The following is a 105,694-nucleotide window of genomic DNA, read 5'->3' on the forward strand; positions in this document are numbered from 1 at the left end:
AAGATTCTGGCAGGCGGGTGCAAAGATCTACTTGTCTCCCAGATGACCTCTTTAATAAGCCTTCCCTTGCTTATTAAACCTGCCACCTGCCTGGGCGCCTGGGTGGCTCAGTCGGTTAAGCGTCCGACTTCAGCTCAGGTCACGATCTCACGGTCCGTGAGTTCGAGCCCCGCGTGGGGCTCTGGGCTGATGGCTCAGAGCCTGGAGCCTGTTTCAGATTCTGTGTCTCCCTCTCTCTCTGACCCTCCCCTGTTCATGCTCTGTCTCTCTCTGTCTCAAAATAAATAAACGTTAAAAAAAAATTAAAAAAAAAAAAAAAACCTGCCACCTGCCAATCAAGAATGGCCTGCCACCTTCTTCGGTCTCTCATTGCCTTCCAACGGTGCGCTCCAGTTTCTAATTTCACCCAGGGAATTCTGAAGCTTCAAACTAACTTAAAGGGATGCAATGCAGGTCATGGTGCCCATGGAAAAGATTTGAGCCAAGGCTGAATGTTTCATCAGCTGCTGTGAGATCAAATGTGGGGAGAGGAAAATAGATATGCAGCATAATAATGCCTGGTCTATTCTTAAACTGAAGAACTGAGAGAGCTAAAAAAGCAGTGCCTGGAAGATCCAGCAGTCACCAGCTGGCTCTGCAAGGGTGGGAGACAAGAGCGAGAAAATAGAGTAACAGCAGTCTTCACTCGGTGTTTTAATTTTGCAGAGCACTAGCATAGAAATATATACACTTAAACAATGCAATGTTTGTTCAAACTCTACTAGAAATGTGGTATACAATATACTGAATCCTTCTGCTTCAGACTGTAATGCTCATTTCTGTATGGACAAATATTGTCTAGTCCCCCCTCCAAAAAAATTACAAGTTCCTAAAAGGAATTCGCCTTTTTAAAAATGCCAATGCCAATTTATTTTGAGAGAATGTGTGTGTGTGTGTGTGTGTGTGTGTGTGTGTGTGAGAGAGAGAGAGAGAGAGAGAGAGAGAGAGAGAGAGAAAGAAAGAGAGAGAGAGAGAGAGAGAAAGGAGGGGCAGAGAGAGAAAAGAGAGAGTTCCAGGGCTCAATCTCATGAACCATGAACTCATGACCTGAGACAAAGAGTCAGATGCTTAACCAACTAGCCACCCAGGCACCCCATGAATCCACTATTACTCTCATATTACAAGTCAAGTTACTTCCTATTTTCTGCTAGAAAAACAGCAGATTAGCTTATCCCCAGAAGCACTAACCAACAGGACAAATAAAATTGCAGATTTAATTTTCTACTATAATTCTTCCAATGCATTTAAGAATTTCTAATTGTTTCCATAAAATCAATGAAATTGATATAGCAAAAGCTCATATTGTATATACCCACACATATATACATATAAAATACACATATGTATTCTGGGTGTGTGTGTGTGTGTGTGTGTGTGTGTGTGTATACGAGAGACAATAAGAAGACAGGATTGCATAGACTATCTCGAGAAAAGGACAAAGATGAGGTCAGAGGAGTTTCATGCCCAAATGATCAAGGTCCCCATATCACAACAGACGACATTTTGTGTTATTCAGATTTCACTTTCGATCTCTTGATTGAAATCCTATAAGTAAGGCAGCAGAGGAGTTATTCTCTTTCATTTATAGAGATAAGCAAATGGAACACAAGATGGGGCCCAACCCACACTACCAGCACAGAGCCTGCTTGGCATTCTTTCTCTCTCTTCCTCTCTTTCTCTCATATGTACATATATACATATACATATATTTATATAATTTATATATACATATGTATATACATATGTATATATATACATATATATACACATATATATAGTCATGTTTATTTATTTATTATTTATATAATTTATATATTTATATAATATATAAATATTTATATAACTATTTATATATTATTTATACATATATAAAATGAAGTATTTTATCAATTCTGCTTCTATGCAACCTACGGATTACCTAGGGGCATGAGGGAACTTTTGAAAGTGATGGAAATGTCCTGGTTTTATCAAATGTTATCTTGTCATCTATTAAATGTTCCATCTCTGTTGTGGCGGTGGTCTCACAACTATACACGTATATGAGAACCGATCAAATTGTACATTTTCAACACGTGTTGTACACGCGGTGTACTCGTTATACCACAGCAGAATTGGGGCAAGGGAGAATGAAGCAGATCTGTGAGTAACGACATGGACGAAGGTTCATCATCTTTTGTGGAATTAAGAAAGCCAGCAAGCTGCTGAACAATCTGAACAGGATCCCATATTTAGCTAAAAAATTACATGCACACACAGAAAAAAAAAAAAAAAAAGGTCTGAAAAGATAAGCAGCAAATCGTTATTAGTTGTCGTCCCTAGGAGTTGGTCTGGCAGAGCAGGTAGAAGGGTGGAGAGGAGGGTGGAGGACAAGGGCTTCGTTATTTCAAGATTGCTTGTTGAAAAAGAACTGTTAAAGAATGAACATAGGTTGGGGATGAGACTAAGGGAATTCTAGTTTCCGGCTCTGCTGGTCACTAGCTCTGAGTCCAGATCTCAATTTCCTAAAACAAAACGTACGTGTTTATAGCAATACGCCACCAAGCGGCCTGTTCACACCCGTCCAAATCACACAGATAGTCCCTGCGCTTCCGAAGGTCACCTCGCTGGTGCGCAAGAGGGCAGGCCTGGGCCGGAGGACACACGCAGTCACCTGCAGCCGGGAGCTTTCAGCCGCTCCAGCCCGAGTCAAGTACATGAGGCAATGCGTGTCTTCCACTCTGCGGCGGCCTCATTTTATGCTACCTAATTCGTGTTCTGGGGGATGGTTTTAATCCATGATGTGTGCAAATGCTTTTGCAGAGTTGCCATAGAGAAACTGAAAAGTTCACTTGCTGGACATTAAAAGACGCGTGTCCCGGTGGTTTGAGAAGCCTTTCAGGAAAGGGTGGAGGGAAAGAGATTTACGACTGCCTTCTGACATGAAGACCATGCGCATGGACGTCACAGCAGCCTGGGAACCGAGGGGCAGACGGGGGATCTGGCAAGGAAAGAAAGAAACTGGAGGCACAGTAGGACTTCAGGGGACTGACCAACTGCTAGAAACTCACCTCCGGCGAGTGCCCGTGAACGTGGACTTGAACCTCTGCTCGCGTTAATTCCGCCTACAGCACTCACTCAGCTGGCATTTCCACCGCCAGGGACCAGAGCGGTTGTATGTGCACAGCATGGAAATTGTTAGCACATACCAATGGGAAATCTAATATAACGGAGCCCTGGCAGGAGGTCTGAAACGGGGCCCTCCTCCCCCGACACAAAGCAGGTCCCCTCCTTGCTCCCATCAGCAGGGATGGTGGGGAGGGGAGGTCTTGGTGATCTCTGACGGACTGTTGTGGGTCGAGACAGGGTGTGGAGCTCCCAGTTTTAAAACTAACGGCCTCGCCTGTGAACTTTTGTGTGTGTGAATAAAACCAAAACAACACAAAAAGCAAAAACACGTCTCTTCTTTTTCAAATTACATACCTTTAATGATTACATCATGGCATAACATGCAGATACTCAACCAGCCTAATCTACATCCTTTATTTCAAAAAAATTATTTTAGAGAGTGTGAGTGGCGGAGAGGCAGAGAGGGACAGGGACAGGGACAGGGAGAGAGAATGAATCTTAAGCAGGCTCCCAGATCAGTGCAGAGCCCCACATGGGGCTCGTTCCCTCCACCCTCAGATCATGACCCCAGCAGAAATCAAGAGTCGGAGGCTCAACCGACTGAGCCACCCAGGCGCCCCCATATCCTGTATTTTTACATTTTCATCTGCAAATTTCATTACGTGTGACTGGCATTTTGTTCAATACAACTGGCAACCCCAAGCAAAGGAAGGAGAAGAAAAAACATTTTTTTTTTCACTTTTTGTATATTTATTTATACTCCCTTACTGGGATGTGAGCTTACTAGAGAAGAGCTGTGGCCATCAAGTCCAGGGATGCTGCTGGTTCCACGGTCCTGGGTCCCCGCTTCCCTTCCCTTGGCCTCTCAGCCCCAATTCTACCCCCTGGGAGTTAGTGGTTCTGGTACGTTGTGGCCGCTGCGCTCAGCGGCGCCCCCAGGTGGCGGCGGCTGCTCCGCGGGGCCCGTGCTCAAGCGCCAGGCCCGCTCACCCCTACACCGGCCACAGGCACAGGCGGGAGGAGCCCAGGCTGTCCCCGGACCAAGGCTGGGTCTCTGGCCCAGGGCAACCCCGCCCACGTCTGTGTGAGAAGCGCGGAGACAGCCCCGGCGGCGCATCGGTAATGGGCTGCTTGGGGACTCCTGTCCACTCTTGGCGGATTGCAAGCGGTCACGGCCCAGCTCCCCGCTGGAGAACATAGTCTCGGGGTCTCTTCATTTATTCCACAGTTGTCGCTTGAGACCCACCACTCATCGCTGCGAGGCTTACCCCAGGGTCTGCGGTCCAGCTTTTTGCCTGTCCTTGCGTCTGTGCCCCCACCATGCCCCACAGCCCGACCACCAAAGGGTGGACCCTGGATCTCTTCTGCAAGTGAATATGGGCAAGTTGAGCCTCTGAAAGGGAGAGGGAGGAGAAAATTTCAAGTTGTTTAGATTTCAATCCCTCTGGAATTCTCCAGGCTGATCTTCCAGAGCCTCCAAGACTTGGGTCACAGCTGTACTTCCGCCTGTGAGCATCTTCCAGCAATGCATTGAGCACATTCCAAGGATAACTTCCTCAGCTGCTTTCCAACCATTTTTCTGTGCCACACCCCAGAGAGATTTGATGCAGTCCCAAGGGGGGGGGGGGGCGGGATATCTATTTCAACCTGGTTCTCAAGTGGCCTGGGGCTCCAGAGAGGGAAGGTCACTGGATTGAGAAGCCCTGATTTTGATGACCACCCCCACCCCGCCCCCATAAGGACTCATTGTCATACATCACAGTGATCCAAAGTGTGTGCCTTGCATCTGAGCCCACAACAGTTATGGGGGCCTCTTCCCTCAGCCTCCTGGTGATCTCGGCAGTTTTTATAAAGTCACAGTGACTTCAGCCTTCAGCCTTCATTCTCAGAGTACAAATCGCGCAAACCATTACTTGGCTGCATTCCCAAACGAGGGCCTTGACCTCCTAAAGAAGAGAATTTAGAGCTGGCAGAGAATCTAAAGGCCACATGCTCAAACCCCTCCATTCCACAGAGGAGCAAACGGGTATACAGAGGTGAGGTGACCAGCCCAAGGTCCTACAGGTGGTGAACGTCAACGCCACAGCTAGAACTCAGACAACCTGCCTTCTGCGGCTGATGCTTTTCATACCACCTCAGAGCTCCTCCAAGTCGAGAGACGTACAAAGCCCTTTAAGAAAAATTCAGATTCCCACCATTGACGCAAAGAGTTGTAAGATGTTGCTTAAGTGTGTCTAAGAAAAAACTTGCCATGAGCTTTATATGTTTACATCAAAATACAAAGTTACGTCGCAATAAAAGTTTAAAGCAATAAAATCAGAGCTACATAGGGACGCCTGGGTGGCTCAGTCGGCTGGGCGTCCGACTTCAGCTCAGGTCACGATCTCATCATGTGTGGGTTCGAGCCCCGCATCGGGCTCTGGGCTGACAGCTCAGAGCCTGGAGCCTGCTTTGGATTCTGTGTCTCCTTCTCTCTCCGCCCCTCACACTCTCTCTCTCTCTTAAAAAATGAATAAACATTAAAAAAAAATTTGTTTTAATACTATCATTTTTTTAATCTCTGGTCCTTTTTTATAATCTTCCTGGTTCTTTTTTATATAGTGTTTCTTTCCCTGTCTGGGGTACTCCTTCCATTTCATTAATTTATTTCTGCCTAAGAGACATGATGTTACCTTTCTCTGAATATTATCCTTTAAGAAGGGCAAGTCCAGGGTGCCACAGCAGCGTATGATGGCAAGCTGGGCCTCAGCCAGAGAAGCCCACCCTGGGAAAGACATGACAGCTGAGCACTGAGGGTCCCTAGTTACTTGGAGCCGTCCCCCAACTGCCAGACCCTCTCCAGGCCCAACCACAGCTCCACAATATCTTCCATCACTCTTGGACACAGAACATCTGGTTGCTCCCTGCACCGCGCTGGGTCGCTGTGAGGAGTCTCTGAAGCTGCCTCCCGGATTTTGCAGGTATTTCTGCCCCACTGTCTAACACCACCGCAGCTCGGGAGTACTCTCGGATTTTTCCATTTCCTCCCGCCGTTAAAAAAAAAAAAAAAAAAAAAAAAGATGTTTGGTGGGGGGAGGCGCCAGGGTGGCTCAGTGTCAAAGGGCTCAGCAGTGTCAAAGGGCTCCAGGTCTGCGACGGAGCTGAGATCTCCGAACTGGGCGAGAGGCCAGGACTCTACTATAGAGGCCCAAATCAGATCTCTGCAGACCTGACAATTTCCGATTACGTAAATCAAATTACGTTTTAGCAGGCTGACCACCTATTCCGTTCGTAGGACGGCATCAGAGATCCTCACAAGTCAAAGCGTTCTACTGGCCACTGTGGACCTGTTGCCATCTGCAGGAATCACGCCTAGTGTCCCTGGTGTTAAACGCTGTCACTTGGCCTCTTAACTCGGAATCCACTTACGTGGCAGCACTTCTCATTGCCATTCTCAGCCTGCAGAGGACACCCACCGCGAAGTTTCTAAAGGAAGTGACTGCTCCCATCAGCACATCCCGTAATACCCCGCTGAAGGGAAGGGAGTATTTTCGGGGCCCTCCTCGGGAGACACGGTCAGGGGAGGAATTTTTTACAATCTTTGCGTGGAGGCCCACAAACAATGCAAGATAATCAGGGCTGCAGGAGATTGTCTCTCTCTCTCTGTCAAAAATAAACATTAAAAAAAAAAAAGAAAATAATACATTCCTCTGGAAGGATACACACGCACACGCACAAAGGTAACCAGTTGCCTCTGAAGATAAAAAAAAAAAAAATGATAGGGGGTGGGGAGCACAGGGCAAGAGGACTTTTTTGCATAACTTCTGGTATCTTTTGAACTTTGTCCTGTCTACATGTATTACCGAAAATGATTTATTTTTACAAAGAATACTCTTTGTACCATCACCCACTAGATAAATATCAGGGTAGCTCAGAGTTATTACTTTATTTTGAGAATGAAAGACAAATCAACCTTGACAAGATTAACTTGTCTTTAATCCTTCTTTCTTATGCTCTAAGGAAAAACACTGATTTCTACCGGTAGAGTATGGTATACGGTATTCAACTATGATATCACACTAGTTGTCCTCCCAGTGAGGAATAAATGAGGATATTCCCAGATAAAAGCTGGGGAAGTCATGACAACTACACCTGCCCTAAAATAAGTGCCTAAGAGAATCCTACAAGGTGGAATGAAAGGACACTAGCCAGTAACTCAAAACCATTTGGAAAAATAAAGATCTCAACAAAGGTAAGTACATGAGTAATAAAAAGTTAGTATTATTATTTAAAGAAAAATTTTGTGTTCTTAAAATTTTTTATTTACTTGAGAGAGAGAGAGAGAGACACAGCACATGAGTGCAGGAGGGGCAGAGAGAGAGGGGAAGAGAGAGAATCCCAGGCCGGCTCTGTGCCATCAGCATGGAGCCTGACCGGGGGCTCGATCTCACAAACCATGAGATCACGACTTGAGCCGAGATCAAGAGTCGGACACTCAATCGACTGAGCCACCCAGCTGTTCCTTAAAGAAAAAATTTTAAATTATTAGTGTAAGAGCTGGCATTACTGTGACCTTGGCTTATAACTCCATTATCTTATTTTATACATGATTTAAGAGACTAATGCATTTTTTAAAAGCGCTGGTTTGTTTTAGACCCACAATGTATAAAGTAATTTGTGATATCAACAACCAAAGGGCTGGGGACAGAGTTGTAAAGAAGTAGATAGAGTTTTTGTACATTATTGAAGTTAAGCTAGTATAAATTCAAATTAAAGTGTTATAATTTTAGCCTGTTAAATGCAATCTCCATGGTAACCACAAAGAATATTTCTATAGAATATACATAAAAGGAAATGAGAAAAGAATTTGAATATATTACTACAAGGAGTCAAGTAAACACAAAAGAAGACAGTAATGCAGGAAATGAGGGACAAAAAATTATGAGGCATAAAGAAAACAAATAACATAATGACAGAAGTCCTTCCTTATTAATAATTACTTTAAATGTAAATGGATTAAACTGTTACTCAAAAGACAAAGATTGGAAGAATGGATTTAAAATACAAGATCCAAATATATGCTGTATACAAGAGACTCACTTGAGATCCAAAGACCAAACAGGCTGAAAGTAAAAGGAAAAGAAAAAAGAAAGTAAAAGGAAGAAGATATTCCATACAAATAGTAACCAAAGAGAGCAAGTGGGCTATATCAACATCAGACAAAATAGTCGAAAGGGCTTATAAGAGAAAAAGACAGATGTTATATATTAATAAAAGGTTTAATAAGGTAAGATGATATATAACAATTACAAACATTTACACACCTAATGACAAATCATCAAAATTGTTGAAGCAAAAACTGACAGAATTGAAGGGAGAGATAGAAAGTTCTGCAACAGTAATTGGAAGTTGGAGACTTCAATATCCCATTTACAATAATGGATAAGACAATCGAACAGAAAATAAATAAGGAAATAAAGGTGTTTTTTTTTTTTAAGTTTATTTATTTATTTTGAGAGAAAGCAGGCACGTGCACCAGAGAGAGGCAAAGAGAAGGAGAGAGACAATCCCAAGCAGGCTCCGCACTGTCAGCACAGAGCCTGAAATAGGGCTCGACCTCAGGAACCATGAGATCATGACCTGATCTAAACCTAAGTCGGCTGCTTAACTGACTGAAGCACCCAGGCGCCCCAAGGAAATAAGGTCTTAACACAATAAACCAACTAGAGCTAACAGGCATATATAGAACACTCTACCCAACAAGAGAATACACATTCTTTTTAAGTGCGCTTGAAACAACAATTTCCAGTATAACCATATGTTGAATTACAAATTAAGTCTCAGTAGATTTAGAAAACTAAATGCCATACAAAGCTCTTCTCTGGCCACAGTGGGATGAAATTTGAAACCAATAACAAGGGAAGCCTGGCTGGGGCAGTCGGTGGAGTGCGGAACTCTCGATCTCGGGGTTGTGAGTTCAAGCCCCACACCGGGTGTAGAGATAACTTAGAATCTTTAAAAAGAAAAAAAGAAAAAGAAACCAACGACAAAACTGAAAAATTCACAAAATTATAGAAATTAAACAATACAGGGCACCTGGAAGCATCCGATTCTTGATTTCAGCTCAGGTCGTGATCTCAGTTTGTGAGATGGAGCCCTGCCTCAGGCTCCACACTGACAGCACAGAGCCTGCTCGGGATTCTCCCTCTCCCTCTCTCTCTGCCCCCTCCACTCACACACTCTCTCTCTCCCTCAAAATAAATAAACTTAAAAAAAAAAAAAACTGAACACCACACTTTTAAGCCACTAATGGATCAAAGAAATCAGAAGGGAAATTAGAGCTTTCCGACCCGGGCCTGGCAGGATGGCTCCGGCAAAGAAGGGTGGCGAGAAGAAGGGCCATTCTGCCATCAGCGAGGTAGCGACCAGCAAATACACCATCAACATTCACAAGCGCATCCGTGGAGGGGGTTTCAAGAAGCGTGCCCCTCGGGCACTCAAAGAGATCCGGAAATTTGCTATGAAGGAGATGGGAACCCCAGATGTGTGCATTGACACCGGGCTCAACAAAGCTGTCTGGGCCAAAGGGATAAGGAATGTTCCATATTGTATCCATGTGCGGTCGTCCAGAAAAATGTAACAAGGATGAGGATTCACCAAACAAGCTCTGTACGTTGGTTACCTATGTACCTGTCACCACATTCAGAAGTCTACAGACTGTTAATGTGGATGAGAACTAATTGCTGGCTGTCAAATAAAGGTATAAAACTGCAAAAGCAAAAAAAAAAAAGAAGGGAAATTAGAAATATTTGGAGGCAAAAATGAAAATACAACTGGGAAAAACACACAGGACACAGTGAAAGTGGTACAATGGGGGAAATTTATAGCTACAAACACATTTAAAAACAAGAAAAATTTTAAATCTACAACAACCTAACTTTACAACTTACAGAACTAGAAAAAGAAGAAAGAACTCAACTCAAAGGTAGCAGAAAGAAAGATATAATAAAGACTAGAGCAGGGGCACCTGGGTGGCTCAGTCAGTTAAGAGTTTGACTTCGGCTCAGGTCATGATCTCACAGTTTGTGGGTTTGAGCCCTGTGTCAGGCTCTGTGCTGACAGCTCAGAGCCCGGAGCCTGCTTTGGATTGTGTGTCTCCCTCTTTCTCTGGCCCTCCCCCACTCACATTCTCTCTCTCTCTCTCTCTCTCTCTCTCTCTCTCTCTCTCTCAAAAATAAACATTTAAAAAAGTAATAAAAATAAAGACTAGAGCAGAGATAAATGAAAGAGATTAGAAAAACAATAGAGAAAACCAATGAAACCAAAAGTTGCTTCTTTGAAAACATTAATGAAATTTAGCTAGATAGACTAAGAAGAAAGACTAAAGTTACTAAAATCAAAAAGTGAGGCCATTACTGATTCTACAGAAACAAAAAGAATTATAAGAGAATACTATGAACAACTGTACGCCAACAAATTAAATAATCTAGATGAAATAGACAAACTCCCAGGAACAAAAATGTACCAAGACTAAATCACAGAAAAATCTGAACAGACCTATAACTAGTAAGGAAATTGAGTCAGTAATCAAAAAAAAATCTCCTAAAAAGAAAAGCCCTGGGTCTCATGGTTTCACTGGTGAATTCTACCACGTATTTACCAATCCTCAAACTTTTCCAGAACATTGAAGAAGAGGAAACACTTCCTAACTCATTCTATGAGGCCAACATTACCCTGATGCCAAAGTCAGACATTACAAGAATAGAAAATTACTTATCAATAGCCACTATGAACATTGATAAAATCTTCAAAATATTAGTAAACTGAATTCAGCAGCAGAGTAAAAGGATTATACATTATGACCAAGGAGAATCGATTCCTGTAATGCAAGGATGGTTTGATATACAAAAACTGATTGATATAATATGCCACATCAACAGAATGAAGGGGGAAAAAAATGATCATCTCAATTGATGCAGAGAAAGGATTTGACAAAATTCGACACCCTTTTATGATAAAAACACCCAACAAACTAGTAATAGTTTCCTACTTCCTCAAAGTAATAAAAGCCGTATATAAAAATGCCACAAAGACTATCATACTCAGTGGCAAAAAACTGAAAGCTTTTCCTCTAAGATGAGGAACAAGGCAAGAAGGCCCACTTTCACCACTTCTGTTCAACACAGTACTCAAAGTTCTAGCCAGAGCAATTAGGACACAAAAAGAAATAAAAGGCATCCAAACTGGAAAGGAAGAAGTAAAATTATCTCCGTTTGCAGATGATATAAAAAAACCCTAAAGGTCCCACATGCACAGACCAAAAACAAAAACAACAACAACAAAAAAAAACTATTAGAACTAATAAATGAATCAGAAAAGCAGCAGGATACAAAGCCAACACACAAAAATCAGTTGCATTCACAGGAACAATGAACAATCTGCAAAGGAAATTATAAAAACAATTCCATTTACAATAGCATCCAAAAGAATAAAATACTTGGGCATTAATTTAACCAAGGAGGTGAAAGACCTGTACAACTACAAAACACTGCTGAAAGAAATTAAAGGAGACATAAATAAATGGAAACATATCCACGTTCATGGATTAGAAGATTTAATACTGTTAAAATGTCAATACTGCCCAAAGCAATCTAAGAGTCAATGCAATCCCTATCAAAATCCCAACAGTTTTTGCAGAAATAGAAAACCTCATCCTAAGATTCACATGGAATATCAAGACTCCAAAGAGCCAGAAAAATCTCAAAAAAGGACGAAACTGGAGGATTGACACTTCTTGATTTCAAATCCAACTACAAAGCTACAGTAATCAAAACAGCGTGTATTGACATAAAAATAAACAGACCAATGAAACGGAAAGCTCAGAAATAAATCCTCACACATTATGTTCCAATGATTTTTGACAAGGGTGCTAAGACCATTCAACAGGGAAAAGGCAGTCTTCTTAAGAAATGGTGTCAGGAAAAGTAGATGTCCACATGCAAAAGGATGAAGTTAGACCCTTAACGAACATCATATACTGAAACTAACTCAAAACAGGGGACCTGGCTGGCTCAGTTGGTGGAGCATATGACTCTTGATCTCGGGGTTGTGAGTTTGAGCCCACGTTGGGTGTAGAGATTGCTTAAAAAATAAAATCTTAAAAAAATGACCTCAAAATGGACCAAAGGCCTAAATGTAACACAATAAAGATTAAAACAATAAAACTCTTTAAAAAATAGTATAAAAGCTTCACAACATTGGATTCGGTAATGATTTTTCGGATATGACACCAAAGGCACAGGTAACGACAACAAAAACAGCTGAATTGGATTTCATAAAAATTAAAAAATTTTGTGCATCAGAAGGCACTATCAACAGAGTAAAAAGGCAACTCACAGAATGGGAGAAAATATTTGCAAATCATGTATCTCGTCAGAGATTTATATCCAGAGTATATAAAGAACTCCTAACACTCAACAACAAATAAACAACCTGATTCAAAAATGGGTAAAGGACTTGAATAAACATGTGTTCAAAGAGGATATACAAATGGCCAACAAGCCATGAAAAGAGTCTCAACATCACTAATCATCAGGGAAATGCAAATCACAACCACAGTGAGATACCACCTCATGCCCATTAGGATGGGTACTCCTAAAAAAAACAAAAAATAATTAGTGTTTGCCAGGATGTGTTAAAATTAGGACCCTGGTGCACTACTGGAAGGTATGTAAAATGGTACAGTCCCCAATGGAAAACAATATTCAGTTCCTCAAAAAAAATCTAAATAGAATTACCATATGATCCAGCCATTCAACTTCTGGGTATACACCCCAAGGGTCAAACGCAGGATCCCAAAGAGCTATCTGTACATTCACGTTCACAGCAGCAGCATCCATAACAGCTAAAAACATGGAAGCAACCCACGTGATCGACAGATGAACAGATAAGCACAATCTGGTCTATACATGCGATGGAATATTATTCGGCCGTTAAAAGGAAGGAAATTCTGCAATATGCTACACCTTGGATGAACCTTGAAGACATCATGCTAAATGGAATAAGCCAGTCACACACAAAAAAAAACAAATGCCATATGATTCCACTTATATCAGGCGCGTGGAGTAGTCAAAGTCATAAAAAACAAAGTGTGATGCTGGCTGCCAGGGAGAGGGGGTGGTGACAAGAGAATGAGTTGTTTTATTCAATGGGTATGGAGTCAGTTCTTCAAGATGAAAAGAGTTCTGGATTTTCACAGGCTCCTTGGTGACCCTGAGATAACCCCATATAAGAATCCCAGAAGAAATAAGCAAATCTTAGAAGACTGTTTCCATTTACCGCAAGTATTTACCGCATTATCTAACCATACGCAAGTTATTGGATTAAAAAAGCACAACGTGGTACAGCAGATTAAAGCAGGGATGTAATTGAAGATGAAGGCTGCCAGTAGCCTTCAGCTGTTCTTGGATGTTTGTAACTCTGGCTCTGACCGTAAGAGGTGGATTCCTTTTAAGTCTAGAGTGATCAGAACTCGCAGGCACACGTTCAGTGGAGACAGGCAATAACTTATATTCAGTCAGCTGCTCTTTCCCTAAAGGATTGTGGAGTGTTTCAGAAATGTACTTGCAAGGTTACAGTTAGCGAGGCAAAATCTCCTAAGAACGTGGCTGTCTTTACCAAATCAACGAAACAGGATAACCTGAAAGTCAGCATGGTCAGAGAAAGACTAAGAATTGTGTAAAATAACCCAGGAATTTAGAGGGTAGGTACACAGCCCACATGATGCACTTTCTCTAGAGGTATCCCCCCAAGGTAAAAAAAAAAAAAAAAAAAAAAAGAGAGAGATTGTTTTTTAGGGGCACCTGAGTGGCTCAGTCAGTTGAGCGTCTGACTCTTGATTTTGGCTCAGGTCATGATCCCAGGGTTGTGGGATCGAGCCCTGTGTCAGTCTCTGCACTGAGCATGGAGCCTGCCTGAGATTCTCTTTCTCCCTCTGCCCTCTCCCCCTCATGCTCTCTAAAATAAAAAATAATAAAAATTAAAATTAAAAAGTTTTTTAAGTATAAAGGTATTAAGTTCATTGAACAAAAAGCAAATAGAAACTGAAAAAAAAAGCAAAAGTTCCCCATTTATCCTTATTAGCTAAATTTTAAGTTCGATCTTTAATATACTTCTAGAAATATTATATAGTTAAAATATAAATAGAATATTATATATACTGCAAATCCTGCCTCTCTACACCCCTCCCCCATTTACCATAAATAGGACATCTGTATTCCAAGCTAGTCCTTGTGGGGTTTGGGTGGGTTTTTTTTTTAATTTTATCTATTAGAGCAGGAGAGGGGCAGAGAGAGAGAGACAGAGAGAGCCTCCACCTGTCAGCACAGAGCCCGACGTAGGACTTGATCCCACGAACACTGAGATCATGACCTGAGCTGAAATAAAGAGTAGGATGCTTAACAGACTGAGCCACCCACGAGGTACCCCAGGTTTGGGGTTTAAGATTTTGTTTTAAACTACAAAATACAGCCTTTTGAAAAACCAAGATAATACAATTACGTATAAGGAAAAGATTTCTAATTCTTTCTACCCTGTGATTGTCAAATTTTGTGTCAACTTGGCTATGGTGTCACTAGGCTATGGTGTCGTCGTATGGCAAACACTAGATGTCGCTGCTAAGGTATTTTGTAGATGTGAATACAGTCCACAATCAGTTTAAGATTACATTCCATAAAATGGTGGGCCCCATCCAATCAGTTAAAGGCTTCAAGAGGAAAAAACTGAGGATTTCTGGAGAAGGAATTCTGTTTCAAGACTGTAACAGAAATCCTTCCCGAGTTTTCGGTCTACTGGCCTGCCCTCCCACCTTGACAGATTTTAGACTTGCCAATTCCCCACAACTGCATGAGCCTATCTCTTAAAATAAATTATTTATGTACACACACACACACACACACACACACACACACACACCTTATTGGTTCTGTTTCTCTGGAGAACTCTAATACACAGTCTTTAAATCCATTCCCTACATACGTAAATTTGCTTTTCCCTAAGAAATGAGTTCATGGTATAAATAGGCATCTGCATTGTAATTTCTTCCTACTTAATAACAGATCATGGACATCCTTCCAAGTCAGCAGGCTGAGATCCAACTCATTCTTCTCAAGAGCCACACAGTAAGCCATTACAAGGCTTATTATTTAAGCAGGGGCATATATACATATAGGAAGTGTCCAGGTTTTTGCTTTTCATTCCATTATTTGCATCAAGCTTTCAAGAAACCTATTTATACATACTGTCCTTGTCTTGTATTCCTGTTTTGCTTCAGGATGGATCTAGTAATAATCTACCAAAAACTTAGCCTTAGATTTTCCCAGCTGCTAGTTTAGAAATATATACCCTGGATTAAAAGCCAAATGTGTCTTAATAGGTGCATGTGAGGGGTCTACTGTCCACAGACACTGGAGAAACACCAGCAGCCAGTGCTTCTCACTAACCTTCATATTAAGTTCAACCATGTACATCACTGAAACTCAGGTACTGAGGGGAGCCTGGGTGGCTCAGTTGACTAAGCATCCGACTTCAGCTCAGGTCACGATCTCACGGTCCATGAGTTCGAGCCCCGCGTCCGGCTCTGGGCTGATGGCTCGGAGCCTGGAGCCTGCTTCCGATTCTGTGTCTCCTTCTCTCTCTGCCCCTCCCCCGTCCATGCTCTGTCTCTCTCTGTCTCAAAAATAAAATAAATGTTAAAAAAAAAAAAAGAAAAGAAAAGAAACTCAGGTACAGAGAACTGAGAGGGGCGCCTGTCCGACTTTGGCTCAGGTCATGATCTCACGGTTCATGAGTTCGAGCCCTGCGCGTCGGGCTCTAGGCTGATAGCTCAGAGCCTGGAGCCAGCTTCGGATTCTGTGTCTCCCTCTGCTGCTTGCACTCTGTCTCTTGCACTGTCTCAAAAATAAATAAACGCTAAAAAAAAATTTTTTTTTAAAAAGAGAACTGAGAAAGTTCCCTGTCTTCCACATTCTATTTTTTCACTAAACCACCATTATTTAATTCAAATGTTAATAAGACAAGCACCTAGAAAAACATATGTATATTTTATAATTTCATGGATGAGTTTATTGTCTTTTTTTTTTTTAACGTTTATTTAGTTTTGAGGAAGAGAGAGAGACAGAGTGTGAGGAGGGGAGGAGCAGAGAGAGAGGGGGACACAGAATCCAAAGCAGGCTCCAGGCTCTGTGCTGTCAGCACAGAACCCACGAACCGCAAGATCATGACCTGAGCTGAAGTTGGACGCTTAACCGATTGAGCCACCCAGGCGCCCCATGGATGAGTTTATTTTTTAATTTAATTTTTATTTTTGCTTAAGTAAGCTTTATGCCCAAGGTGGGGCCTGAACTCTCAACCCTGAGATAGTCGCTTGTTCCCCTGACTGATCCAGCCAGGCGCCCCCAAATATTCTTTTTTTAATGTTTACTTATTTTGAGAGAGACAGAGAGAGAGCACAAGTGGAGGGAAGGGCATAGAGAGAGGAGGGAGAGAATACCAAGCAGGCTCTACACTGTTAGCACGGGGCCTGATGTGGAACTCAATCCCACGAACCATGAGATCATGACCTGAGTGGAAATCAACAGTCGGATATTCAACCGACTGAGCCACCCAGGCAACCCCCACTCCGAAAATATTCTTAACTGAAAAAATTAATGAACTAGGTTTGCATTTCATCCACTGGTTCTTCTATGCCAATCAGAGGTGACTCTGTCTGGTCCACAGTTAACAAACATCTCAGCTGCTATCTCCAGCCAACACCAAACATGGGAGGGACTGACGGACCCTGAAAGTGCAGGGCATAGATGATGTCATCACCCTGCTGTTCTCCGTCTCCAGGCTACCTTCCCAAGCCAGTCCACAAATCAGAGTCACCAGCCTCTACTGGGTTACAGAGGTTTTCAAAGAGTGGGAGGTCACACAGGCGTCCAGGCAATTAAGATGATTCTGGGTGGCTCAGGGGGTTAAGCGTCCGAATCTTGATATCCGCTGAGGTTGGGATCTACAGATCGTGAGACGGAGCCCCGTGTCAGGCTCCTCACGAGCAGGGAGCCTGCTTGGGAGTCTCTCTCTCTCCCTTGCTCTCCGTCCCTCTGCTGCTTGTGCTCTTTGTCAAGAATGAATGAATGAATGAATGAAGAAAGAAAGGGAAAAAAAGAGAAAGAGAAAGAAAGAGGAAAAGAGAAAAGAAAAGAAAAGAAAAGAAAAGAAAAGAAAAGAAAAGAAAAGAAGAACCCCAACAACTTCTCCTCGAGGAGAAATGTCTGCAGCCACTTTCACACGTGCCATTTCTACTCCAACCTTCGAGACTCTTTGGAGCTTATCTTTGTTTAAAGGTTTCTATTTATCCAAAATAACCACAAGTCATTTCGATTATTATGTATTAGTCCAGTTTATTAAATAATGAAACAAGGTTTATGCCACATATTCCAACAATGTTTAAATAAAGAGCCTGAAATATAAAGGCTTATGAAAATGTATAGTTTTTATATAATACATACTATTTCTAGCTCATGAATAAATATGAACAGGGGCCATTTTTAGATCACAGATCAGCAACATTTAGCATCAATGATTACACAAATCCACAAGCAAACAAAAAAAAATCCGTTATCTTCATTTTAGTTATAAAAGCTAAAAATCCTTTTGCCACATTTAAGCAATATCCAAGGAGGTCGGGGGACTTGTAGCCACACCCCTGAAAATAAGGGAACCGAGTCTCCAAGTCCCTAAGTTCTTTCCTGGTTAGGAGCGTGGCAACTGCATGAACTCTTTCAAGAAACAGAAAAACCAAAACAGGTTAAGATCCTGTTCTGTATAATGTGTTTAATAAAGCTACACTGGAGAAATACTCTATTTTTGTCTCAAAAACGTGCTCAGGTGTTATGGTGAGGTTTGAGTTTCTTCTTATCCTGGTATGAACATATGCATAATTTGAATAAACTGACATAATGAATGTTGCAGGACGTTGACTCTTTCCGGTCTTCAAAAGGATTTGCTTCTACTGTTTTAGAAATTATATGTACACTTAAAAATATATGTTTTCTTCGTTAAAAAAAAAAAAGTGACTCTTAAAAAGTAATCCTTTAAACTCACAGAACTCAAAAGTGAAAGCCTTTCCAGAGAAAGCCCTTACCACATCAATGGAATGTCTTGGCAAGAGGGAAGAAAATCTCCGTCTAAAGATACGGTTCAGTACCAGGAGTGGGAGCCAAGTGAGCTCAGCTCTGCAGAGTCCCATCCAGATTGGGCCAGGGGAGCCGGACTTTCAGCTACGTCTTTAACCCGTTAGCCCCTACATGCCACGCCACCGCCTCTTCCTCTCTCTTTTTAACGACTTTGTCTCTGGTTTGGAACTGCAATTCTGCCTCACAAAATGTTTCTCCAAGTAAACATTAATAAAGAAGGCAAAGTGGAAGGGACTGGCAGCTAAACTGCGCAGTCCATAAGAAAAACCGGGGTTCCTTCTTTTCTGCTTCAAGGGAGGTGGCCGGACACACCAGGCACCTGCTGAGCACACGTCCCCGCAGGAGGGTCTGCCCCGGAGCCCCAGTTAGTGTGTATTTAATGTTCTCAAAGGCTAGAACTGAAGGTACCCGAGTAAATATGTTCCCTGCCCTGGGGCAGCCCGCGAGAAGTGTATAAAGGTCTTAGGGCTCTCAGAGTCACTTTTTATTTTCAAAGGAACAAGATGAAGGAGAGAAAGAGAAGGGAGAATGATTTTTGTTGTCTTTAGAAAAAGAAAGGAAGACACTATGGACCTCTTTCAGAAACCAGAAAACAGGTGCGGTACTAAAGAAAGAGTTTTTTTTAAATGTCAAGCAAGTGTTTTCCATCCAGACCAATCAGGAAGCCCAAGACAGGAAGTATTTGAACAGACGATCACCTGAACTGAAGGAAAATCTGGGAAATCCGGAAAAATCAATTCTTCAATTCACTCGTAACATCTTGCTAAGGAAAACGTAATAAAACTGTAACTTACACTGTGCTCTTTCTTTTCACAAGGACTCTAACAACAGGCTTTGTTGGGGGTTCCAGTGAGAACGACTCTCTTCTTTGCACCCAACTGTGGATGCTGGGATTCCAGCCAGATGACAGCGTGACTGATGTAAACACACTGACCCTCAAGTCAAGTGATAGCCGCTACTATTTTCTTCATTTGAGCCTCAACATCAGTAGATGTCATATCTCCATTTTACAGACTGAGAAATAATAAAACTGGGCTAAAAATCAGAGCAAATTACCAACATTACCTGAGACCAAACCCATGCGGCTAAAAATCCCTCCCGTCAACAGCAACCTTGCCAGTCTCAAAGCCAAGGTATCTCACCATCATGGGTTTAGATATTAATACTTTGTAACAATTCCTCACAAAGGTCAAGCCTTCAAAGGCTTAAAATCACTTATTGTAAGTGAAAGATCCTGCCAAAATAGGAAATTATAAAGCAGTGCAATATTCCAGAGATCTATTTCCTGCACTGTTTACACCTGGAGTTGAAAGGGCCAGGTCTCCACGCGTGAAATGTCTTCAGCCGACAAGAAGCAAACGTCCCCAGAAGTTCAGGAACAGTAATACCCTCTTGGAGGCTCCATTCCGTGGTTCCTGCGAGCTTCCCTAGAGCACTCTGCTATTCTCAGCTGTTCGCTGGAGGGCAACAGGTGCTACCGTCCCCTGGAGAAAACAATTCACAGTTCCTGATCTTCTTGCAAGTTTTCTTTAGCAAGAAACGCACACTTTGCATGCCGTCTTTGATGTCCAAGGGCACTTCCATGGTAAGGACCAGTGTTTGCATGTCAGTTTGTGGCATTAAACATTTGATGCAGAGCATCCATTGCCAACACACAGCAATGTGCACTAACCCCGTCTTCGGCTGTTGCTCACGCATGCTTCAGAATCTGTGACGAGCCAAGCAGTGAGAAGCAGCGTGAAACACAGGAAGCTTGATTGTTTCGCAAGCAGGCGTTTTCAGAGCGCTGTCTCGTGCAGCCTGGACTTGTCACAAATCCAATTTCTTCAGCTGCTCATAGGTCACAAAAAACTGCAGTTATTAGTTGAGGCGGACAACGAAAATGCCATCTGAACAACACTGACACATAAAAACGGACTCACAGTACATCTAACAAGTATGTCCGGGCAGACCACAGGCCATGCACATGATTAAACACCCGGGATCCTTATCCGCCCCCAAAGGTCTTCCCATTAGCCTTCCCAAGGCCAGCCTGGAACAGAACAATCACAGCTTAGATAACATCAGTGCCCTAGCGTCTGTTCCAAGAGCCTCTTGGAAGATCACGTCCACGCTGACCAGCTTTGGTGACTGCTGTGCGCAGACTTGCCCAAACAGTAAAATTCTATGTGAAAGTGAAAGACAGCAAGCCCTGGGACGCCCTCTCGAGGGTCACCACTAGGCAGGCCTTCAGCAGGGAGGGGCAGATAAAGAGAAACAGAGATGGTGAAAACCACATTCCCTTCTATGTAATTCTGCCTTTTTGTGTCTAATGAACGGCTACTTCTTTCCTGCCTCCCACTTTGGCATACAGGAAACACTGCTTATCAGCCCAATAATTCAGGAGCTAATTCCTGTTTAACCTCAGGCACTCTCTAAAATAAGCATTCTACAACAGCGCTGTCAGACCGCATCCTTCCCAATGGTGGCTAAGGATAGAAAATCCTTGTCTCTCTCTCTCTCTCTCTGTAATCGTAAATATTCCCAGCTTCTAAAACAGACTGAATAGAAGTTTGTATTGATACCATTACCTTTCAATAACACTATCACTATACCAAGATTCACTTGGCCCAGCACAGAGACTTTATACCTTCTAAGACAGAAAGCAAATAGTTATTTCTTAGAATCGGAGGAGCTCAAAAGAATACGAACCCACTTCTAAATTATCATTAATAACATGACAGTTTATACAAACAATATTCCTTTCGCTGCACCTTTTTTCCAGACGTACTACGACAGAAAAGGATACAATGATATTCCAAGGACCAAGTCTCAACCAATTCGGCCAAAACCCTTTATACAGAGCAAAAAACCCTTCATTCTTCCATGTCTGTTATAAGGGAAAGGGAGGAGGGGGAGACAAAAGTTAACATCTAACTTTCCAATCATGTCAAATGTGTTAACACTCAGTAGGCAGACTGAATGATCAACTTTTCTTAAAAATAAAATCCTGTTCGAAAAGACTGCTTAAAAACTCAGTGCCCTCCTGCCCCTTTTTCTTCTTTAAAGGCCTCTTCACGGGAGAAGACGTCCAACCAGCCCACGCCCAAGCAGACAAATGGCAGCGGAATGAATAAGAAGTGGGATTTAATTCCAATTAGAACCTCTCGCCTCCTTGCCACTCGGGCTCACAAGTAGGTTGGAAATAAAAAAGTGAAGCAATGGTGGTAAAGATGTCATTCAGAGCACCACTATTTCATGTCATTAGGTGAATAAAAACAAGTATCTCTGCGTTGGGAAGGTAGACTTGAAGTCTAGGACGGGCCAGCATCACGCCAGAGAACAGGAACGGCCAAGTGGCCCCGAACCCCGGGTGGCCGGCAGTCTGGTCAGGGAGACAGACAGCTGCGAACCTCCCCCCTCTCAGGAACAGTAAGCCCCACTGTTTAAACCGAGAATTATTGTCAGAGTGACGTGTTCTTTCGAGAGATGTCTGAATGAAGGATATTCATTCCAGTCTGACTCACGGGGAGGGAGACACATTTTGGAAGGAGACACACAGATATCAGAAAGCATGACTCTCTTCTCAGCCTGTACAGCAGAGCAGAGGTGTAAAGAAAAGGAACTTTCATTTCTAAATATTCGTCTAGATTTTGTATGTATAAAAGTTAGCCCCAGTGTGACCCAAACTGGGTACCATCTCAGGGCTTCACAGAGCATCACTCATGGTAGTTATAATAACCCTCAAAGTTTAGTTACTTCTCAGGTTAAAATATATGCATACATATATATGTGGGTGTATATATATATATATATATATATATATATATACATATATATATACACACACACACACACACACACACAGAGATATTCACACGCATCTGGGGGGCAGTTTCAATGATTAAAAACAAACCACTAGAATGTTGAAGATTAAATAAAATAAGCTTGCTTATTTCAACATCAGTGTCTTTCATCATTATGAATTATGCTAACAAGGTTTTACTACGTGAATCCAGGCACTGTGCTCTTTGGTAAGCATTCTTTCATTTTTACACTAACCCTGTGACACAGGTGCAATTACCGTCCCTCCTCACTAATGAGGAAACTGAGGTACAGAGTCTGTACATCAACCAAAGTCATACAATTACAAGGGACAAGGGTTTTGCTCTAAACCGTTGTGGTTTTGACCATGCTAAGAAACTCTTCAGGGGGTAACATGGAGGCTAATGAGCTGTGACAGGACCCCGCAGCGCCGCACAGGTGACCGCGCCCTCTCACCTGGAACAAGCAGTCCAGGGTACCAGTGTAGCCCGAGCACCTGCCGTCTCGAAGGACTCTCTGATTCATCATACGTGTTCTCACAACATCCACAGGGTTTGAGGCCAGGGCCCCGGCCAGACCACAGGTGAAGCTTGAGCTATGAAAAAGATGCCAACGGAAAAGCAAAAGTTCACCGCCGAGCTGCCACCACCACTAAAGGCAAGAAACAGCATCCTCCCAGACTATGTTACAGTGACATGTGACAAGACGGTACGTTTCCAGGAAGACGCCACGTTTCCAGGAAGACGCCCATCTCTAAAGCACGGCACAAACTTCTTAAATATAGCACTGATTATAAATTCCAGCCTCAACTAAGAATACCTGTGAGGTTCTGGAAGGTCAATCATAGACACATGAAGGAATGTCATGTGTTAATGAACTCTGGGGCAGAGGTTTTCACATTGTACAGGTGTATCAAATCATTATGTACACTTTGAATAGCTTACAATTTTGTCCGTTATACCTCAGAAAGCTAAAAACTGAAAATAATAGAAATACAAAGCCAAGTTAGAGAATGCTAATCATGATATTGCTCGTGTAATAAAGTACACAATACTTTTGTAGACAGATTTGCATGTGACTAAAAAACGAGCTGTTGACAATGGTTACCCATGTAAACAGACAAGGACTTTCACTTTTTCCTGGTTCACTCCGGAACTGTAATTTTCCAAATATGAGAATATAATAACTTTATAATATACCTTCTTTAAAATTTCTATAGATTTGTAGCAAATTGCCACCCTGACCTCATGCATACCTAAAATATTATTTTTTTTGAAATCTATAAACATACAGGAGGTGGGTATACACAGTGTCTCCCATCAGGCCCGAGAAAATCAGGTGCTTCTTGGCGAGGTCATAGACCGGGAGCTCCACACCGACGACGATAGCAGCCCTCTGCGCGGTAAGGGACACACCCTGGGTAAGAAGACGAATAATCAAGACTCAGAGAACTCTTCCCGGAGTAGGCCTTGCCAAAAAATGTAGAGTGACAGAGGAGAAAAGACCAGAGGGTAAAGAAGTCAGAAGCTCATGTCCAGTTCCGATTCTGGCGCTAACCATACGACCTTGGCCAGACGCTGGCCAGGACAAATCACCTCACAGAGGCTCCGGTTTCCTAGTACATACTGAGAAGACTGTCCTAGATGACCCTTACGGTCTATTCTGTGAACTGACAGGTCAAGAGAATACCAGGAAATGGCACTCCATACCAGCGCTTGCCTAGTAATGGTCTTCACTTAGGGACCAGGAAGACATACACATCAAAAAATGCAGGGGCGCCCGGGTGGCTCGGTCGGTTAAGCGTCATACTCTTGATTTTGGCTCAGGTCGTGATCTCACGGTTTGTGGAATCAAGCTCCACATGGGGCTCTGAGCTGAAAACACGGAGCCTGCTTGGGATTCTCCCTCCCTTCCCCCTCCCAAAATAATAAGTAAATGAACCTAAAACAAAAATAACCCAGCATTTAACTATAACCTAGAAAACCCTCCTCTATGAGAATCTTTTAAAGAAAAAGTAAACAACAAAGTGCTCAATCTTCTTCATAATTATACATAAATTATTCAAAAGGTATTTTAAAATATGACATAATCCTTATATTTCCATTTTCCAGACAAGGAAATTAAGGAAGAAAGTAACTTCAAGGGCAGACGTCACTTGTCTTCCCTTACTCCATTTCGCCTTTCAGATTAAATAAAATGATAGGAACAGAAAGAATAAATTCAAAGGGAAAAAGGGAAGAACTAAGGTAGCTGGCTCTGTTTTGCAGGCTTACCTTCCACAATCCTCTCGCTCCCTCCTGCTGGTAAATGTTAATGAAGTTGCCTATCATTCCCCCTTGAATGGTGCTGCTCTGGGCTTGCATCCGTATCTAGAGATTATTTTCAAGATTAACATGAGAAGGAAACAGCACATTTCTCCCCAATGTAGACCTCTGAATATCATTTGATCTGTTGTTTAATAACCATTAAAAGAAAAGAATCATAGCATAAACACTATCGTCATGCTAGCTTTAAATGCCCTTTGCAGACGAAACATTTTTAAGGTTTGGTTCTTAGGCACTTTGGAATCAACAAAATGCATCCAGTAGAATCCAGAGCTCATTAAGTGTCCAAAAAACCTGATTTTTTTTAAAAAGCCTTTTGAAAAGGAAAGAAAATGACATTATGTCCTTACAGGTTAATAAGCAGGAAAGAGAAGGTGATGGTAATACTAAGATTTCACATAATTAATAGGAGCATCTAGCATATTTCGCAGCATGAAGCATGGACAAGCAGATTTCTTAAATTAGTTACTTCAAGCCACTACTATTTCCAACCAGCTGAACCAAAAGGTATGCAGGCGAGCTGAGCACGGGATAACCACATGATGTCCGTCACACTCCGTTAACACTTGAATGTACAAATACACTCGAGAACGGCTGTGGAATTCACATGACTGAGATGCCAATGTAAAAATAATGTTTGATGTAGCTCTCTGTATTTTTTTAATGTTTACTTACTTTTGACAGAGAGAGAGAGAGAGACAGAGCATGAGCAGGGGAGGGGCAGAGAGAGAGGGAGACACAGAACCCGAAGCAGGCTCCAGGCTCCGAGCCATCAGCACAGAGCCCGACGCGGGGCTCGAACTCTCGGACTGTGAGAGCATGACCTGAGCCCAAGTCAGACGCTCAACTGACTGAGCCACGCAGGCGCCCCAGCTCTCTGTATTTTTTTTAAAATTAAAAGGGATTTCTCACTAAAAATCGGTACCTTATTTTTATCGAGGGAGCAAAAACATTACCTCCGACTTCTAAAGAAAAGCTGTTACTGCCACGCAAAACACAGGAATGGCCTATCCCTAAGCCCAGCATATGTTTAAGATATTAAAGGGAGTATGGAGATCTTTCTCCGCTTTTCCCCGACAAAGGGTAAAATCAAAGCAAAAGCACCTTCACACGTGCTGCACCCTGACCGTGCATTAAGTGTAATGCCCTCAACACGCTGCTACATAAGGTGCTGACATCTGTCAGAATCTCCTAGTAGATTGAAGGCTCTGAGGGCAGGGTCCTTATCATACTCATTTTTGGACTCTAAGCACATAATACGTCAACTGGCAGAAGGTAGAGGCATAGTGGATGCCGGTTAACTAACAGGAACAAAAAGGAGAGGAAGGGACAGAGACAAACATCTTAAGAGGGATGAAAAGCAACTCCCTGCCTAATTTCTATTTTGTTTAATTAGTTTATTCCCTTGGGGCACCCGGGTGGCTCAGTCGGTTAAGCGTCTGACTTCGGCTCCGGTCATGATCTCGAGGTTCGTGAGTTCGAGGCTCGCAGCGGACTCTGTGCTGGCAGCTCAGAGCCTGGAGCCTGCTTCGGATTCTGTGTCTCCTTCTCTCCCCGCCCCTCCGCCACTCATACTCTGTCTTTCTCTCTCTCTCCCTCAAAAATAAATACACATTAAAAAAAATGTTTAATTAGCTTATTCCCTTGCCTTACTCCAGAAAGGATTTAAGGAGGCAGTTTCCCTGTTATTATCAATAAGATCATCCACCTTACCACACTTATGTCTAACTGTAGTAAGGAAATATTTCCATCACTGTATCCTGAAATCAAGTTAGCAGATAACATCACACGCTCAGAAATAGGTCATTAATGAGCAGACCTGTACAGAACTTGCAGCCTCTCGATTTTTTAATGAACCAATAAAACCAGGGAAGATTTTCAATGAAAAATGAAATTCAAATGTACCCGAGCCTACATTTTTTTTCCTGCTTAGTCACCAAAGACCTTGTCTCCACAACGAGCTCTACTTTTGATGTCCCTTATCAGTGGGAGATCCTCCCTCATGGGAGGGCCTTCATGGCACTCCAACTGTAAACATTTGTTTGCAAAACTGTTACATTCGCAGACTTTCATTATCTGCATGTTGTTCCCAGCAAGAAAATGTGGGGGGAGTGTGCCTATCAGATATGGATAGCACTGCTTACTTTCAAAACATCCGTTGGATTAGCGATGGTTGAGGATATGACTCCAGAGAGAATTCCACACACCACATTTATCAGTAGAGTTTCATCTATAAACAAGCACACATTATTCAACTTTTCATTATCAGTAACTCAAACATAGGTGCAAACTCATTTGCATACCTCTTGTATATCTTAAGGGAATAATTACATTTCTGCTTTATGAATCAAGCCATTTTTAAAATGTTAGGAATTCTGCTGGCTTATCAGGACTTTGCCTAGCAAAATTACTTGACATCTATTTGCTCTCAATTTGTTGTTTTTGAAAAATATTTACTTATTTATTTAAGTGATCTCTACACCCAGTATGGGGCTCGAACTCATGACCCAGAGATCAAGAGTCGCACACTCTTCCGACTGAGTCAGCCAGGTGCCCCAAACTTACTTGACATCTAAAAAGTATCGTGCAAAGTGAGCAGCCATCTGCCAATTCACTTTTATGTGTAAATGCGTATCACTGTACTAATTAAGATGAAGTATATCTCATAAGAGAATAAAAAAGATACACTCCGGGGCACCTGGGTGGCTCAGTCGATTAAGCACCCAACTTCGGCTCAGGTCATGATCTCACGGCTCGTGAGTTCAAGCCCCGTGTCGGGCTCTGTGCGGACAGCTCGGAGCCTGGAGCCTCTTTCGGATTCTGTCTCCCTCTCTCTCTGCCCCTCCACCACTTGCACTCTGTCTGTCTGTCTCTCTCTCTCAAATATAAATAAGCATTAAAAATCTTTAAATAAAATAACATAAAAGTAAATTTTAAAAAAAGATACACTCCTATGAGATAACCATGAAGATAAAGTTTTGAAGCACACCATATATATTTAATTTGAAGTGTACTAAAGTGCTAAAGCATCTCAGCCCCTGCTGACCACTCTCACGCAACAGTCAGCTGGCGCTCAAGAATTCAGTTCTTAATACTACGAAACGTATTCACTGCTTTCCTGAAAAAAATCCTGATTTTAGAAAATTTTAAGTGGGCTAGAACTATAACAACATATCCTCTAGTCTAGGAGTTCTGTAGATGAGGATAACTAAAATATTTGTAGAGATTGCTCCTTTTAACTGCTGTTCCCCTTAATTCAGCCAAGAACTGACTTGCTTTGGGGTACCTGGGTGGCTCGGTGGGTTAAGCGTCCGACTTTGGTTCAGGTCCTGATCTCACGGTTCGTGAGTTCAAGCCCTGCATCAGGCTCTGCGCTGACAGCTCAGAGCCTGGAACCTGCTTCAGATTCTGTGTCTCCCTCTCTCTTCCCCTTCCCCTGCTTGCGTGTGTGCATGTGTGCACACACTTGCGCTCTCCCTCTGTCAAAAATAAATAAACATTAAGAAAAAAAAAGAACTGACTTACCTTAAGCGTGGTTCATTCAGACTTTATACCCAGAGTTCTCTTCAGCAGTAAAGTCACAATTAGGCTCAAGAAAATCTGATCTTGACTAAAAAAGTCACACAACCAACCCACCTCCTGTCCACAAGTAGAGAAAAGATTCTTCACTCACCTTCTGGGTGTTCAACAAACAGTCGCTTCAAGCTCTGGTAAGTGCCTATCTTGATGGTGCCATAGGAAGCCTGGCGTAACATCGCAGGGGCAATCCTGTCAAACCAATGGATAAGACCCCAAGAAATTCAAAAAACCAGGCACCTGAGTGGCTCAGTTGTTAAGCTCCTGACTTCGGCATACGGCATGATCTCAGTTCATGAGTTTGAGTCCCCCATCTGATGAGCTCAAAACCCCACTTTGGGTGAGCCCTGTTTCTCTCCCTCCCCGCCACTCTCTCTCTCTCTCTCTGCCTCTCACTCGTGCCCTCTCAAAAAAAAAAAAAAAAAGAAAAAAGAAAAGAAATTCTAAAAAGCACTTTAAATCCTCTAGAAGACACACACACACACAGATAGTGGCCTTCCACAATCAAACTACGCTCAAGCAGATTTCTCGAAATTCAAAATCTAACAAAAATATAGTTGGGTTCCGTAAAATGTGTGCAAATTAATAGTTCACTAAGTGAAAGTTCAGCCCCCTGTAGTTATCCTTAATGAAAACGTAAGTGAACGTGGAGTTCTATTCAAATGAAAGGGCTGTCCTTTCTTGGGACAAAGCGCCTCGAGAATCTGCCCTCGGCAAGCATCTATCACTCTTCAGCTGCTGCTCTAGAGCTCAATTCCCACCTCCTCGGAGGCCCTGCCCCAGTTATTTCCTCTCCCTCTCTTGGCCATCCTGAGCCCAGAACCACCCTGGGGCAGTTATCTGCCCCAGCTGATCCTCCTCGTCCCTCTCCCCTCGCCATCAAAACTCCCCTCACCAAGGTGACCAACTGACATCGCTGTCACTGCATCAAATGATGTGTTTCACTTAGTATCTTACATAACCTCTCCGTGGTACTTGCTGCCGTCCACCCTTTGTCCTCCGCGCTGCGGTCTCCTCCCTGAGCTCCGTTACATCCCCCTCTCCCGTTTCTTCCCTTTTCTCTACAGACTCCCTACCTCTGTTTCCTGGGGTGTTCTGGGGAACTCTGCCCTAGGCTCTCTCTTCTCTCCCCGCTCCACGCACTCCCCGGGTGAGCTCGTCTACTCCCATGGCTTCTACCACTGTCCAAGACTGACGACTCCGAAATTCCTGCTTCCTGCATCGATCCAACGATGCATTTCCAACTGCCTCGTAGATGTCTCAATTCGCATGTCCCACACCCACCCCCAGATCCAGTGTCCCATACGGAGCTAAGTGTCCTCCCGCCCCAACCAATCGGCTCTCCTCTTTGTTTCCTGACCCAGAAAATGGAACCTCCATCAACACCTTGGCTGAAAACCAGAAATCAAGACATTAGCCTTGTCCCCTGCTTCCTCCACACCCCCTCGTCTATTAGGTCACGTATCAGGTCAACCCTATGCCCTAAACAAGCTCTCTTCTTTCTCTCTGTCCCCAAGACAATCCCTCTGTTCAGAAAATCGTTGTCTCTGCTTCCTGTGCGACAGCCTTTTTCCAGCGTTGTCAGTTCTCATTCTTTCTCCCTACGGCAGGCTGGCTTCTTTTTACCACCGAAACCCTATCATGTCAGTCCCCCTACTGAAAACCCCCCAGCACCTTCTGCCCGCCACAGGCACAGCAAACTCAAGCGCTTATGGGCACCGGGCAGACACCCTGAGTGCAGCGGGCTGGGTCTCATGCACCCTCGCACATCCTGCGAGCGGCAGGGGTTTCGGTAAACCAGAGAAGGCACCCTCGACGCCTGTTGCCGTTATCCTAAGTGAATGAACACGTGCCCAGATGTTGACTTTTCTCAAGAAAATGGACTCCCCGGTTTCCATGTGCAATTTCTCATAGTTTAAAATATCGGCTCGAGTGAGAAACAAAAACCTTGACTGGTAGGTAGGAGGGCTGTGAGGCACCCATTTGGGACCTGTGGTGTGCTAGAGGAAATCAAGATGCTTAGCGTGTCCTGAGGCCGTCCGTGTCCTGACCCCTTATTACGGCTCCAACTCCAGCTCTGGCTACTCAAAAACTCCAGCACTATACCTACGCCGAATTACTCGCATGTAATTACTAGAATGTACCACGCTTTCTTGTGCGTACTGCTGACTTTGTATAAACACAGTCCCCCCTCCTTTTTCTTTTTTAAGTCGGCTCCACAGCTACTTAACAGCCCCACTGTGGGGCTTGAACTCACAACCCTGAGATCAAGACCTGAGCTAAGATCAAGAGTCAGCTGCTTAACCAACTGAGCCACCCAGGCTCCCCAGTACAGTTCCCTTCTAACTTCGCCTGGCGAACTCACTCTTCTTGACCCTTCAAGCTCAGACCCAGCACCCCTGGGGTCAAGCAGCCTTCCTGAAGCCCACCCCCTCCCCTGCCCCCACAGTCTGGGCTCGATACCCGGCCTCTACCAGGCTCTAGTACTTGTTATCAGACCGCACTGTAATCCCGCTGACACACCTACAGCCCCCCACTAACCGACAGCCCCTTCATGCCTGTGTGTTGCTGCTGACCCCATTTGTCCCCCGGATCCAGTCTCACCCTTCTCTGTGATGCTCTGCGCCCTGAGAGGGTGGTGCCCACGGGTCACGTCACTCAGGCTCCCCTGCCAGCTGACTTCAGGGGGGATTCCACCAGTAGATGATGCTAGGGAGGGAGGAGGGGGAAGAGGTATTCTCTCCCTGGCCACTCCCAAAGCATCCCTCGACAACTACTGTCTGCTCCTTCCAGACGCCAGCCCTACCAGGCTGTTAACACCATTCCTGTCCTTGTCCCTCTGGTCCTAGGGTTGGTAACAATTTCTCACTTTGCTAGTTTCTAGGTGCCTCAATATCCTTCCTCTGTTCCCTTAACCCGTAAGTAGCCCCTTCATTAAAGTCTCCCCATAGAGGGGCGCCTGGGTGGCTCAGTCGGTTAAGCGCTGACTTCGGCTCAGGTCACGATCTCACAATACGTGAGTTCGGGCCCCACGTCAGGCTCTGGGCTAACAGCTCAGCGCCTGGAGCCTGCCTCAGATTCTGTGTCTCCCTCTCTCTCTGCCCCTCCCCTGCTCGCACTCTGTGTGTGTGTCTCTCTCTCAAAAATAAAATAAACATCAAAACATTTTTGAAGTCCCCTCATAGAAACCACCCAAGTGAATTCTGTTTCCTGCAGGGACCCGGGCTCCCATAGGCACCTGTCTCACTCGCTTTCCCAGCCCACACCTTCAGCACACCGTTCACTAAATGCTGAATTACAGAAAAGTGGTTCACAACACTTACCCACGGAGACTACTCTATCGTTTTCACTATAGCAAAAACCTGGGTAATTCAGAATAGCCAAGGGGAAGGGCTTTTTTCAGAGTGACATGGTGAATTATGGAATGTTTTGTGGCAACAAATGTAAATTTTGCATTATTAGCTGTATTTGAATACAATTAAAAAAAACATACTTCCAACACAACGTTCGCTACATAAAAGGTATGTAGAAAATAAGGTTGAAATGAAAAATGAAAAAGCTACCAAGCTACTTGCTCTTTTCAAATACACTTCAAATGTCTACTTTTTCTCTATGAAGTCTTCAATTTCAGTTGATTCATTTAACAGGTCAATAGTCCAATATAAACGCACAAAGGTCTACTTACCCTGAATACAGGGCTCTCAGCCCTTCTTCTCTGCCTATCCGCACTAAGGCGTGCAACATTCCTCGATACCGGATTTCTCTAAAGTTTGCGTCATTTGTCTGGCCTTGAATCTGGAGCCGTGTCTTGGTTAAATCAATTGGAAAAGTACCTTAAAGGTTTTTAAAAAAGACATATTTCACTTGATAAAAAGAAATTCCACCAAATAAAGAATACATGGTGATATATTCCTGAGAAAATATTTCGACTGTAATGTAAACTAAGAAACAGAATTAAGAAATGGCAGATACTTTGCAATCTTTTTTCTATTAAAAAAAAATTAGAGGGGTGCCAGGTGGCTCAGTTGGTTAAGCATCCAACTCTTGTTTTTTTTTCATTTTTTTTAAATGTTTTATTTATTCTTGAGAAAGAGAGAGACACAGAGCATGAGTGAGGGAGGGGCAGAGAGAGAGGGAGATACAGAATCCAAAGCAGGTTCCAGGCTCTGAGCTGTCAGCACTGAGCCCGACACGGGGCTCGAACTCACAAGCAGTGAGATCATGACCTGAGCTGAAGTCAGACACTTAACCAAAGGAGCCACCCAGGCACCCCAAGCATCCAACTCTTGATTTGGGCTCAGGTCATGATCTCACGCTTTGTGAGATAGAGCCCCGTATCTGCGTTGGGCTCTACGACAGTGTGGGGCCTGCTTAGGATTCTCTCCCTCTCTCTCTCCCTCTCTCTCTCCCCCAACCTCCGACCCCCTCCCTGGCTCACACACACACTCTCTCTCAAAATAAACATTTTTTAAAAATTAGGAACCAAAAGATTAAAAATACACCAAAAAGTGCATAAACGTATTTTCCTTTCTTTACATTTTTATTTGGTTCCCATCTTTTTTTTTTATTTTTAAATTTTTTTTTTTTCAACGTTTTTTATTTATTTTTGGGACAGAGAGAGACAGAGCATGAACGGGGGAGGGGCAGAGAGAGAGGGAGACACAGAGTCGGAAACAGGCTCCAGGCTCCGAGCCATCAGCCCAGAGCCTGACGCGGGGCTCGAACTCACGGACCGCGAGATCGTGACCTGGCTGAAGTCGGACGCTTAACCGACTGCGCCACCCAGGCGCCCCGTGGTTCCCATCTTACTCTACATAGGATTTGAGAGGCTGCATCGCTGTAAAAAAAAAAAAAAAAAGGTACAGGGAATGATTTACACCAACCGGAAATCCATTTTAAAATATGTTACCATCTTTTGCATGTGTGAAGGCTAAAATCAGGTCCAATATGAAAGAGGGGGGGTAAGCTCATTTGCTAAGGGAGTTTCTCACTCCATGTTCTGCAGTCTAGAAGTAAATCTGTGAACGCAGGTACAGATGTTAAACACGGCGCCCAACAGGTAGTCTACCCGAATTCTGGACACTGTCGGGAAACTCGATTCGCTGTGGAACGGAGAGCCCACCCCACAGGGAACCAAGTGGGTGGGTGGTTAACGCGCCTTAACCCCTCAGCCCCGGGCCTCACCGGCTCCCCAGGGGCAGCCTCTGTCCCAGGACGGCAGCGCCCGGGCCCTGGAAGCAAATGACGCGTCCAGCCCAGCACCTGGCATTTGGCAGCTGCACAACCGGTATCCGGTGAAGCAATTCCGACAGGGAACAGACAGCGATCAATGGGGTCTGATGTGGAACTGCACCGGAAGAGGAAGCCACCAGTACAACGTGGACCGTGTGCGTAATTACGGAGTGACTGCGCAATGACAGTCAGACCTGGCCCCCGCGGCCTCCTGTGCCAACGGTGGCCAAGTGGCGAAAAGCACAAGGAAAACAGGGACAGAGGGACCCTCGGAATGACTGATAAAACTCGTTTGATTACCAGGTTCCACTTTCTCCACACCGAACTTTGGCCCCTAAACTGCTGGGAGCCAAAATGACTGTTTGTCTGAAAAAAAAACATACCAAAAGGAGGGTGTTTTGAAATCGGAGATTAACGTGTCATATTCTCGCATTCTGTGTGTCACCTCCAATCACATCAAACACCAGAGAGCGACCTTAACTTTTAATTGGCATCACGTGCAGCACATGAACGACCCCCCCCCCGCAATACCATCCAGGCCGGGGGTGGGGTGGTGGGGGTGGTGGAGGGGCACCTTACCACATTCGGCCGTGATGGAGGCCAGCCCTCCGTACACGAAGGGCTTCCAGTTGAGGGCCGACATCCTCAGCACGGTCCCTTCTCCTTTGGTTAGAGGAACATAGCCTCCCACAGGGCTTCTCCTGGACACAAAGGGGAGGCATTTCAAAGTCGTGACTTCCCGCACAAGCAGTTTCCCCTTTAGGCTTGTGTTCCATTTGGAGAGCATCGCAGACGAATGCCCTCCACGCCTCCCCCACCCCCGGACCCCACTTCCCGAGGGGGGCTCACCTGTATAAAGCCAGGCCCAGCTTGCTACTAAACCGCATTTCATCCCATTCAGACCTTAAGTAACGCAACAGGCTGGGAAGCTGAGATGGGGTATGTACTGAGCACAATGGAGGCTATTTTCTGGGCTGTCCATTTTATCTAACATCTATTCACGTTCACGCAACAAATATTTGTTATTTGTTTGCCACTGTCTCAGTGAGTCCCTCAGGCGCACCGAAAAAATGTTGCGACCCAGTGTCCTAAGGTGAAATGACAATTTCTGAAAAGGACCAAAATATACTTCCAGTTCACATTCTGTAAATGTTGGCGTTCTTTTCTTAACTGCACCGTGTTAATAGCTGGGAGGCAGCTCGGTATGAAGGAAAAAGGCGGACTCCGGGGTCAGAGCCACACCGCTTCCTTCCTAAGGAAGCTCCCGTTCATCTCTAGGTTTTTTTCTCCATCAATATCATCACCATCGAGGCAGCCAACACAACCAATTGGGGTTGGAGCCCATACTTTTATTTGCTAAACTAAATAAAATGCCAAGCTTTTAATCCTATTATGGGGATTAAATATGTATTTTTAAACTAGCACCGAAAAGACCCTCAACAAATGCTGCCTTCCCTCTTCCTGTCACTTAGAAGGTGCTCACACACTGTGAAATAAACATATTTACATGCCTGCCATGCCAGGTCCCCCACATTCATGACACATTCTGCAATTTTAGGCACTTTCAGTTGGTAAATCTGGCCTCATGTCCATTAACAGGAAAAACATGCAGATAAACACACTTTTGTGTATATAATATTAACCATAATTATTCTGGGTTTAAAATAAAATTTCGGGGGCGCCTGGGTGGCTCAGTGGGTTAAGCGTCTGACTTCGGCTTAGGTCATAATCTCACAGTTCATGAGTTCGAGCCCCCCATCGGGCTCTGTGCTGACAGCTCAGAGTGTGGACCTTGCTTCAGATTCTGTGTGTCTCTCTCTGTCCCTTCCCCACTCGTGCTCTCTGTCTCTCTCAAAAACAAACATAAAAAAAAATTTCTTAAATAAAATAAAATTCCTAATTTATTATAGTCATTATTGGTAAGAGATACACCCAGTGTTTGTAATCTGCATGTTTTAGGAGTTTCTCAAGACTATATTTCTCAAGAAAAGTCACCATTGCCAAAAATGTCAGTTAACAACAAGGCCAGGGGGCTTGCTTAAACTAAGAAAAAAACACAAGGAACCCAAAGGAGACTGTAAATGGATCTACCTATAGCTATTCTCATTCATGGACGTTAACCGAATTCAGACTGGCTACAAGTGAGTAAGATAAAAGGCTCTCTAAGAATGGAACCTGAAAATCATCATTTGCTTTATGCGTTTCAGGATCAAGAACAAACTGTGCCCCCCAACACTCAGCTCAGCCCCTTATTATCCTCAAAAACATTTAGTAATATCTGCACTTGATCTTAGCCAAAAGGCCGAGAAGCGATAATATCTGAATGTAACTAATTCTTAGTCTTACTAAATTCACAATAACGAATACTGTAGGTTAAATAAACTGTCAGAACACATTAATAATAAATCCAATAATTCATTAACTGTCCAGTAGTACCTTCCTTAATCCATTCTTGGATTCTCCTGAATTCAGTTAAAAAAAAAAAAAAAAAAAGCAACAGGGGCACCTGGATGACTCAGTTGGTTAAGTGCCGGACTTGATTTCAGCTCAGGTCATAATATCACTGTTCCCGAGTTTGAACACCACACAGCCCTCCATGCTGACAGCGCAGAGCCTGCTTGGGATTCTCTCTCTCTCTCTCTCTCTCTCTCTCTCTCTCTCTGCCCCTCGACATTCTCTCTGTCTCACTCTCTCACACTAAACTTAAAAAAAACAACAACAAAGCAATAACTACATAACAGTGATGTGTGGAAATGCTGTAACTTTAGAAAAGTGTCTGATATAAATGATTTCAGCGGATCCCCCAACAAGTTTGGGACAGGAGGACAGGAAAACAGACTAGGAAACGGAGTCCCAGCAAGGTGCCTTGTCCAAGGCCACATGGCTAATGGGGCAGAAATGGGGCTCCAACCCAAGTGTTCTGATTCCAAGTACAGCATTCTTTCTGCTACCACCTGAGGCTGTATGCAATCATAAAGGAGTGATGGTGTTTTAATTAAGGAGAAAATATTATTAGGCAGCTTCAAAAAGGTACTATTGCAGAGAAAGACAAATACCATATGTTTTCACTCATATGTGGATGCTGAGAAACTCAACAGAAGACCAGGGGGGAGGGAAAGGGGGGGGAGGAAAGTTACAGAGAGGGAAGGAGGCAAACCATAAGAGACTCTTAAATACTAAGAACAAACTGAGGGTTGATGGGGGGGGAAGTGGGTGAAGAGGGCACCTGTTGGGATGAGCACTGGGTGTTGCATGGAAACCAATTTGACAATAAATTTCATATAAAAAAATAAAGTACAATATCCTTATTGTTATTATTTAAAAAAACAAAAAGGTACTATTGATAAGGTGCATCCTATAAGCAACAAAAATGTGTTTAACATAAAGGTATTAAGAGGATATAATATTCAGAAGGTAGATAATCAATATAAACAGTAGCAATTTATTTTTCCAACAAAAGGTATATGAAGTCAGTGTTGAAACACTTGGGGGGGAGTTTTTTACAGAGGTGAAATTCACATACTCATTTTAGTGAGCAATTCAGCGGCACCTCATACATTCAGGATGTTGTACAACCACCACCTTTATCTAGTTCGAAAATATCGCATCACCAGTCCCCCCTCCCTCTGGCTTTTACTTTCTTGGACGTGACACTATATATGCATTAAGTATCTGTGTGGAACATACGGCTCCTTATTAGGAGTTCCTAACCTGACTGCAGAGTTTCCTAAAAGTATATACACTAGGGCCCTACCTACTGAATGAAGATCTCAGGGACATTGCGAGCATCTGTGTTACTGAAAATCAGCCAGTTAAATACATGGCAGCCAATTCACACCTTGGAATACTTACTACTTAAATTCCCATTTTAAATAGTTAATGCTCAGTGATGATGTTACAGGTGATCCTTCTTTTTATTCATCTTATTTAGTACTGATTTTTTTCCTACACATGTATGTGTGTGTGTCTTTATATATACAGACACACACACACACACACACAAGCCATCCTCCAAAATGTTAGCAGAACTTTATGCGAAAGGGAATTATAACTGAACTCTAACTTAACGACAAACACAACATTTTTTTTAAAGACTATTTTGTCATATGACCTCATGCCATCTCACTGAGTCACTTTCCGTTTTCCTGCCTCACCTTATTTGTTTTACTAGTTTAGTTTTAATGGCTACTTTTGGCTACTTTTTCTTCCATCGGTGTTTTTAATTAGATCAAAACCCAAAAAAGCTCTGGATTATACTCATATGCAAGTACCCCAGTAGAGCTCAAAACCATTGTGGAATTGCCTCCCCCTGGGTTTGAATCAAGTGGATGGAGCACGCACCCATTTGGTCCTATTCCTGTGAACCACCGGTGACCATAAACTGATCTTCCACAAATGCGCATCCATTCCTGTGCTCCTGGTTACACTGTAAGAAAGTACTTTCTATTCAATTCCAATTTTTAAAAGTTAGCAGGAAGAGGGTAAAAATTACCTTTGGGCTCTTCTCTTTTCCTTTCTGAACGCTAGGACTAGATTCCGGATCAGTTAAGTTTACTGCCCACCTTCCCAGGTTAATGCTTACTGTGTCAAAGAAAGAATACGTTGGCTTAAACAGCAACCAGAGAGTATCAGTAGTCGGTCAAACACCCGAACAAAAAAGGTTCTGGAATGGAAGACGTTATGTCCCCAAAGCCATGCTGGCCACAGCCAGCTGAGATGGGGCGTCAGCTATCCCAAGTTGCAATCTTTGGTAAGCTAAATCATTTCTTTGTTCTGGAGCTCTCTTTGTCCTAGCACAATTTTGGGCGCGGGCGGAATCCCAGCTCTACTCAAGTCCCAACACTGACAGGCCAGCACGGTCAGGCAGACTGATGTGTCCTTAGCAGTCTAGTGTCTGGGCAACATCTTGGCCTGAGATCCAGGGAAGGAATCACAACTTTGCAAAAACTCCAGTGCCAGATAATGGTGCTTGGGAATCACTTCCCACTCTGCACTCCTCTTCTAGGCCATACCCTCTGGCCAGACCAAACCCAGTCACCACTTCTCTGCTGCCTTATAAACACAATACTAACAACAACAGCCTTCACTATCAAATATCTGATATGACAGGCATTGCTGTACGTTTTCCACATAAAGGATTTTATTTCATGCTTACAAGCCTATGAAATAGGTATCCTTATCCACATTGCACAACTGAGGAAAGACCCACCACCTCAGAGAGGAAGAGTGACTTTCCCTAGTCGCACAGCTACAAAGTACACAAACTAAGGTCTCCCTGAAGGAACACGTGATCTGTCCTCTATGTACTACAAAGCCAGACACTATTTTTCCAAAGTCTGTTAAAAAATATTTGGGGGTGGGGCACCTGGGTGGCTCAGTTAAGCGTAGGACTTTGGCTCAGGTCATGATCTCACAGCTCATGAGTTCGAGCCCCTCATCGGGCTCTGTGTGGACAGCTCAGAGCCTGGAGCCTGCTTTGGATTCTGTGTCTCCGGCTCCCTCTCTGCCCCTCCCCCACTTATGCTCTGTTTCTGTCTCTCAAAAATAAATAAACCTTAAAAAAAAAAAAAAAAAAAAAAAAAATATATATATATATATATATATATATATATATATATATATATATATCAGGAGGTGGGAGGGTAGGAAATTCTGCACGTTCTGAATAAATGTGTAATTTTTCTGCAAAAGAAATACAAACTTCCCATCTATTTTTTTAAGTGTTACTTGAGTAAAAATGTCTTTGATACAAATAAAGGATTCTAAAGGCGTCTCCCTACACTTAAGATATGTACTAACTTACCATATCCCCTCTCCTCTGTTTTCTCTTAGTACTTATTTTCTCCTTACCTCATTTGCACAGCTGCAAAGAGAGGTAAAATACGTTAAGGTAATTGCTGCTGGAACTTTTGAAAGCTTTCCAAGTTCCTGTTATATAATTAATTCTGGGTAAGTTCTTTCAAATTTACGTGTGTTCCCTTTTCAGTCTACAGTCTGAAACTGGAATCACGGTCTCTAAAATGATCCCTCTTAAATCTTTATTCCCCATATGTCTGCCTTTCATTGGACTTTCCCTATTTCCAACTGCCTTTAAAGGTACAGTATGCAAAATAAGCTCATCACAGACCTATGCAACGTGAAATTGAAAAGGCATCTTAGAAGTCATACCTCATGTCACATGAATTAACTGAGCCCACGAACACAAAACTTGGCAGCGGCAGAGCCAAGACCAGATTCATTCCTTTCAACTTTTTTCACTACAACAGGAGGACAAATCGACCCCTGCAGGGCAGTCCCGACATTGTTCTGCTATTCTTGCGCAGGAGCGACAATGCTGAACCCTGCAAACGCTTTACATCAAGTTACTTACACCTAGAAAAGGCGCTACAGTGCAGCGCTACATGAACCTTCCAAGCTAATGAACTGCCCCCGTCCCTCCAAAGGTGAGCCAACCCGGCGTGTCCGGGAGCAATTCAGAGTACAGCGAGCGTGCCCTCTCCCAGAGTAGGAAGCTCGCTGGCGCCCGGGCTGCACACTCTGAATGAACCGCGAGTGGGAGGGATGCAGAGACAGGAGAAACGTACCGCGGGGGCCAGGGCACACACGCCGAGGTCCCACATGGGCCTCACACTTGGGATCTGAGACGCTGGGGCAGGAGTCACCCCACGCCCCCAAGCGATGAGGCCCGGGAGCCGGCGCCCCTGCCGGAAGAGCGGGGCCAAGCCCCGGAACCTCGCGCCCCGGGCAGCCGGGCCCCGCACGCAAACCCGGGAGCAGCGGCAGCCCCCGAGAACGCCCGGCCGCGTCGGCGCTCTCAGGGACCGCAGTCCGACCGCAGTCCCAGTCCCGGCCGAGGCCGACCGGAGGGGCAGCACCGCCCGCGGCGGGGCAAGGAGTCCCGGGCCGGCTGGTCGCGGACACCGTGGCGAAAGAGAGTCGGGCGGGCGGAGGAGCGAGCCGGAGCAGGCGCGGAGCGGCCATCGCGGCCGCGGCCCGGTGGTCAGGCACTTACCCGGCGCCGGTGGCTCCGCAAGTCCTCCTACCCACGCTCAGCTGCGACTAGAGCCGGCCAGCACCGAAGCGGGAGAACACGCTGCAGCGCAGCGAGGGCAGCACAGCGACTTGCGTCCGGCCCCGCCCACCCCGCCCTCGCGGCCCCGCCCCCCGCCGCGGCTCCCATTGGCCGCTCCGGCCGCGGCCACGCCCATGGCAGCGGGCGACTGGCTGGCCGCGGAGGCACCTAGATATTGAGCAGCCGGCTCCCCACCGACAAGGGTGGTAGCTGTCGGGGACTCGATGACACCTCCCACGGCCTTGGGTCTCGACTCCGCAGTGAAAGAGAAACTTTAGGGAACGCACCGAGAGCCACGAAACAGGAGGCTTCTCAGGGTGCTGATTCTGTGTCCACGTGAACCCCCGAAGTCAGAGGAAGTAAACAAACTTGCACTTCTTTTTTTTAATCCCAGCTTTTTAGTTTGAAAAATTTCAAAACCGACTGAAGAGTTGAAAGAATAGTGCTATGGACAGTGTGCACTTCTCTCAATGCTACCATTTCACATTTGCGTTCTCTTCACTAGATTCCCCCCCCCTTTGTAAAGTTTCACACAACGCTGCTTCACCCCTAAATACCTCACCACTATCACATGCAAGAAATTTAATGCAACTTCTGTTATATCATTTAACATACTGTTTTTTTAAATTCCCTTTGTTGTCTCAAAACGTCATAGACAAGCACACGTGCACACACACGTCTTTGAAAAATTCAGGTTCTACCCAAGATTCACCTGTTTTGCTTAATAACATGTGTCTTTATAAACTCCTGTAGTCTACCACCCAAGTTCTAGCACTCCCACTTTTTAAAAATCTTTCATCACTTGGACGTATTTGAAAAGTCCAGGCCAATTGTCTTATACACTGTATCAATTTAGATTTATCAAATTGTTTCCTCATGATTAGATGCACTTTATTTTTTATTTATTTATTTAATTTTTTGAGAGAGAGAGAGAGTATGAGCGGGGAAGGGCAGAGAGAGAGGGAGACAGCATCTGAAACAGGCTCCAGGCTCCAAGCTGTGAGTACAGAGCCTTATGTGGGGGGTTGATCTCCTGAACTGGGAGATCATGACCTGAGTCGAAGTCAGACGCTCAGTCTCAACTGACTGAGCCACCCAGGCGCCCCTCTCATGATTAGATTCAGGTTAAACATTTTAGTAAGAAAAGTAGGAGGTGATGTGTATTTCCACAAGAAGGCACAGTGTTCTTTAGTCCCATTATCCGTGATGCCAAGATGGATCACTTAGTCCAGACATGGGCTGGCAGATCTCTCCACAAAAATACTGTCAAAAGTTCAGAAATGATAGAACTAAAACCAATGAATCATCAAACTAGTAATCAGTAAAAGTTTATTGTGCACACATCAGGAAGACAGTTTGCAAACAGGAAGCACTCAAACCAAACACGGAATGAGGCTCAGGAGTATGTTGTCATTAAGCAGCTAATATAGCAAGGAAGCAGTGGCTGCTCTTCACAGTGATTGGTTATAAAATGAGAATTCTCTTAAATGACAGGGAATTGGTCAGTGATTACCTCCTATCAACCTTAAGCGTTCAAGTCTTGCTTATGATTTCCAGAGGCATGAGCAAGAAATGACCCAGAGCAAGTTAGTCTTGCAAATCTGCTCAGAGAATTTTCCAGGCTGGTCTCAGTTTGTTTTTTATTTTGACAACCCCTCTCTCCCACCGCAACAAAGATTATCTGCAGTAATAGGCTGAACCCAGCTAATATTTTTGTCCAGGGGATGTAGCACGCACTCATGAACACTTACCAAATGGTGATTTTTCTCATGCTGTCTATCAATCCTTCTACCTGTCTAAAGAAGAGTACCCCTTTTTTTCTCCTTTTCGCTTTTTCCCCCTGCTTCTCAACCCAGTCGCAGCTCCTTTCCCCTCCTGTTCGAGTAACAGTGTGGACTCCTGTTTTTTAATTCAATTTAATTCAATTACTATGATCAAATACCCCAGTATTATTTTTGGTGCTCAAATTGCCCATATTTGGCCAGTGGAAAGCCCCACACCTGGCTCCTTTATTCTTATATATATCCTATCAATCTTTGAGCACTTCCTTGTTTTCTAACACAAGACCTACTAACTTTTCATGGACTGTTCTGTGCCCTAGACAGGAAAACCCTAGTTCCTTTTAATAGGAAATGGCACTTAGAAAATTAGATCTGAGTACTTGCTGTGCTCACTGGGATGTTATTCTTCTCCTTAAGTGAAAACCCTAATTCCCGATTTAAAAGGTATCTTAGAATATCCCCTCTCCTCCATTTTCAGCATCAATCTACCTATTCATTTATTCTACAATGTACAGAAAATAGTTGAGACTTACATACCTGTACTATCAGCAGCAACAAAATTTCTAAACTCAAGATTTCTTAGCGGTTCTTTGTATCTTTATAACACATCCTTCTAAATGGTGTACAGGTAGAGTACCACGCTCAAATGTTACTTGAATTAATTCCTTGTTGGTATGGTTATGTTCTCTATTCGAAATACTGCTAGGTTTGCTATTTTTCTTTGCATCAATGTTAGAGTTTGCTTTTGTCACCTTTTTCCTTCGGTTCCATTTTTTGAATGTATAAAGCATTCACGTGGTTCCAAATAAAATCTTACAAAGGTTAAACTCCCTCCCCATTCCCTGCACTCTGGTCCCACTCCCTTCTGAGCCATAAGCACTTTCCTCAGGTTCTAGTTTATTCTTCCATTGTCCCCAAAGTAAAGAAATATACAATTGTATATAAGTATATTTGCTAGTTATCGATTGCTGTATAACTAAGCTTACCAGCTTAAAATAACAAACATGTCTTAGCTCCCAGTTTCTGTGGGTCAAAAATCCAGAGGGGCCCCGGAAGCACCTGTAGCTCCAGGCCTCCCAAGAATGCAAACAAAGTGGCACTTGGGGCTGCAGGCGCATCAAGGCTTCACTTGGGGAGAACCGGCTTCCAAGTGCGCTCAGCCTGGCCGTTGGCAGGTCTTAGAAGATCCTCTTTCAAGCTCATTCACATGACTGTTGGCAGGGCTCTTGTCCTCACTGGCCACTGGCCAGTGTATTAGTTTCCTCACGGCTGCCATAACAGATTACCACAAACTGGATGGCTTTTAAAAACAAGAATTGAGGGGCGCCCGCGTGGCTCGGCTGGTTAAGTGTCCGACTTCGCCTCAGGTCACAATCTCATGGTTCGTGAGTTCAAGCCCCACGGCGGGCTCTGTGCTGGCAGATCAAAGCCTGCTTCTCTCTCTCTCTCTCTCTCTCTCTGCCCTGCCCCGCTCACTCGATCCCTCTCAAAATAAATAAATAAATTTAAAAAAATAAAAAGAAGAATTCTTTCTGTCTTCTGAAGGCTAGAAGTCTAGACTCGTGATGTCGGCAGGGCCATGTTCTCTCTGGAGGCTCTACAGGAGAATCCCGCCTCGTCTCTCTCCTAGTGTTGCGCAATTGGCCGGCCACCCCCCGCATTCCTTGGCTTGCAGCTGCATAGTTCAAGTTCTGCGTCTGCCTCTACGTGGTGTTCTTCCCTCAGTATGTGTGTCTCTGTGGTCAAATCTCCTTCTTATAATGACGTGACTCATAGGAGCAGGGCCCAGAGGCCTCTTTTGTCCCTCATTACTACAGTTCTTCGTTGTATGGATGGACCCAGGGCATTTACTCAACTTCCTGAGTGTGATAGGCCAGGTCCGAAGACGGGCTCCAAGATTCTTGGTCATCGGCGTACGCACACCTTCTCTCAGCCATTCAATCAAACACTCATGTAGGTATGGCTGTGAAAGGACTTTACATATGTCTTAAAGTCCCAAACCAGTCGATCCTATGATAGAGAGATTGTCCTAATCACACAGGCCTTTTAAAAGCAGGGTTTCCTCTCGCTGGTCTCAGAAGGGAAGTCAGAGTTGCAAATCACAGGAGGGATTTGACGCACCGGGGTGAAGATGAAGAGCTGCGTGGCAAAGAATGCGGGTAGCCTTAAGGAGCTGACAGTGGCTCCCGGCTGACACCCAGCAAGGACCTGCCACCGTAAGAAACTAAGTTCTGCCAACAATAGGGATGAGCTCAGAGGTAGATTCATCTTCTGACTGAGCCCTGCGATACCCTGAGCAGAGAACCCAGACACCATGTTAGACTTCTGGTCGACAGAGCTACGAGCTAATAAATAGGTGTTGCTTTCAGCTAAATTTGCAGTAATGTATTAGGCGGCGATAGAAGACTAATACACGTGACATGCAGGTTGTTTGCAACACTTAGCTATGGCAAATAATAGCATAATGAATACGCTTTTGCATAGATCGTTTTTATTGGGGGAGGGGTAGCTTCAGGGTAAACTCCTGGAAGAATCGCTGGGTCAAAGAGTAAACACAGATGGACGGAACCTGCACGTATTGCTGCAAAGAGCCGTGGCAGGAGTCTTTACATTCATCGGTTCCTTCGGGCCAGAGAGGCATCCTTTCCATTTACAGATGAAGGTTCCCGGAGGTTCCCGGAGGTGATGGCCTCTGCCGGGGTCCAGAGCTACCTGTCTCTCATTCCCTTCTCTCGTTTCTCCAGTGCGCCCGGCTTGAGCTGACGCAATCTCTTCTTTACTCTCCAACTTGAATTCTAAAAGTGAATCCTTGGAGTTTTGTGCACACACTGTTTCGCTATTGATACAGTTTGGACATGCTTGGCCGGATCCCAAGAATCCTGCCATAAAAACAAATGCAATCCCCAGCCTGCGGGGGGGAAATCATTGCAACGCTACCCTTTTATGGCAGGGAAAGAAATACATGACTTCCTACCCCTTCAGGCTACCCTACCTCCCCGCTCTCATCTCACCAAGTCCAGCCCTTTCCAGACTCAAAACTGTATGGCATCTGCACAAAAAGGTACTGGATTTGCCCCTTTCCTATCCATCCTTCAGACTCCAAATTCCCCTATTACTCTATGCCCCGCCAGCCTCTGCTAATATACATATAATTCTTAGCAACACACACATATAATATCTAGTAATTTGTATTTAGTATTTCGTAATACACAATTCCCAACCTTTCAAGTATGAGGATCCCTTTGTAAGGTAAACTAAATTTTGAAAAACTCTGGAGTCCCTAAAACATGGATAGGAGGATTTCTAGCATCCATCAAGAAAATGCATGCTGAACCTAAGGATACAAGAATCTTGGATTATTATCAAAGGGTCTTGATCCACAGGTTGGAAACCACTGTTCTGGGGAACAGTAACTTGGTTACATCATCATAATCAGGTTAGAAACACGTGTCAAGGGGCACCTGGGTGGCTTGGTTGGTTAAGCCTCCAACTTCGGCTCAGGTCATGATCTCACAGTTCGTCGTGGGTCTGAGCCCTATTCTGCCTTATTTTAAATACCTCCTGGAGGAGGAGGAGGAGGAGGTTGTATCTGAGACATCTGGTCATCTTCCCGTCCCCTTGGCAAAGAGGAGCAATAGTGAGCCATAGCTACTCCCAACAAGAACACTGGATAGGCAAGTGTTCCCAGCTGGAATACTGGGAATGAGCCAGTGAAATTATCATTATATCCTATGCCATGGTTCTCAACCAGATTCTACCATCCCAGAGGACATTTGACCATGTCTGGAGACATTTTTAGTTTTCACAACTCCACGGTTCCTACTGGCATCTATTGGGTAGGGATCAGGGATGCTGCCAAACATCCTCCAATGCCCAGGGAAGGCCTCGCACAACGAAGAATTATCAAAATGGCAATAGTGTGGAGGTTTGAGAGATTGTTTTATAGGAATGTTGCTTTGGGCGTATGTTTTTCTCGGCTACAGGTGCTTTTCTGAGAACACATCTTGTGTGTAGGCCAGGGAGTGTTTATATGAGACACCTGCAGCTCCTCAAACATGCCGGTGCTCCCTTTCACTTCTGGGACCTTCTATGAGCTAAACTCTTTCTCTTGCTAATGCCTCACATTGGAGGTCATCTCCAAGATGTGTCTCCTAATCCCTCCTTCATCCAAGAGGCTACCGTGGTAGACAGAACAGGGACCCCCAAAGAAGCCTATGTTCTAATCCCTGGAATCTGTGAATGTGTTAGGGTACAGGGCAGAGGGGAATTAGATTGCAGGTGGAATTAAGGTTGCTTACGTGCTGACTTTTAGGTGGGGGGGTTATCGTGGACTATCCGGTGGGCCCAATGTAATCCTTGGGGTCCCTATCAGTGGAAAAAGGAGGCAGAAAAGTCAGAGGAGATAGGACTATGGAGACAGGTCAGAGTGATCTGATGTAAGAACTCCTCCGTCACTGTTGGCTTTGAAGATGGAAGAAGCCATAAGCCAAGGAATTCGGGCAGCCTCTAGAAGCCGGGAACGTCAAGGAAACTAATTCTCCCCTAGAGCCTCCAAAAAGGAGCACAGCCCTGACAATGCCTTATTTTGGCGTAGGGAGTCCCATTTCAGACTTCTGACCTCCAGAACGACGAGATAATAAAATGCATGCCACCTCATGCTACTGAGTTTGTGGTCATTTGCTATGGCAGCAATAGGACGCTAATGCACTCTCCCTGACTCCCTGGCTGCCCCATCCCCCTGCCACGCTAACTGGGTCTGCACAGAAGTTGCTCTCACACAAGCCTCCTGTTCTCCCCTCAAAGCCCGGATCTCAGGCCGGGCCATGCCTGGGTCTGTGGGGCATGCTCCTGGCAACCTCACCTTCACTTCAGCCGGTCTCCCTGTAAACACTCAGGAATGGGTTGAGTTTTTCGCCTCTGCACTTATTTGCACCCGGCAAGACGAAGGCAGCACAGTCAGGCAGGAGGGGAAACGAAAAAGTACAAGCCCCTCCGTGAAAACGGCTGAAAGGGCTCCTCCCGGCTAACTCCTCTCCCTCCACGGACGGAAGGACGGACGTTCGGCCTGAGGATCTGGCATCTTGCCAGTGAGAACTTAAAAAGTTGTATATCTTCTTTATAATTCTCAGTGTCCTTGAAAGTAAAATCCACGTCATACTTTTAAGACAGTTTCTGTAGTTTTTAAAGGGAATGGATGAAATAATGAACATGGTGCCCTGCATGTAATAAACTTTGCTATTGCCACTGTCATTGTCATCGCCATGATCGTCGCTGTTCTGATCATCTCAGGTTATACACAAAAGGTTCTGTACCCTTAGGTAAAACCAGTATTGCTAGAATGTTAAAAGTCAAAAAGTCAAGGGGCGCCTGGGTGGCGCAGTCGGTTAAGCGTCCGACTTCAGCCAGGTCACGATCTCGCGGTCCGTGAGTTCGAGCCCCACGTCAGGCTCTGGGCTGATGGCTTGGAGACTGGAGCCTGTTTCCGATTCTGTGTCTCCCTCTCTCTCTGCCCCATCCCCGTTCATGCTATGTCTCTCTCTGTCCCAAAAATAAAATAAAAAACGTTGAAAAAAATAATTAAAAAAAAAAAAAAAAAGTCAAAAAGTCAAGCCTCTAATATTTCCTAGTGGCTTTGTTCTCAGTGCTTTCAATGAACTTTTATTGAGTAACACGGTTTCAAAAAAAAACAATAGGAACACAGGGCACCTGTCTGGCTCAGTGGAAGAGCATGTGACTCTTGATCTGAATCATGGGTTGGAGCCCCACGTTGGGTGTAGAGATCACTAAAATAAATAGATAAATAAAACACAATAGGAACAGAAACCAAAATGACTACTTATTGCTATGCTGGCTAGTTATATCTATGGCACATCGAGAAAACTAAGCATTTCAACATGTAAAAAAAAAAAAAAAATCAAGCTGAGCCTTAATTGGAATTGCCTGCATTTTTTAAAAAAATTTTTAATGTTTGTTTATTTTTTTTTAGAGAGAGGAGAAAGAGAGTGTGGGGGAGAGGCAGAGAGAAAGGGAGATACTAAATCCGAAGCAGGCTCCAGGCTCTGAGCTGTCAGCACAGAGCCAGACGCGGGGCTCAAACTCACAAACCGTGAGATCATGACCTAAGCCAAAGTGGGACGCTTAACCCACTAAGGCACCCAGGAACCCCTGCATTTAAAAAAAATTTTTTTTTCTTAACATTTTAATTTATTTTGAGAGACAGAAGTGGGGGAGGGGCAGAGAAAGAGGGAGACACAGAATCCAAAGCAGGCTCTGAGCTGTCAGCACAGAGCCCGACACGGGGCTTGGACTCACAGATCATGAGTGAGATCATTGCCTGAGCTGAAGTCGGACACTTAACCGACTGAGCCACCCAGGTGCCCTTCCTCTGCATTTTTTTTTTTTTTAGTCAATCATTTGACTAAATATTTTTACCTCTAATTTTCTGGATTGCCTTCATGTCTTACTACCTAAGAAAACTATCAGACTTAAGTTTATCAGAAGCAAAATAAAAAAGGCAAATTATAATCTCCACCAGATGGAATAATGGCTTTTTCCATGAAAAAGAATTTGGGACAAGTGATCTGGGACACCTCGTGCTGAGAGGCACAAATATAAAAGGAACTAAACAGGTGGCTTCTGTGAGATAATTTTAGCCAGAGGACTCTGCAGCATGCTTCTTAGGAGTGTAAGGGAGGTCAGTGCCCTGGCCTGTGGCTCTAGAAATGCCCTAGAATGTTCAAGTATATTCACAAAATAACCGAGGACAGCAAAGGCAGGACTGACACTGTTTTCACGGTTTGAAAGCCGAAAAGTTATACAACCATATGACGGCCGCGTTCTCAGTTCTCAGAACTTGCCCTCCGTGCAGACTGTCATGCTCGAGTTTGCCTCTGGTAGAGTGTACGTGAGCCTTGCAGAAGGGCTCTGAACACTCCCAGGACATTATCCTCCCGGTAACATTTGAAGGGTCAGGGTGGCAGGTGAGGCCTGCAGCTGGCAACCTCCAAATCCGAGCGGTTCAGACGGGACCATAGCCATTTATGTCCGTGGCTTTGAAACTTGTTAAACTATAGCCCACATTAGGAAACACATTTTACTTCATGACCCAGAACACACACACGCGCACACACACACACACACACACACACACACACACATACACACACACACACACACATTCCAAGAGAAAATGCTTCCTAGGACCACGGTGCACCCTGATGCTTATCATTCTGTTCTCTCTTTTGTTGTTCACACTCTTCATAGCCCACTAAACTGAAGAACATCAGTTTAAAACCTCCTGTGTTAAAAATCAAGGAAAGCACACTCCTTCCAAGCTATTCTGTAACTGGGGGGAACTACCCGGCTCTCCCTTTTACCCTTGTAGAGTTAGAGAAGGTGGTGGTCAAGAGAGAGGCAGTCACAGCTGAACCGCAGGCAACGAACGCCCTCAGAGTCCCTGGTCTTATAAGAGGGCAACGGGGCCTTGCCTCCTTTGCGGGCCTCTTGTGAGGATCTAGTGAGCCAATGCTGTGACAGGTGCCAAGGAAGCATAAAGGGCTTGGCAATAAAACTTGTTGTTGAGGTTGGATAGTGGCCTGGCCCTCTGATATTCATCCTGAGGCCTTAATTCAGAAAATTCCTCTCCCCTGTGAGTGAATCGAAGGAGAGATTCTATTTTCACATCAGGACCAAGCCACCCATGGCCTTGTACCTGACTCAGTTTGGCCATCCTTTGTTTTCTTGTGTGTGAATTTAACTGCTCTCTAAGCCACCCTAAAATGATTGAACAATAAGTCCTCAGCCAACAAGCAGCTTCTCGCTGTGTCGTCTGCAGCTGGGGGGTGTTTGAGAGAGGGCAAGCAGGTTTCTGAGAATCAGGAGACCTGCCTCGTAACATCCGGTCAGGAAGGGATCTTTTTTCTTTTTTTTTTTTTTAATTTTCTTTAATGTTTATTCATTTTTGAAAGACGGGGACAGAGCACAAGCAAGGGTGGGGCGGAGAGAAAGGGGGACACAGAATCGGAAGCAGGCTCCAGGCTCTGAGTGGTCAGCACAGAGCCCGACGCGGGGCTCGAACTCACGGACCGGACCGCGAGATCGTGACCTGAGCCGAAGTCGGACGCTCAACCAACTGAGCCACCCAGGCGCCCCAAGGGATCTTTTTCTTATGCGAAGTCTCTAAAGAAGGGTAGGTCTGGAAACATACAGCTCCTGGGGTCAGTCTTTCCTTCCAACATGGAGGACCAGGTCATTCCCGACATTCACACACGCTCGTTCAAGAACATATCGTTTGGGTCTGGGCAGGGGTGATGGTTCCACAGCATTGTGAATGCACTAAATGCATTCTACAATGTCAGTGCCCTCATGTACTAAATACAACTTCAAATGACTGATTCAGTATTATGTGAATTTCACCTCAATTCCTAAAAAATGAAAAAATAAACGTATAAGAACACATACCACCAAAGCAACGAAGATGTAGGCATTTTTGGTTTTGTTTTCGTTTCTTTCTAGTTTTCTGGCCTTCTGGATAGTCAAAGCAGAAAACTTTTAGGGCTTTAACTTTGAGCACATGAAGACAGAAAGGGAGATAACTCTTGATAAAGAGGGAAACAGCTGCAATCCCCACAAAATGGCCAGCGTGACACAGCTCGGCAGATAGCCTAGAACTGGGGTTCCAGGACTGGCCACTGTTTCACTACCTCCTCTGTCGCCTCAGGGAGACCTCACCCACTCGCCCCTTCTGAGTGTGTTCCAGTGTGACCAAAGGTTGTAGTACATGATTCTGGAAGCCCTTGCTAGGCCAGCCAGAGGCCGGGGGCGGCTGGGAGCTAGCACCCTGCCCCACAGGGGCACCTCTAGGGGACAGTAAAGGCTGTCCAATAGACGCTTTCTCAGGACATTTGATGTAAGACACAAGGAGAAAGTCTTCTGGTAAAGGCAGGAGCAGTAGGTTTAGAAACAAAAGATCTGAGTCACGGTGGAGGGCAGGGTCGGGGGGGGGGGGGTTGGCGCCTGGGTGGCTCAGTCGGTTAAGCGTCCAACTCTTGGGTTTCAGCTCCGGTCGTGATCTCACAGTTGGTGAGTTCAAGCCCACATCAGGCTCTGCACTTACAGTGTGGAGCCTGCTTGGGATTCTCTCTCTTCCTCAGCCTCTCTCTCAAAATAAGTAAATAAACTTAAAATATATATATATATATATATATATATATATATATATATATATATATATATATATATATATAAAACTCTGAGTCACGGGATCCACAAGTGCCTGATTCTGAAGAGACGCCTACCAGGTACTGCAGTGACTGTCACCAGGGCTACAATTGAAGAAATGGAGCAAGGTCTGCAATCAGGACCGTCTCACATGGCCTGACCACAAAGGTCTGTCCATGCGGCCTGAGACAACGGCCTGTCTCCTTTAGTTCCCTCTGCAGCCTTATAATTAGACCTCCTAGAAACGGAAGACCCAGAGCGGATGTCTGTATCCTAAACCCAGAAGAATCTAATTTACATAAAAGTGCCACAAAAGGAAGGAATCGAATGGATTCCGACCACTCCTTGGTTCCCCGAAGGAGAGTGGGCAGTTACTCCCTTGTTATCGGTAGGATGGCTTATTCCCGATGTTCTGCTTTGCTGCCTCCGCCACAGAAGCCGAGAAAGCCAAATACTTCCTGCCCAGCCCCTCTGCGGCTAAACACGACCATGTGACAAGTTCAGGCTAAAGACACAAAGGTGGAACTCTTGGGGGGCATGAGGGGCAATGTCTGGGGAAGCTTTCACTTTTTTTTTTTAAGTTTATTTATTTTAAGAGAGAATGCACGCAAGCAGGAGAGAGAGAGTGAGAGAGACAGAATCCCAAGCAGGACCCACACTCATCGCAGAGCCAGCCCCACATAGGGCTCGATCCCACGACCGTGAGATCATGACCTGAGCGGAAATCAAGAGTCAGACCCTCAACCGACTGAGCCAAAGGAAGATTTTACTTCTATGTAAAAGGGCCGGGCCCAGGAGGAGAGGTCACTGGTCTTGTCCCTTCCCATTCTCATACCTATAATACGGACATAGCACCTCAAGCTGTGATAGCCATCTTACAATCACAAAGTGACAAGCATGATTTAAAAAAAAAAACAAAAAACACATATTAAGAAGGGCAGGACCAAAGGACAAGGAGAGTCAGGGTCCTTGTGGCATTGTCAGGCAGCTAAGCCAAGGCCAGCAGCTTCCTGCCTTCAGACTTCTCGCTCCATGAAAAAAAATATCACTTTAACTGAGTCTTGTTACTTGCAGTTTTCCTAACTCATAACACGGTTCACGTAAAACTAACAACAAAATATGTCTTACAGATGTGTAATTTCCTTAAGTAAACTTCCTCACAAATCTCACAGTACGCATTCCACAGTAGAATCCTATCATTCCAACTACTTCTCATAAAGTCTCCAGTTTAAAAAAAAAATCACTTTGGGTTCTTTGTTAAAGAGAGAAACTCAGGGGGCCCAACCTCCGCACAGGGTCGGTGGCCGGGATCTGCAGTGGCGCCCGAAAGAAAATGATTCCGGAGTGTGGCTCCCCTCACATAGACACTGCTGCTGACCATAGTTTCACGCAGAAAGAATGTGAAACCCTGAATTATATCCACAATTATGCACTCTTTATCACTGCTTCTGCGAAAGAGCTATTATAGAATGCAATGCAGCCCTGCATGTAAAACGATTAGGGGATGGTTCTTAGAGAAACACGTAGCCGTGCGCATACTAAACATCTTCCTGAAGCGCTTGACAAAGTCATGAGCTCGGGAAAACATACTTAGCTAATCCACATAACACGAGCTCTAGATCAGACACTCCACAAATACCGGTTAACTAGCAAATTCCTTGGCAGAAGGGAGAACAAGTACCAGCCATATTTCAACCCCGTGCTTACGTTAGAACCGATAACAATGTCTGTCGGGTTCCTTTTATCACCACCATCCTTCTCCACAGGTCAAGGCCAGTGCTTACTTGATGGCTTGAGTCACATGAACATGCATTTTTCTTAGGGTGGCTAAATGCCCAGCCTGTACTACTGACACCACAGAAGGGTTTTGAATCGACAGGGTCTCTATATGACCACCAGCCCTGTCCTTAATTTGGATTTTCCAGCAGCCTGGGAAAAATTCTGCAGCCTGAGCTCCAAGGACCCACGTTACCACCATCACCTTTTCACCTACTTACCTAAAAAGGGATAACTAGACTTTGTCTGGGGCATATTGATCTATTCAAGAGAATGCCCTCCACACTTTGACACAGTGTCGCTCTCAAATTAAGAAAAAAAAGTCCTACATAAACAAACAGGATGACCCTTTCCCCAAATACATTTCCTTTAATCAGAATTCACAGAAAAACAAAAACTAAGGGTAATGTGACAAATTGGTCTGCATGTGGTATTCATTGTCCTCTTTCTATTTATGCCATAAAGAAAAAAAAATCTTGATGGGATGGCCAGATGGTTTTTCCAATAGTGAATATATCAGACACATGTGATGTGAGTGCTTAACAAATGTTAGGTCATTTTTTTTAGTTGAGGTGTAATCGACATGCAATGTCACACTAGTTTCAGGCGTAAAACATAATAATTCTGCATATGTATACATTGTGAAATACTCACCACGGTAAGTCTAATTACCGTCTGTCATCCTACAGAGTTACAAAAATTTTTTTAATGTTAGGTAAATCAAAATCAGTGAAGACAATCTGGAAATTTACAAGGCTAGGCTGAAAATTATTGCCCGTCCTTCATTTTCGGTGAGAATGACATGATGAATGCCTCCAAGTTTGCACCTCATTACTCGCTCTCAAACGCTAACAACTCTTCACCTTAAAATGGACCATCACAGCTAACTCTCCAGCAAGAACAGGAGGGAGGGGAGGTGCCTAACCGTGGTGTTTCCATAGCCAGCCACGGGAAGGGTGTAAAGTGATTCTCCTATGCAGGACAATGGAATTTCCCACGGCTAATTTTGTCTGACTGTAGCTTACAAATTTAACTTCCTTTGAAAATGCTTTTTCACTTCATTTTCTCGTCCAGGAAACTAGAGTTGAATTCCCAGCCACTAGTGTGTATCCTGAGTCTGAGGTCTTGTTTCCTTTTGTGTTTGGTAGAGAATGAAACAGAACAAGAGAAAATATGCCCAGAAAAAACCCCGATAAAACCTGTGGAGCGTGGTAAGTCAAATGGAAACACCCACATTTGACCGTGAATCCTACACGCAGCTGTGGAAAATACATATCCTATTGCCTCACTCTGTTCATTTGTGTATTTGTGCATTCATGCAATTAACAATCACCGATCAAGTGCCATGCTGCGTGCAAGGGGGAAAAGTGTCTTCGCCTTTAGAGAGTTATGGTCTGATGGAAGAGGGGGGAAAAGAGAACCCAACAATTTCATAATAGTCTGAACAGACTTCTGGAAGGCTTCCTGGGGGACATGATACTTGAGCCGACCAAGTCTCGAAGCATGAGTGTAGGTTCTCCGTTGAAGAGCTAAATTAAGACAGCGATAGAGGGAGTGAGAAGAGTAGAGTCAAGAGAGACAAATGAGGTAGAATTCAGAAAACCTGACTGATGGGCCACGGGGGTGGAGGAGAAGCGGTTGAGGCAAACACCTGGGGCCCTGGCTTGTACCAAAAGTTGCCTGGTGTGCCACTCACAGTGCAGAGACTGGGGGAAACGGGACAGGTTCGAAATAAAGGTGGTAACTCGGAGGCATACTGGTTTAAAGTGTCTGAGGGACTTTGTGTGAAAGTGTCCAAGCGTCAGTTTGCTGGAAACAAATGTAGAATCAGTGAAGTTACACAAGGAGTAGACGAGTCCACAGATCTGGCTGAGGGCTCCCGGGGCAGGGGGAGGAGTGGAGGGTGAGGACCCACCTCAGGAGATACCAGCTTGGAGGAGGACCCAGAGAGCCAGCGAGGGGGTGGCGGCCAACATGTCACTTGCCAAAGGAGGAAATGAGATAAACTTGGGGGTGGGGGTGGGATACTACCTTTTCTTCCGTGAAAGAAGTGAAGGACCAAGGGAGGGTAAGGGCATGATACGAAGAGGAAGAAAAAGGCAAAGTATGGTGTCAGAGACACACGGAAGTTGAGATCACCTTGAACAGTCCGTGGCACGCACTAGCCTAGGAGTTGAACGACATCACATTTGCACAGAAGGCAAGAAGCGTGGTACAGGTCTGGGCCGGCGCTGTCACTAACAAGCAGGGTGATCTTGTGTACTTGACCATCTTTTAGTCAACTGGGTAGCCCCGAAGTTTCCATTGAAGATGGGCTCCCTTAACACAAATGGTGCTGGGCCCTCTCTCTGGTCCCTTCTCCAAGGCTCCTCATAAGCCCCAGGGAGAGGAATCATACCAGCTGTGGTGGTGGGTTCAACGAGCCTATTCGTAGGCTGTCCTCCACCCCCACCCCCCACCGAATGCTGGAACTCCTGGCATCCTGGTTAGAACAGGAAGTGCCAGCTGAGCAGGGCTCCCGCCACCCTCAATCAGAAGCCAGGCGGGGGGGCGCCTGGGTGGCTCAGTCGGTTAAGCGTCCGACTTCAGCTCAGGTCACGATCTCACGGTCTGTGAGTCCGTGAGTTCGAGCCCCGCGTCGGGCTCTGGGCTGACGGCTCAGAGCCTGGAGCCTGCTTCCGATTCTGTGTCTCTCTCTCTCTCTGACCCTCCCCCATTCATGCTCTGTCTCTCTCTGTCTCAAAAATAAATAAACGTTAAAAAAAAAAAAAAAAAAGAAGAAGAAGCCAGGCCGCTCTGGAGGCTGACATGGGTCTGCAGAGCTCAGAGGGACCGGGTTCCAGTCAAGGCACATCAGTGCCCACACTCCTCTCAGCTTTTCGTAACTGTGTCCCGAGCTCACCCCAGACCTTTATCCCCCAAGTCATGCCAGGTTCCAGCACAACGGGGACCTTTCCGACCGGAAAGTGAAAGTGACCGCATTTTGGAGAGCTCAGAGCTGCTCTATCAAAAATTAAACCTCTTAACCATTTCCTTTCATGTCCACTATGGAAGGGAGTCGGGTCCAGCTGATCACTTTGGAAGAAATAATTCAAATGACGTACTCACGACCCCATTAATCTATCCTGGGCTTTAGTGCCTCTGTTCACACCGTCATTTCGTCTTTCCTCTCCTGAGTTAGAATTGAAAGCCAGGTCCTCCAGGAAGCCTGACCAAGTGGCTTGTTCACAGCTACAACCCAGTGGCTAGGACCATGGACCTTATGAGCGAATGACTCTGACTTCATAAAAGGTTCTGCTGATGCTATGACTTCAGTAATTAATAGCATCAACGATCAACCTATCTTGATATTTCTCTTGTATTATGTGGCTTTTCATAGACTTATAGCTTGTCTCCCAAATCAACTATTAATAGCATGTCTTTATGCTTTTCATTAGCATCAGTGTGCAGAGTATTTTGTAAGTAATAGCTACTCAGTAGTAGTTTGAGAATCTAGACTTTTGCCACAGGGCTTTCTTCCCCTCGTTCCCTCTGGACTCATCCTTACTCTCCACCTGTTTATCCTCTGACTTTAAATACTTTCCTCCAGTACAATTTGTCCTCTCCAGAAAAACCTGGAACAGTTGAGAGAAAACAGCAAGATTCACAGAGGGCAATTAAATGGAATTAAGGTCCCTGGGAAAACACTGTGGATGGCTGAAGAAAACATGCTGAGAATAATTCTTCCAAAGCAAAGAATTCCTGAGGCCAAATAACTACTTTGTACTATGAACTGAATCATGAGGCTCTATTAACTGGGAGGTGACCTTGACATAGGACATAGTTGGAGCCGGCAAAGGCAGTCAGATGCAAGAGCTACCACGGAATTCATCTAACCAAGCTACTCTTTTAAAGATTTCCAGGCAATTACCAGAAACCAAAGTAAGAGCACGCAGTGTTAAAGGCTGGAGACCAAGAATACAAACACTACCCCAAGTAAAACATTACCTGGAGGAGGATTTTATAGGGCAGCTTTGACTGACAGCATTTACCACCCTCTATTTTTATGTGTGACCTCTGTTAGATACTTCAGGATTAACCTGAGTAAGGGTCTTGGTCAGTTTGGACTGCTATTGCAAAATACCATACAGCGGGTAGCTTACAACAGAAATTCATTTCTTACAGTTCTGAAGGCTAGAAGTCCAAGGTCAGGGTGCTGTCAAAGCCATCATCTTGCTGAGTCTTCATAGGGCAAGATAGCTCTGTGGGGTCCCGCTTACAAGGGCAGTAATCCCATTCGTGATGCCTCCACCTTCGCGCCCTAAGCCCCACCTTCTGATACCGTCCCACTGGAGACTAGGATTTCAACCTATGAGATGGCGGGGGGCGGGGGGGGGGGGGGATACAAGCATCCGGCCCATGGCAGTAAAGGTTGATTTTTCTGGCTAGTGAACTAAATTTAGGTCTGATTGTCAAGAATTCGGTTAACTGGGACAGCTGGGTGGCTCAGTCGGTTGGGCGTCCAACTCTTGATTTGAGCTCAGGTCAGGATCTCACAGTTCATGAGTTTGAGCCCTCACAGTTCATGAGGTCGCTGGCACAGAGCCTTCTTGGGATTCTCTGTCTCCCTCTCTCTCTGCCCTTCCTGCACTCTCTCTCTCTCTCAAAGATAAATAAACTTAAAAAAAAAAATGGGGCGCCTGGGTGGCTCAGTCGGTCAAGCGTCCGACTTCGGCTCAGGTCATGATTTCGCGGTCTGTGAGTTCGAGTCCCACGTTGGGCTCTGTGCTGACAGCTCAGAGCCTGGAGCCCGTTTCAGATTCTGTGTCTCCCTCTCTCTCTGACCCTCCCCTGTTCATGCTCTGTCTCTCCCTGTCTCAAAAATAAAAATAAAACATTTAAAAAAAATTTTTAAAAAAGAACACAGATTCTTATTTAAAAAAAGACTTCTGTTAACTGATAGGATATGGTGATTCACATGGTTGTTAATTATGAAAATTATACACAGTTTTAAAATTTATTTCAGCCATTGACTTTTGAGTTCATGACATATAAAATAATGTCCGTGCGTGATGTGTGTTACATACGTAGTTTTGTTCCATCCTTGTAACAATCCATGGGAGGTAGGAATTAGTACCCTCGTTTTCTGGACAGGAAAATGGAGACTCAGGAGTTTATCAAGGACCCTGAGGATCATTTAATTCCCTGTAGAGCTTTGCTCTTGGGGAGAGAATGCTCTGAGCAGTGAATCCGAGTTTCCCATCTCCTCCATACTTTTCACTGAACACACATGAAGAGGTGTTCTGAATTTTGACATCTCAGACTCCTTTAAGTTTGTTTTCAAGCCTTACAAAGCAGGAAGCGATGACCTCACCTAAGGCCTCTGCTCCACCCCCCACCCCGACTTTTCTTCAAAGGCCTGTTAGAACTGTACAAATGAACAGTGAAGCTGGAGGGTGCTCCTATCAGCAGGAGCGCAGAGCGGTGGTCTCCCCGGGCTGGCAGATGGCACCTGTCACTCCCACCCCGTTTCCCGGATGATGCGGGATAATGAAATTCTGATAAGCAGCCTGGCGCGAAACTGAACAAGGAAGGACATCCTTCAGTCATGCCAGACCGGTGCCTCTTTCACATCTCTCTCTCCTTCCTATCCTTAACTACTGCCCACGGCCCCTATCTCTCACCCTCCCCTCAGTCTTGCTCCTTTACGTCGTGCAGGTCAGACCTGCACCCTGTCCTCCCCTCCATCGCCGGGTCCTGGTGCATCTTCTTCCTCAGCCTCCCCTGCACACGTCTGTTGTGTGCCCTCCCCCACGTGCTCCAGCAGGCCACCGTCATCTGCCCACACTGCTGTAACAGGCACCCACCGGCCCCTGCCTCTGCGCCTGCCCCGAGGACCTCATCTGCCCTCTGTCTACCAGTCAGAAGTGCTTTCAGAACAGAAAGCCTGCCCATCTCCCTGCCTTTTGTGGCTCCCTGCTGCCTTCAGGACACAATCCAAATGCCTGGGCATGGCACCCAAGGGTCTTCCTGAACCGGCTCTTAGCTTCAGGCTCTCTTCTTTCATGCCATGGCATGCTGAGCGTCGGCTCTGGTAAAGGACAAGAGGTTTGCCCCACGTGCAGTACTTACGCTTCCCAGACTTTGTGCTCGGTGCTCCCTCTGTTTTGTTCTGCTACCCACTTGCGGTAGATTGCTTGCAAAAGACTGTCCCAATGATTCCCCTCTCGACACCCAGGTCCCTCGCAAGACGCCCGCGCAGCTCCTGTTCTCAAGAGATGGCATCTGGGGTGCCTGGCTGGCGCAGTCAGTAGAGTGTGGGACTCAATCTGAAGGTCATGAATTTGAGCCGCACGTCGCACAGAGAGATCACTTGAAATAAAGAGAGGGAGGGAGGGAGAGAGATGGCATCCGTTTCCACACCCACCGAAGCTGAACTGGCCTGTGACTTGCTTTGCCCGTTAGAATGTTTTGGAAGTCCGCTGCGTGGGCTCTGAGTCCGGGCCTCAAGAGGCCTCCAGCTTTTGTTCACTCTCTCGGATCCTTACCCAACCACCGTGCGAACCTGAACTGCATTTTTGGTTGTACGTGAAATGCCATCACCTGAGGCTCGGGGTGTGATTTCCTAAGCAGCCTCTGAGGTACCGGATGGAATAATAAACTAGAAGTTTGGGGCATTTAACCCCCACCCCCCATGGATGAACTTTGACCCGTTGGAAATGAGAGATAGGAGGGGGCCAGACAGGTACAACCTCCCTCCTCTCTCTCTCTGCGTGGACTACTCTGAGGTGCGGTCCCTCTCGGCGACCCTCCACGGGAGCACACGTGCAGTTGACCAGCCTGCTACGTGTCTTCACAGCTCACCGCAATAACCTATCTCGGAGCAAATCTCCGCATCTTCCCTGGCTTCACATCCCTTTTCGTTCACCCTCCTTGCCCCAGTCTTGCACACCGGAAAACAGGGTGAGCATCCTAACCTTTGCCTCATGTTCTGTTTTCTGGACGACCAGGCTTAGGCAGCAGCCAATGTGTACATGTTCCGGCCAGGAAGCTCGTTTCCAATTCAGATGCTCCGGGACCCACTGCTCAGAAGCCAAGGATTCCCACCAAGCACATGCATCAGCTTCCTGTTGCTGCTGTAAAAAGTCATCACGAGCTTCGTGGCTTAGAACAACCCAAGATTTTCCTCTGAATGTTCGCAAGGTCATGAAGTCTGAAATCAGTTTCCCTGAACCGAAATTCAGGTGTTTGCAGGGCGGGTTCCTTTGGGAGGCTCTGAGAGCTGACTCGGCTTCCCTGCCTCTTCCAGCTTCTAGGGGTAGCCTCCCCGTTCCTCAGCCTGCGGCCCCTCCTCCCTCATCCAAGCCCATCGCTCCGATCTCTGCCTCCGTGGTCACATCACCATCACATCTCCCTCAGCTTCCCTCTTACGAGGACCCTGTGATAACTGTCCATCCCAAGACCCTTAATCATACCTGCAAAGTCTCTTTTGCCTTATAAGCTAACATCACAAGTTCTGGAAATTCGAACCCGGATATCTGCGGGGGCCATTATCAGCCTAGCACAGCACATAGAGTCCCTCTGTCCCCATATATTCACGCCCAAGTGTGACTGACCAGATAGCTCTCAGAAGGCTCAGCAGTAAGGTTCTACCACAGTAACAGGCCCTTATTTCATCTTTAAATGAAAGGCCAGGTTTATAACATAATTCGTCATCCATTTGGACAGACATTCTATCCCGTTTTCTCACTGCTTAAATAAATGATGCCTTTGAGAGTTTAATTGCATTTGATTGTCACAACATGAAAGAGACACCTGGCAATTAAAACAATTTGGCCAATTTGGATGTCAGATGCTCTCTGATTGTATCTGGATAGGTGTTCATTTTATTCAATCTCTACATCCCTTTGTGCTGGCTAGACCCAACTGGTTGAGAAGCAATGACTTTCCATGGTTTCTAATTAGAAATTGGAGCTTAATACATCAACTGATATCCTCCTTAATCTCCTTTATGGCCTGTTTCTATGACTTATAGGAAATTCACTAGGTACCGAGAAAAGAAATTGATGCAGGTGAGTAGATTACCAAATTGCCCAGGTCTAAGTTCCTTAATGCTTTATTCTCATACAACCTTATTCTCGATTTAAACCAATTTAAACATGCAGAATGGAAAAAAATTGTGATGACAGCCTAGTTTTAAGACATTCATTTGGCTGTGTTTTAAAAACGTATATTCTTTCAGACAGATGATGTGTTTGTCCATTCTGTGGACATATACTGATTTCACTGATTATGCCAGGTACTCTGCTGGGCGCAGTGCATACAGCAGGGTCCTTATCCTCTTAGACCTTACACTGTGCTTAGAGGGAACAGATAATACACACACACACACACACACACACACACACACACGAGTACACAATGTCAGGTGAGACAAGTTATAAAGAAAAATAAAGTAGGGCCAAAAGAGAGTGGGGGGTGCCATGTCAGATGGGGTGGCCATGTCTGAGAGGAGGTATAATGAAATGAGGCCATAAGCTTGCACACATCTGACATAAAAGCAGAGGGAGCAACCCATCTAAGAATTTGAGACCCGGGCAACAGGAAAGAGAGTGGTCCTGAGGCCAGTGTGACTGGCTTGTTTGAAGAACAGCGCGGGGTCCAGCGTGGCCAGAAATAGCATCATGGCAGATGTTATGAGATGCTTCACCTTCTCCTGCTCTCGGACATTGGTGTTCCCGGTTGTGTCCCCTATAATTCCCATGTTGCAGCCTCATCCCCAGTGTGATTATATTAGGAGATAGGGCCTTTGGGAGGCTCTATAAACAGCAAAAGAAAAGGAACCCCAGACTAATGTAACATTGTGTGTCAAATTAAAAAAAAATGTAATGGAAACAAAACAAAACCCAGAAAGTTCCTTTGCTCTTTCTGTTATGTGAGGACACAGTGAGAAGACATCTGTGAACCAGGAAGTAGGCTCTCACCAGACACTGAATCTGCCGGGGCCTTATCTTAGACTTCCCAGCCTCCAGAACTGTGAGAAAGAAGTTTCTGTTGTGTTTAAGTTCCCCAGTCTGTGGGTTCTACATAGCAGCTCAGAGGGACTGGGACTGAAGACAAGGTCAGATAGATGAGCGAGGGGAAGACTAGGCAGGTGTTTTTATTTCCTAGCCTAATACCATCCCATGCCCTCTGGTTTTCAATTATTTGACTTTGCTAAGATTTCCTTGATCACACCTATGGGTTCCACAGTAGGACATGTGTGGGGACTATGGTTGGTAACTGGTCACCACATGGCTCAGGGAAGCTTTGGACCTACCTTCATTATCATATATGTCACCGCTCTGTCACAGCCCCGCATGGCAGCTACACGCGTGCACGTCCCCTCTGCCGCGCCGGCCGGGACCGTGGGCTCCTTCAGGCAGGGCCACGCCTGCTCAGGTGTGCATCGTCCCCACCGGGCACCAGGCCTGCCCATCGTAAGCCTCCATCAAATTGCCTAACTAAGAGGTGAAATCGGCCACTCAATTTCTCCCAGCTATGAGTCTTCAGGAACCGAATATTAGTAATGCAGAAAGGGAGCGTGTGCTGTTTCAGGAAGTCTTGTGGCCTGAAGGTGGCTTGGGGCACACTGCTCCCGCCTGGTGGGAGAGGTGGGGGTGCAAAAGGGATCTCTTCAGAAGATGCTTCACCTTCTCCTGCTCTCGCACGTTGGTGTTCCCGGTTTCTGGCCTTCACGTTGGGACTGAACTACACCACTGGCCTTCCTGGGTCTCCAGCTCACAGAAAACGGACTGAAGGCCTTGTCACCCCCCATAATCACCTGAGCCAGCTCCTATCACAAACCTCCTCTTGTATATATCTACATATATATCCTGTTGGTTCTGCTTCTCTGGAGAACCCCGACTAACATATCCATACATGACTACAACTACCTTGGTCTTCTCCACTCCTTTCCATCTGACTGCCCCTGACATGATAGCAGGCTCCCAGGCTGCTCTCTGGCCTTCTGGTCTCTGGATGGGAAATTATATCCTTGATCCTAAATGACCGCTCTCAGGGACCGACAACCGGAATGAAGTGTTGCACACGCGTGTGGCTACAGAAAACAACACGGAATTCACTGTGGATCCTGCGATTGAAGGGGTGAACTTGAGTTGGGTTCTTACGTTATTAGGAAGGTAGCTTTTGTATGTCCACATTGAAGGGGAAAAAAAGAAATTAGAACTGGATTTCTTTTTTTTTTTTTTAATGTTTATTTTGGAGACAGAGGGAGACAGAGCGCGAGTGGGGGAGGGGCAGAGAGACAGGGAGAGACAGAATCTGAAACAGGCTCCAGGCTCTGAGCTGTCAGCACAGAGCCCGATGCGGGGCTTGAACCCACGGACCGTGGGATCATGACCTGAGCCGAAGTCAGACACTCACCCAACTGAGCCACCCAAGCACCCCAAGACTTCTGAGCCTTACTTATCACTTTTAAATTTACCTCACTTTGCACACTGAGTGCATCCAGAGGAAAATTCTATCGAATAGATTTGCCATTACCACTTCACAGATATGCCAGTATTCGACTGTGAGTCTCCAGACATGAGAAGACACAACTCAAGTGGAGCTCTGACAGAAGTGAAAGGGAGGTCCCATACAGTGGGCGTCACATCACACCCATCTCCTCCCTCCCGGGCATGCTCTCTCTCTCTTTCCAAAAAAAAGAAAAAGACAAAAATTGTGTCTTTCAGCAGACATCCAACTGGGTCTGGTTGGCACTGATGCATCTAAGTCCCTACCCTCTGAGTGAGCCTCTTGCCTGTGCAGCAGAGTGCCAAGGACATCGTCACTCGCCCACACAGTCACCACTCTCGATGCTCTCCGTCCCTTCGTGGGGATCCAAGGTCCTGTCTGGCATCGTCGCCCTTCAGCCTGAAACACTTCTTGTTCTTGTAATGTACATCTTGTAGAGGCAGGTCTTCTGGTGAGACATACCCTCCGTTTTCTTGTTTCCAGAAATGTCTTTATTTCACTTCCGTTCTGGGATGTTAGTTTCTCTGGATATAAAATTCCGGGTTAATGGGGTTTCTTTATTTTTCCTTTCTGTATTTTAAAGATGTTGTCCTACTATTTCCTGGCCTCCATTGTTTCAGTGAGAAGTCAGGGAATTTTTGAATTATTGTTTCCCTGTAGGTAGAGTGACATTTTGCTCTGGCTGTTTTCAGATTTTGTCTTTGTGTTTGGTTCTCTGCAGCTTGACTCTCAGGTACCTAGGCATAGCTTGCTTTGGTATTTATTCTGTTTCACTGATCTTCTGGTACCTATAAATGTCTTTCACCAAGGATGGGGAAACGTCAACTGTAATTTCAAATGTTTTTTTTTCCGTCCCATTTTCTCTCTTCTTCTGGGCTCCCTGTCACCCATATGTAGTCATATATCCTGAAGACAGGAGCCCAAAAACAGGACCCCCCCCCCCCCCCAGTGCCCACCTCTTCTTCTGAGTATTGACTCCTACAGAATCTTCCTACTTTTGCTCACAGCACTGTCAGGTAGTTTTTCTAGCTCCCAGGGTTTATAGTTGTTATCTATGGGAGGCACAGTCCTTGGCGATTACCAGAAGTGGACCCTGTTCAGGATGTTTAGAGGAAGTCACATGATAACCCACGTTAGCTCCCTATCATGCCCTTCTGACCTCCCAGGAAGTTCATCCAGTCAGTGTGAAAACAGAACTTCTCTACCTGAAAAGTCCCAACTCTAACAGTGGCCATCCAGAAAAGGATCCCTTCTGGTATTCTCATGTAAACCTGATTTTTAAAAATCAGTGAAACGGGCATGCCAGGGTGGCTCAGTTAGTTAAGCGTCCAACTCTTGGTTTCAGCCCAGGTCACAATTGATCTCACAGTTGGTGAGACTGAGCCCTGTGTCAGGCTCTGCACTGACAGTGCGAAGCCGGCTCGGGATTGTCTCTTTCCCTCTCTCTCTCTCTCTCTCTCTCTCTCTCTCTGCCCCTCCCCCATTCACACTCATTCTTGCTCACTCTTTCTCTCTCTCTCTCTCTCTCAGTAAATAAACTTAAAAAAAATTAATGAAACAGTTTCTAAAATAGCCCAGCCCTGAATTCATCCATTCTAAATCAAAAGGACTATGATTCCAGAGTAATAAATACCAAGTGAAGAAGCCTGGGTGAAGCCCAGTTCTTCCGGGAACCAGCTGTGTGACCTTGACAGGTGGCTTGCCTTCTCTAAGCCAGCAACAGCCAAGGAGACCATAGTACTCACCTGCCTCAGAGGTTGATTATAAAGATGAAATAAGGTAACATATGGGAACATTATTATAGACTATGTCTGATGTTACTCTACTGTGACTCCCTAAATTTCAAAGACTGACTTCTAATCCCCAGGCCACGGCATGTAAAAGGGCTTGTGTAAATGTATGAACAAATGGGGTAAATCTGATCACATTCTTTGGCAGGCAGTGCCTAAGGAGCTCAGCCAGGAAATGACCCCTCTAAGTCTCGAAGAGAGGAGGGCCGGCTTTTCTTTCTTTGGAAATGCAAAGCGGACGTCATTTATTTGTAAACTCCGGATGAAATATAGTCCTAATCGACTGGTGTTACTAGATAGGCGGCTGAGGCTGCCCCTCCAGCAGCCCCTTGGGAAGCCTTCAAGGGGAAGCAGGAGCCCGGAGACCACCGGCCAGGAAGCTAGATGGTGTCACTTAATAAACAGGGACTTGGCTTAAGCTGTGAGAGACATTCACACAACAGGAAACTGGGAACAGGGGCCTGTGAATGAAGGATGCTACCAGAGCCCCCTTGCAAGCCCAGCACTGAGGTAGGAGAGGCTACCAGGAGAGATGGTGGGGTCAGGTGACACCCGGGGAGGGCAGGGTTGGGCTGGGTGGAAGGTAAGCCATGGGTATAAATAAAGTCATGAACACAGGGAAGTGAGAGGCATGGCTTGGAAGGAAAATGAGAATGAAGCCACCATTCAGTCTCCCTTGGCTCAGTGCCTTGTGTCTGAAATGAGTAAAATATACCCACCTCTTTTTTTTTTTTTAGTTTTTATTTATTCATTTGGAGAGAGAGAGTGAGAGCGAGCAGGGAAGAGGCAGAGAGAGAGGGGGAGAGAGAATCCCAAGCAGGATCCGTGCTGTCAGCACAGAGTCCGCCGTGGGGCTGGATCTCACAAATGGCAAGGTCACGACCTGAGCCAAAATCAAGAGTCAGACATTTAACTGGCCGAACCACCCAGGCACCCCAAATACACCCACCTCTTAAAGTTGTGCGACTATTTTCCAAAAGTCTCCCCCGTTTTCCTCCCCCAAAGTCCTCCCTGCCTCTGTGACATTTTGCCCAAGGGAAGGAAAAAGCGGCTACCGGTTTTAAGGAAAGTCCTGGGGTAGGAGCAGGACAAGCCTCGAACTGCCCTCCGAACCTTCTCCAGCTGTTTCCAGCTTTTGTTCCTGCTTCCCTGCCTCCTTCTAGTTCTCTGAACACACCGAACTCACTCTGTGCAGATTTCTATGCCGCGCTCTTTGGTCGGCTCCTTCTTATTGTCCGGGTCTCTGCTCAAATGTCACCTCCTTAGAGAGGTCTTTCTGGACCCCAGGCCTCAGGTCCTCACGGGCCAGTCACTTCCCATCACTGTGTCCTGTTTTTCTCAAAGCCCTTGACGCTATCAGAAATGATCTTGTTTACCTGTGTGATTGGTACTGTGGGTTTGCAAATCGCAGCAGAATGCAGGCTGCCTGAGAGCAGGGGCCTTGATTGCCCAATGCGGCATCCCCAGTGCCCGGAATCCTTTGAAGTCTTAACAAATATTTGATGAATGAATGGATAGGTGAAGTTGAGGATTACATACGATGATGTGCCTAAGCATTTGGAGAATGCCAGGCAGCTAAACGATGGCATTTATTCCTAGTAGTGTTACTATTGTTCCTCTTTCGTTGCAAGTCGGTTTTGTTGGACAAGGCAGTAATAATGTCCCCAAAATGAGAGAACAGAAAGCACTGATTTTTCAAGAAAGCCACCTTTCTTTTTTTTCTGGAGGAAAAGGTCAAGACCCAAATAGATTCACCACTGAGGTTCCAGAGGCAGCGCTGAGTACAGGGGAGAGCACAGGCCCGTGGCTTTGTGCTAACCAGCTGTGTGATCTTGGGCCAGCCTCAACCTCTCTGAACCTGTGTCCCCATCTGAGAAGTTAAAGGGATTGCCTAGATGCTGCATACGGTCCCTTCTAACCAGAACCATCCCTCATCTCCGCATACTGTTCTTGACTGCCTCCTGGCAGAAAAGTGAATGAACTAAAGACAGGCAGAGGCAGAGGTTCCAGAATCGAATAGTGTAGTCAGTTCTCAAATGGATGGACTGGACAGTGTCCTTTCTAGGGAGAGAGGAGGACAGCCAGTAGAGGACTCAGAACAACTACCTCTGGTTCAGGTTAGAGACCACCTTGCTGGAAACACTATTAGCGGCTTATTGGCAGAAAGGACATCTGGATGTCCTTTCATCTTTAAAATAACCTTACAGGCGTTTGGGTGGCTTAGTGGGTTCAGCATCTGATGTCGGTTCAGGTCATGATCTCACGGTTAGTGAGTTCAAGCCCCACATAGGGCTCTGCATGGAGCGTGAAGGGCCTGGTTCAGACCCTCTCTCTCCCTCTCTCTCAAAAATAAATAATAAGCATTAAAGAAATAATAAGATAAAATGATTTTTACAAGGCAGGTGTTATAGTTCCATTCTACAAGGGATGAGATGTTCCAAAAGGTCACACAGCTAAAAAGGAACAAGCCTGGGAATGAGAAACCAGGTTTGTCTTCTCCTCACTCTTTCTGCTCCCGGAGGGGGTGAGCCCACCAATGGGTCCCAAACCTCTTGATCATCAAAATCAGTGGAAACATCTTCAAGGGGGTCCTACTAAAAAACCAGACTCTTGGGGGGTGCCCCCAAGAAATCTGTATTTTTCAAAAGATCTCCATGTCCCAGTGATACAGCCAGACTAGGAAACCACTGCCTTATACTGGGCTCTGAAGCCACCCAGCAGTTGGAAATTGTCCCAGGAAGGTGCTAATACTTGTCACTAGTGTCATTCTACCTTCCCTGCGCCCCGCCCTGCGGAACTGCGCCTGCGCCCGCGGCAGCTGTGTCTCCGCAGCGCCCTCTAGGGGACACGTAGTAAAACCTTGACTGCAACCAACTTTCTCTGCGGGGAAGTTTAGGGGCGTCAGGCAGCGCTCCCCAACCCCTTTGCTGACTGAGAAAATGCATGCCCACGTATGCTATTAAGGAGCAAAAGGATTAATAATTTGCTTTCAATGAGAACAATGCTGGCTACACACACTTAGAGCGGGTGGTTTATTCAGTTTGGGGCCCAATTGGGTAGAGTTGCTTCCCTCCGAGTTACCCAGAATTTTTCTTATCCGTGTGCTCCTTCATTTTTTTCCAACAAGTATTCATCGAATGCTTAGTAAAGACCAAGCATTCTTCTAGCTCAGAACAAGACAAAATACCCTCTCCTTGTGGAAGTTATAGTCTAGTGATGGAGACAGGAATTAAATACACAAACAGATAAGTACCTACTTACATATAGTGATGAATCCTATGAAAGAAAAGAACTAGGTTTGGAGGGCCTCGCTGGCTCAGTCGGTGGAGCGCATGACTCTCGATCTTGGGGTCGTGAGTTTGAGCCCCACGTTGGGTACAGAGATTACTTCAAATAAAATCTTTTAAAATTTTTTTTTAAAAAGAACTAGATTTTGACAGCCCTGTTTTAAGAAGGAAGGTCCAGCCCCTCTGGAGCTGACTTGAAGCTAAGATCTGGAATTTGAGATAGAATGAGCCATGCAAATACAGAGGGGATTCCAGGTGGGGTAAGGAGTTCTCATTTGAGGCGCTCAAGGAAGCCAGGAGCATCCTGAGTAAGGGCTTGTGAATTGAGACAAGGTTAAAGGAGTCAGGTTAACAATAAGCACCTACCATGTGACAGCACTGCTCCACTTGTTTCCTTTTTAAAAAAAAATTTTTTTTATGTTTATTTATTTTTCGAGAGAGAGAGAGAGACAGAGTACAAGTAGGGAAGGGGCAGAGAGAGAGGGAGACACAGAATCTGAGGCAGGCTCCAGGCTCTGAGCTGTCAGCACAGAGCCGGACACGGGGCTCGAACCCACAAACCGCGAGATCATGACCTGAGCTGAACTCACGAACCGTGAGATCATGACCTGAGCCAAACTCAGATGCTTAACCAACTGAGCCACCCAGGCACCCCTCCTTTTTTTTTTTTTTTAAGTTTTATTTACCTTGAGAGAAAGAGAGCGCATGTGCATGAGCAAGCAGGGTAGAGGGAGAGAGAGAATCCCAAGCAGGCTTTGGGTGCAAAGCCTGACTCAGGGCTCAAACCCATGAGCCGTGAGATCATGACCTAAGCCGAAATCAAAAGTCAGACACTTAACCAACCGAGCCACCCAGGTGCCCTGTTCCGCTTGCTTTCCACACATTGTCCTATTTGATCCCCATCCATCTGAAGAAGTGAATAATAGTCTCATATTTGACTTTTTATAGATGAGAAAATTGAGGCACAGGGAGATTAAGCACTTTGCCCGAAATCCTTTAGGTAGCAGGTAGCCAAACTAGGGTTGAAACGCGTGCATTTCAGCACCCAGACTCAACACTTATCCATCACCCTACCCTGCCTTCTAGGCATCGCTAAGGAGCTTGTATTTTTATTCTAAGCGCAGGAGACATCTTTGTCAGCTTTTAAGCAGGGGCTCTGAGCGATCTCTCCTATGTGTTAACAAGATTGTGCTAAATGGATAACAGACTGCAGGAGGGCGGAGTAGCAGGACACGATGGAAAGGCAAGTGCAGCGGGCCAGGAGAGGAATGATGGTGGCCTAGGCAAGGGGGGTAGCAGCGGAGATGGGGAAGAGGAAGGATTTAGTACAGAAGTGGCAGGACTGGTGACGGATCGTGCGCGGGGTGTGCGAGAGGAAGCGGTGAAACTTGGCACCCAAGTTCAGGAGACTGGAGTAGGGACCACTGGCTGGGGTGGACGTGGGAGCACACACGGGAACGGGTACAGTTCAGTGTTAGTCACACGGTGAGTCTGAGCGATGGACTGTTGGGAAATGCACAGGCATCTCAACCTTAGTGTGTGTGCAAGTAAGCTCATCATCTGCCTCATTCTGGAATTCAGAGGAGAATCTGGGGTAGAAATGGAAGTGTTGTTTTCAGCGTAATAGGTGCCGCTAGGGAGGGGACAGTTCCTAGGACCAAGCCCTGAGAAATTCCTGCACACGGAGTCTGGATCTGGGAAGGGAAGGAAGTGGAGGGAGCGAGAGAGTCGGTGACCGAGGAGAGCCAAGAAGGAAGGAAGAAATGACAAAACAAAGGCAGCCCAGGACTGCGCTCCTAATGTCCTCTGAAGAAGAGAGACGCCTCCTTCCTGTTACATGTGGGGAGGAATTGGCTGAGACCCAGGGACCGTCGGCATCAGAGTGCAGGCCGGCGCGCAGGGAGCCCACATGCTTGTGTGAGGCCCAGCACCGGGCTACCCTGGAAAGTAGCAGGTACAGCCTGAAACAGAACCGTGTCTCATCACTTCCCCTGTAACTCCTCAGTCCCCCGTCGGGCTCCCAGATCAGCTCCCTGTCGGGATACACAGAGGAACGGACAGGGTGTCAGCTCAGGTCCAGAGGCCCACAGACCTCTGGGAGAGGGATTCCACCTTGAGGGTGGGTGGGACTCGGGCATTATTAGTCATAGCCCTGTTGTCATTTCCTGCGGTGGCTTTCTTTCTTTTTTTTTTTTTTATCTTCCCCTGCCACTGGCCCTGATTTCACCTGCTTCTCTTTCCACTTTATTATCTTCACCCAGAAAGGGTTATGATTTTAGCAATCATTTTGTCCCCATAATCCTGTGATAGTAATTTCATCATTAATTAATACGGTGATGGAAATACTCTCTTTTATAGCCCTTTTGGGTGCTTGAGAATCGCTGCCATAAATGTTTAAGAGGTTCCTGTCTCCAGCAGGAAGAAAGGCAAGATCTATCTTTACCCTGAGGCCTAACCCCGTACAGGAAGTGTAGTTCTACGCCAACGAAGTAACTAAGAGCCATTGGAGAAGCTCTACCATTTTTTAAAACCTATCATTTTCTTAATTATAGAAGTATATTTTACTGTAGAATTGAGCTTCTCAAACCTTAATGAGGCTACAAATCAACTAGGGATCTTGCTAAAATGCAGCCTCTGATTTGGGAGGCCCAGAGGGGACAGAGATGCTACTTTTCTAACAAGCTCCCACGTGATGTCAAGTGCTGGCAAAGGGACCACATTTGAGTATCAAGGTTTTGCCAAATAAACAACAAAAGAATAGATGATCACAAACGAACTGTGAGCGTGTCTCCTGGATGAGACATTCTGCTTCCCATTCATACCCCCGGTGCTGAATTGGCTCGGGACCCTTGCCTCCTTCCCCAACAGCACCCAGAGAGCCCAGAGAGGGGACAGATCAAGAGGAGGCCAGGAGCCCCTGGGAGGGCAGGAGGCTGTTTGGAAGGTGGGTACAGGGTGGCCAGGGAAGGAGTCCAGTTCTGCCCCTGCCCCTCCCCCTCTACTGCTTGAGGGGACTGAGGTTTGCCTCCTCACCAGATGAGTCAGATGCGGGGGATCCTCAGTTTCAAGAGGAAAGTCAGCGAAGGGCAAGAAGCTGTGTATATATGTGGGATTGAGCAGACCCAGGGTCACTTTCTGCCTCCTCTCCCAGGCCTGGGGCTACAAGACGAGATTTGAAGGGATTCTGCCTCCTAAGACTATAAGCACTCTACCGGTTAGGGAGAGCCTTGATCTTGACTGGGAGTGAGAAACCCTTGTCCTCAAGGGCTCGGAATTTTCCACCCTAGGGCGCATCTTCCCTCACTTATCTCTTCACCTCCTCCCCACTCTTTGAAACCCCCAACAAAAATGAGAAACCATACCGAGGATTCAAGTGCAGAGATTAGAATGAAACAGGATTCAAGTGCAGAGATTAGAATGAAACGTATTAAAATAAAGAAGAGAAAAATGGGGCCAGGGGGAAAACTGATTACAGCCGAAAACAGAATCAGTGAAAATGAAAGACCAACGTGCGAATGTCCTGTGGCAGGAAAAAGGAAAGGGTAAAGACTTTGAAAGCATAAAAGCAAAGTTGGGCACTATGGAGGACAGAAATAGAAGTCTCAGGAAATAGAGGTCAAGGAAATAGGAGGCAAACAAAGAAAAAATCTGGAGAGGAGCCGATGTGTGAAGAAACCGCGGAGACAATTTTCACAGAGTTAGAGATGCGGGACCTCAGATGGAGAGGCCCACAGAGGCCAAAGGGGAGAGAAGAAACACCTGACACCCGGCCATAGTCCGCTGAGTTCACGAATATCAAACGCGAGGAGAAATTCCTAACCGTTTTCAGAGAGAGAGAGCCGACCACTGACAAAGAGCCACTTTCAAAACGAGCATAATAGAGTGTCCTTACACACGCGTGTGTGCGTGCACACTCGGCCTCCAGGAGCCCACAGATCCTAGATTACAGCAGGAGAAGGGCCACAGCCTTGTACACCAGCAACTTTTTCTTAGTCACTCTTAACATTAGCCTCTTGGGAAGAGTTAGTGCTCATCTCCTTGAACTTGGAGAGCATCAATGCAGAGATATTAGGTGTCAGATGCTCAGACAAGGGCCCCATTGATGGGTTACCACAGCGGGAGCTGGTTCTCAGCTGCTGTTCGGGTCAGTGCCCCAAGAGAGGGGCTGCTTCTGGCAATTGGCTTGGGGCCAAGCCCCCCTCAAGAACCCCAGCCACTGGTGGCCAGGTTACACATTTGTCCCTCCTCCGATTCCCAGCTACTGTTAACTGGGGTCAGGGCAGGGAGGATGGAAAATGGAGTAAGTAAGGCAGTTTCCCTCCTGAATCTGGGAAGCCTGAGCTAGTTGACTGCTTTAAGCCCAGCTCACAGTCCTATAGAGATGGGACCAGCTGATAGCAACCCAACAGCTAAGAGTAAACCATGAAACGGAAAGAGAGTTGAGCAGATGCATGGGGGGGGGGGGGGGGGAGGGGAGGGGGGAGGGAATCAACAAGGGACGAGTTCCTACAGCTTTGCAAAACCAGCGGTCAGGGCCTCTGTCCTCTTGGAGCTCGCCTTCCAGTGGAGCCAGAGAAGAAGTAAACACATAAGCAAACCGGCAAGGTCACGACCGACCCTATTAACAGGCCAGGGAGCAGCCTCAGTGGAGCGGGTGGTCAGGCGGCCACCCTGAATAGGGAGCATTTGCACTGAGCATAAGCCCAGGGTAGGAGGGCTGCAGACAAAAGGTCCAGTGGATGCCATGGCCTGGGAGAAATAAGAGCTCTGTGTGTTTGGAAAACAGACGGGAAGCCATGAGCCAGGGGCGGGGAGCAGCTGGAGGAGAAATGAGGAAAAACACCCACCTAGATAAGTGAGGGTGAATTCAACAATGTCCAAGCCCAAGAAGGGTTCGGAGACAAAGCGCAGATCACTGACAAAGAGGGAAGGTTGTCGCGGTTAATCAGAAGGGACCTGTGAGGCCACGTAAGGAAGCTGGATTTTTTCTAAATGCAGCCTGAGCCATCGAAGGAATGTATTTAAGTTTAAATTCAAGTCTCAATTCGGTCCAAGCTTTCCCTTGGAAAGCTGCGAGGAGGGCCGGGACTTTATCACCATCTGATTTACCAAACAAGCAGCCGCTGCAGCAAAACTTTCGCAGCAACCCCGGACCACGGAGGAGCAGAAGCGGGAACCGGGAACCCTCCGTGGTGGCTGGGGCGGAGTGGCAGGGACCTCGCCCAGGGGGGGCGGAGTGGGGCAGTGCACACGCAGAGAAGAGGACGGGTCTGAGACCCGTGTCAGAGGCAACAGGACAGGCCGAAGGCTCCGATGGGGAGGCAAGAGAGAGAGTCCATAAAAGGACGACTCCTCATTTAGGGCATACGCATCCAGGCTGAAGGGGACGCCACCGACTGCGATGCGGCAGTCTGGGGGCACTGGTTTTGGGCGATCCTGTGCTGTTTACTTGTGATCTCATTGATCGGCAAGGGGCAGTTACTTCCTGGACCGCTCTCTGTGCCGCTTGCGATGCCGTTGGGCATTCACTTCTAAGTGAACCTATAAAGACAAACTTGGCCACCAAAAAGGATTGTTTGCTGTTGAAATTGTAGCATTATTCATCCCTTTGAGTCTTTTTTTTTTTTTTAAACGAATAGACTTCAAATGAGAAAACTTCGAAAACATAAAGTTAAGCAAATTGACTTTAGAATCTAGCATTTTAGGGGCTCCTGGGTGGCTCAGTCTGTTAAGCATCCAACTTCAGCTCAGGTCATGATCTCATGGTTTGTGAGTTCAAGCCCTGCATAGGGCTGTCTAGTGTCAGCACAGAGCCCGCTTTGGATCCTCTCTCTCTCCCTCTCTCTCTCTCTCTCTCTCTCTCTCTCCCTGCCCCTCCCCCGCTTGTGCTCTTTCTCTCTCTCTCAAAAATAATTTTTTTTTAAATGAAACTAGCATTTTAGCACGTCCTGCTGACAAACTGGAAGGGGTGTGCCTCCTTCTGATGTGTTTGTCAGATGACTTAGTTGTTTATATATCAAGAGATTGATGCCAAAGATGAGCAGTGACTCTCCCAGGACTCAACTCCAGGCTTGCACATCAGACCTGCTGATGCCCCCCTGGTCTCCTGAGTTACATCTTCCCTGAGTTACACGAGCATATGTGTGCATGTTTCACCTCTGTGGAACTCAGCAGTGGAAATGCCAAGGCAGCAAAGAGGGTAAGGAGGACTTTGGTTCGTTTTAACAACGGAATCTGAGAAGTGCCAGGCAGGGAAAGCCAGAGGAGAAGCAGGCTACCTCCATCTGTCAGCAGCCAGAAATATGTGTTTCTTTAGTGGTGGTAATACGCAGGGTGTTCTACTCCCAACGCGGCCCAGAGCCTGGCAGGAAGTCAAGCCTGTGTACCCACAGTTGTCGGCTTGGCCTCCCGTAGGAACAAACTATGCTTCCCTGCAGCGTGATTCAGAGCTCCGTGTTTAGTTAGACTCCAGTAGACTTGATGACAATCCGAGACAGGGGCACCTTCCTTGCTCTCTGTTGTGAGCTACCCACCAATCATGTGAAGACATGTGCTTTGGACAAGTGTGTCGGCATAGGAATTCTAAATTTAGGAGTCATGGTGAAGAAAGTCCATAACCATTTAATGTGATGTGCCAAATTTGTGGGTATGTGCACTTTTCTGGAGGAAAAGAGCTGTATCTTTCTTCAGATTCTCAAAGCGGTCCAGGATCCAAAAGATCAAGAACCTTGAAAAGAATATGTCCTAGTCTACTCAGGCTGATTTAACAAAAATACTACAGATGGGGGCGCTTAAACAATGTTGCTTTCTCACAGTTCTGGAGGCTGGGAAGTCTAAGATCAAGGTATCCACAGATTTGCTGTCTGGTCATAGTCAACTTTCTGGTTCACAGACGGCCACCTTCTGGCTGTGTCCTCACATGGCGAAAGGGGCAAGGGAGCTCTCTGGGGTCTCTTTTATAAGGGCACTGATCCCATTCACCCTTATAACCATCTGCCGAAGATCCTACCTCCTAATACCATCACACTGGGGGTTCGGACTTCAATTTAGGAATCTTCAACACATTTAGTCTAAATCAGTTCTTGAATAGTAAGACACTGGGCTCATTTAACTGAACATCAGGCGTTTCCTGACTGAGTAGATTCTCTTCTACCTGCACTTTTTTTTTTTTTTTTTTGAGAGAGAGAGAGAGAAAGAGGGAGAAAGAGAGAGAGAATCCCATGAGGGGCAGAGGGAGAGAGAGACAGAACGGGGCTCATGTGTTCTACTCAAAGTGGGGCTCATGCTCACCTGAGATGGGGCTCAAGCTCACCCCATGGGGAACTCAAACTCATGAACCATGAGAGCATGACCTGAACGGAAGTCAGGAGCTTAACCGGCTGAGCCACCCAGGCGCCCTGCCTGTGCCTTAACTGACCCTCTGTTCCCCAAAAGAAGCACATCATTTTAGGAATACACTTGGCCACTAATTCAGGAGTCAAGGCCATATACCACATGTTTAAAGTGTGCACAGTAAGCCTTGCTCACCAGCCCCGAGGACCCCAACACTCACACAGCACACCAAAGCAGAGGTCCTCTCCAGATTGCCCTTGGTCACTTGAGGGAGGCCCTGGAACACGAAGTCGGGACATTTTGATAATGAGATTATGTCATAGATATCACTGGTAGAGAAAACCAAATGAGATACTCTGAGAAATTAAAACTCATACTTCAGATTTAACCACATAAACCCCACGAACACCTGAGCTTTTGAGGGGTGCCTGGGTGGCTCAGTCAGTTAAGCTCCCGACTTCGGCTCAGGTCATGATCTCACAGTTTGTGAGCTCAAGCCCCACATCAGGCTCTGTACTGACAGCCCAGAGCCTGGAGCCTGCTTCAGATTCTGTCTCCGTCTCTCTCTGCCCCTCCCCTGCTTGTGCATTCTCTCTTTCTCTCAAAAATAAATAAATAAACATTTTTAAAAAGCCTTTGATATATCCTTCAGCAAAGAGCCAAACTGGTGTGTGTGTGTGTGAATATACCCTGCATTCAAGTCAATAAGAAGGATTCTGGGAAAATGGCAGTAAGGGTGGGGTAGTGTTTTAATCTCTCTGAATTCCCAAGTGAAAAAAATAGCACAGGTACCACAAATCCAAAATGTTATGGAAAACACAACAAAATTAGGAGTAAGACATCTCCATGACGATCAAAATAAAGGCACATAAGAGAAACGTGGGAAAGCCACCAGACCGCATGGGTTGCAGAATCTGTGCAGGAAAAGGCGGAGGGTGTGACCAGGGTGCCCAATGACCTGAGAACAGTGACTGACAGCTATTCACCGGGAAAGCAGAGCCAATAGGAGAGTCTCTGCCACTCCAGTGATGAGAGGGGATGCCTTCAGGATGCCGGACAGCCCAGCTCCTGTGAGCCCTAGAAATTAGGAACATAAGAAACAGAAGGGCCACATAAAGGCGGGGGAGGGGAGCAGAGCCAGAAAACCCCAGCGAGGGGGCGCCTGGGTGGCTCAGTCGGTTAAGTGTCATGATCTCAGGTCATGATCTTGTGGTTGGTGAGTTCGAGCCCCGCGACGGGCTCTGTGCTCAGAGCCTGGAGCCTGCTTTGGATTCTTTGTCTCCCTTTCTCTCTGCCCCTCCCTCCCCCGCACTCTCTCTCTTTCTCTCCCTCTCTCTCTCTCTCTGTCTCTGTCTCTCAAAAATAAACATTAAAAAAAATTCTTTAAGAAAACCCCAGAGAGGAAGTTGCCATGTATTTGAATCCTACCCAGAAATAGCAGAAGTGGGAACTCGGTGATGTCAGACAAACCATTCTAGAGCACGCCCTGCTCCAAAGCCTCAGGGGGACTTTCACACGATAATAGACAATGGCAAAGCAGTGAGGTAAGATTCGATACGTTATTTGAGGATATCAAAAATATAAAAATTTTAAAAGAGCAGAAGCCAGACAATATGGGCCTCCTGATGAGAGAATTCAACCCCACTGTGGTCTTGCCAAAGGAACTGACTCTTATTAAGCCCCCGAATCTGGCAGGAAATCTTTGGAATCTAGCAGGAAACACAGAGGCCAGAAGAACATGAACCATACAAAATCCAGGTCATAAGAAACAGGTCAAATGATGTGAATTCTTTAACAGATGAAAGTGAGGAAAGGAATTGAGGGGAGCCTTGTGGACTTAGAAGACCGATTACATTTTTTAAAAAGACAACACTAAACTCTTACGTCTAAAGATACCATTTGGCTGATAAAGGTATTTGAAAAAGTAAGAAAGTGATCAGGGTAAAATCGGGGAGTATTTACATTAAGGAAAGGGTAGGGTTGAGGTGGGACAGGATTCATTTCTGAGCTCCAAGACAGTGATACTCTAATTCTACCATTTGTTTTTTTACCACTGGAAGTGCTAAAATATACATAGATAAAATTAACCGTTTTAAGTGTACTATTCAGCACCATTAAGTGCACGCACAATGTTGTACAACCATCACCTCTCTGGGTTTCCAGAAGTTTTGTATCATCCCAAACAGACACCCTGTTACCTACCATTTCTTTTTTTAAATGTGTTCATTGGAACCCTTTACTAAAAAGATGCTTTCCTGCATCTATGATTTGGTTACCCAGGGGTAGGGGCCATATGGAAGGGCAGGATAAAGGCTGAGGAGGGATGGGACCCAAGGGGCATCTGGGGTGGCCCCAACCCGTTCTGTTTCTTGTCCTGGGAAGTGATGACAAGGGTGTTTGGGGCATGCTGAGATCACTATGAGCGTAGGGAGGAAGAGAGGGAGACGGGAGAGCCAGGCAAAAAAGGAAAGCAATTTTCTGCCACCGCAAAAAAAGTACCTATGATATGACAACATATATGCATTTCCTAAGATGAATTATGTACGGTTCTGTAGACCTAGAAAGAAAGAAAGAAAGAAAAGAAAAAGGTAGAGTGTCCATCTATTAGGTGGATTTAGGCCTAGGCCTACTTATGGGCAGACAGATGTATAAAATAACTTCTCAGAGACCCTCGGGGAGCAAAAGGGGCCTCTGGAGTGCCGGCAATGATCTGTCTTGGATCTGGATGTGATTGCCTGAGCGTGATCAGTTTGTGAAAAACTGTTGGGCTGTACATTTAACAATACGCACATCCTTCTGTATGTATGTTATACTTTCATAACAACTTTTCTAAAAAAAAATTCAAAGTATCTTGCACTCCTAAGATCCTATCTTAGGGAAATACCCAGGCCTTATTGAGGTTGTCAGAATTCAAAGAATGCATTGCGACATGTAGAACTGGAATTGTGGTCCTTTCCACTCATTAACTATCCACGAAATGAAATTAGACCTGACTCAGCGGCCTGCTTGTTCTTGACTGAAGGAGGAAGCCGACAGCTCCGATCTCTGGGCCTGGCAATGGCTTAGCGGCCCCCACATCTTGGTCCATGGCGTAGGACCCAAGAGGAGCCACAGCTGCCGATCGTTGAGTGTGGTGCCAGCGAATGGGTCCAAGATGGGAGTTGAAAAATATCTCACTGCTGGCTCCCTCTGAGGAGACATGGAGGGAGGAGGAAGGGGGGAGGATGAAAAGAATCTAAATAAAAGTCTTTCCACTTCATGCCTGCTGTAATAACGATCTTTGAGCTATGGGCTGCAATATTCCTCCAAAGCATAACCCCCCCTGCCCCGTGTTTCTCAGAGCTTGTCACTTTGCAAATGAGCCTTACAGAGGCGCCTGGTTCGCAGTTTGAGCCCCGCATGGGGCTCTGTGCTGACAGCTTGGAGCCTGAAATGGATCCTGTGTCTCCCTCTCTCTCTGCCTCTCCCCCACTCACGCTCTGTCTCTGTCTCTCTCTCAAAAATAAATAATAAAACATTTAAAAAATTTAAAAAAACAAATGAGTTTTACAGAAGTTCCTTTTGGATGGCCTGCACTTTTCTCTATGTATGATAGTCAATAAAACAAGACAGTGGATGATCCAAGATGCAAATTCACTGACAAAAATAGGGAGGGAACTAGCGTTTGATGAATGTGTAGAAGTCAGGCAGCGTGGTAGTTGCTGAGTTTTTGCAGTTTTTTATTTGTTTTTACTTTGGTAAAATATACATAACACAAAATGCACCATTTTAACTTTTTTTTTTTCATGTTTCCTTTTGAGAGACAGACAGAAACAGAGACAGAGCATGAGTGGGGAGGGGCAGAGAGAGAGGAAAACACAAAATCAGAAGAAGGCTCCAGGCTCTGAGCCGTCAGCACAGAGCCCGACACGGGGCTCGAACTCACGGACTGTGAGATCACGACCTAAGCCGAAGTTGGACGCTTCACCGGCTGAGCCACCCAGGCGCCCCTTAACCGTTTTCTATTGTGTAATACAGTGGTATTGAGAACGTTCACATTGTTTGGCAGCCATCACCACCATCCGTCTCCAGAACTTTTCATCATCCCAAACTGAAACTCCATACCCATTAAACAAGAATGAGGCAGAAGGCCACCATTACTGCGCCCCTCAAAGACCCCGGCAGGGTCACAGAGGTAAGTATTAGCAATTCCAGGTCACTGCTGAAAGACAGTTATTAAAGGTAGCCTAAAAGTTATAAAGCCTGCTTTCGGTACTGTCTTCAGAAACTTTTGAAATCCTTAAAGGAAATGGAATGATGTTTTGATCGACTCGCCTGAGTTAGGTACTACCAGCAGCATGGCGCCCCTCCCGTGGGTGACGCTTGTTACCCTACCGCAATCTACATGTTGACCCCCCCATGTCTGTTCCACTTTCCTTCAGGGCCAGGACTGTGTCCCGTTCCCGTCATACGTGGAACAGTTGGTAGTGCGCCTGGCACGTAGTAATTGTTCCATATACGTGTGCTGAATGAATGGATCAAAAATTAATACCTACTCAATTCTTACCCAAAGCTCAGGTGCTAATTAAATTTTTTCCCTTTTGGGAAAGAACCGCCTTTGGGAACATAATAAATCACCTGGTAACAGAAGTGAGAGACCTTGAAGGCAAGGAAAAAGAGATGGTCAAGTTGCCTCTGCATAAGAAAACAAGAGGGATTTGCAAATTTTTTTTTTTCCTGATGGGGAAGGTGGGGAGCAGGTCCAGGAAGGGAGAGAAGAGAGAGCTGCCTGTGGGCAGGTGGGGGCTGGGGGACCATGCACAGCTGTGTTGAGTGGCCAAGGGCACTTTAAGAACAGAAACACCCAGAGTTCACTCTGAAGCTGCGTTGCTGTGATTAGGGACTGTCTCCCTTCCCGTGTATCCTCAGTGACTAAATAATGTAAACATGGACAGAATCCTTGGAGAGGGTTTTGGATTTCCTCAGAAGGTATGTGCCAACCTTATCTGGACTTCACGGGGACAGGGGAGCCCAGCAGACACTGTGTCACAGAAACAATACTTGTGCTAGATTGCCGGAAGAGTCTTCTGTCCATTCCCGATCATGAAATAATTTTATCTTTGGATCAGGCCAGACCTCAGAAAGCTGTGACGCAGATTCCTTTGTTCTGCCTACTACTGGAATTATTTTTACTGAGTTGAATGAGAAGATTAGGCCTACACTGAAGGAGGTCATACGAAATAAGCCACGGGGAGCCCGTTACTGAATTGACGTAGGGGTATTTGCTGATGAGGGCTCATGTGTCTCATTATCAGACACTAGAAAAAAAAAAAAAATTCCTAGGAAACATGATTTTTTTTTTTTTTGCATAAAAATGATAGCAAATCTTAGAACTAATGATATTCTCCCTTCTCTTTAGTTGCTAAAGTCTCCTGACCAAACTTGGGGCCCATCTCTAATGACTGTGCAGGACTTGACATACCCAATTTGACACCATCCCTACCCCTGGCTTCGTCTTCTTTTTTTTTTTTTTTTTTAAGTTCGTTTATTTATTTTGAGAGAGAGAGAAAGAGAGAATCCCAGGCAGGCTGTGCGCTGTCAGCATGGAGTCCAGTGCAGGGCTCGAACTCACCAACTGTGAGATCATGACCTGAGCCGAAACCAAGAGTCTGACACTTAACCAACCAAGCCACCCAGGGGGCCCCTCCTCTTTGCTTTTTGGAGGTGCTTTGTGCCACACAGAATTCCATAAGCTGCCACCAACAATTTTTCAAGCAAGGCAAAGTGTAAAGAAAATAAATTAATAAACTCTCCAAATTATATTCTTTCCAGTTCCCACCCCAGGGTGCTTCTGCACTTCAAAGAGTGGAAAGCAGAAGATAAGCTATCTCCCTCCTACAGCCTGATGGCAGGCTTCACCCATCCCTCCCCATTCCTCCCTTGTAAGTACTGGCTGCCATTTCTAGCAAAATTATTTATGGGTCTGTTTTTTTGGATCAAAATCATGCTAGATCACACACACGCACAGGCACACACATCCCGAGCTCATTAAGCGATCAGAAAACTCTCTGCCTCCCAGCCACACAGTTGAGAGACAGAACTCCCTCAGCTCTTCTCAGATATAATATGCTTCTTATTTCTTTAGTGCATTTTCCTTATAAATTGTTTATGCGTGATAGAAATACTTCCCGTATACTTTGTGTTACTATGATACAATGTTAAGTATCTATGAGAAAAAGAATTTTAGAAATTAACCATGAAATTGTATGTGAAGCATCACTGGGGTCAACTACAATGTAAACGTTACAATTAGCACTAAAGTTCCCCTCCACCATGGTCTTCCTCAGCCCCACTGCCGCCCAGAGTTAGTCACTGTTACCAGGTTGATGCACGTCCTTCCAGATTGTTGTCTATGCTTCTGCAGGTATATAAACTTATCTACAGCTATACATTGCTTTTATTATGTGTGTCTGTGTTAAATGCACGGTATGCTGTTCATGTTATTATATGTGTCTCTGTGTTAAATGCTGTTCGTGTTAACGCTGTTCTACAATTTGCTTTTTTTCACCTAACATTATGTCTTCAGAGCCACATTTCCTGCTTCGAGGGAAGAGCAATTTTCTATGTTAACTTATCCAAACAGCCTCTTCTAGACGGTAGCTACTGGTCTTCCGCCTTTATTTTTCAGTCACTGGCACTACCAAAGACCAAAGTGGCAGGTCATAAAGGAATTCAGAAAAGGAGATCACAGGAGGACTACCTCAGAGGCCGCCATGCTACAATATGGTGCTCAACCTATTACTTGTCTCCGTCTCACGTTCATTCATTTAACAATTTTTGACTGGCTATCTATGACCCACTGTTCCAGCCACTGGGGATTCATCTGTGATCTAAAAGAAAATCTGTACCTCTCTGGCGCTTTCAGAAGACAAAATAATAAGTAAAAGAAATAATATGTTGGTGCTGATAAGTGCTATAGAGAAAACTCAGGGAGAAAAGAAGAATAGGGATTTCCAAGGGAAGACCAGTGAATGCAATTTTAAATATGGTGGCCACGGAGGGCCTATGGAGAAGATAACAATCTGAGCCAAAGTATACCTTTGATTTGTGCAGATAGTAGCTTCTTCTTCCGAGAGAACGAGAAAAGAGTGAAGTGCGGCATTTTTAGCAATATCTTTCCCATCATTCAGCCCTCCCACGGCTGGCTCACCTTCTAAAACCTGACTGTTGAGCAATTCTAAGAGGGGTCAGGATGTTCACACTTCTGTCAGCCTACAGACAGCATGCCAGAAAACAACTTGGCTGTTTTCTCTTTCTGGCTTCCTTTATCAGGCACCTGCACTTTTAAAAGGTGTCATATTACAAGGCACCTGGCTGGCTTAGTTGGTAGAGCAAGCAATTCTTGATCTTAGGGTCATAAGTTTGTGTCCCATGTTGCGTGCAGAGATGACTTAAAATAAACAAATAAAATGTTTAAAAGGTATCAAATTGCTTCTCTTGACTGCTATTTTGAAAAATTCTTGGGGCACCTGGGTGGCTCAGTCGGTTGAGTGTCCCACTTCGGCTCAGGTCATGATCTCACAGCTTGTGGGTTCGAGCCCCATATTGGGCAATGTGCTGATGGCTCAGAGCCTGGAGCCTGCTTCGGATTCTGTGTCTTCCTCTCTCTCTGCCCCTAACCCACTCGCATTCTGTCTCTGTCTCTCTCAAAAATAAATAAACATTAAAATTTTTTTTTCTAAATAAAAATTTTAAAAAAAGAAAAATTCTTTTCTTGTGAAACTCCCTTAAGACAAAGATTCTCAACCTTGGGTGCATACTCGCTTTACCAGGAGAGCTTTAAAATTTTCTGCTGCCCGGCTGCCACCCTCAGAGGTCATAATTTCATTGATCAGGAGTATGGCCTGAGCATCGGAACTTCTCAAAAGTTTTCCCAGGGATTCTAAGGCACTGCTAGGGATGAGAACCACTGTTTTACAGGCCGCTAGCCCCAGTGATAATGTGTTCCACAAATGACCACAGGTTTCCAATTGAAGGCCATTTCAGCCAGAAACGAAGACTGGAGGATCCTGTAATTAGCCACATGCTATTATTACTACTTATTCCTTAATTCCTTATACACAATTTCATGCTTTTGCAAAGTGCTCTCCAATATATTATCTTTTTGGAAATATATGTTGTCATCCTTAATAATGTCCTTAAAAAGACACTAGAGACCTCACTGGTAAATGTTAATGGGGAGGGGCTTGGCCAAAATGCAGATTAATTCCAAAAGAATTTCTTGAGCGGCTATTATGTGCCTCAGGCTCATTGTACTCTGAACTCATAGAGGTCTCACATCTTTCTTGACATTAAATTTAAACAATTTGAATTAGTTAAATAAGTTAAAATCCTCTTGAACTATAAATGATAACTAAAAGGAAAATATATCATGAAATACCTGAATATCATGTTCACGTACATTATGGCATGTACCTGTTTAATATTCACAACTCTATCAGTTGAAAATTATTCTCTGAGCAAGCCCAGGCTCAGAGAGTTTAAGTGACTTGCCTAAAGCCATGCAGTTATCAGTTGCAGAATTGGAATTCGAACCCAGTTCTTCTAACTTTGAAACGAGTGCTCTTACCAGCATGGATGGAAACTGCTGGCTCCAGCCGACTTTATGTGTCTTTGGTCTGTCTGTGTTCCTCTGAAGGCATCATGTGATCCAAGGAAATGCATTCACTGATCTTAGAGTCCATAATGAAAAAAGAAAAGAAACAAATATTTGTTTCAAATCTAATTCTTGCCATACTGGGACAGTTATTGAAAATGGTACCAACGTCTATACCTATGTTAAAATATATACAATACCGGGTAGGGCAAAAGTTGACCAATAAAAAGTTACATCTTCATGTTCGTACATATTCCATAAATATATTTATATGATATATATGATGTGTATAGGAATATACACGATATATTTATATTTTATGATTATTTTTTATTTCATTTTATTTTATTTTTATCTTTATTTTTTTTAACGTTTTTATTTATTTTTGAGACAGAGAGAGACAGAGCATGAATGGGGGAGGGGCAGAGAGAGAGGGAGACACAGAATCGGAAGCAGGCTCCAGGCTCTGAGCCATCAGCCCAGAGCCCGATGTGGGGCTCGAACTCACAGACTGTGAGATCGTGACCTGAGCCGAAGTCGGACACTCAACTGACTGAGCCACCCAGGCGCCCCTATGATTATTTTTTAATTAGAGAGAGAGAGAGAGAGACACGGCAAGTGGGGGAGTGGGACAGAGGGGGAGAGAGAAAGAATCTCAAGCAGACTCCACACTCCGCACAGAGCCTGACATGGGGCTTGATCCGAGGCCCTGGGATCATGACCTGAGCTGAAATCAAGAGCCGGATGTCCAACCATCTGAGCTACCCAGGCTCTCCTATATTTTATTTTTATAATTATATTTCACATTACATTTATATATTTCATATTATATATTTTAAATATATATTTTATATTTTATTTTCATCACATATATTTCTATATCCATTTCTATAATTTTAATTCTTGCACTTTTGAACAAATGTTTATATATCTGATGTTTCCAACAGAATTAAAATTTTGCTGTAAAAGCAGTAATAAGTTACCATGCATTGAGTGTGCCCTATGAGAACTAAAAAAAAATTACTTCCTTCACCATAGTTAACATTCCAGTGACCTCTGCTAAGGCAGCCCTGAAAAATAACTTGCCATACCAACAGCTTAATGAGTAAGTCTGCCATTGTTTTCTTCCTTGTTTGTCCTCAACTGTGTGATAAATTTCAAAGATAAATTAGACCAATTAAATTCAGTCTCCACAGAGTACTGCTGGTTATAACACTAAAACTAAAAGTCTTTCTAATTCCTTTCTCCACATTAACCCCAATCACTATTCCCACAGTAATCATGGTTAATAATTTAGGAAACTTCTGAAGAATTTTTACATACACACAAACAGATGTATATGCTTTTCCTAAGGGGCTCCTGAGTGGCTCAGTCGGTTAAGCGTCCAACTCTTGATCTCAGCTCATGATCTCATGAGGTGGCCTCTTCAGAGGTCATGATCTCATGGTTTGTGGCTTCCAGCCCCGTGCTGGACTCTGTGCTGACAGTGCGGAGCCTGCTTGGGATTCTCTCTCTCCCTCTCTCTCTGTCCCTCCCTCCCTCACTCTCACTCTCTCTCTGTCTCAAAATAAATAAATAAACCTAAAAAAAATGGGAATACTGATACTATCTACATTACTCTATTTCCTTTGTTCTCATAACAAACATTTAATTACCTTCAGACTCTATATTTCAAGTTCTAAATTTTCTCTGATACTCTGAAACTGTATTCAGTTCCTACTACAAGCTGATTCCACGACTGGGATGGGGAATGGTAGGCAGACACACAAGATGGAAAGGAGAGGTCATATGGAAAAGAAGAGTAAGCCAGTCAACAAGTTAGTAATCTGGAAGGGACATAAAAATAAGTATGGAAATGACTGTAATATTTATTAATTCAGATGTTCATTCATTCATTCATTCATTCATTCATGATGATGAAGTATTCATACATCCAATAATAATTCCATAGGCAAGATGGAGAAACTGAGGCTAATTTCGGCCACTACTTCACAGCACAGCCATTAGATTCACTTCTTCCTCAATTCTGTGCTTTTTCTCCTCCCCTATGCCACAGACCATAGACGTACTGATTTGGCAGTGACTGAAGAGGCTCACTCTTACAACTCCCTATCCATCTGCCCCCTTGAATATATTCCCCCGTCACCTTGCAGCTAAAGGCTCTGTGATTAGCTTCTGGCAGTAAGATAAAAAGCGGTGATAGGTGCTAGTGCCTACCCTCCAATTTCTGCTTATCCCTTCCTTGCTGGGATGTAGACAGGTGTTGTGTGGTTACCAGAGTGGGTGTTTGTGGGGAGGGTGGATGGACTTCTGAATGTCCATAAAGGAGGATAAAGTAGACCTCAAGGTGATCTGTCATATTTTTTCATTCATTAAAAAAAAAAAAAAAAAAAAAACCAACTTGGGACGCCTGGGTGACTCAATTGGTTGAGCATCTGATTCTTTTTTTTTTTTTTAATGTTTTTATTTATTTTTGAGACAGAGAGAGACAGAACATGAAAGGGGGAGGGTCAGAGAGAGAGGGAGACACAGAATCTGAAACAGGCTCCAGGTTCCGAGCAGTCAGCACAGAGCCCGATACGGGGCTCGAACTCACATACCACGAGATCGTGACCTGAGCCGAAGTCGGAGGCTTAAGCGACTGAGCCACCCAGGCGCCCCGAGCATCTGACTCTTGATTTCGGCTCAGGTGATGGTCTCACAGTTTGTGGGATCGAGTCCTGTTGCCTGGGATTCTCTCTCTCTCTCTCTCTTTCTGCTCCTACCCCACTCTCTCTCTCTCTCTCAAAATAAACTTAAAAAAAAAAAAAAAAAAAACCTTGAAGCAAATATGAAAACTGTTAGCAGTTATTTATTCTGGTTGGTGGGTACCTAACTCTTTTTAAAATGTTTGTATGCCTCTATACTTTTCAATGTTTTATCTATAATTTAAAATAAATTCTAGAGAAACAAACTACAAGGGACTCTTAATACTAGAGAACAAACTGAGAGTTGCAGGAAGGGAGGCTGGTGGGAGATGGGCTAGATGGGTGATGGGCATTAAGGAGGGCACTTGTTGGGATGAGTACTGGGCTCAGTCCCACAAACTGCAAGAGATCATGACCTGAGCTGATATCGAGTCAGAAGCTTAACCGCCAAAATATCTTAGATTCTAACGATCATTTTACAGTCATCAAAGACATTACAGGAAGTCACATTAGTTATGTTGCTTGGTTTCACATAAGAGAAAGGGAACCTTGTACTCTCAGCCTGACCTAGATATTCCCTTGAGCAGAAGCAATCTCCCAGAACATTAACACCAGATATGGCTACTTTGTGACAAAAACGTGAACCTTGTGCAAAAGGGCTAGAGAGTCAAAAGTAGATATTGACCAAATCTTGGGCCACATTAAAAAAAAAAAAAAAAAATCCACTGAATCTGTCCAGGTGATGCGCCAGGAAATATATCTGAAGAGAAAATTTGCCTAAGTCAATGGCTTTCAAACCTTTTTGACCTAGATCCACATGAAGGAATACGTCTTATGCTAGGATCCAGTTCATATACACATGTGTAAATCTAAAGGTTTCATGAAACAGCATTCACCTTTACTATGAGTGATTCTATTTTCTTTTCTACTGTTGCTTTTTTAATTAAGTTGGTCCCTAGTCACTGAATTGTTTTTCAGCTCTCAGTTTGAAAAGGACTGTTATACCAGGGGTTGAATATATGCTGAATTGTATTAATTGAGATGGATTTAACTTAATTTAATTAAGAGGATTAAAGAATACTTTATCTCATCCGTTCATTTATCAACAATGATTGAGTGGAGCCTGGGTGGCTCAGTAGGTCAGGTGTCAGGCTCTTGATCTCAGCTGGGGTCATGATCTCAAGGTTCCTGGGATCCAGCCCCACATGGGGCTCTGTGCTATTGGTACAGAGCCTGCTTGGGATTCTCTCTCTCCTTCTCTCTCTCTGCCTCCCCCCACCCCCCAAGCGGACACGTGAGCTTTCTCTCTCCCCCTCTCAAAATAAATAAACTAAAAAAACAAAAACAAAAAACAATGAGTCAGGCCCTGTTCTGACTCCTGAGGTACAGCAATTAACAAAACAAAGTCCCCCATTCATAGAGCTTACGTTATAGGGCTCTGCTGTCCAATAAAGTTACTAGCCATGGATATTTACATTTAAATTAGTCAAAATTAAATAGAAGTAAATACTCAGTTCCAGTGCCACACTTGCCACATTTCAGGTATTCAGTAGCCACTTGTGGCCTATTGGCTACTGTATTAGAGCAGAGACAGAACATTCCCATTATCAAAGTAAACTCTTTTGAACAGCTCTGCTCTAAAGGGAAGAATCTGCCTTGTAACTTGACTAAAGTAATGATTTGTTAGCAGAGTACAAAGAGTCTAGGTGAAAGGAGCAAGAGAATTCATTAACAGATCTCAGAACGAAGGGGTTCAGACCATGCACCAGGAATAGTCCAGCTGGCTCATTCCTAAATCACCTTCTGTCACAGTCATAAACTACACTCCTACCTCCCTAATTCCGTATTAAGCAAATTCCTTTTTCTGTAACTTGACGACTTCCTATACTACATGTAACCAGCCAGGAATTTCTCATTCTATATTAACGGTATTCTTGTTTTGCAAATCAATCTCGTATGAGTTTGGTAAATATTAACTTCCCTGAACTTGACCCCCAGTGAGTAAAGCGAACACTACTAAGCTGAGAACCAGACCCTTTGCACTGTGAGTACAGAAAGGACTACTAGTTGCCTACATTCTTCCTTAATAACAAAATCCTGATTTCACTTAGGTGGCAACGAGCCAGTGTCCATGAGCTGGAAGACGACAGGGTGCGGCCTTCCCTGCAAGTAGATGTATCCATGTAATTGGTGGGATTGTGGCCAGGGTACAGGGGTGCAAGGGCACCTGGCTCCAGCGGTGGGGGGGGGGGGGGTCCCAAACAGACCAGATTCGGTCACTCACTGCTGACAAAATCCAACGGCAGAGAGATGAGTGGCAGTGAAACAAGCAAAGGACTAGGGTCTCAAAGACTGTCTCCCAAGTGCTGAAAATACTTCCGGCTTTATGTAAGGACAGTGTGGGGGAAAGGTGGGTGGGTAAATGCAGGTGAGCAGTGAAGGTCAAATTCATCATTGTTTTGGAGTCAATCACGGGTGGTGTCTTATGGGATCAGGGCGGTCCTCATGGCGTGAGGGGGTAGTTCTGATTCCCGTTGAGGACGCTTTTGCCCTCAGGATCTTCCATCTGAGCTAAGAGCCAAGCTTGAAAGAAGAACCAACTAGAAAGCTTGAGGTCAAAATGGAGGCAGAGGAAATCCTCTTTCAGGACTTCTGGAATAGCTCCTTAGAAGGGAAACACACAGCTGGAATGTATCTCTCTTGTCCTCCCCTTTTCTTGCAGTCTGCAAGGTGAATGTGATGGTTGGAGTTCCAGAATCTATTGTAAACCACGTAGGTGGTGGAGAAGAAAGGAAGATCCTAGGCCCCTTGTGCCCATGAAGCCACCAAATCAGTCTGGACTGCATATCCCTGAATTTCTTTTATATGAGAGAATAACCCCTTATATTGAAGCTATTGTAGTCAAGCCTGAACTGATAAAATGGGTGAACTCTCACGAGGTGCTTTTCTCCTGTGACGACTTGTGTGAAAAGGCCGCAAGTCATGGTCTTTGAGACCTCTTCAATTGTGAGAGATAACAAGTCATATTCAGCTGTAAAATTTAGGACCATCTTAGATTTTTGTTATACTTCCCTGAGCAAATCATTGTAAGAAATTAAATATCATAGAAAATTTCAAATGATGCCAAAGCAAAAGCTAATCAGTTAGATAAAGGCCAAATCCTTCCAATTTGTCAGTGGCTTGCAATTAGTGAATAATTTTCCCTATTTACATTACTGGTGTTCTAAGCAGGTATTTTCAAGAGTTTTTCAGTCAACAGGATGGAGCTTACAAAATATCCGAAATTTCAAATCAGATTTTCCTAGGATTTTTTTTATGATTTCAAGTCTCTGAATTACCATGAGCTATCAAACATTAACCTGAGTTGGAAATCTCATGACACAAGTTGAATTCTTTCAGGGATTTGCAATTAACGTTATGATTAAATAGAACTTCTTTAATACAACTAAATCCCTAAAATATCTCCAAATAGCATAATTAGAGGATTAATGGAATAGTTTCAGCAATTATTTTATAAAGTAATAAAATGTGAGAAGAATTATGCATCCAAATTCAACCAATATTTATTGACAACCTATTAAGGACACCAGGCTTTTTTCATTGCCTTATTTAAGATCCCCAGGGGCGCCTGGGTGGCGCAGTCGGTTAAGCGTCCGACTTCAGCCAGGTCACAATCTCGCGGTCCGTGAGTTCGAGCCCCGCGTCAGGCTCTGGGCTGATGGCTCGGAGCCTGGAGCCTGTTTCCGATTCTGTGTCTCCCTCTCTCTCTGCCCCTCACCCGTTCAAGCTCTGCCTCTCTCTGTCCCAAAAAATAAATTAAAAACGTTGAAAAAAATTTTAAAAAAAGATCCCAAACCCCCCTTTTTTGTCTAATGTTTATTTTTGAGTGAGAGACAGAGTGCAAGAGGGGGAGGGGCAGAGAGTTGGAGGGAGGGCGGGGGATGGGACACAGATTCCGAAGTCTCTGAGCTGACAGCACAGAGCTAGATGTGGGGCTACAACTCACAGAGATCATGACCTGAGCCAAATTTGGAAGTGAGACGCTTAACCATCTGAGCCACTGAGGCACCCCTTCCAAAACCGTTTAACTCTGAAAACACTCCATTCTATGCTTGGGCTTAGGGAAGCTGACTTTCCTAAGGTTGCAGGACTAGTAACAGATAAAGCCAAGATTTCAGTCTAAGGTCCTTCAACTTCAGTACTTTTTTTCTCTGTGGCTTTTTAAAAACTTGAAAAAAATGTTTTTAATTGAACATGTAACTGGAGAGGAATGGAGGGAGCAGTTTAGGCGTACTAGATCAGTAAATGGGAATTTTCTAAATAACTTAAAATGTTAAGGCTGAGGAAAATAATTGATGATATGCCTGGGATAATCTGTTTCATTCCTAACATCCCAGAAATAATTCCCAGGTTTGAAAGACCCTCCAGAGACCATCTGTCAGATGTCCATTTGTTTTCAAATCGCCTTCATGCCATTTTTTAGTTAGTTTCTTCCCAGTTACCCAGGGCCTTCTGGGCTGCCCAGGGCAGCCCTGGGCTGCACTTCTGGGAGGATACTATTTCCTGGCTCTATTCCCTTTTAACTCTTCCATCATCTCAATTCACTGTCCTATGCTCTGCTCTTTCCCAAGAGCTGCGCTCTCTTACTGGGCAGAATGCTTTATTACCGCATTTAGGAAAAAAAAAAAAAAGTTAATGTATTATAATTGCCCGATTATTTGACTTACTAGAACAAAAACTTCTGTTAAGGATAGGGCTGGTTTTAACTTGTTTACAATTAGGACGTCCGTGCAAAACCCGGTGCCAGGGACCCCACAGAGCATAAAAATACTCGTGGAATGAAACAAGCTCTCGGGTTTCACGCAAAAAGGGAAATTGTTTCACTAGGAGTTTATTTTGCTTTACACCTAATAATTGGGTCTCAAGTCCAAATAACATTTGAGCAGGTGGGAAACTCCCTATTTCTAACTCTCTACCATCTAGGATAGAATTTCGACGTCATCTTAAAGTGACAATATAGCCCTTTTATCAAACCAAGGACATAATTCAAGACCCAGTGCAAAACAAAGTTCTCCAGCAGTCGGCCTCAGGAATCCGCAAGCTTTCGAACACGGAACCCAACTGGGAGATGGAAACCCCATCATGTAAATTCCCACGACACCTTCCTTCCTTACCACAGACTTTCAGCGCCCCACGACGGATCCGAGGGCTGGCGGGACTACCTGTAGCCCACCACCCGGACTCAGTCCTATCCCACGAAGGCGTCCGAAAACTACAGCTGGGGCAAGCGCCTGGGCCAAATGCTAAAAAGTTCCCCGAGGCCTTGCGAGACCCAGGAGGGAGGCCAAAACCCGGCCTCTGCCGTCATCGTCGTGGAGAGCCTCGCGGTCTCCCCCAGCCCCGACCCTCCGTAAACGCGAACTACTCTACAACAGTTGACATTTGGGCTCCCAGAAGAGGGTGGGAGCTGCGGGGCAGAGGCGTCGGGCGGAAGCTTGAAGAGATTTCATCTACGCTCCACCCGGTCCCACCTCCCAGGACAGTTCGGCAGGGCAGGTAGGGGCAGGGCCCCAGGCCCCGCTTCCCCCACTCTCCCCACTCGGGGCCGGAAACCCCTTTCCCCTCCCTCCAGAGCTCCCCTCCCCCACCACGAGAGCCTCGGAACTCGGCATTGTGTACCAGGGACGAGTCCCCGGATGCTCGCCTCTCCTCCCCGGCCCGCGCCTTGGCTCCACCCCCAGCGCGGCTCTGCGTGCCACGTCACCGCTTGCAGCGCTTCCGGAGGCGCAGCGGGCGATGACGTAGGGGGACGTGCCCTCTATATGAGGTTGGGGAGCGGCTGAGTCGGCCTTTTCCGCCCGCTCCCCCCTCCCCCCGAGTGCCGCTCCGGCTGCACCGCGCTCGCTCAGAGCTCCCGGCTCCTGCTAAGCTAGCGCCGCCGTCGTCTCTCCCCGGCCGCCGTCATGATCATCTACCGGGACCTCATCAGCCGTGAGTCGTGACTGCACTACTCCTACTGCCGCGCGCAGGGGACAGGGGTGCGGGTGGGGGCGGGGGAGACGGACGCCCCTGCTGTCGTGGGCCTAGGGGACGCTGGCGGCCTTTCCGGGAGCGAGGAGGCGTCGGTGCCTGGGGCGCGCGTCGGGGTTTCGAGCGCCCGGGGAGGGGTGGGGGCCGCGTGCGGCCGGCTGGCGCGGGAAATGGCGCTGGTTCCAGGGCTCCGGGCGCACCGTGACCGGCGGGTTTGTGTCCCCGAGCAGATGATGAGATGTTCTCCGACATCTACAAGATCCGGGAGATCGCGGACGGGCTGTGCCTGGAGGTGGAGGGGAAGGTGAGTCGGTCGGGCCGCGGCGCGGGGGAGGCAAGGCCGGGCAGGCTCGGGTTTCCGCCGCACCCCCGCCCGAAGTTGTGCAATCCTCTCCGCTGCCTCCTGGCGGAGGAGACGCTTTTTCCGGGCTCGGGTTTTTCTAGAAAAGTGGAGGCGGAGCTGAGCCTGGAAATAGGTCCGCCGGCTTGGCGCCCATCCTCCTCCCGGGCGATCCGGGACAGGTAGCCTCGAGTTGGGAGCCCCAAGCCTTTCCACATTTGCTTTATCCGTACTTGCTCATCGACCTAAAATCCCCCGCAGAACTTCTCCTTGGGTGCAAATGATCCCGTTTTTGTTGCAGTCAACAAAGAATTCTTGTTGAGTTATGGTGTTTCAGGAAATTTCGCGGTGCATGAGTTTTTTCTCCATAACGATGTGTTAGTGGTTTTTTAACATGAGTCCAAGGTGTTTGGGGGGACGATGATGGAAGCATGAGCTGCTGACATAGATTTTCGGGAGGCGTTTATGCTAAGGTGAAAAGTGTTTGAAACAACTATTTTTTCTTGATGTAGATGGTCAGTAGGACAGAGGGTAACATTGATGACTCGCTCATTGGTGGAAATGCCTCCGCCGAAGGCCCTGAGGGCGAAGGTACCGAGAGCACAGTAATCACTGGTGTGGATATTGTCATGAACCATCACTTGCAGGAAACCAGCTTCACAAAGGAAGCCTACAAGAAGTACATCAAAGATTACATGAAATCGTAAGTGAACCTGGTGCGACCCACCTACTGTCTGGAATCGTTGGGATTTAGGAATATGCTCGCTTTGAGGTTCTTAGCAGGCATACTTGCGAAAGGTCTGAACCTTTTTCTGTGGATGAGTTCATGGGGATAGTTGCTTTTCTAGAAGTAAACTGGTGTGAGCATACTGAAGCATGCAGCGTGGTTTCAGCCTTTCAGTATCTTATTTTGGAAATAACATGAAATCCAAAATTGTGAACGGTCTTGAAACTTGTCTCTTGTGAGCTACTAGTTCCTTGATTGTGCCATGTTAATTTTGCCCAGTGACAGCTAGTTGCCCTTCCTTCCAGTGGTTGCTGGATTCAGTTTGGGTTTCTTTAGTGAATAAAAATTTGTTTTGCTGAGAACTCCGTACTTTAACCTGTTAATGAAATATTGTTGTAGAATCAAAGGCAAGCTTGAAGAACAGAGGCCAGAAAGAGTAAAACCTTTTATGACAGGGGCTGCAGAACAAATCAAGCACATCCTTGCTAATTTCAAAAACTACCAGGTAAATACCTTAAGTATTTGTATCAAAGCATTGTATAATCTTAACTGCCAGCGCAACAAATTGCTTGATGAACCTTTGATGTAATTGTGGCTATTTCCTGAGTCTTGGGAGCGGTTTAAATACTTCATAGATTGAATTCCAGTAGTCTGGGCTGTGGAAAGTAGCCTTCCCTGCTCCCAAGTGTGTTTCCAGATCTTTCCTTGTTGCAGAATCTCTTCCCTACTTGCTTCCCGGATGACTTTTTTCATTTCTTCCTCTCTGGAATTGCTTGTTAACGTCCTAAGTGGTCTTCCAGTTTTCTTTCTAATTTACAAGTCCAGTGTGTTACTGCCAGTGGAGTTCTTTCTAAACTGGTTCTGTTGGGAAACTCAGTGACTTTGCCTTACTTCTAAAACTTAATACCCTGGCTCTTTTTCTCTGTTTAATGTGCTCTTTCGTCGTATGTTCCCTGTGCTTGATGATGTAAACAGGCTTTTACAGAGTTTGGAATTGTATATGTGGGGATGAGAGAGTAAGTTTCCAGAACGCCTAAAGTGTTCCTAGATTGCTTTGTACTTACTTTGGTCATTTATTAGCGTCATTTGGTGAACAGGAAGTTTGCTTTTTTTTTTCTTCTTTTCCCCTCTCCTGGTGAAAGTCTCTCTTCAATTGTGGTGTTCTAAATTCTCCTTTTGATTGTTTCATCGTAGTTTGTTTTGGTATGATGTGTATATAAAGGTCTAATTCCGGGTATTTGTTTGCTTCCTGAGTTCTTTATTGGTGAAAACATGAACCCGGACGGCATGGTTGCCCTGCTGGACTACCGCGAGGATGGTGTGACCCCATATATGATCTTCTTTAAGGACGGTTTAGAGATGGAAAAATGTGTAAGTATCAGGAAGTGGGTTGAGATCTGCATTGTAAAAATGGACACATCTCAGATGTGACTCCTTGTTTCCTGCCACTGGGATGGTTAGAATGGGTTTTACAGCACTCTTGAAAGATGCAGGTCTGGGTCTTCTTTCTCTTTCTTTGGGGGTCTAAAAGGGTTGTGTTTTACACGGAAAAGATTTTTATGGCACAGAAAGGCACTTGAGAGTTTTTTTTATCTACACCGAAAGCTTGTCTTTAGGCGGCTTAAATCCTAGCTTACACGCTAAACCGATGAGAAACAGCACTGTGTTAATCTTCCCCCGTAGAAATGGCCCCCTTTATATTTTGCCACACGTGTGCGTGAGTGGCATGTGTGGCACGAAACGTTTTCCACTTTGGTTTACTGATAACGGGCAACTGGTCATTGAAAGTCTTGACGTTACTAGCTTTTAGTAAATAAAGTTAGAGCTGGCTGCTGACCCGCGACGCAGACTGCTTTAGTGAAACTAAATGAATGTCTACTACGCACGGAATTGCTGGAGGCAGTACAGAACTGAAAGCATTCATCATCCTAGCTCTCCCAAGGCTTCCATATAAATCAGGAGCAAGATAAACTTTAGGCTACACTAAATAAGATCAGAGGCAACGGTGGACTGAAATATCCCCGGATGGTACAGATGATTCGGTGAGGGGATCATCCCAGGCTTGTCTGAGGTTTTTGTTGGTGGAACGTGTGAGTGGGACTTGCTCCAGAATGAGGCATCTAGAAAACGTGCTACCTCTGAGTTGGTAAGGATGGCCCTGCATCCACTGATAGACCTCGAACAGTTGGCCGTTGTTCTTTTGGTTTGCACTAGGATGCGAAAGGAAAAAATCCCCGCGCTTTCTGTCTGTCTTTGTGGCAGCCCGGATTGAATAGGGGAATACACCTAGAGCCTAGAAATGTTAAACATTTTCGCATTGGCTAAAAGTGTTAATTCAGGCTTCCTTGTTTTTGCAGTAACGAATTTGGCTCTTAACTTTGGACGTATCACCTGTCGTCCTAGCTGGCTCCTACTCATCCACACGACACCAGGACTTAGACGAATGGGACTGACGTCATCTTGAGCTCTTCATTTATTTTGACCGTGGTTTATTTGGAGCGGAGGCATTGTTTTTAAGAAAACATGTCATGTAGGTTGTTTAAAAATAAAATGCATTTAAACTCATTTGAGAGAATGCCTCTTAGTTTAATACATATTTAAATCCATCCTGTGTAGTGTCCTGGAGAAGCTAGAGCCTGGTTGTAGACTACTGCTAGAAAGCATAAGACTGCCTGCAGATAACTTCTACAGTGAGAACTACTTCTGGGACTGCCATATAAAAAACAAGGACCCAAGGTCTTAATTCTGAGTTCAAGTAAAGGGAAAGACCATGCTCATAGCTGTGCCAACATTTGAAGTGGATTCCTCACACATTTCATCACCTGCAAACGGAAGTAGTTAACTCTGGAAGAGATTACCGAAAGAATAAAAAGAGACTAATACTGTTGGAAGCAAAGTTTTGTCTGATCTTATTTATCCTAAATCAAGTAGAGCCAAGTTCTAGAGAAATCCAGACCTCTCCTGGAATGCGTGTGTCAAACTCCCTGGAATGGGGTCGGCAGACTGGCTTGTCTTGCCACCTCTTTTCGTGTGACTTTAAGGTGGTGGTTTACATTCTCAAACGGTTGGGAGAAAATAGCTGGTGGGATATGAAAATGTCAATTTGTCCGGTTTGTTTTGACCACTGCCGTGCTCATTTGCTTACATACTGATGGGCTCTTCGCGGTAAGAGCAGAGTATGACAGACCTTAAGGCCTGCAGATGCTAAGACAACCACGTGACCGTTCACAAGGCTTTCCAGGCCCGGCTTTGAAAGATGGAATGTGGGAGAGCTGGTGGGCAGAGGAAAATCAACTGCTGTGTCCTGTATCTAAAAGGGCTGTGGGTGTCAGAAATAGAATACTGGAAATGCATCTATTTGACAGGCCTGGAGCAGTTCCCATCTGCTGCTAAGGTTTCCACTAGAGATGCAAGAAAAAAGCGTCCTCGCGCTTTCTGTCTGTCTGCTCGTGGCAGTTAAGATTGAATGGGGGAATACAGGACAAAAACGTGGGAGAGAATTTCTGCAACTCCGAAGTAACCCGGTCAACAACGAAGACCTTGTTTTACTCCAGAGGATCGAAAATGAGTTTTATGAGAGAAGTGTTGGGAAATGATTGCCCAGAGACCCTTGCCTTTTGATTAATTCCACTTTTAAAAGCTTAGGGGTTAAAACTAAATTGAAGGCAAGCCAGTGACTCATCTGGTCTTCTGACACATGAACCCAGGATGAGTCCAGTGACTTAGCTATCTGGCATTTGCCCTGAGAGTCCATTATTGGCTCGGAACCTGAGACATGCCAAGGTTGGAGGTGTCCCCTGATGATTGGTAGAAGTAAACCCAAATACTGAAAACCAGGCTGGTAGCAATTTAAGCATTTTGGTATGACCTTAAAAATCTAGAAAAAGTGCCAGTCCCTGATCTAGGAGGCCACATGGCCCTCTCAAACGGGAAAGAATTTTCAGGCAGTGGTCTGAGCTGTGAGTATGGCCACCTGATGGTGGGAGAGGTCTTGAGGTCCCATCTGTACTGAAACCTGATTTAGTGGACTAGCCATAGAAACCAGTGGAAGAACAGGAGTAGCAATGCAGAGGCTTTGTAGGAAGTGAAGAATTCAGGTCAGTGAAACCTAGGAATGCTTATTTTAGCCTGGTTAAGATACTTTGTGTGAGAGTAACAGGTCATGTGTATTTGTGTATATGTCAGAAGGCCTGTCATTTTATGTCCCTTAATGATGCTGAGATCGGTAACAGGCATGTTCCTAGTGTCGTTTAAGTCCTCGACTTTGTTACATGTATGGAGAAAAATTGAAAAAGGACTTTCATAGTGTTGTCTGGGAAGGCCTCTGTAATGTGATTTGAATAGTAACCTGAAAGCAAGTAAGTAGACTATGGATATCGGGGCAGAACATTCCAAGCAAAGAAATGCAAACGCAGAGTCTGAAGTGCAGTGTGCTTGACATGTTCTGGGGACACGGTGGCCAGTTGGACCCACGATGATAAGGGGAAAAGTTAAGGCATAAAAGTGAGTACCCAGGAAAAGAAACCAGATTAAAATAAGGCCATAGGCTTTGAGCAGAAGGGTGACATGATATGACCTAATGAATTGGGTAAACAATTGACTCTTAGGAGGGGAAAGAAGAGGTCTAAGGATTTAAGGAGAGCCTGAGAGATCTCAGTGCATGACCTTTGAAGCCAGAACACCCTGAGATCACTTAGGATAGACTCTGCCCTCCAGCGTACAGCTTGAGATTGGTCAGCATGATGAACTGGCAAAGGTGATTCAGAAGGAACTGGTCCCAGAGGTAGGAAAATGATGGGAGTGGTCTGGAAGTCCAGTGGACTGTTTGAGAGTTACCTGTTGCCAAACCGTCAAGGTGAGGGCCAAGAAGGCGAACTTGACAAATGTTTGGTTTGAATAAGGGGAAGAAAGCCTGGCAAAAATGGACTCAACGAACAACTAGCATGTTGCCCATGAATTGTCCATAGAAACAGGTGACCCTTGAGCAACACAGGTGTAACTTGCATGAGCACACTTAGACTTTACGGTGCCATAAAGTAGTTCATGCTTTTTTTCCTCTAGCTTTATTCTAAGGCTACAGTATACAACATACAAAATATGTTTTAATGTGCTGTTGGCAAGGCTTCTGGTCAACAGTAGGCCATTAGGTATTTGGGAGTCGAAGGTTAGTGTGCAGATTTTTTACAGGGCGGGTGGTGCCTTAAATCCCTGTGTTTAAGGATCGACTACGTGTTTTTTATTGCCTGTTCATCTGCTTAAGTAATAGGTGTGTGAATGGCTCCTTTGAGTCAATAGACCTTTTTCTTAAAATAGAACTTGCATTGATGTAAGTTCCATCATCTGAACTTGAGGGTTAACCAGTAACTACAAACTAAATTGGTAATGACAGTTTCGGTAAATTTTAACAGTAAGAACCTCAACCAACTCAAAGACATTGATACAAAAGTGTCCTAAAGTTCTGAGCATATGCATGGGGCAGAGCGACCTTGGCCGGCAGCCAGAATATTCAGGACAATAGAACTTAAATCAGGAGGATGTTAATGAGTGAGGAGAGATCACACCTTAGCGACCAGTAATTTGTACTTAGGTTGCTGCTACGCAACTCATACTTCTATGATAAAAGCACAACAGCCCCCCGGTGGGCCACAAACCTATTCCTTCAAAAGAGCTCCAGCTTTGTGGCAATGGGTACCTGTTTCCAGAGACTGCCCATAAGAACCGAGTGCCCGACCTGATGTTCTGGGGCAGATCCATGATCCTCTGGGGCTACGGATCATACGTGAAAATCACTTTTCCTTTGATGCTGCCCCAATATGACTTAACTTTGGATATTTAGTTCTTTGGGTAACTTAATATTCCATCATACCAAAGGTAAAATCTGACTAAAGTGTTTAACAGAACACAACTAAAGAAAAAGGTGCTGGGGCGCCTGGCTGGCTCAGTTGGTAGAGCATGCAACTCGATCCTGGGGTTGTGAGTTCAAGCCCCACATTGGGTGTAGGGATTAATTAAAAATAGTCTGGAAAAAAAAAATGCTATGCACCCTCTGTTGAAATAGTTAACTGCTATGACAGAAGCAATCTAAGTACAAGGTACGTTCTTTAAGCTTGGAGTTTGAATATAAAGTTACAAATCCTAATGAGGCTGGTAGTTTATATTTATCCCACTAAATTCCTCCAAATCCATCCCTAAGTGCAGCAGTGGTACATGTGACCATAAGGCTTGTTGGCAGTCCAAAGCCTGTTTCTTTCTTTTTTTTTTTTTTTTTTTTTTAACTATTGTGGGGCATGTTTTTAGCTACTGGAACATTCCAGTTTATTTTCTAAGCTAGTAGATTGTGGATTTGTGCTATTCTACATGGTTTCATACAACAGCCTGGAAATTCACATACAAGATTCCTCCCTATGCTGGGCCATGAGAACCTTAAGTAGATGTGATGTTAGCAAGAGTCTACACAATTGAGAGAAATGTCAACGTTGAGCCTAGGGGAAGATTCTTTTCAAAGTAACTGTTCAGTGACGTTTCCTTCAATTACTGATGCCTCTCCTCCGCCCCCTCCAGGATTTACTTGACATCTCCCTTCGTTTATATGTGTGTAGTACTCTTCTGAGCTGGAGGTAAAGCAGGAAGCATGGAGATGGGGGGACCTTACGGGGTGCTTTTGCATTAATGCATCACAATTTGACACGGAGAAGTGAGAATTCAGACATCGGATGACTCACTTGAGGGGTCCTCTGTGGGAGAAGACACGGACCACAGTTGGCTAGCCAAGACTGCAGCACTTTCCAGTAGTTTCGTAGAGCTATGCTAGACCTTCAGTCCTGAGATTCTAAGTGTGACGCTAGAAATCTCGTCTTGTACTTGGTAATTTTCTTCATGTGTAAAGACGGCAGAGAAGTTCTAGTTTATCTTCAAGTGCTGCTTGCACATGGCCTCACCTAGAGCACAGGATTATAAGGTGACTCTACCCAGAGTATTAAATCTGCCATTCCCTAAGCAGCTGGTAGAGCTCTGGTAAGTCACAGAGAAAGTTGGTATTTTGTGGACATGTATTCAAAACAGCTATACATGTAATTTTCTTAAGTACAGGAATTTGGAAGTCTCCCTCAAGAACTGCTAATTTGTTTTGTGAGTCACATGTCCAAACTCACATTCATCCTGGAGTGGAGGTGGGAATCAGCAAGAAAAAGGAGGAAATAACTACATTAACACCTATTTTGGCTGCCTTATCGATGTGGAATAATGGAGATCAACAGATAGCAAGTATAAACTCTGGTCTTTCTCCCCATCCCTCTTAAGTCTCCTCCCCCATATTAACATGAGGGCAGCCCACATTGATGGGTTTTGTCAAATGGAACATGGGCCGGGTGGCCCCACCCCTGGCGACTGCCATCATACCAGCAGGATGGTAAATACCAACTGCTGGCATCTATTAAAAGCAAAAGTGACTAAGCTTTTGAAAATTGGTTAAGTAATGTGCAAACTGTTCCACGAAGGAGGAGGGCTGGGTATGAATGTGAGCAGCTGGGTTTAGCATCCCAAGAGCCACGTGGAGGACTACTTTTCCAAGGTAGTTACTAAACCCCATGGTTTACAGGGTGTGGGAGCTGTGCAAAACTCCCAACTGATGCTTCGCTTCCCCTACCAATATCCTGTGGTTTTGCTATTTTCTGGCCCCTCAGGTTGCCCGTATCTGAAAGCCGTCCCTGCACCTGCATTTTATCTGGCAGGCTTCCACTTCACAGGCTTTCCTCCCACTGTTCGCTCCAAGCAGACTCTTTTCCCAGAGAGCCACGTGACTCACTGACAACCTTTCAGTCTACTCAGAGGCCATCTTGTCAAGATCAAGAGAGGCCTTCTGAGCATGCCATTTAAGCCCGCGGCCCCACCACCCAGTCCCCTTTGCTTTGGTTTTCCTCCATGGCACTTCTCACCATCTAACATACTATGTATTTTACTTGCTTGCTGGGTTATCTGTCTCTACCCCAACCTCATGCAGGCTCCAGAAGGGCTTGGCTTTAAGGCTCAGTGCCATGTCCTCAATGTTCAGGACAGTGCCCGGCATTTAGCACATAGGTGCTCAGTGTGTGTTTGTCACAGGATTGAAAGAATGATGGGAGATAGCTACGCACACTGCCGGGTTTCACCTGGATATGCTTCTTTTAAGAAAGAATGTTTCACGTCCCAAACTGCGGAATTTAGTGACTGTAGCAAAAAACATCACTCCCTTGCCCCACTTCATTCCTGCTAGGCTATTTTTACTGTCCCAAGACACAATCTGCATATTTTCTGTCTTTTTTTTTTTTTCTTCTTCTTTCTAAATAACTTGCTTCAACGATTACTTCTTGATTTTTCAGTTTCAGAGTTTAGATATTACCTTTGGATTTTATGGAGGGTGACAAGTTTGGAGAGGGTATGGAAGCTGTATACCCCCCTCCCCATACCTTGCCCTGTGCGTCTCTTCCGTCTGGCTCTTCCTGAGTCCTCTCCTTTTATGGCAGACCGGTAATCTAGTAAGCAAAGTGTTTTCCTGAGGTCTACGAGCCGCTGTAGCAAATTAATCCAACCTAAAGGGGCAGGGGAATCCCCAATTCCTAGCAGCACAGGTGACCTGGACCTGCCATTGGCATCTGAAGTGGAGGGAGGAGGAGACAGTCCTGTAGGACGGATTCCTTACCGTGGGATCTGATGCTGTCCCCAGGTAGACTGTGTCAGAGCACGTCACCCTCCCAGCAAATAGATCTGTTCCTAACCCAGAAGCTCTCAGAACCCTGTCCTTTTGAGTTTTTATGAAGGCTTTAATACCTAGGCACAACTGATTAAATCACTGGCCATTGGTGATTGGACTCAATCTCCAGCCCCTCCCCCCGCCCAGGAAGAGATGGGGTAAAACTGAAATTTTCAACCCTTCAATCACACTGTTGGGTCCACTGGCAATCTGCCTCCATCTTTAGGTGCCTTCCAGGAATGACCTCAAAACAAGAGACACCTTTTATTGCCCTCATCACAGGAAATCCCAAAGGTTTTAGGACCTTTGCCAGAAATGGGGACAAAGATCAAATATTTGTCTTATTATAAATCACAACATTGCAAAATGTAAATTTTTTTTTTTTTTTTTTTAACTTGGAAGTGCTCCAGGAACCTAGTGGACCCAGTGTCTAATTTCCTGGAGAGCTCCCTCATCCAGGCTTTGCCACCTTGCTGCCCTGTGGTCACATGGCCGGTCCGGGAGTGCCTCAGTCTCAGATTACAGTTTGCCTAAATCCCAAGTTTCCTTTCTATCTTGGTGAAGCAGCTCTCTAATAGCTTATTGAGAGGTTAGGCATTTTTTTGTGTGATTTTGCTTGTATAAAATGCCCTTATTCTCTACATGATCGATAATTTGGCTAAGTATGGACTTCTAGATTAGGCAGTGAATTTCTGTGTAAGTGGTGAGGCCTAGAAGGAGGGAGTATGAAAAATACGGTGCATTGTTAAGCAGGAAGCCCAAGTGTGTCCCCACACGACATGGGAGCTATTACACGTGACTTTTACCTGCAGTATCTTGTAAGATTAGATTTTTCTTAGACTTTTCTTTTTTTTAATGTTTATTTTTGAGAGAGAAACAGTGCCAGTGGGCTAGGGGCAGAAAGAGAGGGAGACACAGAATCCGAAGCAGGCTCCAGGCTCTGAGCTGTCAGCACAGAGCCCGACGTGGGGCTCGAACTCAAACCGCGAGATCCTGATCTGAGCTGAAGTCGGATGTTTAACCGACTAAGCCACCCAGGTGCCCCTTACTTAGATTTCTTTACATTTCCCTTAAATAACTTATTTTAAAAGTGTGAAAGTAGCTGTAAGCTTCCAGGTCATAGGAGGTTAGCAAAAGAAGAGAGCTTCAATTCCGCCCCCCACCCCCCATTATTTTGTTCTTCATTTATCTAATAGCAGCTTAAATCTGAATACAGCCTAAGGTTCTGCGAGCACTCTAGTGATGAAGTTTTGGGGTGATGGGAGGGTTCGTGGGGTCCAGAGTCGACGGCCAAGAAAGAAGTCTTGATATCTTTGGTGCGAAAAGGTGATTTTTTACTAAAGCAAGGGGCCAGGATCCACAGGCAGAAAGAGCAGCACTCTAAGTGTGGAGGGTGACCATTTTATGCAGTCAGTGGGGCGGAGATAAAGTCTAGAGGGAGTTTCCACAGAGACTTTCACATGCTAAAGACTTAGTGGAGGCCTAGCTATTGTCCAGCTAAGGTTGTTTTTCCCTCTAACAAAGCATTAACTTCGAGACAGTAGGGAGTTCCTGGACTTTAGGCTATGATGGGATTGCCTTTTTCTGGTAAACTGGTGGAGACTGTCATCAGTTTAACCATTTTTGTTGTTGTTGTTGTTGTTGTTGTTGTTTTGTCCTTTCCTGTTTTGGGGTAGCTGGGAGTGTCCAAGGAATATCATACACGTCCCACCTGGGGGACGGGGGTGCTGTTAGCCTGCACCTTGGCCCATGTTCCCTCATCACTAGGAGTCTGAAACCAATAGTGCTGTCATTAAATTGCCACTTTATTATTTTTTCTTAATGTTTGTTTATTTTGAGAGAGAGCATGTGAGCAGGGGAGAAGCAGAGAGAGAGAATCCCGCTGCCCTGTCAGTGCAGGGCCTGACGCAGGGCTCGAACCCCTGAACCATGAGATCATTACCTGAGCCAAAATCAAGAGTCAGGCGCTTAACTGACTGAGCCGCCCAGGTGCCCCTAAATTGCCACTTTAAATCCTGCTTACTGTGGCTGGTCACACTCCTTCCTTATTTCCATGCCTTGGGCAAACCACAAGTTTCTTAACAGCCAACTTTTATTTATTTATTTATTTTTTTAATTTTTAAAAAAAAATTTTTTTTTTAACGTTTATTTATTTTTGAGACATAGAGAGACAGAGCATGAACAGGGGGAGGGTCAGAGAGAGAGAGGGAGACACAGAATCTGAAACAGGCTCCAGATTCTGAGCTGTCAGCACAGAGCACGACGCGGGGCTCGAACCCACGAACCGCGAGATCATGACCTGAGCCGAAGTCTGACGCTTAACCGACTGAGCCACCCAGGCGCCCCCCAACTTTTAATTAGTATACACATATGCTCTCTCTTTCCCAAAAATCTAACCTCAACTACCGAAGAAGGATCTTGCCTTGCATTGTCCTGACTCTAGTGCGGCTCTGCCCAAACTATCTGTGGTAAAAGGATGATTTTCTTTACATTTC

General features: G+C 45.3%; 2 protein-coding genes, 2 non-coding genes and 1 pseudogene across 7 annotated transcripts; 4 read left to right on the forward strand and 1 right to left on the reverse strand.

The window, feature by feature from the left end:
• The first annotated feature begins 9,481 nt into the window (after positions 1-9,481).
• Positions 9,482-9,863, forward strand: LOC122209774 (annotated as a pseudogene).
• Positions 9,864-17,550: 7,687 nt separating this feature from the next.
• On the reverse strand, positions 17,551-92,967 carry SLC25A30 (solute carrier family 25 member 30). Of its 4 annotated transcripts, XM_042921494.1 has the most exons (11): positions 92,549-92,967; positions 84,661-84,763; positions 33,878-33,999; positions 31,752-31,899; positions 28,164-28,258; positions 26,635-26,720; positions 24,440-24,535; positions 23,458-23,582; positions 22,623-22,761; positions 21,151-21,231; positions 17,551-20,213 (listed from the first exon to the last, which is right to left on the reverse strand). In XM_042921494.1, the coding sequence occupies exons 2-11, from the start codon at positions 84,753-84,755 to the stop codon at positions 20,172-20,174; spliced, it is 1,029 nt and encodes a 342-aa protein (XP_042777428.1). In that variant the 5' UTR covers positions 84,756-84,763; positions 92,549-92,967; the 3' UTR covers positions 17,551-20,171. The 4 variants fall into 4 exon arrangements, with proteins under 4 accessions (XP_042777428.1, XP_042777509.1, XP_042777593.1 ...); XM_042921575.1 differs by lacking the exons at positions 84,661-84,763; positions 92,549-92,967 and adding an exon at positions 40,311-40,401; XM_042921659.1 differs by lacking the exons at positions 84,661-84,763; positions 92,549-92,967 and adding an exon at positions 32,876-32,903 and having other exon boundaries at positions 33,878-33,904.
• Positions 92,968-93,210: 243 nt separating this feature from the next.
• TPT1 (tumor protein, translationally-controlled 1) lies at positions 93,211-97,036 on the forward strand. The gene is made up of 6 exons (XM_042921860.1): positions 93,211-93,365; positions 93,635-93,708; positions 94,257-94,447; positions 94,871-94,976; positions 95,726-95,842; positions 96,829-97,036. The coding sequence occupies exons 1-6, from the start codon at positions 93,338-93,340 to the stop codon at positions 96,829-96,831; spliced, it is 519 nt and encodes a 172-aa protein (XP_042777794.1). The 5' UTR covers positions 93,211-93,337; the 3' UTR covers positions 96,832-97,036.
• LOC122202966 lies at positions 96,630-96,759 on the forward strand. Its single transcript, XR_006194992.1, has one exon. It is a non-coding gene; the product is annotated as a small nucleolar RNA SNORA31 (small nucleolar RNA).
• Positions 97,037-97,819: 783 nt separating the features above from the next.
• LOC122202969 lies at positions 97,820-97,953 on the forward strand. Its single transcript, XR_006194994.1, has one exon. It is a non-coding gene; the product is annotated as a small nucleolar RNA SNORA31 (small nucleolar RNA).
• Positions 97,954-105,694: the final 7,741 nt, after the last annotated feature.

The sequence above is a fragment of the Panthera leo genome, chromosome A1 (genome assembly GCF_018350215.1).
Source record: "Panthera leo isolate Ple1 chromosome A1, P.leo_Ple1_pat1.1, whole genome shotgun sequence".
Classification (NCBI taxonomy): Eukaryota; Metazoa; Chordata; class Mammalia; order Carnivora; family Felidae; genus Panthera; species Panthera leo.

Excerpts from the sequence above, each read along its gene's own strand:
- SLC25A30 (XM_042921494.1), bottom strand. The coding sequence starts at position 84,755 with ATGCATTTCCTTGGATCACATGATGCCTTCAGAGGAACACAGACAGAC. Across the intron at positions 34,000-84,660 it reads AGCAGTTTCCATCCATGCTG|GAGAAGCCCTGTGGGAGGCT; the intron begins GTAAGAGCACTC and ends CTTTGTGTCCAG. Across the intron at positions 22,762-23,457 it reads ACTGTGTATACCCACCTCCT|CTCAAGCTTCACCTGTGGTC; the intron begins GTATGTTTATAG and ends TCTTTTTCATAG.
- TPT1 (XM_042921860.1), top strand. The coding sequence starts at position 93,338 with ATGATCATCTACCGGGACCTCATCAGCC. Across the intron at positions 93,366-93,634 it reads CTACCGGGACCTCATCAGCC|ATGATGAGATGTTCTCCGAC; the intron begins GTGAGTCGTGAC and ends GTCCCCGAGCAG. Across the intron at positions 94,977-95,725 it reads CTAATTTCAAAAACTACCAG|TTCTTTATTGGTGAAAACAT; the intron begins GTAAATACCTTA and ends TTGCTTCCTGAG.